Source organism: Eretmochelys imbricata, chromosome 7 (genome assembly GCF_965152235.1).
Source record: "Eretmochelys imbricata isolate rEreImb1 chromosome 7, rEreImb1.hap1, whole genome shotgun sequence".
In the NCBI taxonomy this organism is placed as follows: domain Eukaryota; kingdom Metazoa; phylum Chordata; order Testudines; family Cheloniidae; genus Eretmochelys; species Eretmochelys imbricata.
In genome coordinates, this window is record NC_135578.1 from 123,285,815 (window position 1) to 123,388,774 (window position 102,960).

Consider the following 102,960-nt stretch of genomic DNA (forward strand, 5'->3'; position numbering starts at 1 on the left):
AGAACGCCGAGCTGTGCAGCCACAGGGAGGAGGCCAGGAAGTGGAGTATGGGGCAGGTGACTTGCGTTGCAGGGAGAAGTGACTGTAGTTATTCAAGGTGCAATTTGGCCAGCACAGTGGGGTCAATTAACCTGCTCTTTCCTGTAGCACCAGGGGACCATAAATGCCCACAGGCAGTTTCCCAACTCCTCTGAAGTCACGCTGGGACCCCAGGGAAGAGCACCACCTACAACTCTGCTCACTTCTTCTCACACCCCACCTCCTCCCTGGTGCCCTCCAGCTGACAGCAGGCTCACCACGGCCACTCTCTAGTTCTTCCCCCCCAGCCTGAGGTGCATGCCTCCAGCCAGGTCAGCCCTGCACCGGTCAGGAAGATCTAGGCTGACTTGGTCCTACATCAGAGCTGATGACTCTCGAGGTCCCTTCCAGCCTGACATTTCTGAGTCTATGAAAACAACCTCCCTCTCCCCCAAGTCCCAGGGCCCACCCCTGCAGAGTTCACGTCTGCAAGATCTACAACTGCCAGCTCCTCAACAGAGCACAATGCCCACTCCCATATGACTGGCAGACCCTTCCCCCCTTAAAGGTGCCACTCCCTGGTTCTCCCAGCAGGGCATGTCTGATTGTTGCCACTTCAGTGATAAGCTACACAGAGCAGGGACAGCATTATTAGTTATAACCCCTCCTGCCTGGGTTTTCTTGGCCATCTCCCCATCCAGACACTGACCACGCCTGTGGCTGTTAGCATGTGGGAACTGACAAATACAGCTTGAGGTCAGTTGAGCTTCCTAGGTACAATGTCAACATTCAGAAGTCACCTGTGGTCACCACCCCCTCCACCGCAGAGCAGCAGTGCGAGCCCTGACAAGGCTGCACCTGTGCGTCCCCCGGGGTAGGAGGAGGGCCCACTCTGCAAAGCAGTTTGTGGATGGGCAGCTGTAGTTACAGCCCTACAACTGCAGCTGGCTAGTGGCACAGGGCCGTTTGCGTTCTCGGCCCTGGCACACAGCCACGATGCAGGAAAATTCCTCTTCACTAGGCTGACAAGTCAGCAGGGGATGTGCACTCAAGGGCTGGCAACCCAGATTCTAAGACAATGAGAAATGGGCAATGATGGCACAGAGAAGCGAAGGCCACCACAGGAGAAACACGGCCTGCTTGCGGGCACCCCACTGTTAACATTCCGCCATGTTGAAATGTGACCCCTTCCTACTCCGCTGGTGGTGTCTTGGCAGGCTTCTGATCCAGGACAAAACTTTACCTCTCATCCCCTGGTTACTTATGGTTTCCTTAATAGCCTCTTGCAAGGGACTTTGGCAAGGCTTTTTGAAAGACCAAATGAATTAGATCCCCCAGTTCTTTCTCCACTATTTAACTGAATTCTGTCCGATTAGAGATGCTACTTTGTACCAGTCATGATCACACGGACGTTGTGTACTTCCGTTACTCCCAGTTTCACCCAGTTTGCCTAAGTATGGCTCACCAGTTTAATTCACAGTAGCACCCTCTGTGCTGTTATGAAAAGAAAAACTCCATTTAGTAGCCTCCAACCTTTGGGTACAGGAGCGGTTTTTTAATGAGATTTCCTGTGTTAGCAGCTCAGCCACTTTACCCTGAAGTGCCTTCAGAATCGGGGGCTCTATCCCATCCACTCCTGGGGAGCTACGGTTTTTAGTTTAGAGAATTTGTTTGAGCAGGTCCCTCGTTTGCAGAGAAGACCTCACCGTCTGACAGAGCCTCATCTTTATGCTCCGAGAAAAGAGGAGGTCGCCCCCCCAGAGTATGTTGCGAGGCGAGTAAGGAAAAGAACGGTCAGTTAGTGCTGTTATGATTGGTGCCTCGTTGGCCTGGAAGCATGGCAGGAAATGCAGGAAGGGTTGTGTCCTTTCAGCTCGCTCGCTGGAGCCCTCTCCTCCTGGTAGCCAATCACAAAAGCGTACACAGGGAATTCGTTACTTCTATCAAAGAAACGAGGAAAACCAGCAGCCGCAGGGGAGGAGTTTTATTCACCTACAGTATCACAAACCAGCGAGACCACGAGAGGTGTCTCACACAGGAGCTTGGCTCAGCTGATCACAGCACGAAGCTTAGCAGGCTTCTCCTCCTTCACGTCAGGGATACCCCAAAAGTACAGACCAGTGCAGCCCAAGAGCACCCTCAACTTGAATGCAGAGGTGCCGCTCCCAGAGACAGGTCCCAGCATGCAGTGCTCCAGCTACTTAAAGACAGAGCAATGCATGCTGGAACCTGTAGTCTTTGTAAGATGCAGCTTTAGTCCCAGTTAGGGCATCTGTGATCTGCTCCATCTGACACCACTTAGGTGTGGCCCCGGGCTCCTGATAAGCTGCCCATGAGGCCCTACCTTTGGAGAAATCGGATTTGCTGCTGTAGTTCCCGCAAGGCCAGGGAGGCCAAACAGCTTCAAGGCAGAGCAGGTAACAGGGTAAGTCTCTCCTGTACCCCATCCAGCTCCAGGCAGGGACCAGCAGGGACCAGCTTTGAAGGTGAATGGCAAAGCTTTGTTTAGGAAGATGTCCCAGCCTGGCATGTTCTGCACGCCCTGTGCAAGAGAGCAGAGCCGGCCATTTCAATGGCACTGCTTGCCCCACTCCGGGTTGCAGGAGCAGGCTTGTAGAGGTTAGGGGAAGATTAAGGGCTTGACAAAACATCCAACATCAGTTTTTGGCTCATCTCCCCATGAAGGCCCAAGGGCAGGATTCTGTGAGCCCCTTTCCTGCCCCGTGATCAGCATTAGCACCGTCCCGAACCAGCGCTAGCAAGAGTCAGGAACCCTTCTTCCATTTCCCTTTAACATTTTATTTAGCAAACTGAAACTGCCCCAACCCAACCGACCGCGCATGCCAGTCCCGTTAGCCGGCAGGCAGAGCCGAGCTTTGGCAGGATTCAGCCAGAGCCTGCCGAGGTTTCAGCTCCCGGATCGATTCCCGTTCTCTGTTTCGGAGGCCGTAATAAAGAGCAGTCAGGACAGCAGGGGCAGGTACAAGGTTGGCTGCTCCTGGTTGTTCAAGGCTCTGCCCCGCTCCCAAATCAAATGCATTGCACACTCAGTCCTAGATTCGCTCTGCACTGCTCAGACGCCCGGGAGCAGCGCTGCCCAGCTGACGGGAACGTCTGCGCGGCTCTCCCGGCCGACCCGTTACCATCACACACACTGCGTCCGCAGGAAAGAAAACCAAACCAACCTGAACTGTACAAAATAAAAAGGAGTGAAGGACAATTTGCCTTTATTTAAACTAAAAGGCAGGTGAGTCGGAGACAATCTGGCTCCTCCAGTGCTCAAGGGAGATGCTTTCTGGCCGCTAAGGAATTCTTTGAGAAGTCTCCATGGCCGTTTGCCTCTCTCCTGCCCTGCAATCCCTGAGCTGAGCATCAGATCGGCCAAACTGGGAGCGGCCAGAGGCAGCTGTGGTGTGGGAAGGCCCTTCGCCCTTGGCCAGGGCATCAGGGGGCGGTGAAGTCAAGGGCGTGCAGGGCAGACGCCAGGGCGGCGTAAAGGTAGGTGGTGGTGAAGCGGAGGCAGTACACGGGGCTGCTGGTGGGGGAGGACAGCGAGAAGCTCTGCAAAGAATGATACGAGAATCACTTTTCCGACAAGTACCTGGAGCAGCCTGTTCTGAGTCAGATACCCGGCAGGGAGGCGGCAGCCAGCTGCCATCGTGGCTAGCAAAGGGAATTGGCACAATGGAGATAGGACTCTGCAGAGGTGAGTGTTCCCATGGGGGGTCCCCCTCAAAGAAACTCAAATTTAGCGCTATCAAACTGACACCTCTCAGCAGCCCCGAAATCCTCTGCTGGGAGAGGAGGCCCAGCTGGGCTGTCGCAGCAGAGGCTTTCCGCCTGCCACCACGTGCCGGTGCCCCTCTGCCTTGCTCTGCAGACACTAGGGCGAGAGAGGGCCTGGTCTCGGAGGCCACACAGGGCCAACTGTTTCTGCAATTTGGGACCATAGCTCACCGCACGCAGGCAGCGCACGGCCATCGGATGGGAACAACTTCTGGTCCCCACTCAGGCCAAGATGGAACCTGTGACCTCCGGGGGGAAAGACCCCGAGTCCAACCTCCGGACTCTGGGCTCTCTGGTCATCGCGCTGCTCTCGAGGCAGACTGAAAAGCCAGCAGGCAGGGGTTAGATACCAAACCGGCACAGAAGGGAGGCTCCTGGGCCCGTAGGCCAGGGCCCCATGTCACCGTCCATCACGCCTCACCTGCAAACACCTGCTCTGCCGTTTGTCCCAGAGCCGCACCACGCCGTAATAGGCAGAGCCACTTGCAATCATGTGATTGCCGTCACTCCTCACGCAGTACAGGGCACTGTCGTGGGGCTCCTCCCACTCCATGACACACTTCCTGGGGGTGGGAAAGAAAAGCAGAGGTTGCTCCCTAGCACCGGGTAGCAAGAAACCAGGCTGAGCGCCGGCGCCTCAGCCTCGGCCAGAGGAAGTCAGGGGAAGCCGGACTGGGGCTGGCCTCCGATTCCCTCGGAGGATTTGTCCCTGCGGGATGCCCAGCTGTAACCACGAGCAGCACCCAGCCCGGCTGTCCAACCACAGGGCGCGTTTACCTCGTGCTCATGCGCAGATCCCAGGACCGGATGTAGGTGTCGTAGCCGCAGGACAGGAGAGTGAACGGCGTTTCATAGACGACGTCCAGGACTCCGGCTCCTCGGTGGAAATCAGTCCCTAAGCAGGTCGCCAGCTGCCCACTGGAAAGAGAAACAGGAGGGGGATTGCTCCCAGCACAGCACCAGGGCTCTGCGTGGTATCACGCTGCGTTCGTGCACCTCTCCCCAGTGCCATGGGATTAGCAAGAGCCCCTGAAGTCCCAGGGTCTCCAGGTATCCTGGACTCAATGCCGGTAACACGATGCCATTCCCCTCTGCGGAGGGGGAGTGGAGACGGAGGTGGCATGGGCTCCGCCCTGCCTTCTCTGGAGCTATTCATGCTCGCCCTCGTCAGGGCAGAGTGGAGATGGGACCCAGCGGGGCTGTCCCAGCGACAAGGCCTGGCTGTTAACAGCGTGCAGAAGCCCTCAAAGCCACAGCGTAGCCTCCCCAGACAGCAGACAGGAGGGGAGCCACAGGGTACTCAGGTGTCTCCACTGGGTCTGTTGGTCCCTGGTGGAGAAGGATCACAGGCCTTGCAGAGAGGGAAAGGCCAGCGGGACTGTGCAGCCCGTCTCCACACCAGGGCCGGATCAGTCCCTACAGCAGGGCTGCTAGGATGGTTTAGTTCTCTGCTGGGAAACTCTTCCCCAGCCTTGGTCTCTCGGTCTCAGGAAGCTGCTCCTGGACACTGACCCCGCATTTTCCGTGTCTTCTTTCCATCCTGCCAGCCCTAGCGCTGCCCAGACGCGTTCCTGGCCAGGTGTGATCCTCACACTTCCCCACCAATGGCAGCCTGCTTTGCAGCCCCTGCCTTACTCAGCACTTGGACAAGCTGCACATTCCCTCCAGCCCCCAGATCTTCTCTGCCCTCCCTCCAATCTCTCAGAACCCTTCCTGCCCCACAGCACTCAGCACTGAACACAAGTATTCCATGGGGGGCGGAGGGTCACCCCAGATCCATCCAGCGGGGAACAGCCACACCACGCCCCTCTGCAACCCAAAACTGCACTGGCCCGACGAGCAAAACAGGAACCCCACGATGCCTTTCCCACCCTCAAATCCAGCCCGACAAAGCAGCTGGTTTGTACCCTCTCTCGGACCCTGACCCCCAGTCCGTAGCTCAGCAGCTACACTAGCTCTGCAGAGCCACCGAGAGCAATAGGCCAAAGCGGGGGGGAGTACATGGAACGGCTGTGAACAGGCTGCGAACAGGGAGACACCCGGGGTTGCTGAGTACGGTGACTTGGGAATCCCTTTCCTAACGGCAGTGACCACCTGCTGCATCAAGCGCACGGAAGCTCCGAGCGGCTCCTGGCACATCCCAGACGAGGACTAGCTCATCTCAAGCTCAACCCTCCGGCCTTCCTTCGCCCGCCCCACAGGCCAAAGACACCAGCCAACTGCAGCTTCTCGGCCGCGCTGGGGAGACCCTGGCCAGCTGCTCGGAGGGGCCAAACCCTCTTTTTCTTTCTAGTGGCCTAATCCAAACTGGACACAATAAACCTTAGAGCACCTGCTTTTGAAACCCCGCCGCACGGCGACCGTCTGAAACAGCCTCTTGGTTCCCAGGACAATGGAGGGCTCTTGAAAGCCGAGAGAATGGGCCCCGCCAGTGGGGTCACTGGCAGCCCCCCCAGTTATTTTGTTACTTTCTGCTCCTTGATCCAGTGTCACACAGTTCTGAGGCATCCTAGCCAAATGCCTTAATTCCGTCTGTAATCTGGGCTAAAGCCTCGTCGGGGGGATAAAGACCACACAAAAGGAGAAATAGAGTCCTGGGAGATGTTAAAACAAGCAAACACCTTTGTGTCCCGGGAGAGAACTAGCTGATAAAGCAGATTAGCGGCTGGAGCAGTGGTGTCCCCCAGATCAGAAGGCGAGCCCTGCCCCGATCTTTGCAGCCAGCACGCTTCTATGATCACAGCGCTGGCTGCATGCTGGGGCCGGCCTGTTTCCCCCAGTCGCTCTCCAAAGAGCAGATTATGGAGAATAACAATTTCTTTGTGGCTGTGTAATTCCCTCCGTGACCGTGACTGTGGGCAACTACACCGGCCCTTGATGCCAGGCCCCTAGCAACCATTTAAAGAGGCCAGCCAGCCCTAGTGATGGCCCCCCCATGCAAACCTCTCGGACAAGCTTTAACATCAAGTGCATGAATTAATCCCCCCCGACATGAATCCAGGGGTGCTGGGTTATTGGACTTTGTGTTTCTCCAGGCGAGGGATCTGGGGAATCCGGCCTTCAGTCCTCACAGCCTCTCGCAATAAATTAACCCTTTACAAGAAGGGTTTCAATCTGCCCCTCAGCAGCCCTGCACCTGTGGGCAGGTCGGGAGCGTTTGCAGACTCCGGGCCGGGGAGAAGCAGGAGCTGTGCTCTGGCCTGGCGGTGTGGCTCCGACACCACAGAGCTTCGGCGTTCTGCTCCCTTCCCAAGGGCAGCGTGTCTCGATCCACCTCCCAGCTGCAGCACTGGTCCCCACACAATCCCAGACCGCTGCGCGTTAGCTCAATGGGCACAGGAGAGAGAGGGAGGATGCTTGGCCTTATCCTTAAGGCGCTTGGGGGAGATCTTGGCTTCAGTCCTAGCTTTGCCACAGACTCCTGAAAGACCTCGAACAAATTATGTAATCTGTGCCTTGGTTTCCCCATCTGTAAAATGGGGGCGATACTTCCCTGCCGCCCCAGAGTGTCTGCGAAGCACTTGGCAGGTGCTCAGACACTGCGGTGCAGGGACCGCAGAGAGGAAAGACAGATGGAGATCCCTTTCCTGCCTGTCCCAGCTGCCCCGGGCAGCAGCTTGAGCCCAGATATTTCTGGAAGCAGTGACACCAGCTCAGAGAGGGCGGGGCGGAGGGAGGTTAGAGGAAAGACGCAATCCTGGGCCCTGGTCTCCAGTTGACGCACTGGAGGATGGAGGTGACAGATATGGGGCACAAATATGGGACTTCTACGTGGGCGTATCTGCTCCTATTAGCTCCAGCCCAGTCACTCACGTGCGCGGAAGAGGGCCAACATCTCAAGAGGAGATACTCTGCCCTGAGATCGCAGGCCTCCCCTGCTTCCAAAAGGGCTGGAAATAAACAGCCCTCCTCGGCACACCAGGGAGGTGTCCAAGGCCACACAGCGAGCCAGGGCAGAAAGCAAGAGCCCCATTTCCAAATAACATGCCTTGTCCACTAGACCCCGTAGCCCCCACATACCCAGAGAACCAGCAGGAACACATCTCCCCCTGTGAAATTTACTGGAGGGAGGGAGGGAAGGAAGGAAGTCAATATTTCAGAGCTTCCTAAGAGTCTGGAACTGGGAGCCGTGAGGTTCTGATTAGCTCAGAAATTGCCAGCCTGTCCCTACGCTGTCTAGGCCCCCTTCGAGTCAGACACAGTTCAGTCTGCTGGCCAAGGCGAGCTTGTCATCCCCTCGGCCCAGCTGAGAGGATACAGCCGAGCGAAACCATGCGGCGACCTCGTCTGCACTGCGCATCTTCAACCACGCAGCCAGCCCCGGCCTGCAGCGAGAGCCCCTGGGACGCGGCAGGCCCAGCGCAGCCTGGCTGGCAGGTTGATTTGATGTAGAAAGACAGCATCTCTAGTGAGGATACTTGGCCCTGATATTCCACTTCACACCTTCAGCACGGCAGCAATTAACTTAGTCACTGAGGGAGAAAAGTATTCAGCACTAAGTGTCACCCTTTGACGAGTCCCTGGGGTATTTTGGGGTCACAGCCCAGGGGCTGGCTCCTATAGGGCAGAGCTCTGCTCTGTTCCTTCCCGCTCCTGGCGCTTGGTGTGTTACTAAGGAGAGTTGGCCGGTGGCGCCTTCCACAGGCTGCTCTCCCCCTCCCGGCGGATGAGCGGTCCGGCAGGTGCAAGGGGGCTGGAGGAAGGCGCACAGCCTGGCCCCGGGCTGCAGGAAGGCTGGGGGAAGCCAGAGCAGGACCGGGCACCTGGCTGGGGAGGGCCCAGGTTTGCAATGCAGGGGGGTGATCTCCTGGCACATACACACTAGGGGGCAGGTGGAGACATCGATCCCCAGGCCAGAAGGGAGCGTTGTATCATCCAGCCTGACCTGCAGAGCCCCGGGAGGGGGCGTGGGCATTTCCTGGCATGGACCTGCTGCGTCAGGAGGAGCCAAAGAGCGCTTCCAGCTGCAGGAAGCCCGAATTAGCAGCCGCGAGTGCCCCTCGGCACCAGCCCTCGGGAGGTCTGTAAGCGAGCCAGCAGCCATGCCACACGCAGTGCCGCACCTGGCAGGTGGGAACCCGCGCAGCTGTGAGCAGGGGTGGTGTGCAGGGAGGGAGAGCTACCCGGCCAGGGCCATCCTCGGCCTACTCCTGCCCCTGGCTCTTCAGTACCTGCGGCTCCGGAGCTCTCGGTCGCGCCTGGACGCCTGCCCCTCCGTCAGCACCTCGCTTCCCCGCCAGACCGGGCCAGGGAGGGGAAAGGTGTTGGCAGACGGAGCCCACTCAGGCTTCTCCGCTCAGACTTGAACCCGAGCCCTCCCAACTCCGAGGTGCGAAGGCGACTATCACTTAAGGGCTCAGCGACACCTCCAGGGACAGGCCGGGAGCCCCACACTCCAGCGCCAGACGCCCAGGCTTCTTCCTGTGCAGAGGGCTCCTGGGCGGTGGAGAAGCAGGCAGCCGGCTGGGAAAGGGGAGCACACCGACCGCTCATCAGGGCTGCTATATCTGGGCAGCAGCCCCCATCCCTGAGGCTCTGAGTGCCCCCAGCTGCTCGAGTAATCCCTCGCTGGCTCTTGGGACTGCTTAGCATGGGTGCTTGCGTGTCCACTGTCCCACAACCAACTGTTGGGGAGACCTTCTCCCCTCCCCCAACCCCCGCCCCGACTGACCCTGCAAGAACAGGAAGGAACAATTGCAAGCTGTGTCTGTGCTGGACCGAGGAGAGTACACCCCCCCCCGGCCCCCCGCCACACCCACCTCCACCCCCCCCGGAGTGCTACCTGCCTGCCTGCCTCCAGCTAGCACAGCTCACACCACCCTCTTGCTTCTGAGCACAGCACAGGCCTCTGCTCCGGGTAGAGCATATGCGGGAGGTGGGGGGCAGCACCCCCCAGTGCCACCCCCGAAGGCCAATCCCTGGAACCCTTTCAGGCCTGGGAGCGTTTTATCTGACCGGCGCTCTCCTCTCCACCTTGCTGCCCCTCGACCTCCCCTTCCTCCATCCAGTCCTTTACTGGCGCTCACCAGATTGGGGGGCCCGGGCGAAGCCTAGGCCCCCCTCTTCCGCCCCAGAATGCTGACCATAACCCCTCCATCTCGGTCTGAGGAGGCTGGAACTGGGGGGGAGCGGGAATCAATGTTCTGATGAGCCTCACTGCTCAGTACGCTCCCCCCGAGCCGCGCTCCCGAGACGTTCACCCCCTCAGCATCTTTCCCACGCCAAGCGCCCCCCAATCTGAGGGCTCAGCGGCCGTCAGAGCTCCCTTCTCCACGCGGCAAATGGTCGTTTGCCGAAGGGCTTGTGCAAAGCGGGGCCCTGGTGCCTCTCCTAGCACTCAGCCCACTTTCGAGTGGTAGATTCATTACCCTGGCCCGGCCGGCCGGCCTGCACACACTTGTTATTGTGCAGCCGCATTCATTAGGTGAACATCTGCCACCGGGCCCCCGTGCTACCCGGCCCGCGCATGTCTGGGGCCGCTCGTTTGCTTTTTCTTTCCCCCGCTAATGAGCCTTTAATGTGCGGGCGGCCGGGCGTGCTCTCGGGGGCGCTTGTCTGGGCTCCTCTGTAGAGGTTTCATTTATGTTTGTTTGTTTGTTAAAAATAGGAGATGAAAGGCTGGGGGGGACAGGGGGAAGGAGCCAATGGAGCTGCACTGATAGGAGAAGCAGCCAGCAGAGCGGGAGGGGGCCTGAGACCCACTCCACTGGGATTTACTCCAGGGGGAAGGTCACCTGCAGGTCTGTCACACCGCCAGGGATAGACCTCGGATCCGACTCGAGGCCCTGCTCGCTCCTTCAGGTGTGTATTGGGAGCCCACTGCCCGGCCCTGGCCAGCATAAGAACGTGGTCCCTGCAGCAACGTCACTGCACAAGCTGGGCCCCAGCCCCTGGTGCTGGGGAACAGCATCCCGCCCCCAGTGAACCCCGGCCTGGTCTAGCCAGACAGAGCACTGGGGACGGCTCTGTCTGGGCAAAGGGATCAGTGAGTGGCCTTCCTTTCCCTGGCCCCAGCCGCGAGTCAGCCCCTAGCTCGGGCACTGATCTGAAGTGGTGATGCTACTGTCATCCCAAGCGTTGCTCCAACCCTCACTCCAGGGCATTAGAGACCAGCCAGGCCGCTCACCTGCTTTTGGACAGTCTCTGTAGCAGCTTCCCGAGGGAAGGCTGCCTCCAAGGTGGGTATTTCTACATCGCCCCATCACTGCAGTACCCAAAAACAGAGCTAGGACGTTCCCCTCTCTCTTTCTTCCCTGCCCGGTGGGGAAATCCCTCAGTTAATTACAGCTTCAGGAGGCCAGTGGGGAAGGAATGCGAGCGTGTAGAAGTCACTAAGAATGTCCAGACTGGGTCAGACCAATGGTTTGTCTAGCCCAGGATCCTGTCTCTGACAGCTGCCAGTGCCGGGCACTTCACAGGGAATGAACAGAACAGGCGATTATCGAGTGGCCCATCCCGTCACCCATTCCCAGCTTCCAGGAGTTGGAGGTTTAGGGACACCCAGCCCATGGCCATCTTGGCTAATAGCCATTGATGGACCTGTCCTCCAGGAACTTATCTAGTTCTTTTTTGAGCCCAGTCATATGTTTGTCCTTCACAACATCCCCTGGCAAGAAGTTCCACAGGTGGACTGTGCGTTGCGTGAAGAAATACTTCTTCCCATTAGTTTTAAACCTGCTGCCTCTTAATGTCATTGGGTGACCCCTGGTCCATGTGTTAAACACAAAGTTGCAGCAATGAGTTTTGCTGTACGTGGTTCTGCAGGTTAATGAGCGAGAGGTCCAGGGCCCATGTGCCCAGGAAGGAGGAATCGACGATATAGTTTCCTGCATTCTAAGAAGTGCAATTTAAATTCAGACACCAAACTTCCCTATCCAGAACTGGTACCTAGCCCGTTTATGGAACTGGTACATTTACTATTGTATGGTGCACCAGAGCTCAAAGGAAACCGTTCCCTCCCTGAAGCCAGGGTACAGCAAAGCCTGTACCTAATCCAGTGTAACATTTCACCCACCCTGTTCAGCAGAGTGAAGAGGCTTCAGGAAGCTCCTGGCCTGGGGCAATCCAGTAAGACAGACAAGGCCTCTGCAGATGAGAGCACGCACAAATGCACGCCTGATTGTGCTGTGCGACCGCGAGAAAGGAAAGGTAACGTGGAATCTGAGCCCAGCCTATAAAATCACAAGCCTCTCGTTCCTCTAGCAGACGTGCCCGTCTCCTGGCCTGACTCAAGTCGTAAAAGGTTAAAATTCCCTCTAATTTTCAATCCCCCTGCTTTAGCTCTTGCACAAACTGTTCCTGCTTTCTCCCAGGGCTGGTCTACACTGGCAATTTACATTGGCACAACTACCCCACCCGAGAGTTATGGCTATGCCAACCTAACCCCCATGGTGACAGCGCTAGGTCAACAGACAAATTCTTCCATCAACCTAGTGCCTGGTGGGGAGCTGGATTACCGACAGTGACGGGAGAACCCCTCCCATCGCTTATGTCTACACTGAAGTGGCCCCGGAGACTTTCACAAGCCATTCTCCTCTTCCCTTACACTCAACCAGGGAGCAGAAACCATACCAGTTGGCCAAGGTGGCCAATCAAACGGCAGTAGAAATGAATAGCAGCAAGTTCATATGGCGCCCACGGTTTGCCAACAGCTCGTCTGCAGACACTGTTTGAGCAGCAGGAACAAGTTCAAGAAAAACTCAGTTAACGAAAAATTCACAAACAAGATGCATGTGCCACATTCATCAGATAAACAGATTGCTAAAACGGTTCAACCAGTCTACCAGAGCCGCTCTACAATACACCTGCTCTGTAAATCTTTCAGACAAACTTTTCTACAGAGAGTCAGTTCAATTAAAAAAAACAAAATGAAAGAGAAAGTTAAGGTTGTGAAGCCAAGCACTCACAAGTGAGGAAATGGCAGAGTTAAAGCTGCCTGTGGTGCCTTAACTCTGCCCCCTTGTGCATGTGCAGTATGATACAGTCAGTAATTACATCACCGCCCGCTCTTTCCCCCCTCCAGGACTCCTGCTTTGTTCAGGGCACTGGATGGGCATTGCTCAGTGAACGAGGCTGCAGCCAGTGTGATGTTCAGGGAGTGATCTCATCCTGCACAACACCCAAACCCAGCACTACACAAGGACCCTTTTCCTTTTGTTATAGGCCACCATAGCACCTGAGCACATCCCAGACAATAAGGCATTTCTCTTTGCAACACTCCTGGGAGGTCAGGAAGCCCTGTCCTTATTTTGTAGGTGTAGAACTGAGGCAGACACATACTACATGACTTAAGGGCCAACAGGCAGTCTAGAGCAGAGACAGGACTTGAACCCATCTCTCCTAGGTCCCAGCCCAGTGCCTTAGTCCCAAGGCCATCTCTTCCTGTGCACCTGTCTCATTCACTACACAACTCCTGCAGTTTATCTAACTTGCAGCTCTCTATAGTGCCCATTACTGTACTTTCTAAAGGACAGATTTTCAAAAAGAAAAGGAGTCCTTGTGGCACCTTAGAGACTAACCAATTTATTTGAGCATGAGCTTTCGTGAGCTACAGCTCACTTCATCACATGCATACCGTGGAAACTGGCAGTTTCCACGGTATGCATCTGATGAAGTGAGCTGTAGCTCACGAAAGCTCATGCTCAAATAAATTGGTTAGTCTCTAAGGTGCCACAAGGACTCCTTTTCTTTTTGCGAATACAGACTAACACGGCTGTTACTCTGAAACCAGATTTTCAAAGGAATTCAGAGCCTAAAAATGCAGGTAAAGACATCTGAAAAATCCCCATACGCACCTATTTCCATCTTTGGGCCCTGGACACCTTTACAAATCTGGCCCAAGTGCTTAAGAAGGCAGGGGTGCTGTGAACCTCAGCCCAGTTCACGACAACACCCTGCAGAATGGTCTCCCGAGGAAAGTGCTGGAAAGCCTAGCGCTTGGGCAATTTAAAGTCCTGGGCCTGGACAAGATACTTTCAGGAACAACCCTGAACAACCCTGAGCTGGCCCTTGGAGAAATGGACTAGGTGAGATCCAATCAGCTCACACTTTCCTGATTTAGTGGATGTTGTCACATAAGAATATTCTGACTCCTCTGCTTCTGGAACGGGTCTTTGAGACATCTAATGGGAACACGGTGTTAGCGCTCTAGGGCTTGGGGAATGCATCTAAGACAGGACCAACATTTTGTTCAGACATTGATGACAGATAACCCTTGACACATTTCCATGAGTTTAGAATCCTTTGGACAAACAAACATTTTTATTACGTTATTTTTAAAATATTCCCGTGGGGTTTGGTTTTGTTTTTAACTCTTCCCTTGCGGTGTTGGAACACTGAACACAACAGCATTACTAGGTCATGAGAACCAGCAACTGAAAGTGGCCAGGTGGGTTTCACTCTCCCAGTTGGGTGAAGTACAGAAAAGCAAACAGTAGCAAGGCCGAAAAGTTAACTAGAGAACTGAAAATGAAAGATTGGACATACCTAAGGATACAATCCACCCCTGTTAAAATCAAGAGGAGTTAGATTGGGCCCAAAGGCAGAGTTAATTCATCATGAAGCAAAAGCTTCCTTCACTCTTCCAAGGAATGATCATTATTTTCTGTAACTGTAATGTTTGGATTTCCAGAAGATCTTCTAACCAACTATAACCAAAAACAAGCAAGCATCTACCTCTCTGCACTCTGTTCAGCTGCTTTAGGTCTTTACCAGTGTTTCTTTGGGACAAATTTAGCCCAGGCTCTTGGTCTTAATGCTACAAACAATATTCCACTCACTGGTTCCGCTTTTTAGATTAGTTGGATTCGTCGGCCTCCACAGCCCCTATGTGGTCACTTTCTACAAATATTCAGCATACCAAATTTGTTGCTAGGAGGGTTCAAGGAAACAATTAATTGTATGCAAACCAGAGAGTGTGGCCAAACCAAACATTTGAATTTATAAACCAAATATTCACTTGAGAAATCAGATTCTATGAATTATGCTCATCCACCAACCAAGGATGAAAAGTGATTCCATGTAACCTGCGTCCAATCAACTAACCAAGAAAGCTGGAATGTGGATTTCAAATAGCAAAATACTTGTAACCAACCAATTGTGAATGATCTACAAAATAAACAAATTATTCAGTGTAAGGGATCTGGGTGTTTGAACACATCAATTCAAGAAAGTCATAAACCTGCCCTCCAATAACGGCCAACAGGGGAAGGAAGCAAAATTGACCTAATAAAATTATGCACAATGTAGCGTTTGCCCCATTCTAGTTAGCACACTTGGAGAGAGCACTAAAACTGCCAGGTGACCTGCAGAGGAGACCAGTGGGGACTGCAGACAAGTAAGGGAAATAGAAGCTGAATAAATGCCCAGGAGAGGCAAGGCCTAGACATACAATGAAGGGATATACACCCAGGAGCCACACCCATCCTGCACCCAGATTATTTTCACTGTATCTTTGCAGCGTTATCCCGATGTTACTTTTTTCATGCACCCGAGGCCTGTAGGCCCAGCAGGGAACACATGGGATTAGGAGTCTATGGAAGCGTCTCCATCTTAAATGGGCCACAGTAGGAAGAAGTGTTCCAAGGTGCGGAGACTAACAAAGGGAAGGAACACACTGAGTTTGCAGAGACGGTTTTCATCTCCACGGTGCCCTGTTAGCAAAGTTCCCAGAGCCAGCTGGAGGGAGGCAAGCTTTTGGATACAGGGGGCAGTGACACCAGAGGTGGAGGGGATGGGGAAAGAGTGTTGCCCTCTTTTCTTCTGCTTTCTCTGAATTGGCCCACACACACTTTAAATGGTCCAATAAAAAGATACAATTTCTTTACCTTGCCTGCTCTGGGACCCTGTGAGTTTTTGTTATCCGGGTTCCCGTAAGGTTAAGTTCAGAGGATAAACTGACACGCTGGGCTATGGGAAAAAGCCAGTTTCTTCAAATAAAGCCACGACGGTGCAAAAGGGACCCTGCTGGGGCTTTTATTTGGGAAAACAAACAGAAGTGGCACCAAGCCCTTCTGCTTTACGGACCAATTTAACTATAAAACCAATGTTCTCCCTCTCGGGGGTGAGGAGGGGAGAGAGACGGGGACATGACAATAGCCTGAAACCTTGGGGGGAAAAGGACAAAAAAAGCTGTCTGTCCCCTTGTCTTTCTTGTCCCTGGCTCCTTTTCTTAGCACACGTGTGTTCTTGTAAAAACGATTAGATTGCAATTTGTATAACACGGTGACCCCCAAATTCAGACATTTAACCCCTTTTCTCTGCAAAGAATGTCAAGAATGTCTCTCTGTCTTTCTTTCCAACGGGAGGAGTGGGGGGGAATTCTCTCAAACTGTGATTTCTGGGCAAAGAGAAAAAAAGCCAGGGGAGGAAAAGAGAGGCAGGGAATTCTCAGAGCCTCTTGCACCACTTGTGTGGGAATAAGCAACTGTATGGCTCCTTTCTGGACAGAGCTCTGGAGGTCTTCTTTAGTGGGGAGACAAAAAAAAATGGAGAATCCCAATCAAAACAAAGCCATCTGTTGAAATGAGCGAGTGCTAACCAGCGGCAGAGGGGGTTCCTCATTCACTCCTTTCCATTCTTCTCCCTGGCTTCTGTTGATTCTCTCTCAACCCAGGGAAAAATAAAGATTGCTTGGGCTCCTGGGGATGAAATTGATCAATGCACTAGGCACTTTCACCCCCCCACACACACACACACTTTTTGCTTGTTTCAGGTGTTGTCAAGTTGTCATAAATACATCTGAATGGAGTGAAAGGGCCAGTCTGTGCTCTAGGACACACACAAATCCAAGGGCAGAAGTTGGCCCCATGTTTGTCTGGGATAAGCAGTGGCTGAAGCTGCAGTGAGAACCGAAGACTATAGGTGGTTCAGCCTAAAGAACTTTAAATTGTGCTAGTGGGGAAGATGCATGGAGAGCCACAGGACAGCACTGGTAAGGGAGGAGCCTATAAAACTGCAACCAGGGCCCAGAGAGGTGATGTTAAAATCACCATCAACAGAGAACAAAGGAGCCCAGAACTGGTTTGGGAGCTTTTATACAGACCCCAGGAAAACGTATCACTTGTTCAGACAAGACTCATACCTTTGGATACAGCTAACCGACAGATCGCAAGAGGGGCTGCACAAGAAGCTGCTGTCCAAAAGACATGGGATCTGACAGCTTGCCCATCATACCCAGCATCCTGCCTCTGACAATGACCAATGCCTGATGCCTCAGAGGAAGGCAAGAAAAACTCAGTTAATGCCTTTGGGTCACCTGGGGAACTGAAGGGGTTCCTTCCTTCCTGAAATTCCTTCCTGATCTCTCAGGCAATCAGTTCGTGCCTGAAGGCAGAAGATCCATCTTAATTCCTAAAAGTATCCGTCTATTTTTCTTTTAACTAGAACTAAAACCTAGATCCGATCTCTCCATCCAGCTGCATAATGCATCCTTTTTATTAGGACTATTTGTATTGCGGTAACGTTGGAAGGTCCAAACCAAGATGAGGGCCCACCGCACTGAGCGCTGTACAAAGCACCCAGACAGAGGCCCTGCCGCCAACAACGTACAATCTGAACAGACAAGACACAGGGAAGGGAAGGGAAGGGAAGGGAAGGGAACAGAGGTGACATGACCTACACAAGGTCACAGAGCAGGGACAGCTGGGAGAAAAACCCCCACTCCACTAGACCATATTATCTTTTATTTAGAGTTTTGGGGACAATACAGGACTTCAGCTCCACAAATAATCCAAAGGACATACAATGCAGCATTAGAAACTGAGACTTTATCGAAATACCCAGCTATATGGAAAAACAAACATGCTCCACGCCAGCATGGCATAACCCCAGGCAATAACTAATCAGCAAAATCAATGTACTGTAGGAGGTTGGGTGAATTCTGGGTCTACAGACATTTTTGAGTCCCTGTCTCCAGAGCCCTAAAAGGTGGCATCCATGCCAGGATGTTTACCATCCTACAATATCATTCCTGTCTCTTGGCAACCTCTATCCATTTTTGACTATCTAGAGGGAGACAACGTAAGTGGCTTACTCTGGTGGGAGTTTCTACCAGCGAGCTCTCTCCCCGTTTCGGATGTACTACATCAAAATTACTTCATTGGTTTGATCCCCTCTCCCCCAATCCTAAAATCCTGGAGGATCCCCAAGGGCTTGTTTAAACTCTCCAAGCTGTAAGATTTCGCTTTCTGCAGGACTTTGGTGGAATTTACCAGAAGACACAGATCTAAAACTTCCATGGTGTACCAAAACCTATCCCTCGACATTAAAACTCTCTCTATGAAGAGTTAGAAATACAGCTTATAACTCGGATCTGATTCTGCAAACCCTTATTCTCCTGAGTACCCCTACACACCCAACTGGTGCCAGTGAATTAGTGGGGCTACACCAAGTACAGTCTTGCAGGATTGGGCACCAGGCTTAGAAAGACTAGATTTAAAACTGGGAACCCTCAGTAATGGTCAATTTCTCTCACTATTCCTAAAATGACTAAAGCGTCCGTCCTTAATCATAATATCCAGAAAGGTGAAGACACAAACATAAAGACGCCCCATCCCTGCTGACAGCTGCTCTGGTGGCTTCGGTCTTTATGTGAAAAGCTACAAATGTAGACAGGATTAATATGGTTTGAGACGGAAGAGACCTGTTAGTGCATCAACTCCACTCCCCTGCAAGAGCTGAGGGGGACCTGGCTCACGTTAACTGAACAGACTAAACTGGATCAGTCAACATGCCAATTAGCAGCAAATTCAGCAAGCTGCCGGTACAGCTCCTTCGGGTGGCACGACCCGCGTGGTTGCTCCTGCTCTGGGACCTGATCCTGGACACACACAGAGGTGTTTTGCTGAAGCTGCCTGACCTGCAGAAACCTTCCCCCACCCTCTCAGCAGCGTGCACGGCGCACACACCTGGAACTCCCCTCTCCTCTACTCCCAGCAGCTTTTGTGAAGTCCTGCACTTTCACCTGGCTTTGTGCACGGCGCTAGCTTCCCACTGACATCAAAGGGGCTCTGCCTGGAACACCTGAAGAGGAGGCAGGGCACAGGAGGCCTGACTGGGTCAAGAAATGCAACTCTGCATCTTCCCCTCGGTGCGCCCTCTCTCTCGCTCTTTTTCATCCCTTTGAAAAGGTGGCAGAGATAAATGGAGAACAAAAAAGCTGCAGCCTTCGTCCACACCACCCCTACCACTTAAGGGGGAAGGGACCTTTCCGAAAAAAAAAAACAAAAAAAACCCCCACATGTGCTCATACACAATGGCTCAAAAGGCCAGGCAGCACCAGCCCACTTTGTACTGCTAACAAGGGAAACCTAATTACAGGAAGAGGGCGAAGAGGGACAGATAAAAGGGATACAAAATTTCAACATCTGTTGCCATAAAGGGATAAGAAGTGGGGAAACGCAAAGTGTCAGTTTGGTGTCAGAGACGGCGTAAAGCCGATTTCAAAGGGCTTGCGAGGCGGAGGGACCCAAAAGAGAAATTAGAGGGTTCTTTAAAAAAGAAAAGAAAAGAAAAGAAAACAAGCTGCCACAAATGCTTTCAAAGGAAAGCGTTGGGATATTTAAAAAGGAAGAGAGAAGCAGCGGCTGTTTAACCTTAGCTCAGTTAACATGCCTTCTCCTGAGTTTCAGGGCCCATGTGCCTCTGGGGGAGTAGCACGCTGCAGGTTTACAAAAGGACAGCGTGGTGCTTTGCATATTCCAAGTGTTCAGGACACAGGGACAGCCATACTGGATCAGAACAATGGTCCCTCCGGCTCCCTAGGCCGGTGCAGAGAACCCCAGAATGGACAGATCTTGGATAACCTGCCCAAGGGGTTAGCTGATGGCGATGCCTGGAGGCAGGCAGGGTTTCTGTTCTAAAAAGCTGTGGAACAGATCATGCCTCACAATCCCAGAGGGAGTAGGTGTGATTGGGCCAGTCATGACCCGGGGTCTCCTTACTTGCTGAGCAGCGATACTGAACTCAGTGCTGTTCCAGACAGACAAGCAGTCCTGGGCCACATCCCAAGGAGTTCAGAATCTACACCAAGTGTGCTGGGAGACTCCGAGGAAGGTTCCATCCCACAGCACCTTGCCCTTCAAATGGGCTGGCGGCAGTAGTTTTATGAGCCATGTTAGCACCTGTCGAAAAAGCAAGTTTTTGGGCAGGGTTTAACACGAAGCGGGCATGGGAAGCTGGAGGGCTGGAATAGAGAGGGAACACCACATGGAAACAGGCCAGAAGGGTCATACCCCATAATGGGCAGAAAAAGGTCAAGTGCCTTGCTAAAGGGAAGTCAGAGGGAATCAGTGGGACAGCTGGGGTTAGAAGTCAGGACGACCTGGATACCAGCCCTAGCCCGCCTCCCGAGGCAGAACTTCAGAACTACCGATGCTACGGAGCATCTAGTCCTGGCGGAGGCAGGCCTGTTCCCTACCATACATGCTTTGCCCTCAGTTTGGCCACAAACCAGGAGGCACCGTAACAGCATTTCTCATTAGGACGGCGCTGTAGCATCCCCAGTGCACTCAGACCAGGCTGAGTGAAGCGACCCGCCAGGATTTCCATCCAAGAATTTCGTTGGGTAATTCCGATCGTCCCACATCTGTGAAGGTGAGCTTGCAGGGCACTAAGAGCCTCCCCAAACACCTTTGGGACCAGAGTGGCAATAGAGTCAAGCAACAGGGCGACTTCCAGCCACTACAGAACAAGGCGTTAAGATGCCGTGATGTCGTGTCTTTGTCCCGAAGGACAGAGTCTAAGGGACAGCCTCAAAATACTCGTTCGGGAACAACGGCTCTTAGTCACGCCAGGTGAAAGGACCAGGTGTGTGCTTGCAGCTGGAGTGTCAGCCAGAAGCCAATGACGGGGCATTAAAGGGTCATTCCCCTGCCTTCGACTCGGTTCTGCAAATTGCCTCTCCTGCTCTGGTCCGATGCCACCTGCTGACCCTGTTCGGAAGTAAAGATAGTTAGTGGGGAAGGAAGGGCCTCTCCTTCCCCCACAGAGATCTTCACCCCAAACTCCAGCCCAACCTGTGCAAGGCTCAGAAGGAGTTTCCAGGTGAAGACATTGTCCTAGTCCCCATCCCTCAGTGCAACACAACAGGACACCCCAGAGAACAGAAAAGGGCCGAACACCATCATGACAAGAACAACAGCTACAAGTATCAGACAAGGATTTATCCAGTCTGGAACTAAGAAGATGAGGATTCTCCGGTTATTTAGCTTTAAATCTTTTGTAGCAAGTTCCAACTCTCAGCTGTGGAGAATTCAAGAAACCACCCACCCCAAGAGAACAGGAATTCTCAGGAGACCACCACAGCTTAGTGTTGGACAACAGGAGCACTGACACGACAACTGGGGGCTGATCCATGCTCTGAGTTCCTGGGGGTGTCACTGTGAGAGGCAGAGGCAGGTGAAGACCTGCTCTCAGATCCACCCCGGGGATCTCCCGCATGCTCCACAGACAGGGCCCACGGTCGCACTCCAGCTGGGATGGGTGAAGAGGGAAGAATCGGCCCGATGCACTAGGCCCATTGGCTAGGCTGTCCCAGCTTTTTGATCTGCCTGTCAGTCAGGCTTTGGCCTTATTGAAAGATCAAACTCCTTCATGCCTGTTTGTTACCTTAATCCTATTTTCTGCACAGTTTTATTATCTGTTTGGGCTTCTCTAGGACAGGCTGTTGGATTGACTACACCCTTACCCCTGGAGCCTGTCCCTTCACTCCTGGCAGATGCTTCCATTCGAGGAGCCAGGAGAAGTTCATGAGCACAAGAGGCCACAGCACCAGCTAGGGTCTCAGAGCCTGTCCACGCACCTTCGGTATCTCAAAGGGCCCCCATCCCCTCAGCATCTAAGTCTCAGTCTGGAATTGAACAGCTCACCACCCGGTTCACCAAAGATCACATGCCAGGGTTAATTTCTGGACAGCATCAATTATGACAGGTCCTTTGTTTTTCTTTAAAGATATAATAAAACTGAAAACTTAAATGATCAACTACAACTATAGAATAGCAGCGTCCACAGCCAGCTGTGACAGACAGTGTCTGTAAATAAAAGGGCAGAATTGCTTCTCTCTCGGCCCCCAAACCTAACCCCCAGCTCTGACAGTGCACCTCAGTCCTGACACACACCCCACCCATCTCCGCAGCCCTGGAGTCCCCACATACCCAGCTCTGCTCATGCCCCTCAATCCTAATCCACAGCCCACCTGACATTTCAGTCCTGGACGGCTGTCCCCCCACCCTCAGCTCAGCCAGCACCCCTCAATCCTGATGTGCAAGACCTTCCTCCCTGCTAGTCCAGACCCATCACGTACAGCTGTGCTGTGCTATTATGATCTTGTCATACGTGTGCTGTTCACTCCTCAGTACACAGAGACCCCCCAGGCTGTCAACCTCAAACTTCCCTTCAGTGGCGTTCGGTTGCAGGCTTGGAACCCAGCCTGTCCAGAGCCCTAAGGCCAGTGCCTTACCAGGCTGCACTACACCCCAACAACCTACGTGCAGAGACCCAGACCATTAGCCTCTGCCGCTTATTAAGACTGAAGGAAAAGACACATTTAGGTGATCACATAAAATTACTAAATCACTATTCAACCCGTTGTCATGGTGAACTACAAGCAGAAAGTGTTACGCAGAACGAGAGCTCCGCATTTCCCTGTGCTCAGCCCCGGCATCTCAACAGCAGAGAAATGTTGGCAAACTGGAAGGAATTCAGATAAATGTAACTAAACAACTCAACTGCTTGAAAGGGCACAATAGCTGGAGAGAGACAGTGCAGAACGTGTATCTTGACCAAAAAGCAACCAGAAAGCAGGGATGATACGAGATCTACACATACTTTCAGGAGACAGTATGGACATCGCTGAGGGGGAACTGGTTCCTGTGGCACAAGCTGGTACAACAAGGACTGCTGGGACGAAACTGAGCAAAGGAAGATGTCGGCTGGATATCAAGGAACAGTTCCCACCAATGAGATCTATTTGTCTGGGAGACAATCTCCCAGAGGCAAGGGTAGAAGTCCCATTTCTTGGGGTGTTTAAATGGGACGAGGCAAAGTGCTGGAGAATAGGCGGTAGGAAACACTCAGCATGGCAGGGATGCTGGCCGCGGTGACCATTTCCATCTCTGTCAGCTATGGGCTATTCCAAACGTGGGAATTGACAAACTGGATCGTACCCCAGGTCCACCCAGGCCAGTATCCTGTCTCTGACAGTGGCCACCACCAGATGTTCCTGGGGAAGAAAACCACAGTAGCAGATGTGGAATAATCTGCCCCCCAAATCTCATCCTGCTCTCTAACAGTTAGAGGTTGACTTAAGCCCTTAAAATAGGCTTTAATACCCCTTCCTAAATGTGTTATAATGAATTATAACTGGATAGTCTTGATATTCATATAAATGTCCAATCCTTTCTTGAATCTTGTTACATTCTTGGCCTCAATTATTTCCTGTGGCAATGAGTTCCACAGGCTAATTGCATGCCTACAAAGTATTTCCTTTTATGGGTTTTGAATTTCCCACCTTTTTAATTTCATTGAATATCCCCCTTTGTTCTTGAAAAAGCTAAATAAACTACATCAACTGGTTCTCCTTTATCTGCTCAAGAAAAAAATTGCAGCCAGTCTGTTCTTTGTACTAAAACAGGACAGGATAGGCAATCCCTTTCACTGAAACGTTGGACCACATACATGCTGAATCCCTAGCACCGGGGAAGAAGGGGACTTCCAGGACCAAAGAAGTTGCATATTAGCACCTGAATTCAAGTACAGAAAAAAGAGTTTCACACCATCTCTGCTGAACTGTATTCTGTGGAACAAAATCTGAGAGTATTTCCTACTCTCTGTATGATATCCATGTCTTTATCTTTATCTTCAGAAGCTGGAAGAATATACAGGAGTTGTATGAGAGCAAGGGGCTTCTGAAATGTTCAATTCACTAAACACCCTGCCCTCTAGGATATGGCTAGGAAAAAGGTTACTGGACATGGTTAAGTAGGCATAAGGTTTGAAGCTCACAGGCTCATAGGGGACAAAGGTGGAAGAAGCCCTTTTAGATCACCCAACACATCTTTGCTGATACAGAATTATCCACAATTACCGGTTTTCTAATGCTTTGTCCAGTCATTTTAAGAGTCCCATGTCTCAGTTCCTGACTGAGATCTTAGGATGTGGAATACTTTCCATGGGGAAGTTCTTTAGATGTCCATCTTAAGTTTGTGTCATTCCCCCACTCCTTGTCTCTGACATCAGTTCCCCTCCCTCCCTTCTCCCACACCCCGATTATCACCATGCTCCCAATCTCGGCCTCTTCTCTGCACACTCCCTCTTGGCTCCACATTTGGCATGGGGTCCTTCTTTCAAGCTGAGTTGCCTCATGTCTACCCTGAAACTCTCACCCTCACCCCTTATTCTGAGGGATTGAAAGTCACTTTTCTTGAGATCTCACCTCCACACCTTCCTTTGCCCCATGGCTGACAAATGACCAAGTTGGCAAACCACAGAGAACAGTCAGGTTACCGGCAGCCTCAGCTGTGCATTTCTCCTCCTCCCCACAAAAAATTAAACATGTACAGTAAGGTCTGGCCGCATGCTTACCTCTCTAAGTCCCAGATTCTCAGAGGAGATGTGTGTCCACAGCAAGCTGTCCCAGTCACGAAGGAACTGTCAAAAAACAAAACAGCATCAGCCATCTCCCTTTGGAGTGTGAAGAAGAGCGGTGCTACGTGGAAAACATTTCATTCAGGGCAAGAAACAGCAGAGACACCCAGAACGTTGTGATTCGGTTTGTATTATCACAGTGCCTAGGAGCCCCAGCCGTGTGCTAGGTGCATGTACAAACACAGGAGCTTGCAATCTAAGCGTAAGACAAGAGAGAACAGATGGACTCAGAGACACTGACGGGAATACAAGGAACAAATGAGAAAACATTGGTCAGCATGACAGGTAGTGGTCTCAGCACACCAGGAGCCTAACCATTGTCACGTTTTTTAGAAGTATCATGGCCAAGGAGTGTTGGGAGGAAGGATCTGAAGGAGAAGAATGGCTGGTGCTGAGGATGTCTACCCCAGATCCCCACGAGTTGGCCAAGACACACAGCACTGCGGAGGAACCCAGGACTGGAACAGCAGAGAATGCTGCAGGTCAGGACTTAGGAACGTTGGCAGAGCTGCATGGGGACCGCGGACTGGAAGAGCTGGAGTGCTGTAAGTTATAACATACGTGGGAAAGTGCATCCTCAACAGTGCCACTCAGCACAATACTCACCGTAACTGTGTATAAACACTGCATTAACCCCCCCCCACCCCCCCTGGTTACTTTCTCGTCATGCCAGGAATCAGCCAGCAAAAAGAACGTGCAGCGCTTTCGCAGCAGCTACAGGCCAGATGCCTGTTAGAAACACCCACCACTAGACCGGATTGGACTCTCCTGCCACATAACTTGGCTTCATTCACACTCTCCTACAATGTCAGTTCAAAAATCTCATGTGATGAATACAGACCCGCTGATGTACTTCTGGGCTCCAGAAGTCACTCTACAATCCCTGGTCTTGAACCAATTCGATAAGGCAGGACGCAATCCCAGACCTCTAATTGCAGAAACCCAGTCATATGGCAAGTCTCCATATTGCTCATTGTGTGCCAGCCTCCATCCTGAACCGGAAAATCATCAACTTACAACAAGACTTGCTGCAAGTTATCTTTCAGAAGGTCTCATCTGTTACAAACTACCAAAATCACACTGATGGGCATAGCTCAAATGCAGGGAATGGAGTCACACCTTTAAATCCAGACTGGTATCAAGCTGAGCTTTAATGTACTCTGGGCTGGCACAGGATGCATGGCAGCTGAAAGGACAAACCGGAATAAGGAACCAGGTGTTTGTGAACAGCCAAGCTGTTTAAATAGCCAGAATAATTTTTTAAGAAATCCCTTGGATTTAATCACAGTTTCCACCTGGGGGAGGGTCTCGGGCTACTTTAACAAACTAATTAGTTCATCTTCAGCCTTCTGTGAGGTAGGCAAGCGTTATTATCCCCATGTTAGAGAAAGGGAAATGGAGGCACGGAGAAGGGAAAATGACTCGCCCAAGTCACCAAGCAAGTCTGGGGTAGAGCTGGATTGGAACCCAGGATTCTCTATCTTCTCACTCTCTGTTTCAGCTGAAAGATCAGCCTTCCCCTGGCCATAAACTAGCACCCACCAAATATATTACCAGGAAGGGGTGGGGACCCGGCACACACTCCAGCAGTTACAGGAGGTCGGGGAACGCCTCTTTAAAGTAACTGATGGTGGCCACCATGTCACTTTAACGTAGAAAAATCAGCACTGCATTTGTTTTTCAGACGTGATCCAATATCACATGCTCTTGGACTGATACACTCAAGGCCCAGGTTCCCTGCCCCATGCCAACCCTCACCGCCAGTTCCTTACAGAATAGCCAGGATTAGAATGGAAATACTATGTTAGAATGGAAATACTGAAATACTCTTAAGTACAGAGCGGCACAAAAGAGTCACTTCAACAACTCTGCAATTGACCGCCAATTTCGTAGGCAGCATTTTGGTCAATGAAGCCTAGAACTACAAAGCTAGGTGTTGGGTTTTGTCTTTCCCCCCCCCTTTAACGTAATCCATTAATAACTACTAAAGCCAATTACTGTGGTTAGAAACATAATAGCAGCTCGGGAACCAGTCAAGCGGGCAATTGGGTTCTTGAGATTTTTTCCTTTAAAAAAAAACCAAAAAACACACAAACAAGAGAAGCCCCTTGCTTTGCAGACACAGAAGGTATGCAACAAGCCCCTTTGACCATGGCCACAGGTCTAAATTAGCATGGAGGTAAATCAATAGGAAGGGAAAGGTGGGAGGAACCGCAAGCTCTAATCCCTGCCATTCTGACCGCCAACCAGCCTGTGGTAGGGATTAGCGAGCTCTCACTGGTCCTCTTCTACTTACTCCAAGTCGTCCCAACTCTCTAAAGCATCATCTAAAGAGAGCTGCACACTGTTGCTCTCCTGCCCGAAACCTGCAGCTTTCCCACTCTCCTGGGCCGTTCCACTCTAGTGCTCTCATACTGGATTGCAGCCAGAGGCTCCCCTACCCTTGCAGGGGCTTCCAATGTTCAGAGAGACTTCAATACCCGCCAGCCTAGAAGGACACAACCAGATTAACAACCGTTGCAGAAAAGTCTCAACTGCAAACAGCAGGGGGATGAGATTTCCCCCATGGGCGGCAGTGTGGTTGGGGGACTGTCATTGCAAAGATTAAAGAGAAGGATCGATATGGTGTCAATGGGACCAGTGGAGGAAGCAGACCCTGTAAATGACTGCTAGAGGCCAAAGAGTGAATGGAGCTCATGCAGATCTTCAGTGATGTCGGGCAAACCACTGCCCTTGCCCCGCTGAACCCGGTCTATAGATAGAGGCCTTCAAGCTTGTTAGTCCGGCTCCCTTCATCAAAACTAACTGTGCTCCAGGTGAAAGTGCAACATTGCAGCCAATGAAGTTCAATAATTTGATAAATACAAAGCAATGGATATTGGGAGGAAAAATTTAAGCTACTCAGATTCTAACAGGGTTCTAAATTAACTATCAGTTCAGGAAAGGGACCCGAGGGTCACTGAAGAGAGACAAAAATGACCAAGGGCTGGAAAAAGTCTGAAAAGATGGGGATTGTTAGATTAGAGAGGAGATATTAAGAGAAGACATGATATCCTCTCTAGAAATGTCGTGTCTAGAGAAAATACATGGGGAACTTGTGTTCTCCCTGTCACACAACATAAGAACAAGGCAAAGGGGGCATTCAATGATATTAAAAAGAGGGGAAATTCTAAACTGATCAAAGGAAATATCTTTTTCTACACAACACATAATTAGACTGTAGCATTCACTGCCCCAGGGAGCTGTTGAGGACAAGGCCTGAACAAGATTCAGTAGGGATGGACATTTATGTGAATAATCAAGAATATCCAGAGTTATATTTATAAGAATTTTGCAAGGGAGCTAAAGCCTTCATGTTTCAGGGCTTAAGCCCATCTCTACCTACAGAAAAGAGGTGAGACTTAACATGGGGGCAGATTACCCCACATCGGCTGTTGCAGGAGGCTTACATCTTCTCTTGGAGCACCTAGATCTGGCCCCTATCAAAGGCATGACACTGGACTAGATGAACCTGGGATCTGATCCAGTCTGGCAATTCCTACATTCTACTTAAACACAAACCCAGACATTCAGACAGGCTTTCCAACAGAGATGGTGCCTCTCAGGATGTTCCTCTTTCACAGGACTGTGGAAGTGTCAATGGGGAAGACTCTTCAGTCCCATCCAAAGTGCTCCCTCCAGAACTGCGAGATGAGTGATGCTGTCGGGCACTCGTGTTCACGTCGTAACCGCCTAGTAGGGCCCACGGGCCAGCAGTGACTGCATTTCCTTTTCTGCAACTGCCATTTCTGGATGGGAGAGTTGGGGACTTCACTTGGCATTTGTTCCCAATTATTTCACAAGCTGCACACCCCACCTGCTTTCCAATGGCTAAAGCAAGGCGCTTCTTTAGACTTATGAAGATTTTTGTATTTAACACAGAACACTCTGGATCGAAAGAAAATTCAGGTCCCCTCAAAAGCCCAGTCCATCTCCAGCTACAAACCCTACCTACCACAGAGTTCGCATTTCATGGGAGATCACCCACTCCACAAAAGGGAGAGTATTCTGATGCTACCTCTGGAGGAGATGCAAAACATCTCACGGATTTGTGGTCATTAAAGATCCAATGGCGTTTTTGGCAATAGTTGGAGTATCTTGGCTAAATTCCAGTGGGGGCAAATCCATTCTGCCTCTTTAAACTCCCCCTGCAGTTTCAAATAATCACAGTCTCTCTGTCTTTACTTCCTCTCCTAACCTGCTGTGTTGACTGGCCAGAGATGGCTACATTTCAAAGGTAGGGGAAGCGATTCCAGCACAGACAGATTGCAAAGCTCTTGGGATCAGTCCTGGATACAAAGGCGGAAGACCCCTTTGCTGATCCATACCTTCTCCCCTGGCAAAGTAAAGGCTTGCAGGATCAACTCCAGTTGAGCTGGATAGGCAGGCTACATGAAGACCTTCAACAGCCTCAGGTGAAAACCCCCTTTTTAGCATCCAGCCTGACAGCATATTGATCCTTCTTTTCTAACACTCCATCGTGCCCCGGGCTTATGCCCTTCCCCTGTACTGTACACAGATTGCTTCCCCAACCCCATTCTGCTCTGGAGGTATCTGGATTCCAGAATCCAGTTGACGCGTGCAAGCTCCTTTTCTTTCCTTCTCCCCCTCCCTCTGGAATTGGACCTCGTTGTTCCATTTTGGAGAGGATTGTATACGGAGAACCATCAAACCGGGAAACAAAGGAGTTATTGCTCCCCAGAGCCCGGCAGCTGGGAACGGGGAGGGTCAGGCAGGGAGATGTAGGCAGATTGCGACACAGAGACAGGGGGCGGGGATGGGACAAACGAAAGGTGAATAAGAGGCATATGGGGAGGAAGAGAGTCCAGAGAGAAGGGGAGTGAGAGTCTCAGAGAAGAGGAGAGAACGCGGGAGAGGCTCTCGGTGTTGCAATGCTAACCGCACAGGTCTGCGGGTTGTAGCCTTTGGATCAGCACTGCCACGCTTTGGCAAGGGAGGCCACCGGAGCTGTCAAATCCTTCACCAATGTGCCCATCAATTGTATTCAGCTCTCCCCGACCGGCACTGGCATTTTAATTACTGTTGGGTAAACTAATTTGTACAAATGAAGGCAACTTTGCCTAATAGAATATGCAAGCTCTCTGACCTCTGACAGGCAATGACACAAGATACAAAGGAGGCAGAGGAAGGCTTTTTATCGGAGCCTTATTACTCTCTATTACTCCAATTAGTCAAGCTCCAGTGCTCCTAATTGGGGGAAAAAATTGCAATTAAATCAATTTTTGATGGGCTGAAAGTGGGTTACCGAACCGCCCTGCCTGTGAAACACTGATATTATAGCACCAAAGGTCAAAGTCTTTGTCGGCACCTGTGGGGCCCCTGCCTTCCCACCCCCTTCCCCCAAACCACTCGACGCTCCCCCCTCCGCACAGCCTGCTAAGCCTTAGCGAATCATTAGAACATGTCATGTCTGATCGCTGCTGCTGCCACTAGCCGACTAACCTAATCAGTTGACATCATTATGGAAGGCAACTCCTAAAGCATGAATATAGTGCTAAGGTCACACAAACTCGGTGCAGCCCCTGCTGAAGAGCTGGGGAGGGCGAAGAAGGGGGGGGAGGTTGGGAGAAGCAGCTGCAACAGTAACAACATTGTGAAAGATGGGAGGCGAGGAAAGAGGAGGGGGGGAAATCTGCATAGGAGATTCCAGCACCTTGAAGCATGAGGCTTTTCCAACAGGACGGATGCACACAAAAGGGAGACATGCAGACTGGCCCGGGAGAGAGGAGGCTGCTTTCTCTCAATGTCACTCACCGACACAGCAGCCTTTAATTTTATTGATTAACTCTGGCTTTCCCGCTCCATGTGGAAGGGCGTGCAGCAGGAGTCCGACAGCGGCGACTGTGTCAGATGGACACCATGGCGGGGGCTCTCGATTTCTCACCCAACAGTAAGCATTGCACTGGTTGTAGGCCGCAGCACCCATTTAGAAATCTACAGCTGAATTCAATCAGGACATTTGTATGTCCAGACTGGACTGTTATTAAAAGGTCTTCCCCGTGCGCCGCACAGCGCTGGTGTGTTACTGTAGGGTGGGTCTCGAGTGCTGAGCTGCAAGTGCTAAGTGCTTAGCACTCATGCGTTCTCGATGCAGATCTCATTGCAGGCTTGCAGCTTAGCCCTCGTGATCCACCCTACAGTAACACTGGTGCATCGCGTGTGTTACGGCAGGGTTGATTTTGAAGGCAGGGTTCTGCACGCTAGTGTCATGTGGTCGGACTACTCAGGAGAGCTGGGCTGCACATCGTGCATTACTGTAGAGTTGCTGGTCGCCTGACACCGATTTATTTAACCTGCAGTGATATACAAGAGGTCAGACTACATGATCCGGTGGTCCCTTCTGGTCCTAAACGCTGTGACTCAGTGGCTCTTGCAGAACACAGCTTCCCATCTTCTCCACAGTTTAGGGCACACTTTGCATAATCCAGCACATGCTCTAGTCCCTCCAGTGGCTCCCAGTCCCCTTCCACTGTCAGTTTAAGGCCTTGGTCTAATCTTCTAAGCCAATGATACATCAGGTCTCAGCTACAGTGCAGACTGCATCCCTAGCGATGAACTGCAGGTCTTAGGACACTTGTGGCCCTCTAGGACAATGCAGATCATAAAACCCCAAATGAAGGGTGTAAGAATAGAGGACAAGCCAAGCCAAGCCAAGCATCCAGCTGTGGAGAGCTTCCATAGGACACTGCACAAGTCCAGGGCCCAACCACTGTAAAGTCTTCCACTTTGATGACGCTTTTCCTCCATGACCAGGACAACATTCACAACCAACACTCCCCAACTTCTCCAAAGCCCAACCTACTCCAACCAGAGCTTTCTAAAGTCGCCAGAGAGTCCTAAAAGGGCACTAGAGCAGCGGTTCTCAAACTGTGGGTCATGACTCCATTTTGATGAGGTCACCAGGGCAGAAAGCCCCAGCCCGGCTGAAAGGCCCAAGCCCAGAGGCCCCTGAGTGGGGCTGAAGGCCCGAGCCCCAAGCCCAGCAGGGCTGAAGGTAGAGCATCACAATTTTTTCTGGGGGGTGGGGGTGGGGGAGGGTCACGATTTTTTTTTTTAATCCAAATGGGGTCACCAACACAAAAAGTTTGAAAAACACAACATTTGCTATTGCCAGTCTAACCAACACAGAAGGCGCCCAAAATGACAATAGAGAATACGTACTAGATACAAACTGTTCAGAGAAAAGAGACAAGCATGTGCTTTGGGGAGAAAAAACCCAGTTTTCAGAAAAATAAATTGAAAGACTAAATTAAAGTCAATCCTGAGCCCTTCTGATGGCCATCAAGCCCACAAATCTCTCTCTACAGCACTGCTAAAAAGCCCATCACCTTATGCTCTGGGTCTCAAAGTCTACAAAGTCCCCTTAATCAGTAAGGAACTAACTGAAATATATTCAACAGAGAAATAAAGGCAAAATTTAATGAAATCCTCTAGCATAGAGAATGGCCAAGTTACTAAGCCAAAGGTGACGGCATTGAGACAAGTGGGTACTTCCCTTATCATTCACTATGAAAGGAAATAGAAAAGGAGTACTTGTGGCACCTTAGAGACTAACCAATTTATTTGAGCATAAGCTTTCGTGAGCTACAGCTCATGAAAGCTCATGCTCAAATAAATTGGTTAGTCTCTAAGGTGCCACAAGTACTCCTTTTCTTTTTGCGAATACAGACTAACACGGCTGTTACTCTGAAACCTATGAAAGGAAATGTATCCTTCAGGCTCTCCTCTGGTGCCCGCTCAAGTCAATGAGTGTTTTTTTCCCATTAAATACAGAAGCAGGACAGCAGGTGAACAGGCCCTGAGCAGTCCTCCTGCTTCCAACAAGATGACCTCACGGGAAGCGTGGAAAGGTGCAGCAGCAAATGAAAAGAACATGTTCATCCTTTGGCCTTGATTCTCCGCACCCGCTGTGCTATGCTCAGACACAGAGAGTTTCCCTGCACAGGAGGGAGCTTCCACCAGCCATCTCTGGCCAGGTTAAGGCCACTTTGTGCGGCATAACTAGCCCAGGTGGTCTTAGTGGACCAGAGAATCATTAGCATTGGGAACTCTCACGAAGGTCCAACAATGGGAAGCTGTACTGAAAGCTTGGCAGCAGTTAGTGGGCCCAGTTACCCCTCTATGGAAGGAAACGGAACAGAAGCTTGTTTAGGACAAGAAAAACAGGAATGAAAATGCTGGACGAGTTAACGGCATATGACAGAACTGGCCAGAACTTGGAATAGGACAGCACCTGCCTGCCTGCACAACTTCCCTCACTGCTCTGCCAATGCACCTCCGGTTTCAACAACAGCAGCCCCTGCTTCACAGAGTTGGGTTCCCCACAATGTGCGACCAGCGCACCTCAGTCGGGGTCCACATCACTCACTCATTCCAGTGCTGGGGCCCCAAGCTCAGCTCCACCCACCCACCTCAAACTCAGTCTGCTAGCCCCCCCCTTGGTATTCCAGTACTGGGCCTCCAGGACAGCCTAATTCTCTTCTTTCGTTTTAATTTGTTTGGCAACGTACTTCTACGTTATTTATCACCAAAGGGTGGTGGCAGCTTAAGATGAACGGCCCGACTGGTCCCATGAATGGAACGGTGGACGCTGGGCATGTTAGAAGTTGCTCCCTTAAGCCCTACGCAAACGTCACAGTATTTCCACAGCCAGCCAGCCAGCTTGGGGTTGAATCGCGCTCCGCGACATGCATCATAAATTGCACACAGAGAAGCTACAGAAGAGCACTGCCCAGTCGCAGTCCAGGACTCTCAGCGTAAAGAAGAACCAAAGCGTGTGCGAGGATACCCAGTGAGCTCTCAAAATTTACAGCCTCTTCTCCCCACACGAGGAAATGCTGCACTCTGGCAGAGAGCACTGAAGACACAGGCATGGAGAGACGGGCTAATAATTCATGCTGCGTTCTGCCCCGCGCGCCAGGCTGGAAAGCTGGTCCCCAGGATGCGGGCATTTGCATTTTGCACTGAGAAGTACATTGTGGAGATGCTGGAAAAGCCATAACCTGGAGGTCTGAGCTGGAACAGAGAAGCCTCACATTCAAGGTTGAACTCAAGTCCATTCAAGAAATGAAACCCTTGCTTCATTGTTTAATGCAGACGGAGTTGTCGTCTTGACCTTTCCATGCCTCCTTTTCTTCTCTTTCACTGTCTGAGTCGCTCTCTTGGTCACTAACTCCCACCATTTTGTCCCTCTCTGGGTCTCCATTCCTCATCAAATTTTCAGAGAGCTATGGACAGGAGGGCCAGAAGAATCTCCACATAGCCCATTTGCTCTGGCCCCCAGCACTGCGAAGGACAGGATCCTAATGCTATTCCTATGTGCCGATTCACAGAACCCCAAATACCTCCAGCCTCAGGGCCTCAACTGTCTCCAGCAGTAATTCATCCCTGTGCTGCATCATTTTCCTACTGCTCCATTTTCCTTGTCTGTGCCTGAATGCTCCCAACTTCTGGCTTCAGGCCACGGCTCTTTAATTCACCATCCACCATGCTAAGCCTGTTCCTGCATGGCTCGCTGTATCTGGGAGCACCATTCACAGGGAGAAAACAGACGTTTGGCTCTGTAGCCTGCAAGAAGCAAGTCAGCCAGCGTAATTCCTATTGGACCGCAGCAGCCATCAGGTGCTGCTACTCAAGGTCTCTCTCCACAATATGGAAGCCCCTTACATGTGGCTACTGAGCCATAAAGCCACTACCCTTACTGCCTGGAGGTCTCTCCCCAGCAATCTCCTCTCCCCAGGAAGGGATCAATCCATGTATGAGGACTAGAGTAGGAGTCCAACGGCAGGTGGCCACTTGATTTTATTTTTCGCAAGGGCAAACTTCAGTTGTTTGCATTTATTGTATTCCTTTCCCCCTCACACTCCCGGACGGCATGTGACTTTTTAGATAGTAAAGTTCAGGGGAAGACCACATTTGGACAGCATCCAGACAACGGGGACCGGACCTATTCATCTGGGAGCTCTTTCAAATGAATATCTAGACAGTGCTCTTCACTCTGCCATCTCCACGATTTAGAATGTCTACAAGAACTCCATTAGTAGGATCTGCCCACACTAATCCTGCTTCTAGCCAGCAACAGTTACTTAAATTCATACATCAGAACTATATTAAAGGGAAAGTTTATCATAAGTGTATACAAAGTCTGACATAACTACTTTTCATATAAAAAGAAAAGGAGGACTTGTGGCACCTTAGAGACTAACAAATTTATCTGAGCATAAACTTTCGTGAACTACAGCTCACTTCATCGGAAGCAACTTTTCATATGTGGCTTGAAGTTCTTGCACAGCCTCGCCTGATAGTTAATGGCTGTTTTGTAAAGAATATATGTACTCCTATGGCATCTCCAGCATCCCATCCTCAGCCACAATCCCACAAAGTCTTCTCCAGTCCTAATTTAAGCCCTTTCTCTCATAGTTTTAAGAAGTGGCAAATATCCACTAGGCAGGATATCCAATTCCACTTCATCCCACACCCACCTCCTTCCTCTCCATCTTCTTGGCCTTAGAGAACAATGGGCTGCTGAAGGAAGCTCCACCATGATGGCTGCCATCCCCACTGTCCCCTGGCACCCAAGACCTGCATCATCCTGATCCCGAGAGACATTCTAACCAAAGCAGGCCAGGTAGAGGGACCCAGATGACATCACTACCTCTACTGATTCATTCCAGCTGAATCCCAAACACAATGGGGGATGTGAGACTGTGTCTCTTCCCACCACCACCCCACACCTTCCCTCTGACGAGAGTCCTTTTCCTTCCCTACCTTATTTCTTCTCTTTCCCATCCCTCTCCTTTTGCGTTCTGTGTCATAAGTGTCTGGCTTAGCCAACCAAGACCGCTTATTTTGCAACACTGCTGTGAGCCTGTGATCAGAAAGGCAACTAAAACCAATGCCCTAAACAGCCCAATGCTGGTACGAGTTGCCAGGTCTCGGAGTAGCTGATCAGACTGGGCCAGTGTTTCTCCAGCAGTGAGGTTGCAAGTGAGGGTCAACACTAGAGCCAGAAGCTGCATTTTCCACCTTTGCTGTTCTTTTCTCTGTGTGCGCACGCATGTCTGTCTGTCTGTCTGTCTTCTAGGAAACTGAATCAGACTAACAGCCGCCACAACAGCTCCAGCTGAATACAACTAACTTCTTCTCTTTTCCCCAAAAAGGACAATTACCATCTTTGATACCACCTGCGAGACTGTCAAACAAGGGGCTCAGTGGTTTGAGCACTGGCCTGCTAAACCCAGGGTTGTGAGTTCAATCCTTGAGGGGGCCATTTAGGGATCTGGGGCAAAAATTGGGGATTGGTCCTGCTTTGAGCAGGGGGTTGGACTAGATGACCTCCTGAGGTCCCTTCCAACCTGGATATTCTATGATTCTATGAAGGGGGGTTTTCCTTCTAAAAATTCTCTCCAGCCAAAGGGGAAGGGGATGTTGAAATAAAAGCCTTCATTAGCATTTCAAATGCTTTAACTTTTTTTCCTCTTCTTTTCTACATCTTTAACAAAAGATTTAAAAGGGATTTGTAATGCTGTGTTTGCCATGGTCCTACGCAGACTGAGGTCTCTGAGCACCAAAGCCTGAACCTGGTTTAAAGCTGTTTAATGTTGGACGGTGACTTGGTTATGTTAACACCTTTGGTCCATATATTCCAACTATATTAATACAAAATTATTATAAAATATTAATACAAAAGGTAACCCTCTGGTTACCTGTTAGGTTCATTCCCCCTGGGGCACCTGGCATTGGCCACTGTCGGTAGACAGGATGCTGGGCTGGATGGACCTTTGATCTGACCCAGTCTGGCCGTTCTTATGTAAAAGGTCAGCCCATTTTCAAGATTTTGCCAACACTTAATGTATCTCCACACAAATGCCATGTCATTGGAGTTACGACTGATGACGTATCAGTATCTGATGTGTTAAAACCACCTTACAAGACCGCTGTCGTTCTCAGATAACCTACAAGACTGAATTTCTTGGGTTCCTAGAGTTAACATTAAACTGAAAAGAAACCTAAACATATGGAAGTAGGGAAATGAAGGGCTAGGGATGGCATGCAAATAACCTTAACTCTGCTCTGTAACAAGGCAGTGGAAAAACAAAGCAACAGAGGTATAACAGCTTCCCTGCATCCACTAGAGTGCTCCATCCTCTCCACCTGTGTGCACTGTCCACAGAGTCATTTGAATAACCTCCCAGTAGGTAAATCCCGCATTGAAGGCCACTCTCCAGTCGTCAGCATGGTGCCACGTGTCACCAGACACACAGGCATCGGTAAAGGTAGGGTTAGTGTACCCACATCCAGACAGAAACCTCAGCCCCAAGTGAGCAGGCAACCTGAATTAAATTATTTCAGTGCAGTTCTAGCGAATTTCCTAAGGGTGGTATTTTTAAAAGATAAAACTAACAGTAGCCAAATTCCATCACGCAACACTATGTGCTGAACGGCAGCAGAATGAGCACCCTAGCCAAGGTGCACAGAAATTACTTGTTCCATATGCACTGCCCAGCATTGCATGGGGTGAGGCAGGGTTCCTCCAGACCACTGCATATCTCCTACAGATCCCAAAGCGCTTAGCCCCTGACACCCACCACAGCCACCCACTCCCCTCCTCCTCCGGGGCTCAGCCCCCAACACCCCCCTCGCCCCTTCCGCCCGGGGCTTAGCTCCCAATGCCCACCACACCCACCCGCTCTCCTCCTCCTCTGGGGCTCAACCCCCAACACCCACCACACCCACCCACTCTCCTGCCCCGACACCCACCACAAACACACTCACCCACTTTCCTTGGGGCTCAGCCCCCCACGCCCACCACACCCACCCGCTCTCCTGCCCCCTTGGGGCTCAGCCCCTGACACCCAACACAAACACACTCACCTGCTTCCCCTGGGCTCAGACCCCAATACCCACCATGCCCACCCGCTCTCCTCACCCCCTTGGAGCTCAGCCCCCAATGCCCACCGCGCACACAAACACACACCCCCTCCCCCAGGGCTCAACCCTTGACGCCCATCACGCACCCACAGTCTCCAGTGGCTCCCCACTGGCTAAGCACTGTTGCCCTCTCCTCACACACTGCATCTCCGACAGCACCCTGAGCCCCCCTCCCCCCCCCCGATGGATCCCAGGGCTCAGCGCCCGGTGCCCACACACACAGCCGTACAAAGAGGCTCTGAATTACATCATTTGAGTTTCCCAAGCCTGCCCAGGTGTAAAGCTCCAGTGATTCCTTTTTCTTTATTTACTTGTCATTTTCCCTCTCCTCCCTGCCTGCCCCCCCAGGCCCGTTCAGGCCACACAATGAGCTGAGAGATTGGGGTATGCATTGAGAGACAGAACCAGAGCTTGCAGCCGAGGTCCCCCTCATGAGAAAAGGGAAAAAAAAAGGGGGGGGGGGGAGGGGGACAAATTCTAAAAAGCCGTTTCTAACACCCCCATCCCCTCCCCTGAAATGATTTCCATTAATTGCCTGGTGGGAATGACTTATTTGGGTGTGGGGGGGTTCTCCCTCCACCCCTAATTGGTTTATTGAAGTTTAACAGGGCTTTCACCTGGAGAAGCTGGTAATTATTCCCTTCACTTCGCACTCATACCTGTAGCTTCACACTTAGCCCCGGACTCGCTCGGCAGGGAGGGTTTTGTTCCATCTAACTGCAGGCCCCAAACAAATGGCCCCAGCAGCGGGAGAACGAAGCAAAGTGGTAATTTCCAGCCCGGCATAATTAGCCACGGTCCTTTCAGCCATGGCTGCTGAATGGCAGGGTCCGCCGGGGAGGGTGCGCCCTGTGGGAATGGTGGGCTGGGGGCTGCGCTCAATAGGCAGACAAAAGCATTTTGGGGGATCCAGTCTGGTCCATGCTGGAGGAGGGGGTGGGAGTGGGTGGGCAGGCTGGCAGAGCAGTGACCCCTCAAACCATGGAGTTTACTCAGCCAAGGCCATACTGAACCCCCACACATACACATGTACCCCTTCCCTGGCCTTTAGCATAGGCAGAAGCAGAGATCCCCACAACAGGGACAAAGGAAGAACTCCTGAGAAGAGCCCACTGGGAAGGCATGGGGGTTAACAGTCCTACAGAGAGCCCTGTTGTGCGTACCCTCACTTCCAAGGGGCAGCATTTCAGTAGCTAACTGGACTGCAGAGGAGCCAGGCCTCTGAGGGATGGAGGAGAACACGGGTCCCATATAGGACAGTGATGATACATAGTCTGGGAATTAGTGACAACTCTCAACCAAAGAGTACCAAGGGACCGGGTGGCAGGCTGCTTGCATCCTCCAACTTCTGCCCCAGGATCCTTGGTTCCCATCTCCACTCCAGCTTTTCGCTTGGTATGGAGACGGAACTCAGGGAGATACTAAACATGGAATCCTACTGCCTTGTTTTTACTGAGACAAGGCGGTGAGGTAATGTCTTTTTTTGGACCAGCTTCTGGTGGTGAGAGAGAGACACAAGCTTTCAACCTCCGAAGAGCTCTTCTTCAGGGCTGGGAAATGCACTCTGAAGGTTCGTCTACCAGAGATAAAAGCCTGGCGGCAGAGCTGCAGCTGGCTCGGGTTATGGGACTCAGGCTCACCAGGCTCAGGCTGAGGGGCTAAAAATTGATGCGTAGACATTCAGGCTTGAGACTTTCCACCCTTGCAAGGTCCCAGAGCTCGGGCTTCAGAACTAGCCTGGAAGTCCACCCAGCAACGAAAGAGCCCTGCAGCCCAAGTCAGTTGGCACAGGCTAGCCACAGGTCTTTCTTTGCTGTGTTGTGCAGGTCTCCTCAGAGAATAAGGACTGAGAGGTCAGAGATAGAGTGATCGCCTTGTGAAAGTGTTCGCCCACAGGTGACAGGGTGTTTTTGTTTTTTATCATTTTTCTGTGAGAGCTCATTTGAGAGCATAGTGATTGTCTGGTTTCACCCACATAGTTGCTATTGGGGCATTTAGTGCACTGGATGAGGTACAACACAGGTTGTGATAGGCATATCTTGAAAGGTGTGTAGTTGGTGTGTTGATCATCATAGCAGTAGAGATACGTCAACAGGGTTTGCATCTGCTGTTCTGGCAGGGTCTGGTGCCGCTTTGAGTCAGTGTCTCCTGGTCTCTGAGGAGCTTACTTCTGATGTAGTAAGCTTACTTCTGAGCTTGAAGAGATTGAGGGAGTTTTTTGAAGGTCGGATGGGGGAGTTCAGGATAATGTCTTTCAGGATGTCGTCCCTATCGAGTATGGGTTGTAACTGTTTGATATCCCATGTGGGTTGCAGTGTGGGGTGGTAGGTGAGAATTAGGGGTGTGCGGTCAGAGGTGGCTTTATTTCTGTTATTGAAGCAGGTTCTCTCAGGGTATTTGGGTAGCCCATTTCATGATGCGATCTACTTCTCTGGTGGTGTCCTTTTCTGGTGAAGGCAGTTTACGTGTGTATCCAGGACTTTCTCCTCGGACCATGTTCTGTGGCGTCTGAGTGCCTAGCTGAAGACAACCGATTTCTTGGTGTGTTTGGAGTGGTTACTGGACCTGTAAAGGTAGGTGTGGCGATCCATGGGCTTCTTGTATATAGGTGTCCGTAGGGTTCCATTGCTGAAGCAGATTGTGGTGTCCAGGAAGCTGATGCTGGTGTGTGTGTGTGTGTTCTAGACAGAGTTTAATGTATGGGTGGCTGAAGTTGTGGGGGAAATCTGTGACGCAGTTTAGGTCGTCTGTCCACAGGATGAAAATACCATCGATGTTTCTCAGGTGTATCGTTGGCTTCATGATGCATCTGTCCAGAAATTCTTGCTCAAGGTGGCCCATGAAGAGGTTCGCATATTGGGGAGCCGTCCTAGTACCCATGGCTTGGACACACGGTTGGTTGTTGAATGTAAAATTATCATGGGTGAGGATGAAATGGATGAGTTTGGGGCGGAGAGCTGAAGGTTGTTCATTGTCTTGTAAATATTAGAGACAGGCAGCTATGCTGTCACGGTGAGGGATGTTGGTGTATAGAGAGGTGACACCCATGGTGGCAAGGATGGTGTTCTGAAGGCGGTTGTTAATGGTGCAGAGTTTCTGGAGGAAGTCAGCTGTCCTGGAGGAAGCTGGCCCTTTGTGCAGTAAGTGGTTTGAGCGGCTGGTTTCTATGAGTCCCGGTATTCCTTCAGTCAGAGTGCTGTGGCCAGATATGATGGGTCTGCTGGGTTCCCTTGTCCGTGTCGCTTGGGGAGCACGTAGAAGGTTCCTGTGGTGGGCTCATGGGGGATGAGATTGTAGAGTTTCTTTCAGTGTTGTTTGGGGAAGGATTTGATGATATCCTTAAATTCCTGAATAAACTGTGGCATGGGGTCTTCTTTGCATTCTTCATAATAGGTGGTGTCAGAGAGATCTCCGTTGGCCTCATTAATGTAGTAATCACTATGATGGTGCCCCTTTCGTCTGCTGGTTTGATCACCATCTGCTGATTGGATTTCAGATTTCTAGCTGCCCTCGCGGCTGTGGAGAGGTTGTGGTGGATGTGATGTTTGTTAAGGATTTCGCAGTCAATTTATTTCCTGAAGTAACTGACATAATAAAGAATGTTGTTTTTTCCATTGTGGGGTATCCAGTCAGATGATTCCTTCTTCTCATGGCTATCGCTGGAGACTGGCTATTGTGTGTGGTCATTGTTATGACAGGATTCTTTGAGGCAGAGTCCATGGAACAATTCTTCCGGTTCTCCACATCTTAGTATGTCATCAGGGTCTGTGGTGGGGCTTTTTTACTGAGTCACTTTTCAGAGTGGCACCTCAATTATCTGGCCTTCGTTCCGCTGTTGGCTTCCTGTCCTGTGGGATCTAGATATTCCTAGAATTATAACTCATCAAAAACTATTTGAAACCAACACGCTGCAAAACAAATGTAGACAAGACAAATCACACGGCTTTCAGATGCATTCCTTCCCACCTCTTGTCCGCGATATGTCAAAACTTAGATTGACATGTATTTAAAATGTACCCATCACCATGGTATTTAGGCACCACTGTGGTTACCTAAGCTCCTCACTCAGCATTTTGTAGACCTGTAGTTATAGGAAAGTTAAAAAAAAAAAAAACACCACCTCAGAGCTGGTGATCCTAACGGATTCGCAAAACCTGTCTGTTTCTCTGGGATTTTGCTGCCTTTTCTGAGCAGCCCAAGAGAAGAAGCAGCACAATCTTGCTATATTATGAAGTTCTAAGGATCTAATCTAGCAGCCCTTGTGGTTCATGTCTTCCACTAGCAAGCAAAAGATGTCCCCATTTGAATGCTCACTCCCTGTCATGCAATGAGGACCACATACTCAGCCTCTAGGTGAAATGGGGCTCCTCACGTTTCACTGCAATGCTCAATGGCTTACCCAGTGGTGAAGAGGGACGTCCAGAAGAGAGCTCCAGATAGCTATGACTCATCTGCACGGCGATGGGCTGGGCATGTAGGGGGAAGGAGAGAGGTCTTCAGAGGAGGTCCCCAGAAATCAAAACATTTAGTAGCCAGGCAGGCAGGCAGATTGAACATCTTAGGCACTGTGTTTTGGTTTGTCTGGCCCCAGCAGCTCCCAATAACAGGGTTAGGTAGCACTTGTACTATGCCCTGCACACAAACACGATGATTAGCAGTGTAATCCCACCAGCAAGCCAACCATTTGCTCCAGGGCACACAAAGCATCAAACATAAAAGTTTTACAAAAAACTCTTTTGTTACAGAACCTAATACCAGCCGGGTGGATTCTGCTAGGTTCCGTGGGCCCCCAGCTCTTCCTGAAAACTACATTCCCAGGATTGTTGTTCTTCAAAAATGTCAATGAAAGCAGGGTTTTAAAAAAAAATAATCTGCCATGACATTAAATGACTAAACACCCAGTCTTGTGCTAGCAACAGAGACTCAGGAAGTGAAAGTTACTATAAGCAGAGAGTGAAACTGACCAGCCTCATTTCACTACCCAGGCCAAGCAAAGAGCCGAAAGCAAACCCGCCATCAACAGGGTACAGTGAATTATGCAGCCTTGCCTACTCTTGTGATCTTATCACAAATCTTGCAGTATCTGGTGTTTTCCTTAAATGCTTGGACTCGAGGGATTAAATGAAACTCTAAGCTTTAATTAAATAAAATTTAAGTTTCTATACCTTATGGTTGTGGAGATACACTTGTGTCATGTTTTTAAGCCTAACTGAAGGAGTCAGAAACCATAAACACAAAGCAAACTCCCAGAGTGTATCATTTTTAAAAAAATCTCATGATTTTGTGAAAACTGGCATGATTTTTGAGTGCTTGGGGAGGGTGATGCTGATTGTTTAACATTCTCTTAGGTTTAGTAAGTGACAGTGTTACGAGTATGCAGTGTTGGTGTAGCCATGTCGGTCCCAGGATATGAGAGAGACAAGGTGGGTGAGGTAATATCTTTTATTGGACCAACTTCTGTTAGTGAGAGAGACGCTTTCGAGGTACAAAGTTTGTCTCACTCACCAACAGAAGCTGGTCCAGTGTTATTAGTAAAAGTTTGTTTGGGATTTTTTTGTTTTATTTTAACTATGCTATGACAACTGGTCAAAAGTTTTCCATTAAAACATGTTTGACAGAAAATGGCTTTTCAATCAAAAAAAAACCCAACAACTGGAAAGTCCTTGTTTTCATGTTTATAGGAACACCTAATAACCCCAAAACGTTCAGTTTAAAAATTTTAAAATAGTTTTTCAGTTGCAAAAACCACTTTATTTTTTTCAAACAAAACCCAAAAAATTTAAGGGGAAGTGAAGTTTCGACCAAAAAAATTAGTTTGATGAAACTTTTCAACAATTTTCCAACCAGCTCAAGCAATCATCAGACAGCCAGCAAACAGAACCACTGGGCAGTCATTTTTACTATACATAATGGGGACAGAGGCAGGAGACTGTACTAGCTCCAGGTCTACACAGAAATATTCGATCATTGATCATCGATTCCACATTTCACCCCCCACTCCATGATACTCACGTTATTCCCAGAGGAAGATTAAAAGAATCCGCCCCCCCCCGCCCCCCCCCCCGCGCTGGATAAGCGAATTGGGCTCAAAGAAGGTCTTAAGAAGCAAAATGACTAGACAGGTTAAAGATAATAAGTGTGTGTGTGTGTGTAAACATACACACACACACACACACACACACACACATCCCAGGACAACGAAGCATGGGGAAACAGGTGATCCTGTAGACAAGAGCAAAGCCTCATCTGTGTTCAGCTCAGCCACGAAATGACTGCTAAAGCCTTCCTGCTAGCGGCCCTGGCTTCCCTCTTCCATCTGTGCTATAGAGCTTAACACAGACACATTCAGGAGAGCCTCCTCCCACCAGCTCCCCAGCCTCTGGAAGGGATTGTCTAACGGTGTTTCTAGTTTGTGAACTTTTTCTCCTTTCCCCAGTTGCTAAGCTAGAGGCAGAATCCTCTTCTCCAACTTCCTCGCAGGCTCCAGCGCTTGCTCTCCCTGCTCACTCCACCTGTGGAATTCCTCCTGACATGGGTGCAAGTTCTGCATGTAAGAAGAGCGCAGAATATGCAAGGGAGACCTGCAGCAGCGGTTGCAGAGAAGAACCATGCCCCACATCCAAAGATGGTCCACTGAGCTAACAAACAATCGAGGCACCAGCATACATATTAAACAACTCTGCCTGGGAAATGTTTGGGTCTGACACGGCTCCTGCTGAAGTCAATGGAAGTTTTGCAGTGGGCATCAGTGAAGCTAGGATCAGGCCCTTTACCTCTAACAACTGTCAGTGATACAAGTTGAGCGGTACGTGAACTACTGCAGATTAGCAGCATGGGCCCGGTTCAGAATGCCTCAGTACCTGCATCTGCAGTCATGTACTCGGGGTCACAAAGTGCTTTTACCTGGTTTCAGCGTATGGAAAATGGGGACTTCCCAGTGGCTTCTGTATTGCTACCAAATCTTGATCAAAGTTGGGGACCTCAAGGGGCCAACAGCTTTGATAACCACAACCCCACATGCTGCAGCCAGCAGCTTTCAGAGCCACGATCCTGAATGATGTGGTCTACGCTCTACTCCCACAGGTTACAAAGCCCTTCAGCTCTACTGCAGGTGAACTTCAAGGCAGAACTGACTTCTTATTTCTAAAAAGCATCCCCCACCCCAGGCTGTCAGGGACATAAACAAACAATGTCAGGGTATAACCAGAGGGTTAATTCTGCTGCCTTTACGCTGAGCAGTGCCTTCACTACACACAGTCCCACTGAAATCAAGTCTGGGTGGCATAAGCGATCCCAACGCAAAGTAAAATAGGTGATTATTTCTGTAATGTTCAATGTCGTGGAGTAAGTCATTATAAAATGTAAGTGGCTTCTTAGCTTGCACATCCCTCGGATAAAGGTGTGCCTTCCACGAGAAACGGTTTGGGACAGATGCTCAGGAGGCAGCGGCTTCTACACCCCAGCAAGAGGTCAGTTACTGGTCAAATCAATACATAAAGGTGGCACATTTTGGGTGGGAAGGAGGAGCGCAGAAGAGGTCAAAATCCAGAAATTTTTTCCCCCGAATCTAAAGTCTGCCACCTTGGAGTAGCACAGACACCCTGACAGGGTCACCCCATCACGATGATGATGCCTTGTGAAGCAAATAAGCAATTTGCCCAAGACAAAAATTAAATCTGGGAATGTTATAGGCAGGGCTGGCAGCACCACTTAAGGTCGTCTGACTCTTCCCATTGTAAGACCCTGTTTTCAGGTTGCTTGAAGTCTGGCAAACTTTAACCGTTTGGGCTGAAGTTGTCCATGTTGGGTATCTGCCTCAGAGTCAGTATTTCTGGAAAATTTAAGCCAGAACAGGCCAGCCGGTTCCACAAATGAGAAAAGGGAAAAACACGTTGTTTTGACCATATTACAAATTCTTGCAACCTTTTCTTTGAAAAGCCCCAAAACCCCCATACTTTGGAGTTGGGACTAGAACTTTGTCAGGCGGTGGCCTGTGTGTCAGGGATGTGCCTTTTGCCATCTCAGAGAAAATTCACTCAATTTTGACCAATATTTTGGGAAGAAAAAAAAAAAAAGATCACTCTGGGGTTGAGCAGGACTTCCCCTGCAACTGGAGCTCTGCTGTGGGCCATGCCAAATCCAGGCACCTAACAGAGAGCATTCCCCTCTAGGGCTGGCCCACACAGAGGATGACAACCTACTGCTGCTCTCAGTTACTCTGTTAGCTCAAGTGGCAGAAGTTGTAGGGTGGATCGAAAGGTTCCAGCCTTGCTAATGAACCGTGTAGGTGTTACTATGATGCTACATGATGGAATTTGTTTTTCCAGTTTGCTTTAAAGTACCTAGGAAATAAACACACAAAAAACTATTCTAAAAGAATATTAGGGTTTCAAAGTCCAGCATTCAAACGTTAGGATATGCCGAATTAAGGTTGTCTGTGTAACTTTAATTGGGTCTCCTTGTGTGTATACATTATCACAGTCTTTCATTTCATGATCACATACTTTTTCCACAGGACCCCTGTCTCATTCAGTGCACAGGCTGGACCTGCTCTGGGGATGAATCCTGGCTGGGCAGTAGGTTGTTGTTTGTAGGAGTCCCCGTTCATTTGTTGCAGAGGCTGGAAGGTTTGCAGCGAATGAGGCAGGGAATTACAGGAAGAAAAAGGAAATTCTCATGGTTCAGGCAGTCGAATGCTGCCCTGGAAAAATGGATTCTGTCCTTACCTCTGCCACAGAGTTCCTGTGTGATGCCAGGCAAGTCACTTAAACCAGACTTCTCACAGATGATCACCAGTTGTGTGTACCCTATTTTCTGGGTCCCTGATTTGAGACCCTGGGGTCTGATCTGCAGAAGTGCTGAGCAGTCACAGCTGGAACTGAAGTCAACACGAGCTGTGCTTTGAACATATGCAGTGCTATGTAATCTCAAGTAGAGCACCCAAAATAAGTGGACACTTTTAACCTTAATCTTTCTATGCCTCAATTTCCCATAATCAAAATGGGATTTGCTACCCACCCTCCTCACCTCACAGGGGCGTTCATTACTATATGTGAAACATGGAGATCCTTTAGTGAAAAGCCCATGAGGAAATTAATTCTGTCTTCAGAGCAAGGTTTGACTAGTGTGTAGTAAGGCATAAGGCAAGGGACCAAACACTGAATAAAAACAAAATATTGAATAGGTGCTCATTAAGTGAACACCATCCATCCTGTGCACTGAATGAGGGAAGAGTTCTGTGGAAAAAACTAGTATGTTACCATGCAACTGTGGACTATCATAATGCATATGCACAAGGGGTCAAATTAAGGTTAAACACGCAGCCTCAATTCTGACATTTCCCAACCTGAGAGCTTGACTTTGTAACCTTAACAATGTTCTTTTAATGTAGACTGATCCAAGGATGGTCCCATGAAACCAAGGCTAGACTGCTTCCCTGTGGATCCTGCAGTCTCAGGACAATGCTGGAAGAACACAAATACAATCTCCAATCTTTGTGTGCCACTAGTATGTATACCTTGCTGTGACCAATTCACTTCAAAACACAACTGGCCAATAGCAGAGCATTCTGAATCAGTCTGTTGCTGGTCACTTGGCAAGAGGCCATCGGTGCTGTCAAATGAGGGAATGCCCTGGAGAATACACAGACACACACCCACTGCAGGCAGCCAAATATCTCCCTGAATTAGTAACTGGTAAAAGGGTTCCTGACGTCAGACTCCACATGCTTCTATCACCTTTCCCAGTAAATTATATCAAAGGGATATCATCCATCTTAAGTCCTGCCGTTCTGCTCAGGTTCTCTACTTATTGAGAGGTAACGATATAGAAAGGTTAGAAATGGACCAGAGTCAGGACTCCTGGGTTGTATGACCAGATACTTGGGCCAACTAGCTTAAACATTCTGGGCCTCAGTTTCACCATCTGAAAAATACTAATACTACCTAGTGCTTATATGGAAGTTTTCATGTTTCTACTGCTTCAAATACACCAAACAATGGAGATACTCCAGATTTGCAATGTTGCCATAGCACAATTTGACCCAATATCCAAAAAATCCACTCAAACTCCATGAAGTATATATTATTCCCCTTTTACAGATGGGGAAAATGAGTCAGACAAAGTGACCTGCCTAACATCACAGAGGAAATCAGTGTCAGAGCTGGGACCATAATCTAGGAGTTCTTGGCTCCATGTCCTGAGTTCAAATTACAAGATGTCACCCACATTAGCTAGCATTTTCAAAGCGCTTTGAGACCTTCAACGAAGGGAACAGAGGTCTTATTGCCTTCCTAATTTTGGATTTGGATATCCTAGTTTTTCATTGTTCTAACCCAATGCATCCCTGGAGCAGGAACCCCAGTGGAGAGGCTAGAGATGCAGACCGTTAAGGGAGTGTTTGGGGTGTACACTCCTGCTGATCAATACAGAAAACAAACATGAAAGGAAACAAAAACCAAAGGAAACAGATTTTGTTGGTCTATCCTGCCATGCGCCCAGCCCTCAAACATGCTAGGATGGGAGAGACAGGCTGCAATACAAAGCGCAGGTGTGAGCTACCAAACAGCTGCACTTCACTTTGAAATCAGGAGGGAGAGTCCCAGCAAAGCAGCAGTAGGGGCCACAGCTCTGCTAGGTTTCATGATCTGCTAATTGCTTCCTCTGATCATCCCATTTCTTTCTTTTGCCTCTGATTTTTGGGCAGGAGAGAGGGAGGGGGAGGACACAAAGACAGTCACTGGATTTTTCTTTGGTTTCATTTTTTGATGGAAACAAGCTGTCGGCTCTCGTTTTTAAGCCCCCATCTCACCCCCGCACTAATAAATCTCCAGGACCATCCGTCACCTTGGCACAGACTTCTCTCCTGAGAGGAAATGGGCTCTCTCTCTTCATTAGCAGCTGTGTCTACCAACCATAGCACGGACTCATTTCAAACCCCCTCTGATGGACGGGGAGGCTTAGAAGAGCACATAGCGCCATCTCAAGAGAGGGCGGTAGGAGGAGAGAGAGCAAGGATCTACTAATTAGACAGGGCAACAAACAGCAAAAGTTAGAAAGAATTAATACCTGGCCCCAAAATATTAATCAAAATCATCTGAAAAAGGGTCAACATGCTTAAAAGGTAGGTGTACACACCCCCTGTGTGACTGTGCACAGAGCTCATCAGGGTAGCATCTTTAAGACCCAGCATCTCTTTGCAATATGAATATTGTAATGGTCTGTCTTCTCTAGCTTACCTGCCACTGCCAGGCATACTAGACAGAGCTTGTTTTGTATTGTATAGTTGCAGGACAGTCGGGTACCTTGCTTCCCAACCCCTATTTGGTGTGCCTGGGTCATGCAAAGCTTTGAGGGAGACACCAACGCAACAAGGGTACAGATGAAGCAGCATGTGCCGCGTTGTTTGGGCATTCCAGGTATCAAGAGACCTCTGCTACCATTGAACGACGGAGGTCAATTAGCTTGGCTCTGTGCCAAGGCAGGAGGTATGGCAGGGGTTGGGGGTTTGGTGATGCCACATTTTAACGCCAACCTGCACTAGGCATTTAATAGCATGTGGGAAGACGACTTTATGGAAAGCTCTAACTCTTTAGAGAAACAGGTCCTTTTTGATACACCTTGCTCCGCCCCCCCCCCCCCCCCCCCCCCAAAAAAAAAAAACTTACCACCCCACAGCTCTCACTCCGGGTCTCCCTCCTGTCCCAGCCCCTCAGCCATTCCCCGCTCCTTCGGTCTCTCCACTTCCTGCCCCCATCTACATCAGGATTTCAAAGCACAGTTTGCTAATTAGACACCAGATTCAGTTCTAAACCAGATCAGGTCTCTGATGTGTCCAGGACCAAAGGACATTCACAACTTTTTCTCGAGCCACACTTGGTCCAAGTTCTAAACTAGCTGCTGGGCGCAAGGGAGAAAGCTGTGTCTGAACCATGCTTTGAAGTGATTGTCTAGCTGTGCTTCCTCCTGCGCAGAGGAGCCTGCGGGGGCAACAGTGCTTTCTGCACTGCACAATGGTGGAAATCACTGGCTAAGCACCAGGAGCCAGAGTTTGCTGAAGGGCTAAACCAGCTTTTGACAGCTGCAGCCTCTTCTGCAGGCGCACAGAGAATATTTTCTTCATTTCAGTTTATTCACTTAGTTCAGTTCAGGGACTAATTCAAAGTTGAGAAACCAATTGGGAGTTGAAAAAGGAAGGAAACTTGTTTTCTTCTTCCAAACGATAAATAAATACTCAGTGCGAGAGGATGAGATCTACTACTTCTAAAATCTTGAAGAACAGAGTGACCAAAAAACAATCATTTCAATTCACTAACTACAGATAATACTTCCTTTGTTTAATAAATCAGTCAGTTTTAAATGCAAACCATGATTTGGCAAACTTACATTTTTCCTCTCTCATGTATCCAGCATATTTAAGGTTGTTTTATTTAACTAAAAAAAACAATTTGAAAATGCTGTTTTTGTGCATTTTCAATTGAATTCCAATTTCCATTCAAAAGCAGTTTGACACAAGTCATGAGTAAAAAATTAGAAATCGAGAAAAGAAGTGCATCCTTCACTAATTCCTAACATAAAAAAATGTTTAAACATTAACAATCTGAATAAGTGTATATTAAGCTATATAGCGGCCTAAACTAATGTGTACAGATATAGTGTATCCTTCTGGTTAGCAAAAAGTAGTACCAAATTATACCAACTAATGGGAATAAACTTTTCTTTAGGAAAATAACTAAAAGGTACGAATGAAAAACAAGACTCAAAGCGATGATTTAAATCCAAATTCCCAGCTTGCTGATTTAAATCATGATGAAAACCAGTGATTTAAGTCACTCTGATATAAGTCAATCCACCCTGCAGATAAACACGTTTCAAAATGCTTATTGTGGTTTACATCCACACCCCTGCTACGGAACCCCCATCTGTACTCTGCTGTGACATATAGCGGGAGAAGGAGGAAGATTAGCCTGGAATACAGGTTCTACTGAACATGGTTTAACTTCCACCTGTCTAGGGTAGCTTCCAATCCTACCATCGCTTTGCAAGCATTTAACTGTAGTCATGCAAGCAGCACACTGAAGTCAACAGAAGTACTTCACTGAAATAAAGTTACACGTTTGTATAACCAGTGCCATACAATGGACAGGTCTTTATATAAAACTTCCTCAAGCTCTAATGGTCCAACCCTACAAACCTTTGTTTATGTGAGTAGAGCCTGCATTGCTTTAGTTCCCAGTTTGAGAGAGATGTAAGAATAAAATGACCAAAATTATGTCAGACTAAAATCTGTTACTTTTGTAACCTTGCACCAGTCTGAAATGCCAGCCCTGTGTGCTCAAAGACTGGGCTTTTTAGTCAAGATCAAGTGTAGTATCGAGTAATCGAGACTGCCGGTCAGGGAAATAGCCTACTTCCTTCCCTGATGAACCAAGAGACGCACCCCACCCATACACTTATTCGCTACACCAATACTGACTTGGACTCTAAATACACGCTGCGTGGCGTACCCCTCATCACTTATTCACTGACGCTTTAAAAAACTCCCACACCCCAATCTGGGTCTATGCTGGTTATGTGCTATGTATGTATCTTGTAAACCTTGTAACCAATACTTGTAATCCTTCATAACTCAAGCCTGACCCCAGATGTACAGTACCTTCCCTCTTAACTTGTGTAAATTTGATTTTAAACATTAGCTTTAATAAAAATTTTAAATCTGTTCTTATCAGTTTAAACATCCTATGCCTTCTCCTCGAGGCCATACTTGACGAGCAAACACAGTGTTTCCATCACTAGCTTCCTGCAGTCCCATGATCCTCCAATGTACAGGCATTTAACCTCCTGAACCTGGGACTTAGGGTTTATGGTTTACAGCGCGGGCTAGGTGGTGTGCGCTACCTACACATGCATGTCTTCTCTTCGATATTAGTCTGTGTTCCTTTTTAAAAAGACGGTTTAAATGGTGCTTATCCAAAACAAACACAGGTTTGGAAAAGGGCCAGTGACAATAACTGTGCGAATCACTAAATAGTCCAATTCTTAGTGACAAGATTTCCTACTGCCCCCATGCACAGAACACACTCCCTCTTTTGGGAGGCCAAGCCACTGCCCTCTCCTCATTTACATCCCTTCTTCTATGATGCCCACAGTCAATAATAGTCACATATGTCTTTAACTCCCCCCTCCCCCACCCTTTTCTTTTTTTTACTTGTACATGGCTTATCTGAACCAGTAAACTGGGCCACCTCTGTGATCTCCAGGCTATTACCCTGCACCTGCCCCTCCTGGTCACGTCGCATCCAACAGAATTTGTCTCTAGTCAAATTTGCAGTGGTTTAACAAAAGGGATGATTTAAACCATTACCTGAACAAGTGAAAAGCAGCAGGGGAACGGAGTTTGATTTAAGCCAGGCTTTTGTCAATTTACGATGAACTCTGTTTTTAAAAAAAAAAAAAAAAAATCACACCTTTAGTCAAACCAGTGCACTTTGAATACAGACAAGGCCTTCGACTGTAAACTCTTTGGGGCAGAGACTAACTATTTGATATGAAAAGCTTTCTTTTTTTCTTTTTTTTTTTTTAACACCGGCCTAAGTCTCTAACAGGTTATTTTTCAAGTTTTGCCCATAACAGGCAGGGACTTTAAGATCTGTCTCCACTTGTCTTCTGCGCACTGCTCCCCATGCACCAAGAACTGGGATCTAACACTTACCACCTCCATTCCTGATGTACTTTTAAAGCCCTAACTCAGACAAACTCACTCCTGCCACCACTCCCTGAGTCTCTCCCAAATATAGTTTTACTTTTAGAAGAACAAACAAGGGGAATGAAATTCCCCTAAGAGGCCCAGGGCCCTCTCCTTCCTTGTAATGAAACCCTGTAATGGAATGCCCTGCACTCCAATTAGGAAGAAATGCTAATTTTCTCCAGTTGAGCACCCCCTATAGATGTATCTAATTTGTTTCAATGCTTTCATCTCTCCCCTCCACTGCGTTTTCATTTAAAGGTTATGATCTGTTTGTGCCCTTCATGCCGCGCCCTGACAAGACACCCCTATGAGAGGGCTACATGCCCCCTGCAACCTTTCTAACCCCCATCCTGAACAAAAACCAAAGCTCTTTTTTTTCACTGCCTCTTTAAGAAGTGCCGAGAGGGGAGGGGGAGGTGGATGCGGGAAGAGGGAAGTCTGAATAAAATCATTTAAAAGTAAAACCTCTTGCCAGTTTGGATGCTGGTAATTTTTCTGGCAAGGTTAAGGTCTCTGCACTGTGAAATCTATCACAAGGGACGATGCTGAACTGGCTGGGAGAGTCAGCATTGAAGGGCCCTATTCCCATAGGTCTTTCCTACCTTAGATTGCTCCATGTATTACAGTGAGGCTGGCAACGTGACAAGCCCCTCTGCAAAGGGTTTCGCTGTATGGAATGGCTCAGGTGCTGGCTCTCTGAGTCGGGGTCAATTCAGGCCTCCAGCACCAGCCCCTGCTCTAAAAAGGGAAGGCACTGGGGTGCAGTGCCAACGCGGGGAGGCATCTGATTCAGAGCTTGCTTGCTGCTCCCATTTCGTCTGCCAGAGACAATTTAGGGACCTTCCGGGTCCTCTGCAAGACTCCTCCTTTCCCAGGCTTTCTGGAGGGAAGTCGGGGTGGATTTGACTGGGGCAGGGGAGTTTGTTTGGGAGCCTGGGGTGGTTCTTTTTGAGATCTGTGAATTGTGGTTGCACTGGAGTGTATCCTCACCCTCGGAGAGCTCTGAATGAGGCTACCATGATACTCCTATAACTGGTATAAGCTGAGGCAATCTTATCTCTGACCAGGGCAACAGACTCCCTAGTCTCAAATACATTGGTTAGTCTCTAAGGCGCCACAAGTCCTCCTTTTCTTTTTGCGGATACAGACTAACACGGCTGCTACTCCAGAAGACTCCCTAGAGCGAGACTCAGGGTATGCCTACACTACCCGCCAGATCGGTGGGCAGCAATCGACCCCCGAGCGCTCTCCCGTCAACTCCTGTACTCCAGCGCTGCGAGAGGCGCAGGCAGAGTCGACGGGGAAGCGGCAGCAGTCGACTCACCGCAATGAAGACACCACGGTGAGTACGTCTAAGTACATCGACTTCAGCTACGTTATTCACGTACCTGAAGTTGCGTAACTTAGATCGATCACCCCCACCCAGTGTAAACCAGGGCTCAGTGTTCGAGACACACAGAGACTCCGACTTTGGCCAAGAGAGCGACCACTGGTTCTTTAAGTGTTCAGTCCCTACCAGCACTTGCCCTTTTACTAGTGTTCTTCCCCGAATTCCCTCCAACTGATTGGGGCTTATGAGGACACCAAAGCCATACAGTGAGGTCGTTCCTTTGCAGAACAGTTCGACTAGCCCAGGGATTCGAACTCGCACTCTGCAACCTATGGAAGCCATGTGACGACGTTCATCCTGCTGCCCGAGAAAGGGAGTTCCACCCGACCCAGCTGCTCCATCGGTAGGTTCAACTGTGCAGCTAAACCCAAACACCCACTAACAAACTCCTGTTACACTACGACAGAGGCAACGTGGTCTAATGAATCCAGGACTGGAAGGCAGCAACTCCTCGGTTCTAATGCCAGCGCTGTGACTTACCTGCTTTGGCCAAGTGGTTTAGTAAGCTCTGTACAGCAAGGAGAACGACAGCCAACAAGCGCTGTAAGAACGTTCACTGTTATGAATGGGCACTTTGCTAATGCTGCCCATGATGGACAGAGCCATCTCAGCCATTTCCTGCCGCAGAAAGTGAATTTCATGTATCAGCTATATGCTACATTACAAACTATTTCCTCTTTATACCCCCTGCGCCTACGAAGACTTTTCCTAAGAGCCCCCGCTGGTGACATGAATCCCCACAACTCAGCTCTGCAGTCGCTCGCTGGAAAACGGGGAGTGGGCAAGAGACGCAAAGCTTTGCTCTTTGGAGACGCAGCCCATTCCCCCTCTTCCCCCCCTTCCTATCTGGTCCATGCGAACAAGCCCCGAGTGGGAAACAGCCTTCTGAAGGGGCCTGCCGTCTGGGCCAGCCGCCTTTCATCGAGAAGATGCCTCTTCCCGTTGGAAAATACAAGCATTGTGTGAAAATATTTTAATATATTCATGCACATTCCGATAGCTAGCCGGAGCGAGTGGGTCCCGGCATAGCTCCCCTCCCTGCCTTCCACATGATTTTCACAGGCGCCGATGCACTGGGAAGGCCACCTGTTTTCTCGCATGCCCGCTAGTATGTAAATGGTGGGAATATGCAGGCCAAGCGCTGCCGTTTTATTGTGCTGCCGAAAGATTTTACTAATTACTCGCCGAAACTCCAAAGCAGCGCGCCTGCTTTTTACAAAGCGAGAGAGCAGGGAAGGGGGGAGGGGAAAGGGGAAAAACCTAAAGGGAAAGAGGGGGAGAGAGAGAAAGAGAGGGAAAGAAACGGATGCATTTCAAAGTTTCTCCAGCAATTGGAGTGGGGGGGAAGAAAAGCTGGGCCCAATGTGAAATCACAGAGGTCAAAGGTGGGTCTCCCTCCCTTGTGAGAAAGTGGTGAATCAGGCCGGTTTATCAAACGATCATCTTCTTTTGAAACTGGGGGGCAGGGGCTGGGACAATTCTGCAGATGTGCTTGATGAGTTCGGGACAAAAATGGGCCTCTCCCCCCCCTCGCCCTCCTTTAAGGTCTCCCATCGGGGGTTGCTTCTCCCTCCACTGCCTCCAGGACCCTCCCCTCCCTTCTTCAGTGGTCAGCTGAGACCCCCACCCACTGATTGCCTTTGTATTCTTGGCCTTTGGACACACTGACAGGGTCCTTTATGAGACCCCAATCAAGACCCCCATGTCACAGGTACCTAGTAGAGATACCAGACCCTTTCAAATGAGGAACAACAAGGAAAATATGCTGGCCCATTGTCCCCGCGCGGCACTAAGGGAGATGAAAGGGGCTGGCTGCTCCCTCTCCACAGACCGCCTGCCAATCAACCCCAGTTATTAAGGTCACGATGTGGAAATTCTTTTGACCTACACCTAATCAAAGATGCACCAAGCCTTTTGAAACAATGTGGGGGGAGGTGGAAGCATTGGGGGACAGGGAATAGGGGCAGGCATTTTCCTCCCTCTGCTCCTGTAAATACAGCGGATCTTTCAAAAATATATATACATTGTGACAAGGTCAGGCCAGATGGCTAAAGGAGAGTAACAGAAGGCAGATATATAAGCCCCAGGCTAAGTAGGTCCCTTTTCCCTGGGTAAGGTAACAGGGAAGGTTCCAGAACAATCAGGAACCTTCTGGAGACAATTAAGATTGGCTGCAGGTGTTCTAATCAGCCTATCGAGAAGCTGCTAGAATCAATTAAGGCAGGCTAATCAGGGCACCTGGGTTTTAAAAAGGAGCTCACTTCAGTTTGTGGTGTGCGTGTGAGGAGCTGTGAGCAAGAGGCAATAGGCGCTGAGAGTGAGAACGCAGACTGTTGGAGGACTGAGGTGTACAAGCGTTATCAGACACCAGGAGGAAGGTCCTATGGTGAGGATAAAGAAGGTGTTGGGAGGAGGCCATGGGGAAGTAGCCCAGGGCGTTGTAGCTGTCGCACAGCTGTTCCAGGAGGCACTCTAGACAGCTGCATTCCACAGGGCCCTGGGCTGGAACCCGGAGTAGCGGGTGGACCCGGGTTCCCCCCAAATCCTCGTCAGACACAGGAGGAGTCGACCTGGACTGTGAATTCAGAAAAACAGCCAAGCTGAGGGCTGCTGGGAAGCTCCAAGGCGAGCAAATCCACCAATAAGCGCAAGAATCACCAAGGTAGAGCAGAAACTTTGTCACTATCTATCTATCTATCCATATATTCTAGCAGGAGTTCCACCCCCACTGCACTTGCGCTGGTGTGGGTCAGGAGTGGCTCTGCTGAAGTCAAAGGACTTATGCTGGCATAAACAAGAACAGAATCAGGGCCCACAAGGGTTAAACCAGAGTGCCAACAGACCAGTGTAAGGATGGACGCAGGCGTCTAGATTCCAAGCATTGAAGGCCCAAATCCTGCAAGGCGCTGGGCATCCCCCGTGCCCAAGGACCTGATTGCCTTTCACTGACCTAGCACTTTGCAGGGGCACTCAGCACCATGCGAAATGGAGCCCTGAATAAGTATAACAACAATTCTCTCTGAGCCTACGAGGCTGGAGGCCTCAAGGAAGGCGAGGACAGGGTTATGGTGGTACATGCAGCAATGGGATGAAGTTCTGCTTAAGATAAATATACGGAAACCTTTCTGAATGACGAGTGCTATCAATTCGGTAGAACTGTCGCCCAAGGGATGCGGCGGAAGCCCCGTCACTGGAGTCATCTATTAGACTGACTGAAGCATCTGAGTATGCAGCAGGAAACAATCACAAACTGGCAGAAAGTGAATTCCGGGCTTGGATGCACAGACTAACAGGTCTGTTCCAGCCCTCAGCTCGATGGTGCTTAGACTCGATGACAATAAAATCATCTACACTTAAGAGCTGTGTTACTCAGACAGTACTGGGCAATATACCACATGCTCTGAACATACTAGTCATACAAGTAACCAGGTATTACAGGTAACTTCAATCCAATCCACTCCGCATGCTTGAAACGTACACAGGAATTGCCAGCCCAGATCAGAGCAGGGGTAAGACAAAGGTTAAAAAACAAACCCAGAATGGACAATTACAGCGTTTCCTGGCTTCAGGGGAAAGCTTCTTTGAGTAGGTGATTTTGTATCTTGACAACGTGCCTCAAACGGGTTTTGTGCTGCAAATCACGGTGTTGAATGATATCCATCGTGCTAGCAAGCGAGACTCTCCACCCTTGAAGATCTTGCTTTCACATTGCATTTTTTTCCTTTGTGCCACCCAACCCTTCCCTCCCTCTGCCCCCCCATGCATGGAACGCTATCCCAAGCCACCACTCTTCCCACATTCAGGTCCCACCTCAAGACCCTCTTCTGTCACAACAGCTACAAGAAATCAGTCAAATATCTATTTTCAAAAATTCATAGCAATACAGCCATGAGCCTCCCACCACCCTGAATCTTTTTGCTATTACACTGGATCACTTTCCCCCACCCCGTGTCTGCTTTTAGACTGAACTAGTCTTCAGTGGGCAGTCCAGAGGATGACAGTCTACTACTGCTACCAGCTAATGGGGCGGGGAGGGAGGGGGGAAGAAGAGAACGGGTTGTTATATAAGATCTTAGGGCACCGACGGTACCTTCTTATGCATTTGTACACCACCTTGCACGTCTTTGGTTCTACCCTATTACAAGTAATTACTATCAAATTCTAAGCCGTATAGTTCTGAAGCTGAGATCTATGGAGAGCTGGCGCTGTCCCCGTTCCCAGCTGCTTCAACAAGTCTCCTCGGAGCGGGAAACGAGCAGAAGTCGGCCTAGCTGCCTCTCATTAAGTGGCCACCAGCACACAAAGAGGAGGAGAGAGGAAACAGGAATCACAAACAGGGACTGGAACCAGCAGCTGCTACCCACCCACTAGGAGCTACCAGCGAGAGAGGGGAACCATGCTGCATGTGCTGGGGTGACAAGGAGAAGAGGACCAGACTGCAGGGAAGCACGTGCAGGGCAGGGAGAGAGACCAGAACTGCTGGGAAAGGAAGGGGGAAGGAAGAGCAAAAGCAGACAGGGTGATTGGTGTTTTCCAGAAAGGATGCAACACTTCCCTGGTATCACTCAGCAATTGCTGAAGCTGCTGCAGGGAAGCTGCACGCTCACACACAGGGCAGCAAATGAGCAGGGTGGCATCCATGAGACATGGCCCACACTGTGACATAGGTGGGAGGAGCCCTTGCAGTAGAGATCAATTCAGCGCCTGAGCCAGGTCTTCACAGAGCTGTACCCGAACGGCCGAAAACTCCAGCTCTGCACGCTCCCTGCCCCAGATGAATCACAGACAAGGGGAGTATTAGTGATGGTCCTCCAACTCCATCTCCCAAGCACATGCACAGAGCAAGCTGGCAACTTTCACCTCCTTTTACTGTAAGCACAGTGCTGTATGCAAGAGCATCCGACCAGGTGACCTGGAACTGCAGGCTGAGAACCCACAGTACATGGGTTTCCCTAGCCATCCTGCCAGGTCAACACTTACAGATGGCATGTGGTGTGGCAGAGACAACCCTGGGGAGGGAAAGGTCTGATGGTCACGCAGACCCTCCTAAAGATCAGCATTTTAGACGCACAGAGAGGACCTGTTACTGCGTTGGAAAGTCATTGACTGGGCAGGCCTTACTGCTTTTGTGCTTTTAAACCAGCCAAATTGCCTGCAGAGCCCTGCGCCTGCTTCAGTGACAATCAACTCATGTGCCACCGCCACGTTGTACAGCCTCGCAGCACACACCCGCACTCCGTAACAGCACAGAACACAAAGGAAAGCTTCTTCCCTTTTAAAGGTCCCTTTGGTGGAGTCCCAGATATTTCTTCCCTTAACAGCCTGCCCCTACCACAATACCTTGCATGGCTACCACTGCCAGCAGAACACAGACCAGCCTCCAGCTCCCCTAGATTTTTATTTTTTACAAAGGAGACCAAGCTGCTAATTACGGGCATTGCGGCTTGACTTCCCACCTTGCGGCGAGAGCTCACATCCTCCACACAGCTCCCCAGGCCTTGCTGGGGAGGAAAGCGCTGGGAGTTGAACCTGGGTACAGGCATTTGCACCTGGGGCTCTCACACAGCGGCAGAGACCTAAACCAACTCTTTGAAAAAGAGGGGAGGGGAACAGACAACACACTCTTTAATTGTAGGAGTGAAACCCGCATCCTGCTGCACATCTACCTTTGCAGGTCTGTCTCCGATTCTCTTTGAACCTCTGGCACAGCTTGTCAGGTCGCTGCCCTCCCCAGAGGAAGATCAGAAAATACAGCAATGATTACGATTGTACACTCAGCTTGCAAGCAAGAGAGATAGCAGCCTTGCATGTGTCAGGCCATGAAAGAGCTGTGACTCTGAAGCCGCCCGAAAAACAAACCCTTAATTTAAATGTTAATGAAAGTGCTGTAGAGACATCAGAGGCTCGCGTTTCTCTGCAAGAAGCAGAATCGCCCGTACTAGAATTTATGGCCCCCCTCACCTCCTTTTCTGCTCCATCAGCCAGAGAAGTTAGGGGGGGAAAAAAAACAACTAATTTTAACATTAACTCCACACTTCCACCCTGGGATGCAACTGCTAAATTATCTGTCGGCAGGACCCTGATCAAAGGTGGAAAAACAAAGGCGCGCTGTACACCCAAGCAAAAGAAAATAGCAGCCAAGGTCCAGGAAAATTACCTTTTCTCCCCCTGGAAGTGTGAGCAGAGAAGACAAAGATCACAAACTGGAAACAGAAACTGGAAGACGTAGGACTGCCAGAGCCCTGGACTGTAATCAGTGCGGCACGAAAATATAAGACAGTCGCATTTTCTCCTTTCTTGTACTACTTTGTACATTATACAGCAAAGAGACTTCCCTCCAAGCTCTCAGAAACAGACTTCCCCCCCTTAAGCACCAAGGAAGAAACAAAAATACCCTCAATATAACACGCAACTGCACTGAATTAGAAATGGACGCATTGAATAAATTCAGCTAACTGCTTGATACAATGAAACCTATCCAAAACAGACACCTGATGTACTAATTTTTGCAACACTTGTAGTAGTAAATATTATAGTAGCACCCAACGGCTGCAACTGGTAAAACCTCGGCAGCTACAGGAAAGATGGCAGGATGGAGGCTATGAATTAAAAAGGGAAGGAAGGTAGCAAAATGCACAAACTGGCATCTGTAGGTGTGTGCGTGTGTAGGGGAAGGGGGAGAGGGAACTCATATGTATGTGTGTTCACTCAAGTGGAGAAAACAAAATAGGGAATCAATATCACACACTAATTAAGAAAATGGAAGAAGACTCGATCTCACCAAACCCTGAGCTATTCCTTCCAACAAAAGGTGAGCAGGGTCAGAGCACGCAGACCTGGGCTGGAGAGCACCATTTTAGCCCCTGGAGGGAGAAGCAGAGAAAGAAAACTAGCTGAGAGACCTCCTGCATTTTATTCCTAGGGAAAGAAGAACGTTGGGCAAGGTTCTTCTTCATCACAAGGCTTTCAAACGCGCATCGGGGCGCTCCACGGTCACTGCCTCACGGGCTCCAGCGCAAATCAGCACCATTCATTCGATGTTTTACGACCTGCCGACTCTGGAAACCCACCCAGGGGTCATAGAATCATAGAATATCAGGGTTGGAAGGGACCTCAGGAGGTCATCTAGTCCAACCCCCTGCTCAAAGCAGGACCAATCCCCAATTAAATCATCCCAGCCAGGGCTTTGTCAAGCCTGACCTTAAAAACTTCTAAGGAACGAGATTCTACCACTTCTCTAGGTAACGCATTCCAGTGTTTCACCACCCTCCTAGTGAAAAAGATTTTCCTAATATCCAACCTAAACCTCCCCCACTGCAACTTGAGACCATTACTCCTTGTCCTGTCCTCTTCTACCACTGAGAATAGTCTAGAACCATCCTCTCTGGAACCACCTCTCAGGTAGTTGAAAGCAGCTATCAAATCCCCCCTCATTCTTCTCTTCTGCAGACTAAACAATCCCAGTTCCCTCAGCCTCTCCTCATAAGTCATGTGTTCCAGACCCCTAATCATTTTTGTTGCCCTTCGCTGGATTCTCTCCAATTTATCCACATCCTTCTTGTAGTGTGGGGCCCAAAACTGGATACAGTACTCCAGATGAGGCCTCACCAATGTTGAATAGAGGGGGACGATCACGTCCCTTGACCTGCTCGCTATGCCCCTACTTATACATCCCAAAATGCCATTGGCCTTCTTGGCAACAAGGGCACACTGCTGACTCATATCCAGCTTCTCGTCCACTGTCACCCCTAGGTCCTTTTCCGCAGAACTGCTGCCTAGCCATTCGGTCCCTAGTCTGTAGCTGTGCATTGGGTTCTTCCGTCCTAAGTGCAGGACCCTGCACTTCTCCTTATTGAGCCTCATCAGATTTCTTTTGGCCCAATCCTCCAATTTGTCTAGGTCCCTCTGTATCCTATCCCTGCCCTCCAGCGTATCTACCACTCCTCCCAGTTTAGGGTCGGACAGTCAGACGGGGTTCTTCCTGCAGGCTACATTCTCCTCACAGTTCCATCTATGCAACTCCACGACATCCTGCCAGGTGACGCATGGGCAGCCAAGAGCACCTCTTCCTACAGTCCCTGACTCTGCTCACTATTCTAACGGTGGTGCACGAGCCAGCATGAAATCCAGGCCCCTCTCCCACCACCGGTTTGGCTCTGCTGAGTGAGCAGTAGGAAACAGTGACCAAAAAATATTACCAAAGTCAGCAGATCTGATTCTGATACACGGAGAGAGAAATCTGCTGAGGAAGGTGGTGCCATTTTTCCAGAGTCACTAGTCACAGGAGACAGGTTTCAGAGTAACAGCCGTGTTAGTCTGTATTCGCAAAAAGAAAAGGAGTACTTGTGGTACCTTAGAGACTAACCAATTTATTTGAGCATAAGCTTTCGTGAGTGACAGCTCACTTCATCGGATGCATACTGTGGAAACTGCAGAAGACATTATATACACAGAGACCATGAAACAATACCTCCTCCCACCCCACCCTCCTGCTGGTAATAGCTTATCTAAAATGATCACTCTCCTTACAATGTGTATGATAATCAAGGGTGAGAAAACCTGGATTTGTCCTGGAAATGGCCCAACTTGATTATCATACACATTGTAAGGAGAGGTTTCAGAGTAACAGCCGTGTTAGTCTGTATTCGCAAAAAGAAAAGGAGTACTTGTGGCACCTTAGAGACTAACCAATTTATTTGAGCATGAGCTTTCGTGAGCTACAGCTCACTTCATCAGATGCATACCGTGGATAATAATACCGTTCTTATTGTAAGGAGAGTGATCACTTTAGATAAAAGAAAAGGAGTACTTGTGGCACCTTAGAGACTAACCAATTTATTTGAGCATGAGCTTTCGTGAGCTACAGCTTATGCTCAAATAAATTGGTTAGTCTCTAAGGTGCCACAAGTACTCCTTTTCATTTTGCGAATACAGATTAACACGGCTGTTACTCTGAAACCTGTCACTTTAGATAAGCTATTAACAGCAGGAGAGTGGGGTGGGAGGAGGTATCGTTTCATGGTCTCTGTGTATATAATGTCTTCTGCAGTTTCCACAGTATGCATCCGATGAAGTGAGCTGTAGCTCACGAAAGCTTATGCTCAAATAAATTGGTTAGTCTCTAAGGTGCCACAAGTCCTCCTTTTCTAGTCACAGGAGAATGCACCTTAAGAGCAGTTCCTCAGCTGTTGGGAATCGTCAGAATAGCTCCATTGATTTACACCAGGTTAATTGAGAAGCTTTGGGATACCAAAAGAATAGATCACTTCAGACAAGCTTCCAGCTGAGGCGGAGTCAAGTGGGATTAATAGATCCAAGCAAAAATTAAATGATGAATAAATTAAGGAGCTATTAGCCAGGTGCCCAAACGCAAACAGGGAACAGCACCTTATAAATATGCCAATACAAGGAGTAAACTTTAGAAGAACTTGGCTTAGTTGAATGGCCTTTGGGAAGTCAGGAGAGAGCATCACTGCACACGTTTGGCTCTGGGGCGCACGTGCGTATCCATCCATCCAACCCTGACACAAACTTAACAGTGTATCAGACAGAGATGGCAGAGCTGTCAAATCATTCAAGTCACAAAGGGCCTACTGCTGCATCTACCCTTACCTGAGGTCAGAGCTCACCTCAGTAAAAAACACGCACACATGCTGGCTACAAATTTCCAATACATGTACATTACACAATTCCTCCACTTATCAGCTCAGCCCAAACTTCTGCCCTTTTCCCTCTGGTTTCTTGTCCTGCTTTAAACCATCAACCCTTGCAGGAGAAACACCGGATCCAGAACATAGGTCTTGGCAGGTAAATTAAAAGAAGAACAAACTTCCAGCTGTTTTGTCTTTAAATTTAGACAGTCATTCATGTCTTGCTAGGCTTTGCCATGGTTCCAGAGCTCTCTGATCTCACTGATTAATTAGAGTCATATACCATACAAATCATATGAACAGTTTTTAATGTTATGCAAAGCTTTTCAGTTTCCCTTTATATTCAGGGAAGCTTTTCCTGTCATTCCATACATATATATTTTGTGGAGAGAAAGAGATGGCATTTTAAAAGGAGAAAAAAAACTTGTCAGCCAGATTTTTCCTTACAAGATTAATAAGCTACACATTATGACCCTGACTGTGATATCCAAACGTTGGCAAATTCCTACCTCCAGTGGGTTGTTCAGCCTGATTGCAGTCTACGGGATCAGGCTATTTTACTCCACAGAAATTCTGCCAGGCACCCATTACAAATCATACATAATTATTCCAAGTAATGTGAAGTTTAAATAAAAAAATCTGCAAGAAAATGTTTCACACTCCAGAACCAATGCTAAAGCCTTAGATATATTCCTGACTTCTCTTTGGGATGTATATTTACCCCAGCGCAGCATGAGGATAGGTACTATCAGGCAGCCAGAATTTTAAACAAGGGTGGATCAGTTCCACCCAAAGTTTTGCACCTGCCTTAGCCTGCAAGCACAGAACTGCACCTGACGCGTTGGAGGCATTTTTGAAAATTCGGCTGTACCTGTGTAATCATTCGTGTGTTTGTTAAGTGCCAGCATGCTTGGAGGTGACAACAGAGGACAATTGTCCCTGGCCCAAACTGTTTACAATCTAGAAGGCAAACACTGAAGGAAAGGAAGGAGTTGGTTTGGATAAAAGGGGATTTGAAACCTGGTACTTCTTAGGAAGTAAGTGCCAAAGGATTTCTGAATCACTGAGAATAAAGTTGAATTCTTTTCAGAGTCCACTCCCTCCTTTCCCAGTTTACAAGCCTCTCCATCATATAAAAAGGACTGAGCTGCCGTGAGGGTCTCCTCAAAAAGGTGCACAGAGACAGCATGACACTAGTGCAAACCCTGTGTGTCCGAAGCCATAAACACCAGGCACTGACACTCCAGTTTCTCCATAAACTTAGCCCAAAATCGAACGGTGCACAGAGATCGCTTCTCTTTTTTGGCTTCCCTCACCTCTGGGAGACGTGAAGCATGAAGGTGCAGCTATTCCACTGGAAACCCTAGAGGCTTGGATTCACTTTGCAAATTTGAATCGGTCCATTTCATGCAGACTGGGACTGGTCCCCAAACACAAATCAGTCACCACAGTAATCAGCGTTAAACGAAAAATGTAACACGCACATTACAGAGTTCAAAAGGCAAATGAATTTGCAGTAAGTTATGAGCAGCTAGGGAGAGGGGTTTAGAGTGGAAGCACCTTTGCAACCTTAACTGCAGTGTTAGCTATCATAGCGGAGAGCCAGCTTTTGGAAGCCCTCAAAGCTGCAGACCAGTGGGGCTCCCACCTTATGGGACACCCTCAAATTCTTCCCCAAAGTCCCAAAGGTGCCACATTACTGTGTGATCTACTGCTCTCAGGGCACTGATCAGCAGAGATACTGCCTGTACTGAATGCAAGAGGAGAGATTATGCAGAGAAAGTGAGGGAGAGGAGACCAAAGGTGATGGGATGCAATTCTTTTACCCCATATAACTTTGTTAGGGAGCTCCACAATTGTGAAGCTGGTCTTACCACTAGAATGTGTGTGTATTGAATGACAACGAAGAAGTCACGCAGCTGAACATATGGTTCCACGTGCATCAAAAAGAAGAGGGTTACCCAAATAGATCAAAGTTTTGACACCCACACCCCCGACAGAACAGGTGCAAAACTTGCATGGGGAGCAGTCACAGTAAACTGCATGCAGTTAACAGGTGCATGATTTAATAAAATCACCAGAAATGACATACTATAGGTGTACGATGCTCACTCGAGAATACGGGGACAACCTGTTAAACATAGCATGACTATATTCCCCTATAAAGTCTCTTTAAACGAAAACTAATTGCTGGAATGATTGTTTTGTTTCTGCTATTTACAGAGCAAGGATTTGGGAACTTGTTCAGACTTCCTAAATAAATACACCTTTTTTTTTTTTCTTAAAAGGTGCTTAATTGATATCCCTGAAGACCAAAGTCCTCTTTGCCCACCGAGCAGAGCTAGCCCAGGCAGCACGAGCATAATGTAACCCACAATGTGCAGCAAGCGTGCTTCTGCCCAGTTCTGGGAGGACCCTCTCCAGGCCTAGGAAGGCGAGGAAACCTCCATAGCCCATTTAATCTTCCCTGCTAAAGTTGCCAACAAGGGAGCCAGGAGGTGCCAGCTGTGATAGTGGGGTTTGGGGTGTGGACCTCCATTCGCTGGCAAGTTGCCTAGAAGCCCACCCCACCCGCTCTTCAGGCAGGCCACCCGCTTGCCACCAGAAGGCTAGAACTTCGAATTGCTACCTGCTGAGGATGGATTTGAATTGCTGTCCTCCAAGGGAGTTCAGTATAACGAGGGAGCCTTTTCACCTCACGCTCAATGACACAGGGAAGAAGTTATGGGGAGCAAAGTGCAGCAGTGAGACGCAGAGGCCATTCACACCATCGACTCGAGAATCTGCTTTTCTTTGCTGCTTCCTATTTACTCTACGAATGGTGCTTTTGAGGCCATTTCCCCAGCTCCAGGGTGCTAGCACATTCCAAATCGAGGGCCTAATCCAGCTCCCCGGGACAATTCGTGTGAGCAGCACCAGCAGGACCTGTAACATTCCTTTGCTCCCCACAGATGGGACTAACTTCCTGCCCGATCCAGTTCCACTTAAGGACACCACTTTTCCTATAGAGCTCATCAGTAGCCGTTCACACAGCTAACTCCACCTCCCCAGTACAGCACCACTATGGAAAGCACACCCTGAAGCTACCGTACAGGGAGGGATCTCGATTTATGTTTCTAGGAGGTTCCAAACTAGCATCTCAGGAGAGGACGTAGAACCCCTGAATGCCCTTTATCAGACCACGTGCAGTTCTCCTAGGGAGCAAAGAAAACTCATTGCTGCAGAGAACTTAGACGTAAAGAAACACTTTTATACACTAAAAGAAAAGGAGGACTTGTGGCACCTTAGAGACTAACCAATTTAATTGAGCATAAGCTTTCGTGAGCTACAGCTCACGTCATCAGATGCATACTGTTAGCTTGGGTCTGTCCTCAGTGGTTCCCAATCTAGGGTCGCCGCTGACCAAATAAATTGGTTGGTCTCTAAGGTGCCACAAGTATTCCCTTTCTTTTTGCGAATACAGACTAACACGGCTGTTACTCTGAAACTTTTATACACTGCGCACCCACCTCGTAACTCAAGCTTTCCTTATTTCAAGTGGGCTGCACTGTCGAGTAGACAGGGCCCAAAGTTTAGATTTTTATTTTTTAAATACAAAAAAAGAGTGGGTGCACTTACAAATTGCAATGGCGGGGAAATGATTACGTGAGCTATATACAGATAATCCCAGCAATTGACCCTCACCCCATGCTGCAGAAGAAGGTGAAAAACCCTTAAGGTCACTGACAATCCGACCAGGGGGAAATTCCTTCCTGATCCCACATAGGGTGATCAGCTAGACCCTGAGCATGTGAGTAACAACCAGCCAGGAAAGCACATGGACAAGAGAACGCTCGGGGCCACCCTGTCCAGCAGCCCATCGCCAGCTGTGACCATCCATCTTTGATGCTTCAGAGGAAGGAGACCAAAAGAACTAGGATACAGAAAAGCAAGATGGGAAACTGAAGTGCTGACTGATGGTGGTTATTAAAGAATCCATGGTGCTTTTCCAAACGGTTGGGGTTTTAACTCATGTGTCCTGGCCAACTTCCAATTTAAGAAATTGGATTCTGTCTGAATGCCCTTGCAGTTTCAAGTTGATTTGGTGGCATTCTTCGCTTCCTGTCCTAGCTGTTGTGCACGCTTGCTTCACGTGGTTAAAAAGCTTCTGTGTTCCACCACAGAGAGAGGCCTGGCTGCACTTCAGTGCCTGCTGCCCGACACAGAGGGCCAGATTCTGATCTTGCATCGGTTGAACACCGGGGTAGCTGCTGACTTCTGTGGAGGAGCTCCTGATTTCACTCAGCCTGGGAGAGGGGAGAATTAGGCAAAGAATGTGCAGAATCTGGGATGAAGTGGAAGGTGCCAGTGATATTATGCTTAAACCAACGACTCCTCTGGCTGATGAACGGCACTACCCAAGTTCTATCCTGAGTTCTCCCTACCCTCTTCAGCCCAACAATGCACACTCTTTAGACCAGGTGTGCTGGGCATGTAAAGCAGGGAAGTGCAGGATCCCAACGGCTCAGGCAGGGACAACAAGCCCCCCAAACAGCTGGCCTGGCTAGAGATCAGAGACGATTTTGGATACATGCTCGTTAAACAGCAAACAATAAGTTTATTAGTGAAAATCCATCTCCCCTGCCCCTTGCCCCCTGCTCCTGCTCCCCCACTCCCGTACCCTCCTGCCTGCCCCTGCTCTGATCCCCTCTCTTCTAGGATGGCAGCGATTTGTTCTTAAAAGCGACAGGTTTATAGGTTAGCCGACACCTTCACTCTGTGGAATTTTAATTAACTTCTCCCATCGTCAATGTGTTAAGGAGCGGGGTTTCCATTATGCGGGGTCAGCAGTGTGTTTCGGGCCCTGCTATATCAGCCGTCAAATTGAAGAATTAATGACGTGGCTAATCGGCTCTAATTCTTAAAAAAAAAAAAAAAAATGGAGGGGCAGCGAGAGGGGAGGTGGGCGGGATTCGCGGTCTCATGAAACGAGCGAGTGATCCGAGCCCACTCCTTTGCGGGGTAGCTGCTCTGCAGCCGCCCATTTGTCACCCAGCGGGGGGAGAACGACGCTAGGTAAATATTGTGACAGAGAGTGTGCACGAGTGTGTGCACACCGGAGAGAGGAGACAGTGTCCTGACTAGAGGCCAGCTCCACAGGTCATCACTTAGCACGCTGCAGAGCTCTTCCCAGCCACGGCAGAAGGACCAACAGATGCCGGCTGAAGGGAAAACCCACCCAGGCCCCAGCCAAGAGACTGGAGGCCAACACGGGGACCTTGGTCACCACTGATACGACAGTGGATGGCTCAGAGAGCGGCCTGCACACACACGCACTCAAAGCGTCATGGAACTAGGCACAGGCGAAGCTCACTTGGGCTGGAGGTTCAGCTCCGTCACCCCGCAAGACACACCACGTGTAAAATGGATGGGGAGCTGCAAAACTGGCTTGGAAACCTAATGAGGACAAGTTCTCATGGGAAATTCCTGGCATTGGGCTGGCTTAAAATTCATCCCATTGAAACTCAGGGATGGCAGAGCCCAACGGAGCATCGTAGGGTGCAGTGTCCATTGCGATGGGGACGCTGGGAACACATGGGATAGAGCTCAGTGCACAACATGGTCCATAGTCTGCAGAGTAATTTGAGATGATTTAGGTCTATAGACACCATCCGGGCATTATTAGCAGCTCTATCCGGTCCCTCCTGGGGCCAGAAAAGGAGGCAGGTTTCCTGCAGGAGGGACGACATCAAGGCCAACTCAACAGCACATACACGTGGCAGTTCACTGCCAGTCCAGTATGAAGATTCATGGGACACAGGTTCAGTTTCTCTGAGTCTATCATCATTTCACCTTCTCTGAAATGGGAGGCGCAGAGTCTTTGATCAGTAGATTGGAAGAGGCTGCAGCTTCTACACTCGTTGCTGTACACAACACCTTGACATCCTCTGCTGAACAGTGACAATCCTAAGTCCTCAACTGCATGCTCAGGAGCGGGGTTAAGTTCAGAAGAGTAGCTGGAAAACAGCATCTTCGCATTCCATTTCCTTTCCATTAACGACCTTCCCTCTCCAATTTGCTCCATTCCCAAGCCAACTGAGCCCACCCTAACCACTGGCCCCACAGGCCCAGCCTGACCTCAGGAGTCAGGAGGACCCCTTTCTGCTTCGCTCATCAGCAGACAAGAGGCTGGAGTCAGAGCTGAGCAGGCAGCCTCAGCAGTGCAGGACACAAAATAGGATCTGTCTTGTTTCTACACAGTTCCAGCTGGGCTGAGAGGAGGAAAACGCAAGCCCTGCGTGTAAAGCTGAGCAGCCGTCACTCAGCAAGTGAACAAAGGGAGCAGATGGGGATGGAACACAAAGAGGCCATTTCTACACGGTCACTTTCAAGACTGGGACCACATGGCTCTGGTGGGAGGTGACCTGAGCACACTCCCCTAAGACTTCTGCCCCCGTGGAGGGCTACAGTGATTCGAACTCGGCCTACTCCCTCCCCATCTGCCTCCACCCCATCAAGTTCCTAGACAACCGCACCACTATCTTGGATATATTTGCAAATCCAGAGTACCAGGGGATGGGGAGTCGGGGGGGAGGGGTGGAGGGGAGAGAAGTTAAGCAGAACCTGTTCAAATGACTAATAAAGGTCTTGATTACCTTAATAATGGACTAATGGCGATGGACCAGACCCGGTCCTCAGTCTGCACCGTGTGTAAACAATGCCCAGCTCTGCCAGAGGACAGGGACCAAACCTAGAGAGACAGAGAGGTGCTACGTCAGGGCACCCAGAAGCAAGCAGGGAAGGGTTCAGGTGTCCAAGCCTGTGTGTGAAGAGACCCCCTCCCCCCCCCCCCGATCATTCTGAATGAACTCTCAATAATACAATTGCACCAGCAGGAAAAGCACAGGCCTAAACTGTGTCCCCAGACGACTTTATTGCCAGACTCTGATCCTCTCACAGCCCCAGTGCAGCCGAGCATCAGCTCCACTCCACGGAACAGCCGAAGTTAGGCTGCAAGCTCCTCAGGGCAGGGACCTGTTACTACAGAGCGTGCAGTGCAGAGCTTCCAGAGCAACCAGATCAGGGTATGTTCAAATACCCCTTTGTTTTCCTGGGGAGCGGTGGGGTGGGCGCATCCCCTGCTTCTGAAACATAACTGAGGATTTCCATTTGTACTAGCTTGGAAATTAACTGCAAGCTTGTTTCACTTGTGCTCCTGGATAGACCCATCTCCGTACGCCCGGCTTTTTAAGGCCACCCCCTAGGTATCTTCAAACAATAGACATGCAGAGAGGGCAAGGCCCTTGACCTCCAGCAGCCTGGAAGAATCCCATCCCCTCCCCCAGTACTACCAACACACGCTCCCCTTACACTGACTCACCCTTGCCATCGGGCTTTCAGACCACCGCACCCCTTGCCTTCCCTACAGATGAACCAGTTGGAGCAAAGTGTGGGGTTCTGCCAGAGCCCACCCTGATCCCTAAGCCCCATCCCCCTCCTCAGCTTGGATGGATCTCCAGACTCTAGTCCATAGCTCCCTTTTTCTCCCCATGCCCAACGTTTCACTTAAAGACTTCAAAGCTGGGGGTGCCGTGTTTGTTTGTTTGTTGATAATGCCCAGAATTGCAGGCTATTCCCGTCAGCAGGGAATTTAGCACCTAGTGTCAGCAAAAGGAGCAGAAAAGCTTAACTCTTTTAAGGCGTCCCTATCTCCTACAGGTTAAAAATATTGTTCAGAGCATGCTATCTGGTGCCTATCAGTGAGGAATGTACATTAGCAGCTACTCGGAGCTTAGCTCTAATCAACACTCGGAGAGCCCTCAATAGCATCCACTGCACTTAGAGCTCCCTTAAAGTACTGCTGCGGATTCCCTTCCAGCCACCAGAAATTATAACGCGCATGAGAAAAATCACTCTAAAAATCAAAGTGACTCTGTCCCTTATGGCCACATGGGAGGGTCAGGCGGGCAAGCTCATTCCTGCTGCAGAACTGAGCAAAATACAAAAAGTTAAGTTCCCTTTGACCTTCACGAGTTTCTTCCCAAGGTCATAAGAGGTCTGTCTGCTCCTGCCCCTGGGAGCTGTGAGACTGTGCTGCCCCAAAACACAGGCCCTGGGATCCTACTTGAGCACAGTTTGGTGCCAAGCCAGCTTCACACTCATTCGAGCCAAGGCAAACTGTGCCCAGAAATTGTGTTTGACAAAAACATAGCTTTGGAACATAGGGTAACACTGGGTTAGAACTATCCAGAGTGGCCAGCCACGCCAAGCCAAGCAGGACAGGATGGTCCAATGGTCAGGGCGCTAGCCTGGGACTCGAGAGACCCAAGTTCAATTCCGTGTTCTAACACAGGCTTCCTGTGTGACCTTGAAAAAGTCACCTGGTCTCTCACAGCCTCAGTTCCTAGTCTGTAAAATGGGGATAACAGCACTGCCCTATCCTGCAGGGGTGTTAGGAGATGCTCACATACTAAGGTAATGGAGGTTGCATAAGTGCCTTAGATCCAGACCAGATGCACAAGATAGTGATGGGGGCAAATGCCCAATCATAAAAAAGAAGAACTGAATAATCTTTGGTTTCAGAGTAGCAGCTGTGTCAGTCTGTATTCGCAAAAAGAACAGGAGGACTTGTGGCACCTTAGAGACTAACAAATTTATTTGAGCATAAGCTTTCGTGAGCTACAGCTCACTTCATCGGATGCATTCAGTGGAAAATACAGCATCCGATGAAGTGAGCTGTAGCTCACGAAAGCTTGTGCTCAAATAAATTTGTTAGTCTCTAAGGTGCCACAAGTTCTCCTGTTCTTTTTGTTGAATAATCTTTATATATCCTGCTCGTATGATCACCTACACATCAGGAGAAACGTCTAGAGAGCGAGATCTTTTAAAACCATGGAACAGTTTCCCAAGGGAAGTGCCGGAAGCACCATCACTTGAGACATTTAAAACTCAGCTGACCACCACTCTGGGGAATTCTTCTCTGGCTCCATCCATCAACACAGCACTGCACGATCAGGGCAGAGTGCTAAGCAAATAACAAGACCCGGCCTCAAGGAGCCTAGGCATAGCACATGCTATCTAAATGGCTTCACTGAAAGACAAAAAAAATGGGGTCTGCAAAGTCATTTTTACAGTCACTTTCCTGGCTGTCCCTTGCACACTTCATGTCTTTTTACAAAAAACATATCCTAGGAAACAGCTTTTTATAGCTTGGAATAACGCCGTAAATTAGAGCCCACAAAAGAGAGACCGTCCCAGACTCTTGGGATGAAATTTGAGAGAGACTAACACAAAGGGAAATACATGCTACAACAGCATTATAAGGCCAAGCCTAAACCCCCCCCGATAAGTCCATCTGGTCTGACCCTCTGTTTCTATCCCATCTCACCTTTCAAGCCAGTGGCTAGTTTCTCCAGCTCCAGCTGTATCCCTTTCCTGGTGGGCTGACATCGCAAGTGGCTCTCCAGAAACCTAAGCAAGGTTCATTGTGCTCCCAACACAGAGAGGCAAGTGCAGGGCTCAAGGTTCCATTCAACCCGCCTTTAAACACGCGCAGAGCTCACCTCTCTGCTACAGCACGTGCAGTGATGGACATGACTCTTGCTCACCTTTGCTGTTCTGTCCCGGGAGCCGCTCACAATGATGCCCCCTTGACAATCCACACAGTTCACCTCCTGTTCGTGTGCAGAGAACTTTATGCTGAAGGAGCTGTGGACTTTAGAGAGGACGATATTTCCATCGCTGTAAAATAAAACCCCGAGCGGGAAGTCATCATCTTTGCAAGGCAGGTAAAGCATCACCACATGAGGACTAGAACACCTGCAATCCCAGGGGAATGGATGATTCGTTACACACACACACACACACAGACACACCCCCCTCCCACTCATGCCAGGGCAGCCAGAAGCACAGGAGCAAGATTTGACCCAGAGACTGAATGAATGGTATTAACTCGACAAAGAATTTGCTACTCTGTTATGTCAATAAAATTACAGAAACTGGAACATGTCTATGTGTTTTTCAACCTCTGCAACTTGCTTTCAGGTTACATTTCATAAGGGAGAGTCCCAGGACTGTGTGCACACTTCACTTATACAGGCATTTACCACGACTACACGTGCTTTCTACTACCACACTTAGGTACCAAAAGATGAGCATCTTATAAACTAGATCTTTTCATTTGCTAAAGACCAGGTAGATGCAAGTTGTTTGTGTGCACAACTGTAGCTAGTGAATGCCCAGTTCTGAATACCATGCCCCTCGACGGTCGAGATGCATTGTCCTTACAGTGACCATTATTGCAAAGGAAAAAATATATATTAAAATCCCTGGCAAAATCAGCACTGCTTAGCCCCCTGATCGGCAGCATCCGAAAGGAGATCAAGGCTTGAACGGGTCATTAGCATGAGACTGTGCTCATCTCCTACCTCTGGAGAGGTCTCTTTTGGGAAGAAGCAAATCAAACGGGCAGGAAAGGAGCAGTGCAAGTAAGTTACATATGGTGGAACATGGAGCACTGGATGACAAACACACTTTTCTGCATCCAGTGCGCTTAGAAAATTAATTCCTTTTCCAGTGCAGCTGAAGAGCCCTGGCCCCACAACCAAAGCTTCTCCCCTCCACAGCACTGAGCTTACCCTCCTCCACTGACGATGTGGGAGCTGGCAAGAACGAATCGACACACATCTTCCTGGTGGCCGGAGAAGATGGCTTGAGGATGGCGTTGTAGGCCAGCACTGTCTGGACGAAACCGATAGGCCCGGATGTCTTCTGCCTGGGACAGGTAGAGATACTCGCCATCTAAATGCATCCAGGGCATCAGGCTGCAGAGACAATGACAAGGGAGACAAATCAGACAGCTGCTGGCCACCCCGGGACATACTCCCAGGCAGACAGACCCGATTATAGCATCACAGCCAGGAAACAAGTACACTTCTCAAAACATGCCAGAGCACATCACTGGCTTCTTTCTGACAAAGATTCCAGACCTGAGGAAGAGGCCAAGAGTGGAGTCTTTGGAAGAGGGGCTGGCTAAGGAATCTAGAGGCTTAGATACAAAATACTTAGGACTCCCTGCAGCCATGGCATCTTTGCAGTGGTAGCTTTTGTTCTGAGATGGCCTTTGAGTTCCTCTTCCTTCCTCCACACCCATGCAACCGTCTAGTCCAAGTGAACATCCAGCTTCCCCATAGACTCCTCTAGCCTGTCTCAGTGGTTCTCTCTCTGGTGCAATTTAACTAAATCTCTATCTTTTTCTATAACTTTTTTTATAAGAAAAAGCAACAAGTTTTAATTCAGGATAAGAGAACAATCGGGAAGACAAAGTAGTTTGGATGGTGGCTTTATTAAATTAGCTAATGAACTGTCAGAGCTCAGCTCTGAAGGCAGCACAGAAATGAGGGTGGCAATCCTGTGACCCCGGCCCCCCCAGAACAACTTTGTGACACCCCTTCTCATGATCCCATTTGGGGTCGGGACACCCAGGGTTAAAACAGCCTGAAATTTCAGATGTAAACATCTGAAATCGTGAAATTGACTAGTTTGAAAACCCACGGCCATGAAATTAATCAAAATGGTCCATGAATTTGGTATGGCCCTTCTCACTTGTCCTCAGCCTGGCTGATGTGATGGCTACACTTACAGGAGGCCTGGTTCTCAAGCAAGGGACCTCGTCTTCCTAGATATTTTGCAAAGCACACAGCACAGCTTTGGACGCAGCGCCCACAATGAGTTGTTAATTGCAATCACCTCGCCTTACTGCTATGCACACATCTCATTCTCCCGGGAAGGAACTAAGTTAATATTTTAAGATTTGTGGACTGCGTCCAGACCAAAGGCCAGGTGGGGGCCCAACAATGGAAGGCAATGAACAAAAGAAGTGAATCTTGAGGAGGGATGTGAAGGAGAGAAGCTCATGGACTGTATTAGCTCAAGGGATTAGTCCAGGCTTAAGGTGCAGCAAGGGAGCAGCGAAGCACCTTCTATTGTCAGAGCACAGATTAGGAGCTCGGCAGTGGTATGAGACAAGATGCAGACAGGCTCTGAAGACAAATCACTCAACAGTTTAGGATCCGAAATGAAGAACACTGTATCCAACTAGAACTGCATGGGGAAGCAGAATGCATTTACCAGGGCTGGAATATGACCCAACCCCTATTGTTGAGAGAAGCACCATAGGCTCCTTATTGACAGGTGAGACTGGGTTCTCGGGTTTGGTGTCCAGTGGGCTAGGCAGCACCTCCAGTTATCCCACTGCAGTTTCATCAGCTACGTCAAAAGACAAAGCAGCCTTGTCTGTGTCACTGGTAAGACCCTAAAGACCGGAGGGGTAGGGGTGGCCTGGAACAGTCTGAAATCAAAGTACAGAGGCAAACCCAGTGTCCCCTATTGGCTGCCACGGTACAGGGTAAAAGAAAAAGGAGCCACTTGCTTGCGTTTCCATTTCAGGAGCGTTTCCCTCCGGCAGCGCCCACGCCTCCAGTTCTGAGAGACCTTCACCCTTTCCTTCACTGGAATGCCAGCCGCTCTGCAGAGAAAGGAAGACAAACACAGTGAGCCCCGAGCACTGGTACTCACATGATCCAGCCCTGGTCACGTTCTTGCTCCAGCTCCATAAGCAACCAACTAGCACACACCGGACTAGCTGCAAACTCGGGACCTGAACCACGCTGGGCAAGGCAGAGAGGAGCACGGGCTCCGTAGTACTGTCTGGAGCCATGCGAGGCACTGCAGGGGGAGAGTGCAGTGCGAACAAGCCTGCCTTTACGTTTCAGGTGTAGCCAATGTTCCCGCCAGGACAAGTGTCACGATGCGGGGGGAGGGAAGGCAGACACGACATAGCCCTGCTCACACCTCCGCCACCCAGAAACACCGATGTGCAGCGCTGACTAGGCCCAAGGGGAGTGCTGGTAGGGGCACAAGGACTGCCTCTTGGGCAAGGAACATGGGGTGAGGCTGGGAAGACCTTCCACCCTCCTCCCCGCACGTCCTGGGGCATTCATCCAGTGGAAGGCATAACCCAGCCCTTCACTAGCTGTGCATGCATCCTCGGTGCAGCAACCGTCCAATGCGCACCTGCAGGCTGGGAATTTTCTACCATCTGGAAGTTACAAAAGCTCCTGTCCTCAGTAAATCAAAGCCAGTTTTTAACCCCAACTTAAGCAAAGGTCCCACTCCACACTGAAGGCTAAATTCATGCCAAGTTCCCCATTACAGCCATTTCAGTTTGTAGCCTTATCTTAAAAACATGTCAAGAATTTTATTTTAACAGTGGGAAGAGATTATTTCTCCCCCACTCACTCCTCAGTTGAAGGGGGCTCAAAGGGATTCCACTCCCACTTGCTGAAGATTTCGCTCTTCAGGCAGAGCTCAAGCACAGAAGAGTTCAGCCTAAAGAGTGAGTGTTTTGAAAAGTTCATGGATTACAAGGCCAGAATGGATCATTATGATCCTCTAGTCTGACTTCCTGCAAATCATGGGCCAGAGAACCCCATCCAGCAATCTCTGAAGAAAGCCCACAACTTCTGTTTGAGCTACAGCATTTGATATATGCCACCATGTGCCAGCAATGCCCCTCTGCTGTGTACATTGGCCAAACCGGACAGTCTCTGCGGAAAAGACTAAATGGACACAAATCAGATGTCAAGAATTATAACATTCATAAACCAGTCGGAGAACACTTCAATCTCTCTGGTCACTCGATTACAGACCTAAAAGTTGCAATATTACAACAAAAACAACTACAAAAACAGACTCCAACGAAAGACTGCTGAATTGGAATTAATTTGCAAACTGGATACCATTACATTAGGCTTGAACAGAGACTGGGAGTGGATGTGTCATTACAAAACGTAAAACTATTTCCCCATGTTTATTTTCCCCCCCACTGTTCCTCACACGTGTTCTTGCTGGAAATGGCCCACCTTGATTATCACTACAAAAGGTTTTTTATCCTCTCCTGCTGGTAATAGCTCACCTTACCTGATCACTCTTGTTACATTGTGCCTGGTAACACCCACTGTTTCATGTTCTCTGTGTATATAAAATCATCCTACTGTATTTTCCACTGCATGCACCCGATGAAGTGAGCTGTAGCCCACGAAAGCTTATGCTCAAATAAATTTGTTAGTCTCTAAGGTGCCACAAGTCCTCCTGTTCTTTCTGAGCATTTCTTAGAGGGGCTTGATTGAAAGACTGCAAGTGATGGAGAACACACTACCTTCCTAGGAAGAAGTTCTTCTAATGATTAATTATTATAAATTGCACCTTATTTCGGGCCTCCATTGTCTAGCTTCAGTTTACACCCATTAGATCTCGTTATGTCTTTTTCTACTAGATTAAGAGCCAACTATCATCAAAAAATCTCTTCTCATGTACATACTTTTTAGACTGCAATCAAAGTTACGATCATGACCCCACATACTCCGAGGCAAACAACCTACATTCTGCAGCAGATTCCATGGCTTCATCATGCACAGGAATCCGGTTACAAGCAGGTGAAAACCAGCTCATAAAAGAAAGAAACCATTCTGCAGCCTGATCCATAACACCCACTGGAATACATAAACACATGCATCCACTGCTGAACTGCGGCTGTGTCTGGGGTGGAATAAAGTAGCTATTCAACAGTGCCCAGCAAGGCTATGCAACTGTTTAGAACAAGAAGTATCCAGCGTTCCACAGAAACTACAGTGAGAATTTTACAGGAGGCGGAACCGAATTACTCAAAATGGAATTTGGTGAGACCAACACAGCTAACGCTCCCTATAGGATAGGATATTAAACACGGTAATCTAAACTTTTGAACTAGTGACTAAACAGAGCCCCAAACCATGACTGGCAACCCTATACATAGCTTATCCCCAACAATATTCTGATAGACTCAGTGAGTTGCTGTTCCATAATTAGCAGATTCCCCTGTTCCCTCTAACGCTATTCCTAGATGACCTCCTTTGGCCCCACGGTCACAGCTGCTCACTCATTCTAGCCTGGTCTCTCCTTCCACTCTTACATTGCCAACATCTCCTCCTTGACCATGACTTGGTCAACTCTTCTCCAGCCTCCCGGCACCTCAGCTGCTTCCACTCTAGCCAAAACTGCTCCTGCTAAAGGAGTTATCTTCCGTGCCCTCTGCTCAGACGTGGTCACTCCCCTTTTTGACTCTTTTCACTGACTTCCCCTTAACTTTCACAGCAAGGGTGGATTTCTTGTCCACACCTTCCAGGTCCTGCACAACTACGCCCTGTCTACACCTCTGCTCTCCTGCCCTTACTTACATGTCCTTCCTAACGGCCATCTTGGCACTGAGGGCTGGTCTATACTGGAAACTTACATTAGCATAGCTACATCTCTCACAAATGTGAAAAATCCACCTGCCTGAGAGCCTGAGGTATGTCCACCTAACCCCCGGTGGAGACAGTGCTAGGCTGATGGAAGAAGTCTTCCATTGACCTAGCTACCACCTTTCAGGGAGGTGGATTAACTACAGCAATGGGAGAATCACTCCTATCTCTGTAGTGAGCATCGACACATAAGCGGCAGCCCTGCAACCGTGCCAGGTCGCATTTGAAGCGTAGACATAGCCTGAAGAAGGGCAAAGTTTGGCTAATATTTAGTTTAATAGCCGCAATTAATTTGAGCGGTCCCCATCTCACTCATGACAACTCTGCAACAGATCCGCAAGCTGCCAAACGGCCACAGGAACCTTTTCCAATGTCTTCTCCAAACACTGGATGGGAAAATATCCCCCTTCTCTCTACTCCAAGAAGCACACACAGAGATGAGAGAAAGGGTCCAATTCTGTATTCTCAAAGCATGAGAAAACACTCTCTCAAGAACGATCTTGCACTGTCTCCTGCAGTTCAGGCCAGATGGGACCTGACAGGTCTTTGCTATCTCTACTTTCTATGATGCTGTCACAGTCAGGGCTTTATTCCCAGCTCCAGGCATGATTTACCTAGGCTAATCCACACTCAGAGATGAGCACTAGTTCTCAACAGTTACAGCCATCCCACCAAAATGAGCTAAGATGGCAAGAAGTTTTGCTTCCAAGAGCAGCATGTGGAGTGAGACCTGCAAGCCATCTGAAGGGAGGAAAGACGTTTGCCCAGAATACGGAGGAGGATTTATTTTAACTACCATCATCAACAGAGTGCCTTGGATCTAAATTTAGTGTCTGCTGGACTGATAAGGAGAAGAAGGAGAAACTTTGCAGCCTCTTAGAGAGAAAGCGGGGGGGGGGGATCCAATTAGCCCTGCCCTTCACCCTCTCCAGGGAAAACCAGCACAGGCAGCACGTAAACTTTGCATAGCTTCTTCTAGCTTTTGTCCTGCAGAAAAAAAGGAGTTGTTTAACCAGGTATGTGCAAGGCCATGAGAAACAGAGGTGTAGGAATGCTCTCTCCCCTGCTCTGTGCATTCCAGACCTGGATTCATGTGCAAGGACACTCCAAACATGAGAGAGGTTACAGCACTGTTATATGGCAGTTATTTATTTAGGTGAATTCGGCGGGGGGGGGAGGGGGGTAATTTGTTTTTAGTTCCCATGAAAAACAGGGCAGGGGAGCTGAGACATCACGAGCAAACACTATGGAATGGGCACATTAATGGACCTATCCTCCATGAATTTATCTAGTTCTTTTTTGAGCCCTGTTATAGTCTTGGCCTTCACAACATCCTCTGGCAAGGAGTTCCACAGGTTGACTGTATGTTGTGAGAAGAAATACTTCCTTTTGTTTGTTTTAAACCTGCTGCCTGTTAATTTCATTTGGTGGCCCCTAGTTCTTGTGTTATGAGAAGGAGTAAATAACACTTCCTTCTTTACTTTCTCCTCACCAGTCATGATTTTATAGACCTCAATCATATCCCCCCCTTAGTGGTCTCTTTTCCAAGCTGAAAAGTCCCAGTCTTATTAATCTCTCCTCCTCTGGAGGATGTTCCATACTCCTAATAATTTTTGTTGCCCTTTTCTGTACCTTTTCCAATTGCAGTATATCTTTTTCGAGATGGGGTGACCCCATCTGCACACAGTATTCAAAATGTGCATGTATCCTGGATTTATAGAGGCAATATGATATTTTCTGTCTTAGTATCTATCCCTTTCTTAATGATGCCCAACATTCTGTTCGCTTTTTTGACTGTCGCTGCACATTGAGTGGATGTTTTCAGAGAACTATCCACAATGACTCCAAGATCTCTTTTTTGAGTGGTAACAGCTAATTTAGACCCCATCATCTTATATGTATAGTTGGGATTATGCTTTCCAATGTGCATTATTTTACATTTATCAATATTCAATTTCTTCTGCCATTTTGCAAACAAGAAATCATCATCAAGTAGTTGTGTTTCTAGTGGGGTCTTGCAGGGATCGGTTCTTGGCCCTACACCGTTTAACACTTTTATCAGTGGCCTGGAAGAAAACAAAATCATTATTGCTAAAATTTGTAGATGACAAAGATTGAAGGAGTGGTTAATAATGAAGAGGACCGGTTACTGATAAAGAGAAACCTAGATTGCTTGGTAAACTGGGCACAAGCAAACAGTACACATTTTAATATAACCAAATGTAAAGTCATACATCTAGGAAGAAAGAATACAGGTCATACTTCCAGCATGGCGGACTCTATCCTGAGAAGCAGTGTCTCTGAAAAAAAGCTTAGGGGCTACGATGGATAATCAGCTGCCCACCAGTTCCCAGGGCAATGCTGTGGTCAAAGGGGCTAATATGCGCTTGGATGCATAAACAGGAAAATCTTCAGTAGTAGAAGAGAGTTATTTTGCCGCTGTATGTGGCAGTGGGGAGACTGCTGCTGGAATACTGTGTCCACACTTCAAGAGGATCTTGAAAAACTGGAGAGCGCTCAGAGAAAAGCCACAAGTAAGATTAAAGGATTGGAAAACATGTCCTATAGTGAGAGGCTCAAGGATCTATTTAGCCTAACAAAGAGAAGGTTGAGGGGTGACATGATCACGGTCTACAAGTATCTACATGGGGAACAGTAATTTGAGAGAGGGCTCTTCAACCTAGCAGAGAAAAGTAGAACACAATCTAATGCCTGGAGGTTGAAGCTAGATACATTCAAGCTAGAAGTAAGGTGCAAATGTTTTCAACACTGAGGGTAATTAACAACTGGAACGACTTACCAAGGGTCGTGGTGGATTCTCCATCACAGACATTTTTTTAAAACAAGATTGGATGTTTTTTTCTAAAAGCTCTGCTCTAAGAATTACTTTGGGGCAGGTCTCTGGCCTGTACTATACAGGAGGTCAGACCAGATGATCACAATGGTCCTTCCTGACCTTAGAATCTAGGAGTCTACAAAGTGGATTTTAAAAACAACAAGGATGCCTTCAGTGTCCTTAAGGTGGGACTTTCCAGACTTCATCATATTGAGGTGAGGCAATTTCAGGGGCTCACAGACTCCCAGGTGTCCCTTACAAAAACAAGGTTACTGAAGATATAGGGGGGGAAAAACAGCTCTCAACCACAGCCTTTTGCCCCATTTCCCCTTTGAAGTGAGAACTAATGTACTGTTATTAATACTAAGCAAACAGCAATTGGGTACATGCCCCTCAAGGGGAGGCAAAACCACCTCTCACGCAAAGTTTCCGTCCAAAGGGGAAAAAGGTCAAGTTAGAACCCAAGGATGGATTTATTAAGATAGCACTGACATCTTTAAAGTTACCTAATATTCTGCAGAGGCATAAGTAGCACCTCCTGGAATACCAAATTTCCTCCCTCGCCATGAGTTTAGAAGATCTAAATGGTTAGCCTATGAGATGATCCCTCTACCAGCAGCACAAACGCAAAACAAACTCTGCCACCGGTGTCACCAACAAGAAAGATTTAGCAACTGGAATCTAGCTAAAATCCTCCTGACTATGCGCAAGGCAGAAAAGAACACCTTAACCAGAATCACTCTGAACAACTCACCTCTCCCGCTCCTGCCATGGAAGCCAGCAGAGAGAAATCAGAAGACACTGGGAGCAGAGGTGTCATTTTTAGATAGTCACTTCTCTGACAATAACGGACAGTAACAGAACACACGGTACTGCAGGAATATTACCCTGAATGCCACTGTTGATGGCACAGCCATGATGCATTTGTACACATTGCTGGCCTAGACTCAGGGCATTACAGAATGCCAAGGGACAGCGACTCTTCTTCTAAGATTGTGGCCTTCTTTTGTTCTTTATTGTCCCCTTGCACCCCATCTTGCTGGTAATTACACCACTAAGGAAACTCTAGCAGAATCTTAAGAAAAGAAGAAAAGATTCCAATCCCTACAGCAAGCTGCAGAGAACTGAAACAAGGTGCCAAACGTATTAAAGACTAGCTACGAAGAAGCCGCCATCCTGACAGTGACAGCACTCCGCAGTTAAATGGATGAGGAAGCCAGTGGAGCCACCAAGCAACGTGGCAGGATTTTCACAAGTGGCAAGGGACTTCGGATGCCTCAAAGTTCCCGTATGCCCAAATTGAGACACCTTAAAAGGGACTGATTATCAGAGATGGGGTGCTAGGATCTTTCTGAAAACCTGGCCCCTTTGAGTGGGTCTCAAATCGGGCATCCCCCCAAAAAACCCACAACACACTAGTCACTTTTGTGAGACTTTGCTACCATTTGATTTTATGATCCATATTTGGATCTACCAACAGATCTGACTTCATGCCAACTTTAAAATCCCATCTCTCTCATATGTTTAAATGCTAAGTCACTTTCCCTGTGTCCTGGAGCTCCTTGTGGGAAGCATTAAGAAAATGGAAGAATGAAGACAAAACTTTTAAAGCCTCTCTGCAGGTAGTGATCAGAACACGGTGGAGTTTTCCTTTTAAGTAAATGGCATTTGCATTTCTCAGTGGCGGACAGTTACCAGCAACATGGGATGCAAGAGGAAGGAAGGAATCTTAACAGACAAGAATAGGTGCCCCCAGATTTCTGTAACCCCTCTCACCTATCTCCAAGGTGCCCTCCAGTCCTGTTCCCAAGAACTGATATTGTTTTTAAAATGACAGAGCACCCAGAAAAGATTAGCCCCCTGTAAATAAACATCTCCTGTGGCTGTTAATGCGTGTAGGAATCTCTAACCTGGCCCTGGGGCCTGGCCAGATTCTCTTTTTCCCAGCCTTCCTTCCATAGCCTGGGGCTCATTTTTCTCTCCTCTCTCCCCCTCCCCTTGTCTATGCTTTCCGGCACTTAGCCACCACTAAAATTCGATGCATTCCTGGGCATGTGACCCATTTTAAACACCCCCACCACCACCCACATGCAGCTTTTTGTCCCCAGGAAACCTTCTGCAGCGTGTAAGTTTATGATCAGTAAAACCAGGCCAGAGAAGAAATGTAGAGCTTCCCCAGTTCCCCTTTCATTTTCCCAGCGCCAAAAAAGTAAAACCAGCCTGTGCAAGGAGGAATTCCATTTTTAAAAGAGCTCTCACCAGAGCTTGCAGGGCCAGATAGCGCTCTGCATTCTGATCTAAGAGGCTGAGAAGTCAGGTCCGGCACAATAGCCACATCATCACTTCAGACTCTCCCAGACAGATTTTGGGCTCCGTGCCCAGATTCATTTCCATTCACGATTCTGAAACGCCTCCTTCCACACAGGTAAAATTGCTCCCAGGTACTGATCCCAAATCACTCGCTCAGCCAACGATTTAACACCCACACTTCCCCCATGTGCTGCCTCCAGCAGACACCTCCCGCACACGCAGAGGGCCCCAGCCTGACACACTGGCACGCACTAAGCCCAAATCATAGAATCATAGAATATCAGGGTTGGAAGGGACCTCTGGAGGCCATCTAGTCCAACCCCCTGCCCAGAGCAGGACCAATCCCCAACTAAATATAGCTTGCAAGGTTCCGAAAAGGTCAATTACGGCTCAAAAAGGATCTTCCGCTTTATGTGGCTGGTCACCCACTTAGCAGAGGGACACCAGTCCAGATCACCTTGAGATGGGAAGGGGATTGTGCAAGAAAGAGTCAGGTGCAATTAGTGCCTGCCACAGCTGGCCTCTGCTTAACCCACGCTACGTGCTAGCTACTTCAGTGATTCCTGCTAGCAAGCCGTCCTCTGCTCCTGTCATGCTTGCCAACATTCCCTATGGAGAAGGGACAGTGTACTTTGTTTTTTAAACTGTAAAATATCTGCCATTTAGTCCCACTGTCCCTCCAGACAGCTCTCCTCGATCCAGTGCATATCAATGGAGCTGGAAAGTGACCATCTATTTGACTTCTGAAACATTTGTATTTACACAAAGCACAGAGGCAGCACAAAGGGCCGAAGGCAGGGGCAGAATTAGAAGGGGGAGGCAGAATTGGAGGCCATCGCTTAGATACCAAGGTACTCCTGTTATTTACTCCTTCCCAGAACACCAGAATCAGGGTCATCCAAGACATTAATAGGCATCAGGTTGACAAACAAAAGGAAGTACTACTTCACACAACACACAGTCAACCTGTTGCTAGGGGATGTTGTGAAGGCCAAGACTATAACTGGGTTCAAAAAAGATTTAGATATGCTCATGGAGGATAGGTCCATCAATGGTTATTAGCCAAGATGGTCAGGGATGCAACCCTATGCTCTGGGTATCCTTTGACAGCCAGAAGCTGGAAGTGAACCACAGGGGATGAATCACTCAATGATTCCCTGTTCTGTTCCTTTCCTCTGGGGCACCTGGCATTGGCCACTGTCAGAAGACAGGATACTGGGCTAAAAGAACCGTTGGTCTGACCCAGTCTGGCCATTCTTATATACCTATCATCTTTGCAAACACCTGTACAACAAAGATTAGATAGTGATAGCTTTCAAATGCTGGCAGGCATGAGTCTATAAATCAAAGGATAGTTTAAGGCGAGCAGCAGGACAATTCCGTAAACAAAGCTCTCAATTCTTTTTAAAAACACACAAGTTTGAAGGATGATATTTCTTCATAATTTAAAAAAATTAAGATACCTTATTTAGCACACTTTCTAAGAGCATCCTTCTGCTATGAAGCCCTTCAAGAATAATCAACCAACCCTCCATAGGGCAATGTTTTCAGAAAGATTTGTTCTGTGACGACTTTGGACCTTCACCAAGTCTCATGCACCTACACTGTATTGTCAGATTAATTACGTGCCCGATCCTGTGTCCTTCGGCTGCACAAGTACTTCCAGCCGCAACAATGGGACTACACACATAAAAAGGGTACACAAGACTGGGCCAGTGAAATCAGACGAGCAGAATCAAGACTTTAACTTGTAAATTCTAAAGAAATTACAGCCCAAGATGCAATGGCTACAATGCTTTATAACCATGGGAACCGACTACAACTTATAAAACACTGCACATCAAAAGATACCTGGGTGTCTTTACCAGCAGCTACCTAGACTAACAAACCACTCTCAAAATCCTGAAGTTTGCTCTATAGTATTTGACCACAGCAGGATCTTTCCTCTATCAGGTGTGCACAGAACTGGAAGTCCCGTGTAAAGAGAAGAGCTTGTTGCTGGGTTGTAAGAAAAAGAAAATTTCTTATCATCCACTAGCTTTCCAGGATAAAACAATCTCGACAAACCCACTATAAAAGATTTTAATTTCCCCCTTCTGACCTCACCCCCCACCCCACAAAATGTTTAAATATTCTGCTCAAGTTATGGATTTCCTCTCTTTCTTGGCAGAGTTACCAGAAGAAATATAATATTCCTTACGGGCCATACTTCCCAGCTGCTGAAGTGAAGGAGTGGGTCAGTCCCTTCAGTACCACTGCCCCAGGTGATCCCAGGCCACTCCTCTGCCGTGACTGCCCTGGGCCCCCTCAAAAAAAAAAAAAATATCACTCAGACACGAGTGAATAAGTTTCCTCCGAATGCTTCCCCTCTAGCAGTGTTTGGTGATCCCCAATAACCACAGTCTCCCGCTGTCATGAAAGATACCTCTGCAACTGCAAGTTCTTCCAGCCTTTTATTGGGAGATTCCTACTTGCTTTGTAAAAAGAAAAGGAGGACTTGTGGCACCTCAGAGACTAACAAATTTATTTGAGCATAAGCTTTCGTGAGCTACAGCTCACTTCATCTGATGCATTCAGAAGTGGGCTGTAGCTCACGAAAGTTTATGCTCAAATAAATTTGTTAGTCTCTGAGGTGCCACAAGTCCTCCTGTTCTTTTTCTGGATACAGACTAACACAGCTGCTACTCTGATACTTGCTTTGTGTAATTTCAGCATGAGCTGAAACAATGGTGCGTGTAAGAACAGATACTGTCATACATAAGATGTGACGGCCTCTTGCTTTATTTTTCCAGGAGCATGGACTATCCCTCCCAATAACAATGCACACTCCCAAAGGCACTGGCCATTTTTAATCACTAACTTCAATCTGCATTTGTGCCATATGCAAATATGCACACACAGGTTCGCTACATTTCTCTTTCTTTTAGCGCTGACAAAAGGTGCCACAACTGAGGGAAATCCTGTCTATGATGTATCTATTCTGAGGATAAACAGAAGGTTTCCCTACACTGGCCATCACCAATCAGCCTCTAATTTGGAGGAACCACATATAGGAAGGAGAGGGAGGTTTACTTTTTATGACCCAGTCAGTCCTTCACCTCTCAGCTCAGACTGCTAACAAGGGGGCCAACTGTGTTTGTTGTTTGTGAGATCTGAACTCCAGTCCACTAGGAACTGAACTGAGACCCACCAACTCATAGGTCACAAACCGCCAAGAGAGGAGAACTATTTATCCTAGATGCCCCTATTGCTATCCTCAACAAACTGACTTGCTATATAAACAGCTCTTCCCGCAGAGCAGGGATTCTCAAACTTCATTGCTCTGCGATCCCTTTCCGAGAACAAAAATTACTACACGACCCCAGGAGGGGGGACCAAAACCTGACCCACCTGAGCTCCACTGCCCCACGTGTGGAGGCCAAGGCCAAAGCCCAAGGGCTTCAGCCCCAAGCAGGGGGCCTGTAACCTGCACCCTGCTGCCTAGGGCTAAAGCCCTCACGCTTCGGCTCCAGACGGTGGGGCTCGGGCTTCGGCACCAGGCCCTAGCAAGTCTAAGCCATCCCTGGTGACCCCATTAAAAATGGGCGCAACCCACGTTGGGGTCCCGACCCACAGTTTGAGAACTGCTGCAGTAGAGAAATTCCCCTTTAGTGCGTGACCCACATTTAGCTTATGGTTGGGACAATGTTTTCTTTTTTTCTATTTGACATGGGTTCAAATAGCTAAGAAAGGTGACAATTCTGAAATGGAAGAAAGCCCTAGAGATAACTTGAACACAGCAGAAAAGGCAAGCAAAGAGCAACAGAACAGAGGGCACATGATGACAGATGCCACCATATATTATATTATCATCACTACACTGCATGTCCGAGGGGGCTGGAACAATTTTTATAGTGAAGATGCTGAGAGCCATTGAACCAACCTGTAAACCCCGTATATAATGGAAACCACTTAAAGCCCAAGGGGTGCAGCAGCCCCCCAGCACCCTAGTTCCTGCATCTATGTCCATGTCCATCATTTATTATCATTATTATTAAATGGGTATTAGGGTAGTATCCAGAGGCCTTGATCAGGATCAGGGCCTTGTGCTAGGTTCCGTACATATGTAAAGGTTGACACAGACCCTCACTCAAAGCTGCCAGCTATTTAATAAGCATCACTGAATCTGGATATGGAGAGACATGTCCATTCCTCTGATCCATCGCCCTTCACGTGCAGAACTGTTCCCTATTATGGAGGCATAAAGCGTGGCTTCACAGTTAAAGCTGCAGCAGGATTTTGCCTTTGACAGGAGCTTAAAACCTCTTGAGAAGCTGCCGTAACAGTATTACTGTGAGCGTGTGAAGGTATTTTCCACTAGTCAACCAGCCCTAGTAGTAAAGTACATTCTCTTAAAAATTTATTTTAAAAAGTTGAGTTGCAATATGTTACAGTTAGATAGAGTGAACAAACAGGGTCTTTAAACTGCCGGGGCATAGCGACAAGTCTTTTCACTCTGCTCAACAGGCTTAGTCCTGGGCTAGCACAGTAGATGCTGGATACATTTTTTAAGCCCTGATCTACGCAAAAGCTCCTCTTCCGCTTCAGCCTCAAGATCTTACAAGAAACAATCTCAGTATGTGCCCCAGACTAGTGGGAGTAATTTACAGACCTGAGAGCTATCCTGACTGATCCGTGTATCGTTCATTACTAAGCTTAAAAGGTGTTGAGAGTGGGGGGGAGAAGATGACAAGAAGCATTGTCTGCCCACCATGGCACGGTAACTGCATGCCATGCCTCTGGGCTTCACAGGAGTGGCAGAGACTCTGCTGTACACTCCCTGGAGTAAGCCTCTCTGTAGCTTCTGTCTCACTTCACTGCCTGCTTCCTTACTGGACTTAAAAGCCAGAAGAACTCTAAAACTTCTGCTTTACAGGGTCTGAAGGGAGATAAAGAAGCTTTGCACCTCCACCCCCCAATGCCTCAGGAAGACGCCTCCTGTCATTAATGCAGTTTGCATTTCTACACTTGCGCAGATCAGCCATTTCCTGCTCTTGCAGGTGTTTGCTTTTAAAAAAAAAAAACATGTAAAGTGAACTCTACTTTTTATTAACTCACAGAAACTATTAAACACAATATTTGCAAATGGCTGAAGACAATAAATATGTCCATGAAAGAATCTATTATGCTAAACTGGAGAAAAAGTGAAGTCTCTTAATGGGTAATGCAGGAATGAGGAGCGGGGAAGAGGTAAATATGTAGCAGAACATTTCTAGTATTTTTGACAATTATACATCACAAAGTACACACTGTGAAGTTGTGTAGGCCATCTTTCACTTTCCTTTTAAAATTCCTTCATAACAAGGAGGAAAGAAGTTTATGCCACTGGTTACTTTGCTTTTTTTTTCCTTTCTTTAAATATAATAGTAGGTCCTCAGAATTGGTTCTTTGCTTATAAACAAGTTTGAGGGAAAATAAGGTCCAGTAGCGAGGCACTGGATGGGGGTGTGGAGACCCGGGTTCTAGACCAGGCTTTGACACTGACCAGCTGTGGTACCAAGGGCAAGTCGCTTCAACTCCATTGCCCTTACTACCCTGAAGAGCTTACAGCCTAAACAGAGGATGCAAACAAACCTTATCTATTTAGACTGTAAGCGCTTCAGGGCAGGGTCTCTGTGTGCTGTGCAGCACCAGGCACAACTGAGGTTGGGATCTCTAGGCACTGCCATAATAGATAAAAAGAACAGGAGGACTTGTGGCACCTTCAAGACTAACAAATTTATTTGAGCATAAGCTTTCGTGAGCTACAGCTCACTTCATCGGACGTAGCTCACGAAAGCTTATGCTCAAATAAATTTGCTAGTCTCTAAGGTGCCACAAGTCCTCCTTTTCTTTTTGCGGATACAGACTAACACGGCTGCTACTCTGAAACCTGCCATAATACATAGTAATTGTTCTCATCCAAAACAATGGTTTCATACCACTTCTCAGTTAAGGTTCAGCTGCAGACAGTTATTAAGACAGGACTTTTACATGACACACTACCGTACACTTTTAACCAGGACGTGTCCTGCATCCAGCTATTGCATCTTGTCATTAACCTAGGCCCCGATCCTGCAACGCATTGTGCCAGGGCAGACCCCGGTATGTGCATGGAGCCTGGACCCTTAGGCTGCAAGCTCTTTAGACTGTATTTTTACTGGGTTTGTACAGCAGCTACCACAATGAGGCTGCTATTTTCACTTGAGCCTGAGATCTCTAGGTACTTCTGTAATATAAATAAAGATAAATACAATCCTAAATTTGGGGTCTCATCCCGCAGCTGCTCCACAAAGAACCTGCCCCGTGGGTCAATGGGAATTTTGCCTACAGAGTTTGCAGGGTCACATTCCAGAACCACACAGGTCAAAAAACAAAATACACTGTGATGCAAAAATTTTAAAATGTTTGTTTGCATGCTGATTGACCAAGGGCCCGATCCAGCAAAGCACTCATGCACATTCTTAAGTGTTTTCCTGAATCAGGCCCCAGAGTCCTTAATACACAATGGGTGTGAATTCATGAAGTTCTTTCCTATTTTTTCCAGGGATAATTTTATTAAGAACATTGTTCAAGAAAAACTAATTTCTTTGTGTGTGTGTGTGTGTGTGTGTTTGAATCAACACACTGAATATGAAACATCACTTAAACACACATCTCCTAATTAGCTGTGTTTACCCGAGGTGGCGTGGGTGCGGGGGTTGTTAATGTTGCGTTACATTTTAACACCACCACTCAGCACCTGCAGCTGATCGTGTGAAACAACTAAAGTCTGAAATTGAGTCAATTTCTTTTAATCTATGTGACAACCACTTTAGCAGGGTTTTTTATTTATTTTATTTTATTTTATTGGCCTGAATATGTGTCCAGACACAAATATGATGGGCACAGTCAACCTGAAATCTAGGCAGTTTCAAAGAATGAATTCAAAGGCGTTTCAGTTACTGCCTCACCCTGCTGCCAATGTTTATGGTTTTACAATCACATTTAAAAAAAGGGGGGGGGGGCAGGGTCTCTCTTTCCCATTGCTCTATGAAAGGTTCATACAATAGTGAAACTGTCAACACAGTCAAACATACAAACTAACAAAAAAATATCTTTGTTTCTCTGATATTTCAGTTACAGTAATCTTCAGTTATACGTAAAGGTACACAATTTTGAGAGACGTGTCATTTTCAAATTTGTGTTCCTTTAAGAAAATGAAGAGAAAAAACAACCAGTAAATTACTGAGGACATCCCATATTTCAGACCCAAATTTATCTCTATTCCACACACAGTGTTATCAGATGTCTGTTATAAACAAGTTATTTAACAGCAGAAGTAATAACTCATAAAGCTATAGAAAATGGAACTTGTACCATAAAAAGAAAAATTGCACAGAATTGTACACCTTCCACACTAGCATTTATCTTGTGCTAACCTTTCAGGGGGCAACAGTTTGAGATCTCTGCTAGAACTGTGCAGTTCAACACATTTATTGGAAAGGGCACCACCATTCTTTGCTCTCTTTCCCCACTGAATGCGTCCGATTAAGTGAGCTGTAACTCACGAAAGCTTATGCTCAAATAAATTTGTTAGTCTCTAAGGTGCCACAAGTACTCATTTTCTTTTTCCCTAGTGAACGTAGTTGTGCAAACTCCTTGAAAACAAAAACCTTAATTTTAGGCAATGTTTCCATTACTTCTCTAAAGAAAGTGACGGAAGTCCCATTACTTAGGTAATGTACAACAAAACTGGCAAATCTCCAGAGAGTAATCTTGCATTAGCCAGAGTGGGAGGAGTAGACAAGATGGCCCAACTATCTTTGGTCTCTATCACCACTCCATTCACCCTGTAATGGTTTAGTTTAAGCACCTACTCTAATAGTTAAGTTTGCAACCAGTGAGCCACCTACCAGACTTCTGGCTAGAATTACCAAACCACCACCACCATTCCTTATTTATAGACACTTATCCCTACATCCCAAGTCTCTGGCTTCCAGACACACACAAAGACCAGGGGATAGACAGTAAGGAAAAAGCTAGTAAACTTAAAGCATGGAAGGTCTGTTAATCCAATATCAGTAAAGTATGGGTGCAAGTTTGGCAACTGTGTGCCGCAGTGCTATACGGAACATATATATCACCCCTTTTGTTCCACAGCTCTTCAAGAGATAGATCTGCACTGACACACCATCGCTGGGGAGAAGGGAGGCAACAAGCTGGTGTACAGAGGTGTGGAGATTTTGACAAAGAACACTGGGATAATCCTCACCCAAGATGTGTTATGAGATCTTTAATCTCCATGCAGAGCCAGCAGGATCCTGGCTTTTAGCTCTCATCCAGAAGATCAGCACACAGCAGATGCCGTGATACTCAGTTTGCATCCGATGAAGTGAGTGTAGCCCACGAAAGCTTATGCTCAAAGAAATTTGTTAGTCTCTAAGGTGCCAAAAGTCCTCCTTTTCCTTTTTCAGTTTATCTACCTCAACAAAGAGTAAAGAACATAAGAGCAGCCATACTGGGTCACACCAAAGGTCCATCTAGCCCAGTATCCTGTCTTCTGACAGTGGCCAATGCCAGATGCCCCAGAGGGAATGAACAGAACAGGGAATCATCAAGTGACCCATCCCCTATCGCCCTCCTTGAGGTTCCATGTTTTTCAAGCCTGCTGGTTAGCTATCTGATACTCCTTGAGGCTGCTGCATAAGCAGCTTCTAGTGTCATCTGGTGCAGTGGTTCCAACCTTTCTTCATTTGTAGACCCCTAAAAAATTTCAAATGCAGGGAAAGACCTTTTGGAAATCTTAGACATAGTCTGCAGACCGCCCTGGGTCCAGGGACCACAGGTTGAAAACCACTGATCTGGTGTATTGTCCGTGTCTGACTGTAAATTCCCTGGGCCCAGGACTATGCATCCATTTATACAGCACTGACCATACTGTCAGCATTCAAATAGTACTCATCATGCAGAGGTATTTAAAGAGACTTTTTAAAAGGATGCCCCAGAATATCAAATAAATTGTCCAAAATGCACCTAAGAGAACACCAAAACCCTGGAAGTTTACATAGGTTCAAGCGCTCTTGCCCCTACTTACAAACATCCTCCACTCACATCCCGCCCCTGCCCCCCAAACTTACTGAATCTTTTTGTAGCTGTTTATTGGCCTACATTCCGCTGTGCTGCACCTGCTCTGCTGTATACCTGATCCCTCCTGCAGCCGGAGCGGCACTGCACCACCTTATTCTTAATGAAAAAATACAGAACTTCATTTCCTCAGAAGACAAAATAATATATCAGAGCAGACAGACTCCAGAAGCCACAACGCACAGCTGTCCCACAGCCCTTACTCCCGCTGACTTCAAAGGGAGCACTGCCTGAGCAAAGAGTGTAGTCCTGGGCTGTGATGGCTAAGTGGTTTAGGTATTAAACTTGAACGCCAATTGGGTTTTCCTACACAGATTTGTATCGCACTCAGAGTGGCTGAGACTTTAACACAGACCATAGAATTATACAGGAGGTCAGGCTAGATGACCCAACCATATCTTCTGATCTTAAAATCTAGATGTGGGAACTTCCCACATCCCCCAATAGCCCCCTCCCACAATCTAAGCTCTTGTGTGAGCTGTTGGTGCTTGGATGTATTTTTGTTCAGGAACATTTTTATACAGATCAGTAGGAAATGTTTTTTAAAGAAGCATGCTAATTTTTAAAGAAGTTTATTATCTACCTCTTGTTGTCCCAAAAGTAATAAGAAAAGTAAATTAGAGGGACGAGGTGAGTGAGGTAACATATTTTATTGGACCAGCTTCTGTTGGCGAGAGAGAGACAAGCTTTCGAGCTTACACAGAGCTCTTCTTCAGGTGTGTGTACACTCGAAAGCTTGTCTCTCTCTCCCCAACAGGTTTCAGAGTAACAGCCGTGTTAGTCTGTATTCGCAAAAAGAAAAGGAGGACTTGTGGCACCTTAGCGACTAACCAATTTATTTGAGCATGAGCTTTCGTGAGCTACAGCTCACTTCATCAGATGCTGTAGCTCATGAAAGCTTATGCTCAAATAAATTGGTTAGTCTCTAAGGTGCCACAAGTACTCCTTTTCTCTCACCAACAAACACTAGTCTGATAAAAAAATATTACCTCCCCAGCCTTGTTTCTCTAATATCCTGGGACTGACATGGCTACAACAACACTGCATACAAGAAAATAAATGTCATGTGGCTGCTTAAGACAGCATTTCATACATTGTATAAGGAGCGTAATAGATTTTAAAGAGAAGCAAGCAGCACCCCAAGCCCCAATCCTGCAAGCGGTTTCATGTAGGCAGATATCTGTGTCCACGCAATGCCACACTGAATAGGGCTCCACGCAGAAAAGGTTGACAAATCCTAAAATATGCTACAAGCTTTACATCCAAGAAAGAAAATGAGGTTCCTGCCCTGAAGAGTTTATAACCCATAAACCCCAATGGGTCCTACAATACATGAGTCCTGAAGAGTCATTTCTTCTGTGATGGCCACAAGTGGCTAGTTAATAATAAAAACAAAAACTCAGATCTCTCTTGTGGGTTTCTCAGTAGATCCTGTCTTCCGTATCCTTACATGCTTTATCCAGCCAAAAATACACGTAAGTAACTTCACGCACATGAGTAATCCCATTTACTACAAAGGAACATTTGCACAAGTAAAAGGTTAGCTAGATTGAGCCTTTACGGACAATTTGTGGGCAGAGAATAGGAGCGGAGATTAAATGAGCAGCATGTGAGACACAAAGATTTGTATGTTGTAAACAAACAAGTGCCTTTACTGACTACTAATTACACCTGGGTTATTAAAAGCAAGAGAATTCAAAAAAGCCCAATTTACTATTAATGCACTTTGTTTACTTTTTGCATTTCTTTCAGTTGAGACAAAAAAAATTATTTTCTGCTTCATATATAGTCAGTTTAATTTTTGCTCACATATAATGATGTGCTGTAATGCTGGGGTTTCAAACATTTCTGTGGAATATTTTGTTTTATCATTATCTATTTGTATTACAGTAGTGCTAGAGGCTCCAACCAAGACACAAACCCCACTGTGCAAGGCACTGTACAAAGACAGAGGAAAAAAAAAAAGACAGGCCATACCTCAAAGAGCTTATAAACTACCCCCAAGAGCTATCTGCATTATTATTTTAATAAAAAGGAGTACTTGTGGCACCTTAGAGACTAACAAATTTATTACAGCATAAGCTTTCGTGGGCTACAGCCCACTTCATCGGATGCATAGATGAAGTGGGCTGTAGCCCACAAAAGTTTATGCTCTAATAAATTTGTTAGTCTCTAAGGTGCCACAAGTCCTCCTGTTCTTTTTGTGGATACAGACTAACACGGCTGCTACTCTGAACCGATTATTTTAATGCGGTCTTCAGTTTGGACAAAGCTTGTTTCCACAACAGGGCGGAGCAAGTTTACCTGGACAGCATTCTGCATGGTCAATCTCACTGCCGAATGGACCTTCCACAGAGCACCAAGGAAAAGAGAATTGTTTGTTCTGTTTTGAGGCAAAGGGGAGTGTAAAATCAAAAACACTGGCAGCATGGGACGTCACCGGCCATTACACACAGGGAGCAAGGCTAATATCTGCCTGAGAACAGCGTGGATGTTTTGTGTGCAGGTGTGCGCTCACCTCTGTGTCAAGCGTGATAACCTACTTACCTGGCCTACATGCTGCTTTTTCTTTCTCTCTGTCCCGCCCCCTTTTGGAGCGGCAAAGGAAGGGTCTGGTTTTCATGATCACCATGTTTCGGGGGAGCGGACAGGGATTTGATGACTCTGGGGGGGGGTATGTATATATATGCACGGGCACACATAGATATTTCAGGGCAGGGATGGGGTCTCCCTACTGTACAGCGCCTAGCACAGGGTGGGGCTGCACTGACATCGCCCCTCCCCCCCACCATGGCTCTTTAACCCAGTTAGCCACGGCGGCGACGGGGGCCGCTGTCCCAGCTTGGCCAGGCCCCCCCGTCGGGCCACGCTCAGCCTGCACACGCGGGGGTAAGCGGCTCCATCCCCTCCGACTGGGCAGGAGACGAGGGGCCTGGAGCCCCCTGGGGCCGGATCGGGCCCTCGGGCGCGGGCAGGCGCCGCCGCGCTGCGGGAAGAGCCCCCGCACGGCCGCGGAGCCCCCCCCCCCACCGCTGCGCCCTAGCGACCGCGCCGGCCCCTAGCAACCAGCTAGGCCGCGGCCGCCCCGGCCTCTCCCACCCGCCGCGGCCGGCCCGGGGCGCCCCGCGAGGCGGGCCCGGGGAGCGCTTACAGGTCGGCGCCGAGCCGCGTGAAGCCGGAGTTGAGGCAGCCGCGGGCTATGCGCCTCCAGAGCGGGTCCCGGCCGGCGAAGGCGCGCAGCCGCCGGCAGACCTGGCCCAGCCGGCCCAGGGCCCGCGCGTCCAGGTAGGAGCAGATGAGCAGCAGCAGCTCCTCGGGCAGGGCCCACAGGAGGGAGGGGCGGGCGGCCCCGCATCCCCCCTCCGCCTGGGGGGCCCGCGGGCTGCCCTTCCTCCCCATGGAGCAGCCCCTGCCCCTGCCCCTCCTCCGCGGGAGCCGGAGCCGCCGCCGCCGCCGGGGGGAGGCCGAGCCATGGCCGGGGGCAGCCCCTCCCCAGTCACATGGGGCAGGAGCAGCGGCCTGTCACTGCCCTGGCAGGCAGGGCCTGGCCCCCTGGCTCCTTGCCCCACTCCTTGGGCCCCGGGGCTCAGAACATCCTGGGGGCCCCGGGCTGGGCTCGCCACCCACCCACCCCCCGGGCAAGGCGGCCGCCCACGGGCCGGGGCGGCCCCGTGGTCGCCAATAACGGACTCATGCGCCTCCGTGGCTGGCCAACGCCACCAGGGCGCAGAGGGCGAGGGGTCGCCTCCCGCCACCCCGTACGCCCGGGCAAGGAAAGACTCATTCACGTGAATTAACAATACTTTTAACACTCTCATGCGGGGCCCCGAACGCCAGCGTGGCACGCGCTCACTGGGCCGGGAAAAGAATAATGAATGGTAATTAATAACTGTGTGATTAGTGCCATCCTGCAGGAGCCTGGACTGATGGAGAGAGACGTGGATCGCTCCTGACCCTATGCGGAAACGCAGCCCCGCACGCACTGGGGCAGGCACCTGTTATATTATTTATTATTATTAATTTACTAGTGTGATACGTTTTCATAGCATCTTCCACCCAGTCTGGAGCGTTTCATACAGGGAAGGCTCCTAACCCAAAACAGACATGCAGCCCCACTCGCCCCACTGGGATAGGCAAATAATACTCTTAACAATATCATACAAGCCCATAGCACTTTCCACCTGCCCAGAGTGCTATATACAGAGATTGCTTACCAATCACAGAACTCCAGACATGCCCCACAGTTAGAAAGGCAAATAGTTATTAACTAGTATCATATGATCACCTCAGAATATAATAGGATGACCGCAAGAGAAGGCCTTTATTCAATACTTAGGTCTTGATCCAGAAAAGCAGTGAAGTACGTGCTTAACCTTAAGCACTCAAGTAGTCTTATTGACTAAATTAGCATGTCTGGATAACTTGCATTCAGTAGTTTTAAAAGAGCTGGCCAAGGAGCTCTTTGGAGCATGGATGTTGCTTCTTCATAGGTCTTGAAACGCTGAGAAAGTTCCAGAAGAATGGAAGAAAGCAAATATTGTGCCAAAAATTTAAAAGGGTAAACAGGATAGCCCCATTAATATAGGCCTGTCAGCCTACCTTTGATCCCAAGCAAAATAATAGAGTGACTGCTACAGGACTCACTTAATAAAGAATTAAAATAAAGTAATATAATTAATGCCTAGCAACATGGGTTTATGGAAAATAGATCTTATCAAACTAACTTGATTTTTTAATGAGGTTACAAGTTTGATTGATAAAAGAAATAAGGCTGATGTAATATTCTTAGACTTCCATAAGGAATTTGACTTGGTACTGCATGACATTTTGATTAAGAAATTAGAATGATGCAAAATCAACGTGACATATTAAATGGATTAAAAACTAGCTAACTGATATGTTTCAAAATACAAGTATAAATGAGGACTCATCATAGAGCAGGTGTATTTCTAGTAGGATCTCAGAGGGGTTGATTCTTGGCCCTATGGTGTTTGATTCTTATCAATGACCTGCCACAAAACATAAAATCATTACTGATAAAGTTTGCAGATGACACAAAAATTGGTAGAGTGGTAGGTAACGAAGAGGACACGTCACTGATACAGAGCGATCTGGATCTCTCTGTACGCTGGGCACAAGCAAACAATATGTGTTTCAATACAGCCAAAGGTAAAGACCTACATGTAGGAACAAAGAATCTAGGCCATATTTACAGCATGGGAGACTATCCTGGGAGGCAGTAACTCTGAAAAAGACTACGGGGTCTTAGTTGCAAATCAGCTGAACATGAGTTCACAGTGCAGTACTGTAGCTAACAGGGCTAATGCGATCCTTAGATGCATAAACAGGGGGATATTGAACAGGAGTAATGAGATTATATGACCCCTGTATTTGGCACTGGTGTGACTGCTGCTGGAACACTTGTCCAGTTCTGGTGTCCACACTTCAAGAGGGATCTTGATAAATTGGAGAGGGTTCAGAGAAGAGCCTTGAGAATGATTAAAGGATTGGAAAACCTGCCTTTCATGACAGACTCAAGGAGCTAAATTTATTTAGCTTATCAAAGAGAAGGTTAAATAGTCTATCAGTATCTACATAGGAAACAGAAATTTGCTAATGGAAGGCTCTTCTGTTTAGCAGACAAAGGTTTAACATAGTCAAGTGGCTGGAAGTTGAAGCTAGACAAATTCAGACTAGATATAAGGCACAATTTTTTAACAATGATAGTAATTAGCCATTGGAACCATTTACCAAGGGCTGCACAAGATTCACCATCACTGTTTTAAATCAAAATTGGATGTTTTTCTAAAAGATATGCTCTAGCTATTGGACATGAAGCAAGAATTAATTCAAGAAAGGCCTAGGGCCTGTGTATGCAGGAGGTCAGACCAGATGATCACAATGGTCCCTTCCGGCTTTGGAATCTATGAAGTTAAACATGTATGTGTAGGTGTTTGCAACTCTGGAGCCTTAATGTCCTGTGACTTGCAGTCCAATAAAGAGGTACAGAACTAGAAATATTTGGATCAGCTAAAGGTCTGTTTGCAAGCAGTAATTATGCAAAGGATCAGATATAGGACGAACACAGTACTCTGAATAAAACATTGTGGGGTATGCACCTTAAAAATAAGTAGGGCTGTCAAGCGATTAAAAAAATTAATCACAGTTAATCACGCGATTAAAAAAATTAATCGCGATTAATTGCACTGTTAAACAATAATAGAATACCATTATTTAAATATTTTTGATGTTTGCTACATTTTCAAATGTATTGATTTCCATTACAACACATTGCACTGTATAAAAACAAAAGAAATAGTATTTTTCAATTCACCTAATACAAGTACTGTAGTGCAATCTCTTTTTCATGAAAGTTGAACTTACAAATGTAGAATTATGTACAAAAAAACCTGCATTCAAAAATAAAACAATGTAAAATTTTAGAGCCTGCAAGTCCATTCAGTCCTACTTCTTGTTCAGCCAATTGCTCAGACAAACAAGTTTGTTTACATTTTCAGGAGATTATGCTGCCCGCTTCTTGTTTACAATGTTACCTGAAAGTGAGAACAGGCTTTCACATGGCACTGTTGTAGCTGGCGTCGCAAAATATTTACATGCCAGATGTGCTAAAGATTCATGTGTCCCTTCATGTTTCAACCACATTCCAGGGGACAGGTGTCCATACTGATCACAGGTTCTGCTCAATAACAATCCAAAGCAGTGCAGACCAATGCATGTTCATTTTCATTAACTGAGTCAGATGCCACCAGCAGAAGGTTGATTTTCTTTTTTGGTGGTTTGGGTTCTGTAATTTCCACATCGGAATGTTGCTCTTTTAAGACTTCTGAAAGCATGCTCCACACCTCGTCCCTCTCAGATTTTGGAAGGCACTTCAGATTCTTAAACCTTGGGTTGAGTGCTGTAACTATCTTTCGAAATCTCACATTGGTACCTTCTTTGCATTTTGTCAAATCTGCAGTGAAAGTGTTCTTAAAACAAACAACATGTGCTGGGTCATCATCCGAGACTGCTATGAACATGAAATATATGGCAGAATGCGGGTAAAACAGAACAGGGGACATACAATGCTCCCCCAAGGAGTTCAGTCACGAATTTAGTTAATGCATTTTTTGTTTTAAATGAGCATCATCAGCATGGAAGCATGTCCTCTGGAATGGTAGTTGAAACATGAAGCATGAAGGGGCATACAAATGTTTAGCATATCTGGCACGTAAATACCTTGCAGTGCTGGCTGCAAAAGTGCCATGCAAATGCCTGTTCTCACTTTCTGGTGACATTGTAAATAAGAAAGGGGCAGCATTATCTCCTGTAAATGTAAACAAACTTAGCAATTGCCTGAATAAGAAGTAGGACTGAGTGGACTTGTAGGCTCTGAAGTTTTACATTGTTTTGTTTTGGAGTGCAGTTATGTAACAAAAAAAATCTACATTTGTAAATTGCACTTTCACAACAAAGAGATTGCACTACAGTACTTGTATGAGGTGAACTGAAAAATACTATTTATTTTATCATTTTTACAGTGCAAATATTTGTAATAAAAAATAGTACACACTTTGATTTCAGTTACAATGCAGAATACAATATATATATGAAAGTGTAGAAAAACATCCAAAATATTTAATAAATTTCAACTGGTATTCTATTGTTTAACAGTGTGATTAAACTGTGATTAATCGTGATTAATTTTTTTAATCGTGATTAATTTTTTTGAGTTAATCGCATGAGTTAACTGCGATTAATCGACAGCCCTAAAAATAAGCTTTGTGTACTAGTATAGATTTTTACCCTTCAACATAATCGCAAAGACTAAGGGCTTGTCTACACATACAGTGCTTCAGCAGAGTAGCTACATTGTGTCTGGTGAAGACGCTCTATGCCCATGAGAGAGAGCTCTCCCATTGACTTAATAAAACCACTTCCATGAGAGGCGGTAGCTCTGTCGGCGGGACATAGCGCTGTCCAGGCCAGTGCTTATGTTGGTGTAAGCAACCCCTGAGTGGCATTCACCCCCCTGAGTGACATAAATTATGCTGACATAAGCCGTAGTGTAGGCATAGCCTAAATCTTGTCAGAAAGATGCTATCACCATTCCATTATTTTAAAAAGAAAGAAAGAAAGAAAGAAAGAAAGAAAGAAAGAAAGAAAGAAAGAAGCTGAATGGGTCCAATGCTGGAAGCATGTATTCCCAGGCATATGTCATACTACTATGATTTCAGTGGGACTGTCTATGTTAGAGTTATCTACCCATATGACATACAACCACAAAGTATCTAAACATTTATTACCTACAGACTGCTCATAGTAGTAGGGACTAGAGGTAGTGAGTGTTTGCAGCATCAGACCCTAAGAACCCACTGGAACTACTCTACTTGCATGTAAAAGCAAGCATGTAAAAGTGTTTGCAGGATCAAGATGTAAGGAGGCACTTGAGGATCTTGCCTGTGACTAATAAACATACATCTATCGTTATCACTTTCGTTTTATTGTTTATATTGCACTCACCTGAGGCTCCATTGTGCTAGGCACTGGATAAACATATAGCAAATTACATTTCCTGCTTCAAAAAGCTAACAAGCTAAGGCCCCAATCCTGTCATGGGCAATGACTGCAAAGAGCCTCATTGAAGTTAGCAGGGCTCTGGGCTGGCAGAGCAGGAGCAGGGCCTAAATGAGCAGTTACAATCTGAAAGCTTCTAACGTAATGGTAAAAGTCAATCAACTGCAGCATGTAAGAAATACCATGTCAATACCTGCCCATCATTTGCTTGCTATCTCCTTCTCACGGGCTTTTATTCATCTCTGTACTGCCCTCCAATATACCTTTCCAGCTAAAGACACAGTCAAGTGGACAGGTTTTTGTTTTGTTTTTCTTTTCACCCAACGCTTTTGTATATTTCTGAAACTTAAGACACTGCATATACTACCACAGTACTTATCTGTAACACCATCGCTTTGAGGGATTAAAGCAGGTTACTTGTTACACACTTAGATCAAGCGTTATCTGAGTAGAGAGTCTACCCTGTTAGGGATGGCGGAATCTGTTTTTGATCTTGAGTTGTTTTGATTTTCTCTGAGAGCGGTAACATGTTATTTTAACTTCTGAATAAGGTGTGCTACCTGACTGAGTCTCCTCTTCTTTGGCAGAAAGGATTAGAAACCTCCACAGAACTTGCACTCTATTAAAGCAGAGTGCTCTCCATTGAGCAGCAAGGAGCTGAATTGTTTTCAGATTACATGTGTGTGTGTGTGTCTTTCCCACATCAAAGACTTTGATGGAAGCTGTTCACACTATTGTCAGGAATGCAGGGATTGGCGCAAAGGTGATTAGCAAAATTGCTTTTCTGCAAGAGGAGCACAAAAAATTATTGAGGGATTAAAGAGGATAAAAAGAAGGTTATGTTGAATAAGAGGTAAAATCTTCTGCTGGTTTTCTCCAAATCATGCTTCATGGATTTGGTTTAGTCTCCATAAAAATAAACCAGAACAAATCAGAATTAAAAGCTGCTTTGTACAAGGTGCCATTAAAGGGGCAAAAATCTCATATAAAACTATATACATCTATTGTTCCCTATCCTGTGAGGTACTCAACATCTTCTGCAAGGAACTGAGAGCCCTCAGTGGGAACTGAGGGGAATTATCACATCTCACAAGCTATTACACATTTCCAGGATGGGGCCCTTTATGACTAATAACTAAGATTATCAAAAGAGAAAGAATTTTATAAATCTAACTTTTCTGTCATTCTGGATGTTGTTTGGTTACTTTTTGCGCTACACTCAGCTCGTAGTGATATTAGGCGGATGGTCAATTTCATTTTCCACTTGCCATACAAGGGCAATACTTATATATTGGCCTCAGCAGCAGGCTGGTTGAATAGTTTAAAAAAGATATATATATATATATATATATGTCAATGAAACCTAACAGCAAAGCTTCCAAAAGCTCTGTCTTGGCAAAGCTGCAGTGTAATAAAAGTATATCTTCAGCTACAGTCATAAAACTGCATCGTCTCCTTTTTTTCAGATTTGGCCTTGACAGTTCATTTATTACTAATTTATTTTGAATGATTATTATTCATTAAGTTCCAAAACTGCAGTCATTCCTTTA

General features: G+C 48.0%; 1 protein-coding gene across 3 annotated transcripts; it reads right to left on the reverse strand.

Moving 5' to 3' along the window:
• Nucleotides 1–3,206: 3,206 nt before the first annotated feature.
• On the reverse strand, nucleotides 3,207–96,305 carry FBXW4 (F-box and WD repeat domain containing 4). Of its 3 annotated transcripts, XM_077823325.1 has the most exons (10): nucleotides 95,985–96,120; nucleotides 95,138–95,216; nucleotides 75,633–75,728; nucleotides 73,840–74,025; nucleotides 72,811–72,943; nucleotides 69,859–69,953; nucleotides 24,385–24,450; nucleotides 4,582–4,722; nucleotides 4,226–4,367; nucleotides 3,207–3,579 (listed from the first exon to the last, which is right to left on the reverse strand). In XM_077823325.1, the coding sequence occupies exons 2-10, from the start codon at nucleotides 95,146–95,148 to the stop codon at nucleotides 3,463–3,465; spliced, it is 987 nt and encodes a 328-aa protein (XP_077679451.1). In that variant the 5' UTR covers nucleotides 95,149–95,216; nucleotides 95,985–96,120; the 3' UTR covers nucleotides 3,207–3,462. The 3 variants fall into 3 exon arrangements, with proteins under 3 accessions (XP_077679451.1, XP_077679449.1, XP_077679450.1); XM_077823323.1 differs by lacking the exon at nucleotides 95,138–95,216 and having other exon boundaries at nucleotides 95,985–96,295; XM_077823324.1 differs by lacking the exons at nucleotides 3,207–3,579; nucleotides 4,226–4,367; nucleotides 4,582–4,722; nucleotides 24,385–24,450; nucleotides 95,138–95,216 and adding an exon at nucleotides 67,891–69,219 and having other exon boundaries at nucleotides 95,985–96,305.
• Between the last annotated feature and the right edge of the window lie 6,655 nt (nucleotides 96,306–102,960).

Coding starts and splice junctions, on each gene's coding strand:
- FBXW4 (XM_077823323.1), bottom strand. CDS start 96,232: ATGGGGAGGAAGGGCAGCCCGCGGGCCCCCCAGGCGGAGGGGGGATGC. Junction 69,954..72,810: donor CCCGGGACAGAACAGCAAAG/GTGAGCAAGAGT, acceptor CTGTCTCTCTAG/GTTTGGTCCCTGTCCTCTGG. Junction 3,580..4,225: donor GGCAGAGCAGGTGTTTGCAG/GTGAGGCGTGAT, acceptor CATTCTTTGCAG/AGCTTCTCGCTGTCCTCCCC.